Raw genomic sequence first — 126134 nt, forward strand, 5'->3', positions numbered from 1 at the left:
CTCGTGTGTCTCACACAAAGAGAGAGAGAGCTTTCTGTTTTTACGCCTCTAAGCTGTGGAACTCTTTGCCTCTGGACATTAAAACAGTGAACTCCCTGGATGTTTTTAAAACTAAACTGAAGACACACCTTTTTAATCTAGATTTTAATTTGGAGTCATTTATTTTTAGCCCTGGACTGCATTATTATTTTTTTATTTTAATTATTATTTTAATCATTGCTTTAAGATTGATGTATCTCATTTAATTATTTATTTATTGTATTCATCTGATCTTGTCAATGCTACCTTATTTTTAACTTTTCTTTCCACTATTACTTATCTTATTCATTTTACTGTGTTGATTTTATTCTATTTTTAAGTATTTTATTTATTGTCACGCCTTTTATAATTTTACCATTCCTGTTGTTTTCTGTCTCTGTTATTTTGTGAAGCACTTTGGGCTGCATGTTTTTATGTATGAAAGGTGCTTTATAAATAAAGTTGAGTTGAGTTAACAGTAACGTTTAGATTTCACCCTTGACTTTGGAACCCTGGAAGTTCTGAATCTCAGTATCCAAGGCTGTGAGATGTCACATCAGGGGTCAGCATTTCTACAATGTGATTTAAAGCCCGCCCAGGCAAGCTTAAAAAGCAATCAGTTATATTTTAAAACCAATTCTAAAACAGACTAGGAGCCAGAGGAGGGAAGTAAGGACATGAGTGAGGTGATATCTTCTGTTAAAACCAGTTGCTTTCTGGGGCTGCTGAGGGTGAGAGAGTGGTTTACAGGTGATACCAGAGAGGCGATGGGTCAAAGGATGAGTGACTGAATAATTTGTAACTAGTCGGGCTTTGACAGAATTTTAATTGAATGGAACACAAAATAAAACATGCACTATTAGAATAACTCTAATTATTAATTAAAGGGATGTTACTGCAACAAAATGAATGATTCTTTGAGAAAAGCTGGCTTTGGAAAGTATTCTGTCTGTTCACTTTTGCACCGTCTTGTTTTAAAGATCCATGTAAAATAATATGCACATTTTTTTGCAATTGTTTAACACTAGTTCATCATAAATTATCTTGATTTTTAGAAACAGTAGGATGCATTCTATTATTTTTTTTGTATCCATAAAGATGATTATTATATTTTATTTTGTGTGCACTTAATAAAGCAACAACTTAAACCAAAGACACGTTTATTAGAGGCCTTGTGATGAGTTTTCATGTTGTGTTGATTCCAGTGTCTTTCTGGGATGAAGACTGCATTTCCCATGAGCACTACTGTGTTAAAGATGTGGCTCTAAGCGTGCAAGAAACAAAACTCCTCCTGATGGTTAACTTACTTCTAAATGCCAAACTTGAGCAACAGAGCTCTAAGCTTATAGACTTTTCAGATTGAGTGCTGAATATCAGCTGAGCTTTGTTTGGCTGGAAATCTGACCTGAACACAGGCACTCAAATTCAGCATAAAGAAATAACCAATCATGTGGCTGATAAACTTATCTCACTATGTAGGTCATGCAGAGGCATCAGTATAAGAGAGAATATTTCAATATCAGTACAAAACTCCTCACAGGTAGTGAAGACAAAGAGTGGAAGGTGCTGTACATCTAAAGGTGTCTTGCCTTGAAAAGAAATCCAGCATTTTATTCAGAAGAGTGCACAGATTTTTCTACCCCCACACATTAATCCCACACAGTATGTGTTGAATTCTGAGTTTGTCACTGGATTGCAAGAGTAAGACATAAAAGGAGACAGAGAGTGAGACACAGATAACAGGCCACTTGGCTCTTTTAAGTCACAAGATGCAGGAGAAGATGGCAGCAGAGGCAGGTAATAAGACGACAGATGCCCAGAGACACAAATCTACCACCCGAATGTTTTTTTCAATTTAAAATCAAAACTGCATTACCTTACGGGCAACCTCAATGGGCAAAGAGATACCTGAGGCCACCTGGATCCCACTCCAAAGAGTTAGCCAAGACAATTTCCCTCAAATCACCTGCTATCTTAATCTGACAGCCAGACTCGATTACATGCCGTAAAAATTGCTTTTCTTGCCACCAGCAGTCGTTGTAAAATTATCTTAATTGTGTCATGATTATGCCTCAAAGCTCTGGTGAGAGCTTTACATTGCTCCTTTCAAACAGGAGCGCTACATGAGTGGTAGGAGTGCACGTATATCAGCATTCAAGAGGAGAGAGGCTGAGAGGGAAATAAATTCATCTCAAATCGTTTCTGTCTCTTCACGAATTTCATAAACAGGCAATGATGTAAGCCAAGGGATTTCTAGCATTCCTCCTATTGAAAGAGGGAGACAGGAAAAAATAACACTGCTCAAAAATTACTCTGTAGTGGTTCTTCAGTTTCAACATTTACCAACATGTGCGCTGCAATTACAGCTTTTTGCCAACTGAGAGTCGCATAATGTTAAACATATTTGCAGCCGGGTACAATACACTGACTAAGTCATAATCATAGAAAACTCTGTGATAATACAAAGTAAATAAACCTTGTGGAGCGCTGGTTTGATTGAGAGGACTCCACAACTTAAGACAACAAGTGACCTGTGGAAGTAAGCAGGGCAGGTGTGTTCAATTTGATCTGTTGTTGTGAGAAACCCAGCTCTGTTGTTGTCCTAAGATAGAGAGAAACAATCAAAGATCTCAAGAAAGCAAACGGTCTTGTTCTTTTATCACAGGGCGATGGAGTAAATAAAATGCATGGCTACGTCTGTTTAGGGCTTCTATACCTTTAAAGGGGACATATCACGCTTTTTTCATCAATATATATTGGTCTAAGAGGTCCCCAAAACATGTCTTTAAAGTTTATGCTCAAAAAAACACTTTGAAATCAGATTTTGGCATGCCTGAAAATCCCTCTTCTTCATTCCTCATCAGAACACTCTGTTTTCCCTCTGACCACGCCCCCTCCGGAAGTGGATGTGCCTCGGCTCTCCAGCACGTTGATCTAATGTTTACATGTTGGCTGAATATACACGGCTGCTCAGAGATCGCGTTACTTCAACCCTCTGAATCTGATCCAGAATCTGATCGTGACGGAGAGGCGCCTGTAGCAGGACCTTTCTGAACGATTGGTCATAGATTTAGTGTTTCTTGTTGTTTTATTTATCAGTATGTAGACGTGTGTCTTGGTACACAGCTACGAACATGTAGCTATGTGGCTATGCTAACTAGCGCTAGCACTTATCCATGATAAATAAAAATCATTCACTAAATCTTCAAATCTGCAGACGTGGGGAGTAAAACCGACCTCTACCAGAAAGGCAGCAGGACCTTTTATGAAGGATTGGTCACAGATTTAGTGTTTCTTGTTGTTTTATTTGTCAGTATGTAGACGTGTGTCTTGGTACACAGCTACAGTTACAGCTACAGCTACAGCTATGAACATATAGCTATGTGGCTATGCTAACCAGCGCTAGCACTTATCCATGACAAATAAAAATCATCCACTAGATCTTCAAATCTGCAGACGCGGGGAGTAAAACCGACCTTTGTGTTTATTAAGACAGCCTACAACTAGCAGGCCTCCCTCCTAAGCTCCTTGTTAGCACACATTTGTGCAGGTAATGAAAAACGGGGGAGGGATTCAGTATTATTTTATACAGTCTATGGGCTGAACAAGCTCCGAGCTCTGACTCAGTTACAGACCGGATATTGTTGTTACGTAACAAAAACACGGAAGTCTGAAACGGCTCGTTTCACACACATTTACAGAAAGGTGGAGAAATCAAAACAGGGACAGAATGGATTTTTTTCATTCTCGGGGGGTTTGTAGACATGCCAGGGAAACATAATTCAGGTAAAGAACCATTAAAAAGTCAATTTTGCATGATATGTCACCTTTAAGGCTGAAACTTTTCTATATTTTATTTTACTTTTATTCAAACAGGAAGTCCTATTGAGGTTCTTTAGCTCAAATTGGAACATTAAAGTAGCAGCCATACAAATCTGTAAGACCAGGTCTCCCACACACAGGGGAAATCACTACAATTTAAACAATGTGTTAAAATACATTTCAAGAAAAACAACCACACTGGAGAAAATGCCCCTCCAAAAACAAAAGAAAAACTTGTTTCAACTTTTACCTTGAAATAAGCAAAACAATCTGCCAATAGTGAAAATTTTAAAAAGTAATATTTTACCAGTATTTTAAAGCTTAGCGTCTCAGAATAAGACAGGAATGATAACAATTAGTATTTTTTTCACTCAAAAAATATTTTTGCACTAATACATTTCATGTCAACTTCTTCATTTGAGATATATTCACCTGAATTTGAGTTGTATTATAGCAGCACTTCTCTAGGTTTAAGACCATCTTGTACTTGAAATAAGATTACAAAGTTTAATTTTAACATTTTGAGATACAATGTCTTCTCATAGTGAGCTGGATATACTAATATTCAGTCATGTTGTTTTCTAGGATAAGCCAGCTATGCTCTAAAGGAGGTGTTTCATTGTGTGCATGTAGGATGTATATTTTTATCTGATTTAGAAGAAACTCCCTGAAAACTGTAACCCACCCTTAAAAACAACAACTTTTCTTTCTTTCTTTCTTTCTTTCTTTCTTTCTTTCTTTCTTTCTTTCTTTCTTTCTTTCTTTTATCAATGGAGCTGCTTTCTGATAGATTCACCAATAAAATGCATTTACTTAAATCAAGTAAAGTGTTTGTCTTAAATCAAGATTATCTGTCTTCTAAAAATAAGATCTCAGCTTGAAAAATATATGAAATGTAAAATAAACCTTGTTTCTTTTAAATTACAACTCAAAACAAAATCAATTCAAGATTGTTTGACTTAACAAGATATTTAAGATGTCTTAAAACAAGTCCCTCTATCTTTTCCTCTAATGTTACTTGTTAAGTAAATTTATCTTAAATCAAGTGGGAGAAGACATTTAGACTAAAAATGAGACAATTTCACTTGGTAAGATTTTGAGTTTTGGTCAGTGCACATGCTTCATGCCTCTGTCACAACACCCTTTATGGTACTCTTAGATTAGCTGAGTGATATCTGTGTGTCTAATTTGAGGATTATGACCAAAGCACATTAAAGGAAAAGGGGTACTTGTTATGCAATGACATATTAAAGCTCATTACTCACAATATATGCACTTGATACCAAACAAAGCACCTAGCAGAACACGTGGGACAAACACTACAGACAATCAACAGGTGACTGACAAACACCACATGCAAAACTTCAGCAATTTCAAAGTACTCAAAGACTGCTTGCTCCTTTAGCTAAATACGTTGTTTGGTGGCAACAACACCTTCAGTGTCCTGTAGGGTTACCACCTTGGATTTGTGGAAAAAAAGGACATTCGACCTATTGATTGGGGCGGAGGGCTCGGCCACTATTACCAGTTCAGACTGAGCAAATGAACATCAAATTCAGACATAGGACACTGGTAAACTCTGCGCTGCAATCTTGTCTTCTTCTGGTGAACCTTTTTTGGTCATAAAAGTTTTAATGGTTGCTGTTTTTGTTTGTTTGATTCCATAGCTTGATGCTTTTTTGTTTCTGCATGGATTTCTGATGTGTTTTAACCTTCATATTTTACAGAGATTTTTAGCCGGACACAAAATGCATGTGGCGGAGAAATTGTCTCCCTGGGTCGACCGTACCCATTCAAACTTTTCTATTTACAGTCTATGATTCAAACTCTGACTGTGTCGCCCAGTCAGGGTTGTAATTAGTATATGTTTTTTTCGTGCTGGTGGCTTGCATGTATTTGCTCCATCTCCTTCCTTGTCAGTCGTCTCTCCTCCCATTTCAAATGGAGACTCCAAAAGTTGGTGAAAAGAAGACCTCAGCACGGAGTACGTCGGTCAATTCAGTTTGCTGTCTCTCTTCGGTCAAGTGTCCCTCCCTGCTGGAGCCGCTTTGAGCGCTAGGGCGCGCGTGTGACATATGCATACACAGGAAGAAAACAGACAATTTTAAATAGCCGCAGAAGCACGGCGGACCTTTCTAGACTACAGAACGAAGACATCAAATGAGGTTTTGGCATTTTCCCCCCAAAATGGGACATGTTGTGTCCTGGGAGAGATTTTTATTTTCCCGGGACAGCTGGTGAAAAAAGAGAAAAATTCTGTGAAAAACAGGACAGGTGGCAAGTCTAGTGTCCTGCCAAACTTTAAGGACAAAGCAAACAATAAGCAGACAGACCAAACTAACCAAATCAAAAAAAAAGTACAGCAGGCTGCTGTCACAACATGCATGCTACAAGGCCATATTAGCATCATAACAGACACAAACAAGCAGAGAACAACAAACAACAAGAGTGTATCCAACTCGTGTTTTTCCCTCTCTCTCTCTCTCTGTTGAAGGCAAATAAATCATGTCATTAAACAGTTGTTGGAGTTTTCTAAACATACTGAAGCCACCATTGCTAACGTTGGCTAAGTAGCTAGCTTTAGCATATCCTTCACGTGGCAGTTAAACTGATACAGGTGTCAGTTAATGTTCCGAAATGGGGGGGAGAGGGATTTCGTGGCTTTAATTCAATGTAAAGTTTCATTCTGATGACATAAATTGTGTTAATCCACAGCTACCTTTTAATGGTTGGCCCAGTGTTGCCCACACAGTTTGTTGAAGGTGTTACACTCAGCTTGGTTTTACAACCCAGAGACGCCTGTGACATGTAAAGCATAGGTTACTTAATATTACAAACCACATCCCTATTCAATTTGATGCATTTGTGTATAGCAGGCTTGGTTAAATGATTATTAAAAATGTGGTCACAAAATGTTCTTAAAGCACCTATGAGGAGTTTTTAGCTGTGTTTGAAAAAGACTGAGAATAATGGGATCCACATGATATACAGCAAAGTATACAATCAGCTCAACTCAACTCATTTTTATTTCTATAGCACCTTTCATACGTTCAAGCATGCAGCCCAAAGTGCTTCACAAACTAACAGGGATAGATAACAACAGCAAGGTAAAAGTAGAAAGGAAAGTGATATAAAATACTTTAAAAATATATTATTCTAATTATTTTAATTATTATTTAAATAATTATTATTTTAATCATTGCTTTAACATTTACATATCTTATTTAATTATGTATTTATTGTATTCATGTGACCTTATTAACGCTACCTTATTTTAAACTTTTCTTTCGACTATTACTTATCTTATTAATTTCACTGTGTTGATTTTATTTTATTGTATTTTTAAGTATTTTATTTATAATCATGGCTTTTATAATTTTACCATTGCTGTTGTTTTCTGTCTCTGTTATTTTGTGAAGCACTTTGGGCTGCATGTTTTTATGTATGAAAGGTGCTCTATAAATAAAGATGAGTTGAGTTAAAAAAACAAAATCCTGACAATCAAATCAATGAGATAAAATCAGAGAGGTATCAGAAAATAAAATGAAATCAAGAAAATAAAATCTGATAAATACCAGAAAATAAAAAAAATAATAAAATAAAATAAAATAAAAATGATGCTAAAACAATGGTCCTATTAATAATAATGCAGTCCATGGCTAAAAGGAAATTACTCCAAATGAAAAGCTAGATTAAAAAGGTAAGTTTTAAGTTTACTTTTAAAAACATTCAGAGAGTTCGCTGTTTTTAAGTCCAGAGGCAGAGAGTTCCACAGCTTAGGGGTGTAAAATGGCTGGTGCTTGTGTGAGACACACGTGGAACATTTAAAAGGGAAGCATTCAGGGACCTCAGTGATCAAGCTGGAACATAAAATGACAGGAGATCAGTGATGTATGGAAGAGCAAGGCTGTTAAGAGCTTTAAAAACAAGTAAAAGAACTTTAAAATCAATTCTAAAAGAGTCAAGTATCCAGTCCAGAGTTTTTTAAAGTGGAATGATGTGATCTGTTTTCTTTTTCCATTATTAAACTCTGGCAGCAGCATTCTGAATGAGTTGCAGTTTTTGGGCAAACTGATAAAAAGGGAGTTGCAATTATCAATACAATTGGTGATTAAAGCATGTATTAAAATTTCAACATCTTTCTGTGGTAAAAAAAGGTCTGACTATATGTTTCTGAGATGATAAAATGAAGTACTTACGACCTTGTTAAAATGAGCATTAAAATTAAAATCTGAATCTAAAACCACTCCCAGGTTTGTGACCTTTGATTTAACTTGATTATTAACACATCCTAGCTTGGTCTGTACTTTGTCTCTGGCTGCTTTGGTTCCTATTAAAATAATCAGGTAGCAGACTACTTTTCTTTTTCTGTGTTATAATTTCTAATGCATGTTACTGCTACTGTTGTTGTTGTTGTTGTTGTTGTTGCACCTTCTAACTGTACAGGACAAGATTGACAAAGACAGAAGGTGCACACTTTTGTTCACAAGTGTTGCCAAAACTTACACACACTGATCACTCTCAGAGGAGCTGTAATATGGAAAGTGTGTTACATAACTCAGCTGTGATTCCAACTGATATTGCAACCTCAGAGCACAATAATTCACTAAATAACACTTTCTCTGGTTCATTATAAATACACTGATTGCACTACCTTTACATTTCATTGGCTTGATTTAAAACAGGGGTGTGTGTTGTGCAGTAGATATAACAACTCATACTTTGACTTTAGGTGTTGTGCTTTCTTTCACCAAAAGCCTTTACCTTCTGTAGGGGTTTAAAATTTGGAGAACAGCACATTTAGTTTATATGGGTATATTTTTAATAAAAGGCTCGTTGTGGCTTTTGCTAGAGACAGTTGGAGAAGAGCTCATCAAACCTGTCAGATGAATCCCTATTATACCAAAGGATCATCGATGTGGCAGAATAAGTCACTACAAATAAATAAGAAATCTATTATGTGGGAAAATCGGGTGAGAGCTGGGGTAATGTTAATGGAAGATCTGTTTGATGGAAAAATCCCTCTCCTTTGAACAACTAGTGTCTGAACATAATATACTGTACCTAGGGAAGATTTTTGGAAATATCTTCAAATTATAAGTTGTGTGTTAACAGCAGAAAGAAACAAAACCATTGCCCCAGTCACTTGCATTCAGCAGCCATAGTGATCAAGTTGGAAGCTCAGAGGGGGGACATCCAGATTTATTAAGAATGAAGGAAATATCAACTCCCAAACTATGCAGGTGTTAAACTTGCATGGAAAAAAGATCTAGCAATGTCTAAAACAGAGAGGCCTGGGTAAAATGAGTTCAGTCATGGTACTACACAGCCCTCGACATGCAGACACGCCTAATCTTATTCAAAATAAAAAACAGGAGTTATTGGACACCCTCAAAAATGTCAAGACTGGGGCTTATACAGGACCACAGTTGTTGGAGATGTAATAAAAACCGGGGCACATTGATCCACATGCTGTATGAATGTGAAATTGTAAAGGACTTCTGGTCAGCTATAGTTCAATGTATAAATGATATGTTAAAAACAGAGTCCACTAAGAGCCCAGTGTTATGTGTACTGGGTATTTTACCAGAGGAGGCTGATCTCCTCAAACATGTAAACATGTGGGTGAAATGAGCTTTTACAATAGGATGCAGGATAGTGCTGAGGCATTGGAAATAAAAACAGAAGATCCCTTTTAGTGAATGGAGAGATGAACTGGCCAGGATAGCTTCTTTTGAACAGCTTATCTACAGAATGAATATTAACACTAAAGTATTCAGATCTATATGGGGTCCCTATCTGGAAATGATTGGAGAAGGTGATGATGGTATTTGATGTGCAATTGATGTGTCCTCTATTTCTAATGAACGTCATGTATGATTGTCAAAAGTAATATTGCGACATATAATACTGTACATGTTAACCTCTAAACATCACAAACAGGAATAAGAATGCTCTTTTTTTCTATTTATTTACCTTGTTTTCTTATGTTTATCTTCTTTTTTTTGTTTGTACAGTTTATTATTATTTATTTATTTGATATTGTTTTGTATATTTTTATTTTTTATCTTTGATGGCTTTGTATAACTTGTATATAATTTGTTAACTTGTGATGAACAAGGAAATACTAAAATACAATAAAAAGCTGAATGACAAAAAAGTAAAAGGCTTGTTGTAATCAATGTCTTCCCTTTGGTATTGGTCTCTAAGTAAGAGTTGACTATTTAAGACATAAGTACAATGAAAAGCCAATCTGTAACAGACGCTAATTGTTAATCCTCCATAGACTTTGTAAACCCACTCATCCTGTAGACCATTCCTCTGGCACCACCTTCTGGCCAACACGTAAAAAACTTATGCATGCACTTGAAACAGTCTTGAACACTGGCTGCACTGCATTCCAGATGACAGATTGAATCACTTCAGATTAATCAAACTAGCATGATAATGAGGCAACTACAACAAAAACTCTGATACAAAGCAATGAGATTTTCAATTTTTATTGACTTTTTGGACAATTTCTTTTCCAGTGTCATCCATAACCGTTCACTTCAATGGTATTTGCATAATCTTTCATTCAATTCTAGGAGGATATAAACCAAGGTAGGCTGATGCTAGGTATTAAATTAGCAGCTAGCAAGCTAAATCTGCACTCCTCTTGCAAATAAAACTAATACAATAACTGGGGGGCAGTCATGTTCCAAGAGCTTTTTAAAGAACAATAACTGGCTTTCCAGCTGTCCATTAAAAATGCACCTAGACATCATCTCTACCTGGTTTGTATCTTTCTAGTTGTAAGGCTGATAAAAAGGGCCATTGCTATTCAACAGAACAATCTGCATAGCAACTGGAAGACAAAAGGACTGGACACTGACCCAATACAGAGGATGAGAAACACAGGACATCACTAGACAGATAGTTGGCACAAGATGGTCTGCTGTTTTGCTCACAAACACACAGTCATTTTTTTGTAGAGTGATTTACTTTTGAATGTCAAAAGAGTTCATTCGACAGTTAGTGTGAGGTTTGACACGTTGGAGCTCTAGGCCTAGTGTTGTAAGACGTTTAGTTTCGGCATGATCTCCAAGCATCTGGCAGTTTGAATGTGTTGCCATTCAGCAGTGTCTGAAACCGCTCCCCCCTCCCCCCCCTTCGTAAAAGTATGCCAATTCATAAGGCTACAAGGTACGTGCCACTACATGACCATATCCACAGAAGCACAGCTAAGCAAATGGAAAGATGCGACAGAGGACAACCACTACAGAGTGCCTGAGGGCTAAAGACTGACGATTTTCACTCAGCTACATGATTAAAAAGCAGGAGGGGGGCAGGTTACTGAAACAGCTGGCCCTGGATGGTCAGGCTTCATGTCTGGACATGTAACCAGCAGTAATTCAATCCCTCTCCCCCACCCTGCGAAGGCAACTAAGATAAGGGCAGCTCGAAAAAAAACAGATGTCTGGCCACCTTTGAATTTGGTATAACAGTTCAAACCACGATGAAATGTCAGGTCTAATCAACACGTAAATGTCAGTCTTGTACAGACTGGAGACTTAACCGCAACATCTGTCACATTTTCTTTTTTTAAGCTTAGACAGTTTCATTGATGCAGATACAAAGCTCACAAGTCAATTACAGTATCTGAAAGCACTTTAGACTGATGAATCTGCAAGGGCAGACCGGGTTTAATACACAGAGAAGGATGACGTTCTCAGAACTGAAGACTTTTGGGGTCAGCGGTCAGTCCAGGTCAGGAGAAGGGACAATGAAGGGGAAGATTGTGTCCGGTTCAGTTCAGGCCCATCTGTAGCAGCACGGCTTAGAAGCGCTTGGGTCCCCAGGGAGAGGACTTGGTTGCCACTGGGGCTCCAAAGCTGGGGAAATCTTCAGAGCTGCTCATATCAGGGGCCTAAAGTAGAATAAAAAAGGATTAAGAAAGGAAGGTGTGACCAATTCTAATTTCAAACAGTGTCAGGGGTATGGGAAAAAATCTCACCTTCTCACTGCCACTGGTCCAGGGAGCCTCCCTGACCACAAAGCCTTTGGATGGTGGTCCACGTTGTTCATCCATGGAGGCAGCGCTGCCCCCATGAGGCCTCATGTAAGCCATCTTTGCCTCATTCTCCACAACATCTCCCATCTGATGAATATAGGAAAAGGTCAGCATCACAGGCACTTTATCATAGGGATGGACTGAAAAATTCAGCAGAATATGGCCCAAAAGTGCATGCACCCTCGTTGTCTGATATGTTCAATGAGATCCTTGATTTTAGTGAGGTCAGTACACAGTCAGAGCCAGAAATGTAATGTTAGAGGAGGCCGGCGACAGTTGTAACATTTTTGACATTTCTGTCAATAACTTTGAGCTCTTTTAACGCAGAGTGTTCAAACTGCTATACAAACTAGCTTCAAGTGTCTGCTAATAAATGGCCTAGATAATGCCTGTTCAACACAAACAGAAAATGCATGGCTTAATCTCAAATCCAAGGAGTGAAATGTTACAACGGTCCCCAGTCTCCCTTCTAATAATTGGCATAATAATTTCTTTCGTGTTTCAGCTTTCGGCTTTGGTTTCCTCATTTTCAATTTTCGGTTTCGGACAAGAATTTACATTTCGGTGCATCCCTACTTTATCACAACAATATTAGTAACAACTAAAATATGTAACGCAACAAAATCTTACAAATTCCTCCTCCAGGTTAAGCAGGTGGTCAATGGCTTCATCCACAAGCTCAGGGCGACCTGTGACAGTCACAAGGTTTGGGTCTGCAGCTCCACTCTGGGGAAACCTGAGATCAACCTGAAAGAGAGAGATACCAAGACATATGAGAGATCTTCAAACAAAGTCTAAAGTGATGAATAACAGACATGATTTATTTTCCTAAAAATGCACCTAATGTGCTTTCTCAGGTATCCCCACCACGTGCCGCTTTGAACCTGCCTTACAGGGCTTGGGACCAACTCTGCGTTCCACCTTCAACACCTCAGACATGTAAGAAAAGCCTGTTGCAAAGCTTTTTCATGTGTAGCTGTTGCAACTAGAGATCTGACGAGATTACAATCAATGTCCCTAAAACCAGCCCCAGTAGGGAACCATCTACAGCCCAGACACACCTGACAGACATCAAAGAGCCGGTGATGATGAAGGCTGACGGTTGCGTCTGCTCACGTCTTGTGTGTCTGGGCCAAAGAGATGGACTTGAACACAGCACAAGCTATAGCTGAAGCAAAATACAGACTACGTTCTGCAACTGCATGAGAAGGAATAACTGACTGATATTAATGAGCGCTCATAATTTGTAATAATTCAAGAATTACAGTATTAGAAAGAAGAACAAAGGCAGTCAGTGACAAATGTGTCAAACAAATGATTGACACTTTCTGAGGGTTTAAGTACAAAATACTGCTAAATACACAGCATCCCTGTACACTAAACAGGTACAGCAGATAGCAACCTCTATTCTAAATGATGCCTTACACCCTTTGCACAACGAGTTTCAGCTACACTCTGGATGATGGTTTTTAGTCCAAAAGGTGCAGAACACAGCGGTACAAAACAAGCTTTGTTCCTGCTGCCATCACTAGGTGTGCAACGGATCAAAAAACTCACGGTTCGTATCGGATCAAGACAAATATAACTTTGTCCTCCATTTATTTTGTAAAACACTTGTAAAATTTTTGCCCATTAAATAAAAACAACACTCAACTCAAAATGTACTGCATGTGCAAAGCACCCTATCTGTGGGCCCAGTCCTGCCTCATTCACTGCATTTCATGGCATGGCAAGTGAAGGAGCAGAGGGACCTTGTAGTTTCACTCCATTCTTCTGTCACTCGCTGATTTTCACCGTCCACTTTTCTTTGAGCTGCAAACTTGGAGCACACCGTTTTCGTGCATTCTAGGGTCTTACAGCTGGCAAAGTGCCAATATGTGACCGCTCCAAAAACGAAAGTGAAAGTTAAAAATTGCACTGGCAGCATTGGACTCTAAGGCTGTTTTCCAAACCTCCTACTATGCTAGCAGTACGTACTGATTTGGCCAAAATTCAGTATGTAGTATGTGAACAAGAGCAAAATCTGCAGTATGCCAAAACTCCCAAGATGTCTACTGATTTGGGAAAATTTCACAGTATGCATCGGACCAGTCTCCCTCGTGTTATGTTTCCCATAATGCACAGCGCTCGTTCCACTTTTTCCTTTCTTCTTTTTTGACGGGAGGAAATCCCTTTTTGGGTGCTTTGAAAGTTATTGAATTACATATAAACCACTTCTTAACTTTTTAAATCATAAGTGATGCTAAAGAAGCAGTTTATCTATCGTCTTGGTCGTTGTTTACTTCCGCTTTCACCGGAAATGTAGTGATGTCTGACCCAGCGTACTGCAACACAGATCCAACAGAACAGTCATACCACATACTAAATTCAAACGCAGTATGTAGTAGGCAGTAGGTACTGCCTACTACATTAGTAAGTAGTATGTAGCAGGCTGTTTCAGAAACAGCCTAAGTGACCCAGTAACAGCCTGTCTGCGTATCGTTGACATGGAGACAAGTCTCGGTAAACACGCGGTGACCCGACCAAAACACAGAGTGAAGGAATAACAGTTCGGGGGCCACGAATAGGCGGCCGGATGCGGTCCGCGGGCCGCCTATTGACGGCCTCTGGTCTAGTGGGTGTGTGACGGAATTTCATAACGTGGCTCAAGCACATTCAGCATTCACTGTATTTCACAGGGAAACCAAAATGCTCCCATACATGTGACTTAAACGATGCAGGAGGGTTTTCAAGTTCCTCAGCTCCTTCACTTGACTACCATGACTACCGCTGCGCTTGACGAGTAAGTGTGGATTGAACATGATGTCATCACGTGAACACGCGCAACTTTTTTTGTTTTCATCAACCGATCCGCTGACCATGTCCGTGCCGAACCGTGGAGAGGCTTCAGTACGGATCAGGGATCAACGTTGCACCACTAGCTTTCACTGAGCTGAACAAGCCACAGCATTTCCCTTCTCATCTACACTCAAACTCCAATTTCAAGACTTAAGTCCAGATCTTCTTATTTATTCATGTTAATGTAGAGTTTTTATTGGTTGACTGTTTTCTGATATGCCTTTTAAATGGAACCTTTAGCACTTTTATCATTTTATCATGTCTATGGATTTTATCATTTTCATTGTTACATTAGTCTCAGGATATTTTAGTATGTTTAGCACATTAAGCAGTTCTTTCTGTCTCGTAATTCTGCAATGACCCAACATCCTGTTTACCTACAGGTACCATTTAAGTAACCTGAAGTACAAAATACTGCAACAAGGAGGGGAAAATGGGTACAGATTTTGCAGAATGACCCTTTATTTATGAGATATACTTCTGTCCCAGCAGTCAGACTAATGAATATGATAGAAATGATGTCGAGCTCTGTCTGAACAAGGTAGAAATATGCTTTTGCAGATATAAAAAACATAATGGCTAATCATTCTGAGTATGTTCAGTCAGATTCTGATTAAAGTGAAGTGCACAGAGCTCATGACAGCTGTTTGCAGGCAACGCTGAAACACAAACTGTACTAAAAACTGTCTTATCCACATCCATACTTCTAAGTTAAATCATTGTACATATAAAAGTTAAAGTATCTAATACTGCAAAGCAGAGCATGCTCAGTGGTTGAGTGCAACTCAGAATTTTACAAGATAAGAAAATGCTTGTAAATAGTGCACTGCATGCTTCCTGTCAGGTGTCCTCCTTTATTTAACATCCCATCCTCTCCTTAGCCTCACCTTAAACTCATCCATGATCTTGCGGATGCCCTTGCCACGGGCTCCGATGATACGGGCATGGACCCTGCTGTCCAGGGTGATGTCCTCAGAGATCATCTCCTCCAGCTCATCCACGATACCCTGGATGGCATCTCGTGCTGCTATGGCTTTGTGCTCATACCCTGTAATAGTAATCTGATCCTGTGGACAAACAGCAGACGCAAAATGTTATATAGAAACTCTACATTCTTATACAGTTTCTACTGGATTTACAGCTGTTATTTTTCATTATTCTTCTCATGTAGTAATAAAGGAAGTGGTCATATAGCACCACCTGCTGTGCAAAAAGAGTTCATCACATTTTACCTTTTGGATTTTTTAGAGGAGAAAGGGAATAAACAAGTTCTGCAAAAGTGCCATACCTGGTTTTCATCATTCTTCTCTGGGAACTGGATGTTAACATCATGCTCAGTGCGGATGTTTGTAATAATGGCACCCTTGCGGCCAATGATTTTGGGATGATACTTGGGATCCACAGTGATGGTCAGCTTAAAGCTCCTTAGTGCCTGAAGGGAGGGAAACATAGTCAGGGTTAAAATAGAAATGAGTAGGGTATCAAACTCTATGGCGCTCTAATTGGTGGTAATCTATAGCAAAATAAGTTAATAATCAAACTCATTAAAGATTATCATAAGGGTGGCAGCCTTTAAAATAAGATCGCTTTGCTGCTGATATTAAAGCTAGGGTTGGTAGTCATGGAAAACTAGCATGAATTTGAATGTAGAATTTCCTCAGGACTCCGTCTAACCCCTCCCCCTGTTTTGCACTACGGCAACCCATGTCTCACTCAGTGGTAAGAAAACACCAAAACATTATCATAGTGAAAGTCAAAAACACAAACAAACATGAAATGTAGAACGGCAGGACGGGATTTGATTGGTTTCATCATTTGGCTCCTGATGGCAGGGATTGGTTGGTGTTTTCCAAGGTTTACTCCAGCTGTAGATAGCAGCTTTTTTTACCTCTTTTTTAAGAACACATTATGTATTGATTACCATCAGGACATAAAGATCATTTTAACCAGTATAACAAAAAGTGTATCTAAATCTAACTACCAACCCCAGCTTTAAGTTGGAAAAGGCTTCTAAGCTCAAACTTTGGACATGTATTCATCATCATGCTGCTTACCCGATCCTCCTGCTCGGCCTGCAGCTCCTTGACGCGCTCCAAGAGGCCCTCTTTGGCGCGATCGAGGTGGTTGGCCAAGCCGGTGATGGCAATTTTATCGGACTGCTGGTCAGGAGCAGGCACTTGAATATTGACCTGGAGGAGGAACGTAATGTTGCGCACACAGTTAGCAGCAGAAATTAAAATGATGCCTTTGCAAATACAAAATCTGTACGACACGCACCTCAAATTCATCCATCATCTTACGAATTCCACTTCCTTTCTGTCCAATGATGTAGCGATGAAGCTCAAAAGGCACTTCCACCTCGATGGTGACAGGGACCAGGGCCTGAGGGAAGGAGGCAGGTGAGGGTTAAAGTGAGAGTTGAAGGAGATAATCTTGTGCTTTGCTACATTACATTATAGTTACAATAATATTCAGTCATGTGGACATGTCAAAAAGATTACAAAGTATGATCAAAGCGCAAATAAAAACTGGAGACGATCATCTTTTCTAAACACGATTCACGAGCGCCTACCTTCAATGCCTCCACAGCAGAGTCACAGCGCTCTTTACGTCCAGAAATCACGATCACGTCACATTTCTTGGGTGCATTTGGATCCACGGGTTCCTTCACTTCTCCGTTGGCCTCTCCATTCTCCTGAATGGGAGCCTCTACGGGTGGGGCAGCTACAAGACAATCAGATTTTTTTTTTTAAATCAATGAAGAGCAACTTTAAGGAGTAGATTTGTTGTCACTCTCACACTGGTCATGAGTTTACCTTGTGGGTCCTCACGCTCTGGGAACTTAATCTGCACGTTGTGATCTCTGGTGATCTGCTGGATCCTGGAGCCCTTTGGACCCATGATAGAACGGTGGAACTTCTGAGCAATCACACACTCAATGGTCACTTGAGCGTCCTGGAAAAGAAAATGAATTGGAGGAGAAAAAACAGAGGGCACAATGGTTAGAGTTCAAAGAGAGATGAGCGAAGAGGAGTAAAACTCAGGCATAATAAAGATCATCTCAGAAAAACAAAGCGATATCCACTTACCAAATCCTCAACAATCTCCAGCATGCGCTTCTTGGCTGCTTCCACACATTCTTTGGCTCCTTTGAGAGTGACCTTTTCACTATTGGAACCTGTGCGAGGGAAGCTCACCATCACACCACCGTACTCATCAGCAAGGTCCCGGAGAACTTGACCACGGCGAGCCACAAAGTAGCGATGGTGCTTTGGATCAACGACCATGTTATCCTCCACCACGTTGTCCTGCAAACAAAAACAAAGGATTCTGAATATTCAAGAAGGAAGCCACGAACTCTGATGTTCTGCCATGTTTGAAACTAATTCACAGCCTTACCAAGCTCTTGATGAGTTCCTCCAGCTCCTTCTGGGCATCCCGCACTGCCTCCTCAGTGCCGATCACAGTGATGAGTTCCTGGTCTTTGTCCTCTGCGGTGGGGAAGATGATCCTGGCCCCAGTGCTGTCACGAACCTTACGGATGTTGCCGCCCCCTTTCCCGATGAGGAACTTGTGGTATTCTGGCTTTGCACGCAGCTCGGCAGTGTGACTCTTGATTTGCTAAAAAGTAAACATTAAAATAATGAGTTCTAAAACAACAAAAGTACTACCAGCCAGCTTTCATCAGAATGATTAGTGCAGAAGATACTCTTTAGAACTTCAAAGAGACAGAAAATCCCTCCATGCTCACCCGAATTTCAAAAGAAGTTCATTTTAAGTTTTAATGGGTTTAACATGATTTAATCTTCTGGGAGGCAAAACAAATTTCAACCCTAATTTCAGAAGCTATGCACAAGACACCAGCTTGCAGTTTTACTCTGACAGCTGAAAGAAGTTCTCAGCATGGGGTAATGTACAACCACTGAGCCACAGAAGCGGCTCCTTGCTTCTTTTTTTTTTACCCCTCCCTCTATGTCCCTGTCACACAGCTGCCAGTTTAGCGAGGTCAGCAGAAGTTCATTTTTGTTATTATTAATGACATTTATACAAACCTTCTCCTCTGCCAAGGCGAGCAGCTGCTGCTTGGCTTTCTCCACCTCCTCTATGGGGCCTCGGATGGTGACCTTATCAATCCCTGAGCCCTCGGTGGGGAAGTGGATGTGCACGCCGCCACACTCCTCCATGATGGAGCGCACAAAACGGCCCTTCGACCCAATCAGGGAGTTGTGCAGCTTGGAAGGGATGGAAACCTCCAACTCGGCGATGTTCGCCTGTGTACAAAGAGATATTAACTCAGCATAAATACAAGATTTAAATCCAGGTATGGCGTAGCTTGGACGGACTAATACGCCAGCATGCATGTGCTTACCAGCTCCTTTTGAATGGCCAGGATGCGAATTCTTGCAGCCTCGCAGTTTGCCTTCTTTCCAGTGATGACAATCATCTCAGAGTTGCTGTTCTCAGCAGGCAGGTCGATTTTTGTGGTTGTTTCCTCACGAATCTAAAAAGAAAACAAAAAAAACGATTATTCAAATCAAACTGAGAAAGACTGAAGACTTAATTCGGCAAAACAAATTCCCTTTAAAATATGCCGTACCTTCTTGATATTTGCGCCTCCTTTTCCAATTATGTTTCTGTGGAACTGCTTGAAGATGGGGACTGAGACAGAGAAGCTGTTCTCCACCTGACAGAAAATAATCACTGAGAGTTAACACTTCAAACACTGAAGAAGTTGTAAATGTCAAATTAATATGCGTCATGAGAAAGGAAGGTTTATTGTTAAGAGGTCTTTGTTTACAGTGATTTGTCCCTGGTGTATTAGTGCATGGGAATAAAGAAGCAAAAACACTGCAGCAAGAATGGAGAGACCGAAACTAAAAGAGGAAGGTGCTGAGAAGTCTAAACTTAAACGTATGAGATAAAACATCAACATGGATTTACCATTTCAGCCACTATCTTCTGCATGAACTTTGCACATTTCTCCACCTCAGTTCGTGGGCCCCTAAGTTGTACGATGTCACTTTTTTGTGCTGGGTCGGGGAAGTTGATAATGACCTGGAACAAATATAACAAGGGTGGTTAGACTACATTATGAGGAGTTCAGAACAAACAAACCAACACCTACATGTACCAGCAAACAGCAAGAGTTTTCAACCGACCTCTGGGAATTTGTCGCGCACTTCTTTTATCTTCTCCCCCTTTTGGCCAATGATGGCTCGGTGAAAACGCTGTTCAATGATCAGGTCCTTTGTACGCTCATTCTCCTGCATGATGAGAGTGTCATTAACAACCACACATCCAGTTACCCTCCGCAGCATCTTGTAGCCTGTAAACTCCAGTTCAAACTCACCATGCGTGACGCAAGCTCAAGCAGCTCCTTCTTGGCTTCCTGCACACCCTGGGGATCCCCCTCGATACGGATCAGGTTGCTCTTCTCGTTGTCAGGAGGGATACGGACAGTCACCTTGTGCAGCTCTTTGATGCGGTTAACTAAAAATAAAAATATGATTGAAGAAAGCTGCTGATTCTGTCTTTGATGCAATGATGTCATCAATAAACCGGTCTTTTGAATGTTTACTTACTGTTTACACCTCCTTTTCCAATCAGGTGTCTGTGGAATTTGGGATCAACGCTGATCTCTGTGTAGTCCATGCGGCTTACCTTTGAGAGAGAGAGAGCACAGAACATGAACATTAGTGGAATAAAGAGAATTACAGTGTAGCACCAGAGTGTTCTAGAGGTGCTTTTGTTTATGCATCATCTTATGTTAATAATGATACTAATAATAATCTTTACTTCTATGGCACTTTTCTAAACAAAGTCACAAAGTGCTTGTTCTGGAGGTGCTTTTGTTTATGCATCATCTTATGTTAATCATTATACTAATAATAATAATCCTTCATTTCTATAATACTTTTCTAAACAAAGTTACAAAGTGCTCCACAGAAAAACACAAAAATAAAGGTGTATAATAATAATAATAATAATTATGATGAATGGGCCCTCGCACACCTGCAGCCGCCGCCTACGCAAGCCGCCGGGACATGTAAACTGCCGCCTGATATTTGCCACCACACGATGCGAAAGCAAGATCTGAGAGTATATACTGGCTTAGGTGGCGCATATGTTCAAAGTTTTTGGCAGATTGGCAAGAAACCCTCCAAACTTGACTGTGTGCCACGCCCACAATTTTAGTCAGAACAGAATTCCTTTAACACTAATTTAATCGTCGATATGTCTGCTATAGAATGTGCCTTGTTTGAACTGAATCAGAGAAAAACTCTAGGAGGAGCTCTCAAAAGTATGCACCCTTATTTGGGCGTCATTCTTCGCATTCAAAGCTGTATGTGCGTTTGATGACCCACCTCGACGGCTGCCACGCCCACAATTTCAGTCTGAACAAAATTCCTTTTATAATTTTTAATCATCAATGTGTCTACTATAAGTTGTTCTTGGTTTGGAATGGATTGGAGAAATGCCTTCGGAGACGATAACGAAAGTATGCACCCTTATTTTGGCCCTGTTTTTCATGTTCAAAGCTAGGTCGCGCTCTTCCTGTTGAGTTTGGGATATGGGTGCAAGAGGCTTTTTTGTGCGTTCTGATGCCATGAATATGTGTAAAATTTTTCAAGCTTGTAGCTCAAAATAACCCCTATGGGGAGGGGTTTTTGAAAACTGTAGGGGGCGCTAGTGAGCAAATTTTTTCGACTTTTTTTGCGAAACCCATAAAATTTCGCAATTTTTCCCAGCACTGACGAGTGTGTTGGATGAGGTGAGATTACGTGTATTTTAGAGTCACAAAAATCAATTTTCCGACTTTTTTTTTTTTATGCCCCGCCCCAAAGTCCGACACGCCCACAACTTTCGTCTAAACAAAATGCCTTTACTTTGTATTAATCGTCAATGGGTTTCCTATAGAATGTGCCTAGTTTGGACTGAATCAGAGAAAAGCTCTAGGAGAAATAAGCAAAAGTATGCACCCTTGCACAGACCCATTTTGGCACTTTTTTCCATGTTCAAAGCTAGGTGGCGCTCTTCCTGTTGAGTTTTGAATATGGGTGCCACTGACTTTTTTGTGCGTCCTGATGCTATAAATATGTGTAAGATTTTTCATGCATGTAGCGAAAAAAACTCGATGCGTAAGGTGCTATTTTTACCTCTAGGGGGCGCTACTGAGATTTTTTTTGCGAGACCTATAATAAATTGCAATTTTCACCAGACCCGATGAGTGTGCAAAAATACTTGCGCTTTCATTAACGTTCAGGGGGCCAAAACTGCAATCTCCTATAATTATAACCCTTAGGGTTACAATAGGGCCTTCGCCACCAGTGGTGCTCGGGCCCTAATAATAATAATAATAATAATAAAAACAAAAAATAATAAAAGGAACTCCAAAGTACTAGAATGCATAACAAGACATCAAGAGCAGAATAACATGTTTACATAGTTATGAAAGACTTTTTGTTTTTTAATGTTTTAAGAAGCGATTTAAAATGTCATCCAGAAGTAGCATGCCTAATTTCAGCTGGTAGGTCATTCCACAGTTTAGGAAACCCGACTGAAAAAGCCTGAAAGCCCTTAGACTTCAAAGTCTCAAGCTTCACTTATTCTTATACATTGGATCTAAACTGTAGCCTCAACTAATGTGAGCATGTAAACTTGTTTGCTGTTGTGTCTGCTTCTCTCTGCAATTACTCCACCAGAGCACACCAGTAGGTTGGTTGTTAGGGTTTTAGGCTTCTGTGTCGTTCTTTACAGGCTTTCCAAGAGCTTCAAACAATCTGTATTGAGACCAGGGTTTATGTTAGCCGGTTTCACGGGCAGTTGTCCGGCATGTAGGGATAACCATATTGAGCATAATTTAAGCTGGTGGTTTTCCTTTTTAACTGCATGTGAAAAAGTGGACTAGTCTTATATTCTGAGTCTACACTTTTACATACCAACATTCGTTCATGACTGCTCGCCTTTTAACAGGAACCCACAAACATGAGCATATCAGCCCCGTTCTCGCCTCTCTCCACTGGCTCCCTGTCCATTTTAGAATTAATTTTAAGATTTTAATGTTTGTTTTTAAGTCACTGCATGGTCTGGCATCTCAGTATATCTCTGATCTCATAAAAATCTACGCCCCCTCCAGAGTACTGAGGTCTACTGACCAGATGTGTCTTGTCGTCCCAAAAAGCCGACAAAAGACAAGGGGAGACCAAGCTTTTTAAGTGGTAGCTCCTAAATTGTGGAACGAGCTACCCACCCAAGTTAAAATGGCCCCCACCCTGGAACTTTTAAATCACGTCTTAAAACTCACTTTTACTCCCTGGCTTTTAATACAGCATGAGAGTTTATGTTGGTCTCTGTTTGTCTTTTAATGTACTGTATTTAAAATTTTAATATTATTTATTTCTACTGTTTGTATTTGTTGTGCAGCACTTTGGGAACCTTGTTGTTTTTATGGATTGGATTGGATTGGATTGGATGACCGGGTCGTGAAGCAGCAGATTTTTTTTGAGTGTCACCCAAACGCCACACGTCATGTTTACTGATCGACAGCAGCATGGAGAAAACAGTCGGACCTGAATGCTCAAAAACATCAGGAGAACGCTTCTCCACTGATGATGCACAATGAATTTGTGTAACCACAGCTCCTACTTTGACACGTTTACAGACGGTCATGATCATATTTATGAAGAGTTTAATCACGTTTAGCCTCCCAGCATGATGAGATATGAATATCAAAACATACTCTGTGATCGCCACCTTCCGAAACACTTAAAGGGGACTGATAGTGTGCATGTGGATTACTCCCTTCAGCGCAGTGTGCAGAGGACATTACCAAACATTCAGCGTTACTTGCACGTGGAATTTGCAGCAAAGTTGGGTGCAGAGGGGCACGGAGGACACCGGACAGACATGGCAAGTCACGCCTGTTGGCCGGACCAGTTTGTTCTAATCGTCTTTCCACTTTAGTGCTTATTAGATCATGAAGTGCTCTATAATGTTCATGTGAATGTAAACTGGATTATGCAAAATGCACAAAAGTCCAGGCGTGCTGATCCGTTGTGCTACAGTAACACTACACATAGAGTCCCTCCTCCTCTTTCTCAATGCAGCAGGTTGGCATCGACGCGCCGTCCCCCGGTGCTTGATCATATTATTTATTAATTGATTGATTACTGGGTTACCGTGTCAGTGTTTTCAGTGTTGTATTGCTGGTAAATGTAAGTTATTAAGCAGATTGAGCTTTCAGAGCGGATGTCCGACAGTTGTTCTATGTGGCCGGAATTCTGGAATATCACCGGCCAAACTGACAGACATAAAAAAAAACCTACCGTAAACTCTGAGACTGATTGAGTCATTTAAGTAAAGGTAGCTGTAGTGAAACATTTATGACTCCAACATTTGCTGTTCAGTGTATATGCAATTGTTGCTCTTTGTGAATAGGCATAACAATTAGAGACTCAGCAGCTCATAGGAGCTGAAGACAAAAAAGAGTCAAGTCCTGAGCAGCAACCAAGACATCACAACAACAGTGGTTCATCTGTTAATAGTTTTGTAATGTCACCACTCAGGACACCGTGTTTCATGCTCATTTGTTTCAAGCTGCTTCACCTGTGAGCCTCCATATGCAGCTAAATCTCTACTGATCACTCTCAATGTGAAGCCACATGAAGTCATTTAAAGATGTGCATATGAAACCAAGGTGTAGGATAAAGAATGAAGTCTGCAGTTACATCAATTCAACAGAGGTAAACATCAGATATCAGTCCGCAGTATACTCCTGGAAGGACTTTTATTGCACCACTGGTGCCGTTTTAAGGCTCTTAGTCACAAAACTGACTCATCACTCACCAAATCTATAACAATTGCTTCAATCTGGCTCTGCACCATCTGCACGTCTTTGGTGGGACCCTCCAGGGTGATTCTATCTTCTCCCTCGGTGAACTCGATGTGCACCTGTGTGCAAAAAAACAAGAAAAATAAGTTACAAGGTGTAATCTAAAAATGATCATTATAAGTGCTGTGGATTGGAAATTCATCGTTTTACTAACCTTGGGCATTTGTTGGGTTATCTTGGCCAAGTTCTGCCCCTTCTTGCCAATAATGAAACGATGAAGCCAAGAAGGAGCTGAGACCGAGGAAACAGTGTAGCTGTTTGCCTGCCAAAAGAAACATGCTCTTTGAGTAACTCATCATCACATTTTTATTAAAAGGTAACCTTTGTCAACAGTCATAAAAAGGTAATCTGAAAAGGTCCTCACCTTGGCGTAAACTTCAGTGAGAGCCTGACCAAGACGGTCGGGCTCTCCACGAAGGATGACAGTTTCTGAGCTGCTGTCAGATGGTGGGATTTCAACTGAGACACCAGTCTTTTCCAGGATCTCCTGCAGGGTGTTTCCCTTGGGACCGATCACATACTTGTGCTGAGACTTCTTCACCTCCACTGCAATGGTGGTGGCACTTTTTTTCTGCAAAATAAACGGTTTGGATCAGGGATGAAAAACATTTGAGAATCAGCGAAAAGTTATGAAGCTTTTAACAATTTTAACTTATCATACCTTTTCTTCAAAAACCTTCTTGATCAAAGTCACAGCAAGGGCCACCTGCTCCTTCTCCCCAGTGATGACGATCTCTGTCTTGTTAACACTCGGAGGGGGGACATTAATGCGGGCACCGGTCTCCTGCATCATCTCACCTACCACTTTGTTGTAGGCGCCGGTGATGAAGGGGTGATACACCTTGTCGATGTTCACTCTCTCCACAGCACGCTTGTCCTTGAAGAGGAGAGGCAGAGAACAAACAGTTAGAACATATTTCTGTGGCGTCAGGGAAATATCTCTATGAAGCAGCTGGTTTCCTGAGGTTACCTGCTCAGCAGAGATCAGCAGGATCTCATGCTTGGCCTTCTCCAGGCCCTCCTTGGTACCAGAGATCTTGATCTGGTTACTGGGGTCATCAGGTCGTGGGATCTGGATTTTAGTGGCAGTCTTGAGCTCCAGCTCCTGAAGCTTCTCCCCGTTTTTTCCTATGACAAAACGATGGTGCTCCTTGGGGATGGCAACGGTAGCTGAGGCCTGTTAAGAGTTCAAATGTACAGTTAACACCCCCATTGTCAACATGCGATTCATTTTATATTTAGAATCATTAAAGATAGAGTTCCTGACCTGAGTCTGCAGTCGGGACACAATCTCCTTGCGGGCCTTCATCACAGCATCCAGCTTTCCGGATACCATGATGGAGAGACCCTGATCTTTTGCCAAGGAGAGTTCCAGGTGGGCTCCGGTCTTGTGCATGATGTCCACACAGACCTTCGCTTGATCTCCTTCTCCAAACTGGTTGATGTCCTTGTACTTGCGCTCCTCTAGTGGCACGTGGAAAACCTAGTTCATGAGGACAAATGAAAATGTCAAATGTGATCAACCGTCACTATGTGAGGATTTCTTCTACAGAAAGAAGAGGTTAGCAAATCACTTACACAAATGTATTTAAAGTGACAGGTTTAAACATTTTTTAAAAAAGAGTGACTCTCTCCTATAAAACACAAACAGTGGTGGGGAGTGAAAACTGTTTAAACGGGACGCATGCAGGTTGAAAAGTCAGAAAAGTATGGAGTGTTTCTTGATTTCCCAGAGGCAAAACTTTAGAGCCCTCATTTCACATAGGAAAGCTACATCTCAATAATGACTGCTATTCAAAATAATTTGTCCTTTCAAAATGACACAATGAAGATGATAAAGCATTCCAATTACGATTTTTGGGGGAGTATTTAAAAATAAAAGATTCAACATTTAGACACCAGTGCCTTTATGCTTAAATAAAGTGAAGTCCATTGTTGTACATTTGTTTCTTGTACACACCTCTTGCTAATTTGAGTTTCAATATGTTTATTAAAAGGTGACATATCACGTTTTTTTCATCAATATATATTGGTCTAAGAGGTCCCCAAAACATGTCTTTAAATTTTATGCTCAAAAAAACACTTTGAAATCAGATTTTGGCATGCCTGAAAAGCCCTCTTCTTCAGCAGTCCTCAGAACACTCTGTTTTCTCTCTGACCACGCCCCCTCCGGAAGTGGATGTGCCTCGGCTCTCCAGCACGTTGATCTAATGTTTACATGTTGGCTGAATATACACGGCTGCTCAGAGATCACGTTACTTCAACCCTCTGAATCTGATCCAGAATCTGATCCTGACGGAGAGGCGCCTGTAGCAGGACCTTTCTGAAGGATTGGTCACAGATTTAGTGTTTCTTGTTGCTTTATTTATCAGAATGTAGACGCGTGTCTTGGTACACAGCTACGAACATGTAGCTATGTGGCTATGCTAACTAGCGCTAGCACTTATCCATGATAAATAAAAATCATCCACTAGATCTTCAAATCTGCAGACGTGGGGAGTAAAACCGACCTCTACCAGAAAGGCAGCGGGACCTTTCTGAAGGATTGGTCACAGATTCTGTTTCTTGTTGTTTTATTTGTCAGTATGTTGACGTGTGTCTTGCTACACAGCTACAGCTACGACATGTAGCTATGCTAACTAGCGCTAGCACTTATCCATGATAAATAAAAATCATCCACTAGATCTTCAAATCTGCAGACGTGGGGAGTAAAACCGACCTTTGTGTTTATTAAGACAGCCTACAACTAGCATGCCTCCCTCCTAAGCTCCTTGTTAGCACACATTTGTGCAGGTAATGAAAAACGGAGGAGGGGTTGAGTTGTATTTTATACAGTCTATGGGCTGAACAAGCTCCAAGCTCTGACTCCGTGACAGACCGGATATTGTTGTTACGTAAGAAAAACACTGAAGTCTGAAACGGCTCGTTTCACACACATTTACAGAAAGGTGGAGAAATCAAAACAGGGGCAGAATGGACTTTTTTTCATTCTCGGGGGGTTTGTAGAAATGCCAGGGAAACATATTTCAGGTAGAGAACCATTAAAAAGTCCATTTTGCATGATATGTCACCTTTAAGGAAAACAAGATCTCCACAAAGCATCCACATAAACATTCAATTTTCATATCACAGTACAATTCAAAAGGCCTGATCTCATAGTCTACAGTATCAATGAGTCAGTTTATTCATTCCTTATTATCATCAGGCAAAAACTTTGGGTTACTTAACGTAACATTGGTTCTTTGATAACAGAGTGAGGTGTTTCACTTCATCAGAGCATCAAGTTAACAGCAGAACAATAATTTATCACATCCTCACCCCTCCCCCAACCAACCCAAGGAGTGCTACCAGACCATGTACACATAAAGTTGATTATTTCAGCTCTGCAAAAAAGGAGCTCAGTGGGTGCCAATTTTTTCAAATTTCTCAAGTCTGTTCATAAGAATAAATCTAATTCTCTCTAAATGAACTGTTTCCGTCATCTCTGGCAGAGTCAGTCCCGTGTTTTATGTCATTACTCAAGACACACTTTTACAGGAAAGCTTTTATTGTGTGATTTTATTCAATTTTAGCTCTGATTTTAAAGGGTCTGCTTTATAAGTTTGTAGGGATTTTAAGCTTTTATTTCATTTTATTTTTAATTGTTTCATTTTGCTTTGCACTTCTTGTTTTTATTGCCCACTGTAAAGCACTTTGTTACTTGTATTGAAAAGTGCTATATAAATAAAGTATTATTATTATTATTATCTTTGAAGATGATCAATATTGGATCAGGTTTAATCTCAACCCCAATAACTTCTGAAAGAGAATTAAAGATTCCTATCCAGGAATTCTGCAAGCTAGGACACAGGGCATAACTGTGTGTTAAAGTTGATTCTGTTGAGTTGCATTTATCACAGTGTGGTGAGATTTCAGGGAATATTCTGTGCAATTTGGGCGAAGCAAACAAAATTCAGTAAGAAACATGTCAATAGGAACCAATGAGCATGGACAGCACCCAACCTCTCAATGGCAATGTTTAAATTGAGTCCTGAATTTAAGCTGAAAACAATAAAAGTGAAATGTTCTACAATGAACAAAACATTTCATTTCTAGTCCAGAGTATTCCACTCTCTTCTTTATGAGCACCTTCTTCTTTACAGGGACCTAATGTATCTTGTGACACCTCATCTGAAGTTCAGACTTTGTGCTGACAATGACTCGAGTACATTTCTTTTTCATCATCCTTCAACAGAAGGAGTTTGAGATTCTTAAAAATGTTAGTTTAACAGTCAAGACTTGGATATTTTGTTATGTAATTATTACAGAAATGCAAAAGTTATCTATACAACATGAGCTGAACCAGAGCTTTTCACAGCTTATATCGTATTATTTGCCAAAAACAACTTGTTCTTTTTGTGTTCTTAACAAAAAGCCAAATTCCCTGCGTGTACTTTGGTAAAACAGGCGTAAGAGTTGTCGTTTCCTTTGCTGGATTAGCCCCTGTTCTCAGAGTTGTGTTGGCGGGTCAGCTTGCACTTTTTGAATATATCCTTGCGTGTCTATTTCGGTAACCACACATAATTCCCCATCACACCTCGGCCTACCTCCAACCTAAGCAGAGGTCTAATCAGCCAGATTAACTAAAAACACCTGTGTGGGGAGACGGGGCATTAGGCCCTAATCACCGGCAAGGAGAAAACCATCTTAGAGGGACAGACGTATCAGTTTCCCCGCCAACAGGGCTTCAGTACACTGTGGTGGAACACATTCAGCACACTGCATTTTATACACCGGGCCGGGTGTTGTGAACATTTTTGTTACCTGCTCTTACGGTCACTTCTCCACCTTCATATATAACTGTCCGAGCTGTCTGGACTTAGGACAAAGCTGACCCTGCTACAGTAATAGATTGCATTTGTATACTGTTATAACTCCTAAATCTCCACTGTTGTATTATGAAGGAGTTATACATTGTTTATGGCCAACGTGGTTTCAGCTTCATTTGGAGTAATTGTTTTCACATTCTTTAGCTCCAGTTTTAGTAGAGAATTAAAAAACAACATCATGTGCCGCCTGCTATGATCTATTTGATAACTGATGCAGAGAAGTCGGATGAAATCTGCACCCCAAGCACACTCCCTGGTAGTCTGCACAGAGTCTGCTGAAGGCCCCATGTGGACTGGGTAAACAGCGGATTTGGACAGCCCTCAGCACTCTCAGAAAACGAGTTTGCAGAGTCAGCGAGTCTGTGAGACCAGTGAGGTCCAGATGTCTGGATGCAGCCTTTATTAAACATGGTGAAAGATGTTATTTGGTAAGTGGTGAAGGGCATTCTGGTGCGTGCATGATACCGTTTACTGAAGAGAGAGTGCATGTTGAATACACATCATATCATGTGTGCTATCTGAAGCTGCACAATTAAGTAGATTATGGCCTTCCAACAATCAAAGAAGGATGATTGATGATGATAACTGACATCTAAAATGCGCTCTCTGTTTAGTGCTTCAAGAACCGCATTACTCCATTTAGTTTACGTCAGGCTGTGTATGACCTTCTCTATGTATATTCTCCAACTGAAACAAATGTTTGTCTAAACATTACTCTGCTTAACTTGCTTCCCTTCAGCTCTCTTCTACACACACACACACACACACACACACACACACACACACACACACACACACACACACACACACACACACACACACACACACACACACACACACACACACACACACACACACACACACACACACACACACACACACACACACACACACACACACACACACACACACACACACACACACACACACACACACACACACACACACACACACACACACACACACACACACACACACACACACACACACACACACACACACACACACACGCTCAACCTGCATCTCTCACACAGCCGCCTCTCTGCCTCTCCTTTGCCCTTATGAGTCTGCACTGTTGACAATACACACCAGGAGTATGTTTTACAGCTAGGGTTGGTAGTCACAGAAAAGAAGCATGAATTTGAATGTAGCATTTCCTCAGGACTCCATCTAACCCCTCCTCCCCTTCCCCTCTGAGCTCCTCCAAAACGAAGCCCCCGCTCACATGCACGAGCGCCGCTGATTCGCGACCATCTGATGGTGACTGATTCAAAACCGGTCCTCAGATCATCGTTTGTGTTTTACACTACGTCAACTCATGTCTCACTCAGCGGTAAGAAAACACCAAAACATTCTCATAGTGAAAGTTAAAAACACAAACAAACATGGCTACTGTTAGCACTCACAACTGTCATGCTAGCATTATCCAGCTGTACTGGTGACAGGATATCAGGAGAAAAGCTATAATCAATGTCATTAATTCTTTTGCTTGTCAGAGCCCCCGTGGTGAGAGCTTTTTAGACTCTGATCCGGACTACAGTCCTGAGCAAAGCACCTCATCGGGTCAGAGGGGACAGGCCCGAGGTCGAACAAGAGGGTCAGTAAATAGAGGCAGGGGAAGCAGAGGCAGGGGACGGGTAGAGCACGCCGGGGAAATGTACACGCAGAACGGCAGGACGGGATTTGATTGGTTTCATCGTTTGGCTCCTGATGGCAGGGGTTGGTTGGTGTTTTCCCAGGTTTACTCTGGCTGTAGATAGCGGCTTTGTTAACCCTTTTTTTTTAACACCACATTATGTATTGATTGTTATCGGGACATAAAGATCATTTGAACCAGTATAACAAAAAGTGGATCTAAATCTGACTACCAACCCCAGCTTTAAGTAGTAAGTAACCCAAATAACAACAAGTTATGTTTTCAAGTGTCACTCATGATGTCACTCATGATTCTTTTATGACAACATGTGATCCACATGTTGACAAGACTTGTTGTTCATCACAAAGCATATCACAACATTTCAACAATTAAAAGTGCAGAAAAACATCTGCAGGTAGAGCAGGAGGAGCAGGTGTGTGTTAGTTAAGCAGAGGGACAGAGTGGACACAGATTGCCTAGATAAACCATAGACTGTATAAATAATGGACGTAGTCTCCGTGACGTCACCGATCTGTTCCTGAAGAGCTGGTTTGAGACCAATCGTCGGCTGCAGCCATATTAGAAATGTTGAACTCAACATAACTGCTGTCGAGCGAGTGTGGCGTAAAGGGGCGGGCTTTGAGCCTCCTAGCCAACAGCTACAGTGTTCCTGCCTGTCAGTCAAGTCAGCTGTGCCTCTAATTATGGAAAACTTGTAATCTTAATATCTTGGAAGTTGTCGCATTATGAAGAAACCCCCCCTCCCATACAGTGTGTGCTGATCGAGAAATGAGTTATCCAGACTACACTCGTCTTTTGAATCAGGCTGTAAACATGTTTATTTCTGCTGTAAAGATCAGCTTTTATTGAATTGGTGTGCACGTGGTGTCCGGTACTTCTGGAACCAGCCTCAAGCAGACACTCAATTAACTGCAGTTTAACACTTCCGCATTGGCTTCAATTCTCGCGGGCGGAGGTTGCCGCTTGGGATAAACAGTGTCCAATATCTGTAAAAGTTCTATGTGATGTGATAAAATGTTTGCATGTTCAGATAATCAAGCTTAAATATCACTTTGAATATACTCTAAATACGAGTAAAACTCCTGGGTTCAACTGTATTAAATCAGAGTTCTTATGAAAAGTAAAGCTTTAATGATATTTGACACAACATTTGACTGGGTGTTTGGGGTTAAAAGGGAAGGATTAAAAATAGAATCCCTTCAATCAATAAACTACTAATCTAAATATTGCGATGATCATTTTAGTCATAATCATGCAGCCCTAGAAGTAGCTTTAATGTTATTCTACCTGGGTGATGATAGAAGACTTGAGTGGACGGATCTTGGTCCAGGCGTTAGCAGTTTCCTGGGTCCCCTCAGGTGAGGCAGCCTTCTCAGGCAGAGGTGGGAAGGCATCCTTGTAGGTAGGAAGGGCTTCCTCCTCCTCTCCAGTACTGGTTCCTGCCGCACCAGCAGCTAAAAAAAGAAAAGATTGGAGTCAACTGAAGACATTTTAAGAATGTTTCTGATGAAGTGCCTTCTTAGAAACGTGAAATACTCACCACCACTCTTTTCTGGCATGAGCCCGTTACGGTGCTCATTGAAGCTTTCCTGCGTAAGTACAGCGACTGAGCTCATGGTTAAAATCCCACAGAGTCCGAGTATGCCACTGAAAGGAAAGTTGACATTTATTAAACTCAAAGAACATAGTTTGTAAAATCCATTAAAGTTAGTTCCTTAATCACCACTGAGGAGGCCTACACTCATACTCTACTGAAGGAGAGAAGTTCCTGGAATATCTGTCCTCGTGTCCTCGTCTTTCTTGTTTGTCTGTAGCTGAGAGGGCTGAGTCGGAAACGGCTGATGTCACATACTTGCTTGGGCCAATCAGACTCGTTCCAAATTTGATTTATAATGTAATGACAGCTGTGAGTTTGTTGGTCACATTTCACGCACCGTCAGTCAAATGTGACAAACAAAACCCACAAACAGAAGAGAGGAGAGTTTCAGAGTGTGGAGGCTAACTTTGAGAAGTACTCCTCTGATCTGCAGCTACAGGTGTTAGCTTATTCTTGTGTTAGGCAACCACTTAAGATCTGCCACCAATTTGTATGTGGCTTTAAGACAAGGCAACTATAATTTGTGTGCTTCATTATTTCAGAGTACAAGCTTACTTAATGGATACAAAGTTTGAATTTATCATCTGTCTTGTTTGCATTTTAATACAGCACTCATGGGCTTCACAGGCACAATGACATTCACTCACTCATGATACCTCAACCTTGATGAAGTTGGCCCTTGTTTGAAAGGTGAGCGGTCACATGCTCAGGTATACAAGCTTATCATAGGTGGACTTTGGGATTTTAACCATTATCTAATCTAGCTTTATCAAAAGAAGCCATGTGTGTGAGAGGATAATCACACTTGTAGTTGCTCTACCTTTGTCAGCACTGTGTTAATGTGTGCTGAGGCTCTGAGTGAAGAGATAATACTTAACACCACAAAGAAAACACTAGTGTAGGCAGGGCTGCTGCTGCTGCTACAGTACATTTTGTCTTTCTAGAAGAAACCAGTTTGACTTCTGCTCCTCTGTCTTTGTCCAGTGCTTTTCCTCAGAGCGTTTCTAAGCGAGTGTGCTCTTAGGTTAAGAGGATTTTTCTCCAGTGACCCCTCTGTATGTCCATGTTGGAGAGGATTAAAGCAGAAGTCCACCAACATAAAACTTAGATGACCTGTGTAGGATCTCTGAACAGGAATAGCTCTTTCTAAGAAAGAAAGCACAGGACTAACTCTCTCACCTGTGGCATTTATAAAAAAAAAAAAAAAGGAGACAACAGACATTGTAATGGCTGTGTTACATAAATCTGGAGGTGCTGAATAAATCAGTGAAACTCAATACATCAGAAGTCACTGCTCGGCTTTTCTGGCTGGCAGAGAAACCTAAATTCTGGCCAACAAGAGCAGAGGAATGTGAAGTGTTTTAGGGTGGATTTTGCCCCCAAGCATGCCTTAAATTCATCTGAAAGCCTGAAAAGAAAGATCTCACACTGAGCTGGATGATACTTCAAAATTTCCATGGACAGACAATAGCAGGACATTCACATACAGTTTGAAGGTGGTGGTGGTCAATTTTGTGGGCTGTCCCCCCCCCCCCCTGTACATTTCAGAGCTCCCCTTCAGAGGCCTCTTCCTTGTCAGGCTTCATAAACTTAAGGCTGCCCTGCACTCATTACGGTTTGTAGATCTTGTTGCCAGTCTACGTATTACTTTCATTTGAACATCTGAATGAGTGAGCATAATTGAGCCATGCATCTTTGTCACAAGAGTACAATTTGGGCAAGGATCGTCATCATTTGGAGACATGAAAATTGTAGTTTCGACGATGCGATAATGGAGGTTAGCCGGCCCCACTTCGTAGACATCTTTGTGGGAAGAGGACGCACAAAAACCAACCCAAGTCGACAAAGACAGGAAAATAAAGCCACACCCAGGCTAAACACTTGAGGCTAGATGTTTCAACTACCATGTTTACAATGCACATTTAAAAGGTGGCACCAAAATGAATAGTGACTGAACTGTAGTTTTACAGTGTAATGACTAAGTGTTTTTCAAGTTTTCAAAAAGTAGGCCAGGACATATCAAAGAATTAGCCTTAGAGATATGCATTCAGATACAAACAAGTGGGGGAAGTGAAGCACCTTGAAAAACCTGAGGATTCTGAAGTTTACGGAAACACTTGGCTTAAATGGTTGGAAGTTAAAGTGTGACTCTGCAGAAATCTAATGTTTGATGAAAACAAAAGATGGGGGAAAAGAAATATGTTGTCTTTTTCTGTTCTGGTGATTCTTCTAAGCATGCCTCAGAAAGCTAACACTCTACTTTAGACTTAATCTAAAGGCTAACAAGGAAACAACAATGCAAGATTGAAGAAAAGTGGAACAGATTCTTCCTCCAAAACCCTAAATCACACTTCAGTTATACACAATCAATTTCCAAGCCGTGCAGTATGCTGCTAATTACTTAAGCCGGTATTAGTGTCACTACTCACAATGCTAATAGTTGTCAGAACTTACCAGCTAAATGGTCAGTTACCAGATAATCCGTCCTGTAAAGATGCAAGTTCCCGTCAGCCTGCCAGCTTTTGCCTAGAGACAACAGAGGAAGCGGTCAGTTGAATCAGAAAAGCAGGGTTTAAGTTTCAAAGATTCACATTTTCAGAGGCCGAACTTCAAAAGACTACAGGAGGGTCTGATGTGCACAGAGGAGGTACGTGGACTCTTAAAACCTGTAAAGGATTTGAAATCAGTTTGAGTTTAAGCATCATTACCATTCAGCCTAAATACTCAATGAAATAAGTCAGCACTTGAATGCGTCTTCATACATTAGTTATAAATGTAGTGACACCGTTAGAAAAAGTACAACAAAATGATTGTAATGGTAGACAACTGAAACCACCCTGAGATCCAGAAGCTTTCAGATAAAGATTATGCAAAGAGGCACATTACTGGACCCCAGTCAAAGAAAAGGTCCCATTGGAGCTCAGTCTCCCTTGACAAACATCTGGTTTCTATAAGTGCACCCGGCCTGGTCGTCAGACGGAGGGACAGAGCTGCCAATTGATGAAGCTGCTGTGAGTGAACCAGGTAAAGAGGCTGTCGAGCCAGCCAAACCACACATGTTCATTATTTAAAGAGAGTGATTATATATATATATATATATATTAGGCTTAACGTGTAATTAAATCAATTGGGGACTACTCTGTTTTCTGTTGGTGTCACAAGTTTTCTGTAACATCATGATGTGCCGTGTTAGTGTGCTTATGTTCCAATAAGGGCATTGAATCTATTTGGGTAACTTGATATGTGTACACAACATTAATATCTAGGTGGTAGCTTAAAGACTTTTTGACTGGGGGACCCAAGTGGGGCACTGAGTTCTGCAGGGATGGCATGAAGTATGTGCACATATACATGAATGAAAAGCATGTATTTACCATTTCTGTCCCCGCTAACCATATCTACCTCGACTTCCTTGATATTAACCGATCATGTTGATGTTACAACTTAAAAGTTTCCTTTGGTATTTTAAAAAAATGTATGTTTTTCCAGAGTAAGAATATAAGCAAACTATTGCACACTGTCAAAGATACACTTATTGGCAAAATATCGGTACTGTTTTAAATGCACTTACTCACGTTAACATCTGTTTCACAAAATTGATGTTAAAGCTGCTGTTGGTAGGAATGGTGTCAAAAACGTAAAACATTTTTCTGCTGGGTTTGGAGAAAAGGTCATAATACCCATCTGTACTCATCTGTAAGTGAATTAAAGTGAGATTATAGCAAAATCTCTGTTTTCCAATGCCTTTGTATCAAGCAATGTTATTACTCCCTTGTTCCTGTTATCACGGACCAATCAGAGCTACTCCCCAACCCTCTGTCCTGATTGGTCGAGTGGCGGCCCCACTATGTCGCCCTGATTGGCTGGGAAGCCACTACCTCCTCATAGAACCATAGACTGTATAAATGATGGACGTAGTATCCCAGTGATGTCACCCATCTGCTCCTGAGCGCAGTTCTGAAGCCTATCGGCAGCGGCAGCCATATTGGAAATACGGAACTCAACCAGGCATAGTGTGATGTAAAGAGGCGGGGTTTGAGCCTTCTAGCCTACAGCTATGTGTTCCTGTCCGGGTGTCAACTCAGTCATGTCCTTATTTGGGCAATCTTAACATCTTCTGAACCGTTGCGCTAGAAAAAAAAAATTCACCCCCTGTGCAGTGTGTGCTGATAGAGAGATTAGCTACGTAGAGCAACGCTGTTTTGTTTTTTTATGTTTATTAATGCTGTAAAGATCGTCTTCTTTGAATGGGTGTGTATGTGGTTTCCGGTATTTCTGCAGCCAGCCTCAAGTGGATTCTCGATGAATTGCAGTTTATAACACTTCTGCATGGGCTTCATATTTTGAGACCGGAGGTTGCCGCTTGCATAGAACAAGTACAACAATCTTTTGTGGGCGGGGTTACGAGTGGGGAGAGGAAATCTTGTGGGGAGGGGTAGTGTTGACATTCCAAATCTCTCTCCAAACGGATGTTTATATCACGACCACCAACAGCAGCTTTAAGTAGTTTTAAACAATTTAAAGTATCACAGTAGAAAATATGCTTCATTTACAAGCAAAAAACGTTACTAGAAACTTATCCAACACAGTCAAAATTCTATTTAAACGCAAGTCCTGCCTCCAGCATTGAAACTAGCCAATCAGAGTTCAGGATTTTGGAGTGACACAGGGGGTGGCAAATCAGATTTCTAGGGGGCCCATACCACCCCAATCTATGCGTCCCTGCTTAATGACGGTAACGCCGTCTGCACGAGCAGCAGTTAAAGGAGAGAGACTCCATTGCTTCTTATTATAACCGTGTGAATTACACAAACAGAGATGCTTTGGTTGTTTTACTCGAGCCACCACGTCATTGACTCAGCTGTGCGTTAAACTGGTGACTAATACCTGAGCTTCAAACGTAGAACAATTAGCATCACATTATCGAATCTGCGAGGTCATTTCTATCACAGAGATGAAGTTAGAAGTGACAGGCTCGTCTGGCTTAGTCAAACTCACATTAACGCTAGCACCAGCATGAGCTAACGTTACAACCAAATCCAGGATTAGGGATTTAAAACGCTGCTGAGTGTGAGAGCTAGCTTAAAACATATCAAGTTAACTAGCTGACACATTACAGTTACACCGAGCTGCCGTCATGTTTTAGCTGACACTAAAATGCACTGAAATCGATTCATATAGCGTTTTAAAGGGGGCAGAAACGTGAAGATTGACTGGTTCTCCTTTCTGTGAATCTGCAATGTGTGTTAGCAAAACCACTAGTACCGGATCCGAACCCGTAGCTTGTTAGAAAACTCGATAAAAACTTTGACGACTGTGACACGTAGCTCCTTAGCTAACGTGTAGCTTCCCTCACACACAGAGAACTTCTTCAGCCAGATAATTCCTCTCAGCTAACACAGGATTCAACACAGAAGACTCAAACTGGCTCTAACGCACCCATACTCTGTAGTCGTGTTCATTTATCTACATTAGCAGATCGTAAAAAGTGCATCTGTAGCCCAAGCTAGCGAGCTCATGTTAGCATCCAGTGAGTTCTCCTAGCTCGCTAAGTCCACGTAGGCATACAGCTGAGCAGAGGACCGACACGGAGGCCAGAACACACTGTAACTTCACATTCAGGGTCTACCAACAATCCACCTTCACTACAACTATCACTCTGGGGTTTCTATGTAAGGCGCTGCTGTGAAGAAAAAGGTAGTGTGGTTAAATTCAGGAGAAAACTGTGCGGTACTTACTTCTTTTTATGTACTCGTCTGCCCTGAAGGTGCAGAAGCTGAGATGAAATTCCACTGGCGAGAAGATGGGATTGAAGCCTGACGGATATATACCAGAGCCGCCCACCAATCATATCCTCCGACGTCACGGCAGAGAGTCCGGTTACAGAGAGCTTCTCTTCATTTCCAGCAGTGACACAGGCTTGTATAACTTCTCAACTCATAGAAGAGCGTATGCAAAACATATAGAAGAGGATCAGGGACACTGAAAAAAATAAAAATGAAGGTCCAATATATTGTTTGTATTATTATTATTGTTCTCAGAAAAAGGTCAGAATTCTGAGGAAAAAGTCAGAATTCTGACTTTTTCCTCAGAATTCTGACTTTAATCTCAGATTTCTGAGAAATTTAATCATAATAATAATTTTAAAAAATATATTGGACCTAATTTTTTTTTCCAGTTGCCCTTATCCTCTTCTGTACGTATACAATAAAGTGTAATTCATTTTAAATTCAAGAACAAATGATTTAAAATCACCCACAAAGAAAAGTGAGTGTGCACATTTTTAGCTTTGTGTGGAAGCCATGGGTTGACACAGGGATATTTTTTTATTTATGCTTATTTTTCTCCTTATTTTGTCAGCAAAAAGCTGGTTGTCTCATTATATACAGTGTATTCCCAAGAGCCATCACAACACTAAACACCCAGAAACAGATGACATAAACAATCCCCTCATGTGCAATATTTGTATATATAACTGTGCAATAATATTCATGTTAAGTGCTATACCAGGAACTTTGAAAACCTTTCATATATGTGCAATATCTTAAACCCAAATACCTCTCCTCCTGACCTAACTGTATATATTCAACACCTGTTTTATATTATTATTATATTTAGATTGCCTTTTTTATACATATTTTCTACCTGTCTTTATTTATTTGTTTTTATAACATGCACCTTCAGGAGCAGAGCTTCTAATTTCATTGTACACCTGACAATGACAAATAAAGGCTATTCTATTCTATTCTATTCTATTCTATTCTATTCTATTCTATTCTATTCTATTCTAATTAGTTAATTTGTTTCATCATCTTGAGAAAACATAGCTTGTGTTTTTATTTTTTTTATTAATTACAGGATGAGTCTCCTGTGATCCAGATAACAGAAAGATGTCCTAAGAAAGTGGCTGGAAATTGTTGTGGATATACATGACATGGAAAGACTCACACATGTTTTGAGGATACAATATGCAGAATTCAGAAAGTAGTGGAATAAAAGGACTGCCTATGAGCCCCCTCACAGAGTCACTACTGATACTCACTGCTAAAGAAGGAGACATTCCAAGTTGATTAAAAATCAAACCATGTATCCTACTGCCATGGTCTATGTTTATGTAAAGGTGTGCACATGTGAGTGTGTGTACTTTTAATTTGTATTTTTTTTTATGTTCAGATTTAAATGAAAAACAATTCAATATAAGTATCAAAAAAAGAACAACAGAAAGATATGTATACTTTCTATACTACAATGCTGGATTAGTGGTCATTCCCACTGGGTTAACTTTGGGTGTTCAGTTCAACAGAGGTGGTTCACTTTACCAGGGTAGCACTACTTCACTGCTAACTTATGCTGAACATCTAACCTGCTCCAGAGAAAGTTAGGTTCACGGTAACAGATCATTTTGTAAAATACAACATATAATGACCAATCAGTTTGCTTGATCGTGGAGCTCAGTGAGCTGATCAAGAGAGAGAGAGAGAGAGAGAGGAGGGGGGAGAATGACAAGCAGCACATTTTGCAAACCTGCATGATTTTACATGTGAAAGTTATTGATGGAAGTAATTGATTGTGCTTCCCTGACAGCATACTTCACCAGAGACTAAGATAGGTTTAGGATGAAGTTGTTGTACATATAAGGTGTAAAATGGCATGTGCTTATTGCTTTGAATTATGTTTTTATATTCATTCATGATTCATAATTTTCCCCATACAACTACCTTTGATATTGTCAGGACTGCAGCTGAAATATTATTCCTAAACTGTCATAGGATGCCACAAGGATAAATCGTATAAAAAAAACAGTTTCAGGGAATCAATAGGAATGAGTCAGATCTATTCCACACTAATAATACTTTATTTTATTTATATAGCACTTGTCAATACAGGTAACAAAGTGCTTCACAGTGGACAATAAAAACAAGAAAAATGTGAAGCAAAATGAAGTGATAAAAAAATTAAAGGAATAAAGACTCATAAAATGCTAATGATGAGCAGGTGATATTATAAGTCATAATGTACATATTGATTCTTTTTTTTTTTCCTCTGCCAATTCTTATTTTATTTTGCAGATGCAGCTGTGTTGATTTTGTTTAACTTCTCCACTTTTCTGATATATTTTGCTCTGAGTTTGTAAAATATGAGGATCTTCCAGCAGCAAACTTGTTCATGTCTGTGGTTAGTCATTTGTAGGTTACACTGCCTCCCTCACGTGAACATGCTCTCAGTAACTCTGGATTGGCTTATCATGCTGATAACCAGCTGTGGGCCCATTTATCATGATTGTCTTTGTTAAGTTGAGTGAATCCAGATCTGGAAAAGATACAGGGTATGTTGTAACTCCCTGTGTAGTGAGTAAGGGCCAGAATACGGCATGCTACTATTGCCCACACTAATGAGATAAGTTCAGCCTATTTGTGCCGTTGCAACTCTGGGGATGCAGGTTAAGATAATCTGATGTTAAGTCAAGATCTCAAGACAACAACTAAAATTAGCACGGCGTCACAGGGGTAAATAAAATGTATGGATGCAAAGGGCTTCCTTAGCTTTGAGGCTATGTTTAGAAGCAATCAAACTATTTCATCCTAACATTATTTCTCAGTGTCAAATTTAAGAGATCAATCCATACCAAGATAAGGTCTATGCACAGGGGAGTTGTTGTTGCAGTTTTGCAATATTTACATGCCAAACAATTCTGCCGTTTTCTTCAAGAACCTTGTGGGCATGTGCAGCAATACATCCAAACAAACAAGTTTAGCAAGGCTGCATTCTGAAGTTGTAGTCGTTCCTGAGCTACTTATTATGATTATGTAATGAACACTCTACACAAGGCCAAGAATACCTCATACCTTATTGTTGCTAAAAAAAAAATTAATCAATGTAAATATACACTACCGTTCAAAAGTTTGGGGTCACCCCAGACAATTTTGTGTTTTCCATGAAAACTCACACTTTTATTTATCAAATGAGTTACAAAATGAATAGAAAATATAGTCAAGACATTGAGAATGTTAAAAATAATGATTTTTAGTTGAATTAATAATTTTGTCCTTCAAACTTTGCTTTCATCAAAGAATGCTCCCTTTGCAGCAATTACAGCATTGCAGACCTTTGGCATTCTAGCTGTTAATTTGTTGAGGGAATCTGAAGACATTTCACCCCACGCTTCCTGAAGCACCTCCCACAAGTTGGATTGGCTTGATGGGCACTTCTTGCGTACCATACGGTCAAGTTGCTCCCACAACAGCTCAATGGGGTTGAGATCTGGTGACTGTGCTGTCCACTCCATTACAGACAGAATACCAGCTTCCTGCTTCTTCCCTAAATAGTTCTTGCATAATTTTGAAGTGTGCTTTGGGTCATTGTCCTGTTGTAGGAGGAAATTGGCTCCAATCAAGCGCTGTCCACAGGGTATGGCATGGCGTTGCAAAATTGGGTGATAGCCTTCATTATTCAAAATCCCTTTTATCTTGTACAAATCTGTCACTTTACCTGCACCAAAGCAGCCCCAGACCATCACATTATCTCTACCATGCTTGACAGATGGCGTCAGGCACTCTTCTAGCATCTTTTCACTTGTTCTGCGTCTCACTAATCTTCTTCTGTGTGATCCAAACACCTGAAACTTCGATTTGTCTGTCCATAACACTTTTTTCCAATCTTCCTCTGTCCAATGTCTGTGTTCTTTTGCCTATATTAATCTTTTCCTTTTATTGGCCAGTCTCAGATATGGCCTTTTCTTTGCCACTCTGCCTAGAAGGCCAGCATCCCGGAGTCACCTCTTCACTGTAGACGTTGACACTGGTGTTTTGCAGGTACCATTTAATGAAGCTGCCAGTTCAGGACCTGTGAGGTGTCTATTTCTCAAACTAGAGACTCTACTGTACTTGTCTTCTTGTTCAGTTGTGCACCAGGGTCTCCCACTTCTCTTTCTACTCTGGTTAGAGCCTGTTTGTGCTGTTCTCTGAAGGGAGTAGTACACATCGTTGTAGGAAATGTTCAGTTTCTTGGAAATTTCTCGCATGGAATAGCCTTCATTTCTAAGAACAAGAATAGACTGTGGAGTTTCATATGAAAGTTCTCTTTTTCTGGCCATTTCAAGAGTATAATCGAACCCACAAATGTGATGCTCCAGATACTCAACTAGCTCAAAGGAAGGCCAGTTTTATAGCTTCTCTAACAAGCAAAACCGTTTTCAGCTGTGCTAACGTAACTGCACAAGGGTTTTCAAGGTGTTTCTAATCATCCATTAGCTTTCTAACACGATTAGCAAACACAATGTACCATTAGAACACTGGAGTGATGGTTGCTGGAAATTAGCCTCTATACACCTATGTAGATATTCCATTAAAAACCAGACGTTTGCAGCTAGAATAGTCATTTACAGCATTAACAATGTATAGAGTGTATTTCTGATGAATTTAATGTTATCTTCATTGAAAAAAAACCGTGCTTTTCTTTCAAAAATAAGGACATTTCTAAGTGACCCCAAACTTTTGAACGGTAGGTGCACCCTTGAATGACTTCTGGTCATGGGAGTAGGTGTTCAAGGGAGTCCATTCTGATCAGAGACTTTCAAGGAAATCCCTCCTACCTGGATGCTACAACATGCTCAAACAGTGATACTTTGAGCTCTGGACTTTAAACTCCCTTCTTCTTCTTCTTGTGCTTCTTCTGCCTCGGCCTCATGTGTGATTAAGGGTGAGCCAGTGGTGTCAGTGCAGCGATACAAATATCTGAGCACTGTTCTTGATGCAAAGCTTCATTTTGATGCAAACATGGATGCTATTTGTAAAAAGAGTAAGACAATCCAGCGGTGGTTCTTTTTAAGAAAGTTGCAAAGTTTTAACATGGATCACACTCTGAGGGAAATGTTCTGTTTAACAGGACAAAACTGTCAGTCAGTGCTGTTAGATCACTGTCGCTTCTCTGAATGACCTTCAGCAGCAATATGAAGTTAGAGCCATCTCTGAACAGGGTCTGAACAATAACCCTCTGCATCCTTTACATTAGGAGTTTCAGATGCTTCCATCAGGGTGAAGGTTCAGTCTTCCCTGGTGCAGTACGAACAGATACAGACTGTCTTTTTATTCTGTTGGTTGTTGGTTTTATAGATAATCCATAACCACTGTGATCTATAGTGACAATATACAGATCTTGTGCTGTGCTGTGTTGCAGTGTATTGTTTGTGTGTGGACTACTGTATGCAGATCAAGTTGCCCCACAGAGACATTAGATGGTTTGCTGTACTCACTCAGGGTTTCTCACATTAATAGTAATGATTGCTAACATGTAGGTACATTTTTAACATCCTATGTGGTTTAGTCAAACAGAGTCAAGTAATATATTACTGACATACAGTGGATATCAAAAGTCTACACACCCCTGTTAAAATGCCAGATTTTGTGTTGTACAAAAATGAGACCAAGATAAATCCTGTCAGAACTTTTTCCACCTTTAATGTGACCTATAACATGAACAATTCAACTGAAATAAAACCAAATATTTTAGGGGGAAGAATAAAAACTAAAAAGATAAAATAATGTGGTTGCATAAGTGTACAAACCCTTTAACTAATAATTGTTTGAAGCACCTTTTGATTTTATTACAGCACTCAGTTTTTTTGTAGGAGTCTATTAGCATGGTACATCTTGACAAGGTAATATTTGCCCATTCTTCTTTACAAAAAAGCTCCAAATCCATCAGATAGTGAGGACATCTCCTGTGCACAGTCCTCTTCAGACCACCCCACAGATATTCAACTGGATTCAGGTCTGGACTCTGGCTGGGCCATTCCAAAACTTTAATCTTCTTCTGGTGAAGCCATGCTTTTGTTGATTTGGATGTATGCTTTGGTTCGTTGTCGTGTTGAAAGGTGAAATTCATCTTCATCTTCATCTTTCTAACGGAGGTCTGGAGGTTTTGTGTTAAATTGACTGGTGTTTGTAACTGTTCATACTTCCCTCCACCTTGACTAAGGCCCTGGTTCCAGCTGAAGAAAAACAGCCCCAAAGCATGATGCTGCCCCCACCATGCTTCTCTGTGGGTCTGGTGTTCTTTATGTGATGTGCAGTGTTGTTTTTATGACAAACATACCTTTTGGAATTATGGACAAAAAGTTCAACCTTGGTTTCATCAGACCATAAAACATTTGATCCTTTTGGGAGACTTCATGTGTGTTTTTGAAACATGTTGCTAGGCTTGGATGTTTTTCTTCATAAGAAAAGTCTTCCATCTTGCCACCCTACCCATAGCAGAAACATATGAAGAATAGGAGAGATGTTGTCACATGTAGTACACAGCAAGTACTGGTCAGAAATCCCTGCAGCTCCTTTAATGTTGCTGTAGGCCTCTTGGAAGCCTCCCTGACCAGTCTTCTTCTGGTCTTTTCATCAGTTTTGGAGGGATGTCCAGTTCTTGGTGATGTCAGTGTTGTTCCATATTTTCTCCACTTGATGATGACGGTCTTCACTGTGGTCCATGGTATATCTAATGCCTTGGGACATGTTTGTACCCTTCTCCTGACTGATACCTTTCAACAATGAGATCCCTCTGCTGCTTTGGAAGCTCTCTGTGGATCATGGCTTTTGCTGTAAGATGTAACTGAGGAAATGTCATGAAAATCCTCCTAGAACAGCTGATCTTTAATGAGATTAATCAAAGTCACTTTAAATTATGACAGGTGTATACTGACTACTATTTGTCATGAGTTTGATTGTGATTGGTTAATTCTGAACACAGCCACATCCCCAGTTATAAGAGGGTGTATACACTTATGCAACCACATTATTGTATTTATTTATTTTTTATGCTTCCCCCTAAAATATTTAAATTTTGTTTTCAGTTGAATTGTTCATGTTATAGATTACACTAAAGGTGGAAAAAGTTCTGACATGATTTATCTTGGTCTCATTTTTTTACAACACAAAACCTGGCATTTTAACAGGAGTGTGTAGACTTTCGCTATCCACTGTATAAAATATTAAAAGCAATTTCGCTGAGTTTGGTCAGAGCAAAGATGCATTTGAGTTTATGTTTATTCTTTTTCTTGAAGTGCAAACATTAGATTTATCAGTCCAGATTGAAACCAGATTGCATTTATTGCATTTTTGGACTGGAAAGAAACCCTTTGATCACCACCCTGAAAAATGTTGTAACTGAAACATTTGACGCATGGAGCATGCATAAAGCCAACCTTAATCACCTTCATACTTAATTCAGATATTCCGACTGAAACATTTTTCAGAAAAGTGCAAATTTTAAATATCATGCATGATAAGAATTGGGGGTTTAATTCAACTCTACTGAAAATAGTCATTTCATGATTCTTCCAGGACTCTGAGGTACATTTTATTCTCTCTGAGAGGAGTTTATTTGAGTTGACAGCAAATGATGACTATTAGAAGAGAATAAAATATAGGTCTTACAGTAATCAATATAAAACCCCTGCATTGGGCTGATGCAGCCTTTTTTTTACATGTTGCACACCAAGATTTTGTGATACATTTGACTATCAAAACAGAGATTTTCTATTAAGCCAGAAAACAAAACATGCAAAGGGAAAAATTGGCAAACAACAGTTCCTCACAGGAGCTTTAGGACCCTGACAAAACATGTAATTACAGGATGAATCTGAAACTTAAATTGAATTTAGTTTAGATTCATTATAATCTGTTTTCAAATGTGTTATGATGACAATGACTAAGATACTGTAATAAGCTTGGCCAACATCCTAATGAGTTAAGTGTAGCTGTGTCAGTGCAGACCCATTGAGGGGTTGCTGCAGTCTGAGAAAATGCTCGACATATCCCTGTGAGTTGTGAGAGAGAGATGTGAATGATGCACATATAATAAAACTATATTCATACCAAACCATGTATAAACTATATTGTGCCTTCCATTGCTGCTCAGCATGCTAATCAGTATCTTAACTCATACATATAAATCCTCTTATACCATTCAGACGCTATGTAAATTGGAGTTTTCATATCTACCCCTTACTATTTTTTCAATTCTTAAAAACATCTCCGGAGGTATGCCTTTAAAAATACTGGAAAGTAGCTCATTTAGAAACAGCTTTCCTGTCCTCCTGACTACAGAGACAGCAGGTGTTTAGTGTCTGACTCATGGAGGACAGTTGGGTGGACCTCAGAGAAGGTCTGGATTTCAAAATTATGTTTTTCTGTATCAGCCAAAGGTTAAAGGGGGTAACAGTACAGGGAAACTGGTGAGGAGATGGTGAACAATTTCCAACAACAGACTTCATGGTACTCTCACATAGGCAAACAACAATGGTGTTCATAAAGATTTAGTGGATGTGTTTGCATTAACTTGTACAGCAAAAAAACTGCATATTTCTAATGTCTAATAACGTTTAAGCAAAAAATAATTTACGCTCTATAATTCAAACCCACTGAAACAAACGTTTTTGTCCCCAAAACTAATAATTAGTAAATGTTATTTTTAATACGTAACTGTGTCCACTCTTGATATTATGATAGAAACCCTTAAACCAGATTAATCTCATTACCTGTGGATCCTGTAGAAGTCCAGGCCTCTCTGAGGATAATGTCCACAAATCTAAAGTCAGCAAAAATAGAGAACCAATCAATCCAGAGTCCTGGCACCATATTTTTGTTTGGGGACCATTTAAACCTTTGGAAGGTAAAAAATATGAAAATGAGAGAAAAACAGTGTATAAATGACTTTTTTGCAATTTGTTATCTTGGCACTGTAACTCAATATTGTATTGAATGAACTGTAATCCAGTCGCCTTAGTTTCCACCATGCAGTCCTGTCCAAGATCAATGAAGCTCAATCTCAAAAACAAAGATGTGGTTAAATGACTCTTGCACTTTCAATATAAATGTACTTATAGTATTAAGTACTGTAAAGGTAGAATTATGGCAGAGGAACTGTAAACATGGATCATATTAGACTGTACAAGTGTACCCCAATGCAGTGGCTACTGAGTGCTTGTCTCACTTATTTTTCTTCTTTTTAATTATTTTATATTTTAATATTTTATATTTCCAATCTTTTAATTGTTTTATTCGTTTATCTTTTGTTGTTTTTAGTCTTCCAACATTGTTTTATCTCTTTACAGTCTTAACCTTTTTATTTTCCTTTGTGTCATTTATTTTAGTTGTCACCTCCCTGCAGTTTCATTATTCTTATTTATTTATCTTCCTCTTAAACTTTTAGTCATTGTCTTCCTCACATTTCTCTTTTACTGTCTTTTAGTTTATTTTGTATTTTTAAAGCACTCTGTAACACTGTTTTGAAAAGTGCTTTAAAAATAATATATATATTATTATTATATCCAAAAGATAATTGTTTGCATATATGTTTATCTGATTTATTTGTATTTATTAAAAATATGTCTTTCGTATTTGTGTATTATACATTAGGGCCACTGAAAAAAAAAAGTATTATTATTATTATTACTATTATTATAATAATAATAATAATTATTATTATTATACATTATTATGTCAGAATTCTGACTTTTTTTCTCAGGAGTATGATTTTTTCTCAGAATTATGACCTTAATCTTAGAATTCTGACTTTTTTTTTTTTTTTTTTTTACAGATTTCTGCCTTTTTTCTCACAACAATACATTAAACAATATATTAGACCTTATTATTATTTTATTTTTTTTCAGTGTCCCTAATCCTCTTCCGTAGTATTTAGGCAACCCAAAAAGAGAAAAATGTAAAGGAGGATATAATTGAAGTTCTATTACAGAAAAGACACATTATCTATTTAAATTTATTGAGAAATGTGACAAATGCAGTGTTCATTGCAGAAAAATAATTCTATATCCCATTGTTTTCACTTATCTCAAAATTTCTGTCTCCACGACAGGATTTTGATTTTTAAAAATGAAAGAAAGAAAAAACAGTCCGTTATTTCAATCCCTTTTATTTGTACGTGTATTTATGTGACTTTGTGTGCCTATAAAGCAAGTCTTATGGGTAAACAGTAGGGGGAGCTACCTTACAATGGTAGAAGTGACCTCCCTGTGATAGTACTTCAACCCAACTCATTTACGTGAAACAAAACAATAGTCCTGAAAGTAAAGAATAACATACTGACGTGTTAAGATTGACGTGATCATGCTTTGAAGCTTTAAACACAGTGACGGGCGTAACAGGTATGGTCTCGTGACGCACGCGCGCACACTCACCTATGTCTACAGTGTGTGTAAGGAAAAGTACAATGAGTCCGATTTAAAAGATTACGGTGACGACCTACATGGTTCCCATATGTGGATCAAACTTAAAGCCAAGTGTAAATGAACATGGTTTTTGTCTTGTTCGATCAAATAATACTAATAAGATAAAAGAAGGGTTTTATTTCTCCTGATCTTGGCATCCATCAGTGTGTAAGTTACACACACAGGGGTGTCAAACATGCGGCCCGTGGGCCAAAACCGGCCCGCCAGAGGTTGCAATCCGGCCTGCAGAACGACTTTGTAAAGTGAAAAAATGACAGAAGACATTAACTGCAATTTTTCAATAAAAGTAACCACTATTTGAAATGTGTCCTCTGTGGGACCCATAAAATCATAGTACTGACAGAGCGCACCTGACCAGTTCTCCAGGACTTTATTTCTCAAAGTGATAAAATAGATGACTTGCTGTTTGCATAATCCGTTAGAGATTCATAAAGACTTTTAGAGCACAGTAAGATGATCCACTAACTACTAACACTAGCACTACACCCCTTCATACAACACTGTCCAGCAAGCAAACTGTTCCTGCTGGAGCTGAGGGGTCCACAATAATCAACTTTACCTTCTTCATTATTATAATCTCTGTTCTTTTGCTGTAAACATTACACACTCTGTGTCAGGTGAATGGGTAACCTGTGTGTTTGGTGTGTTGGCAGCAGGTTTCAGGGCTTAAAGAGTAAAATATTCGGCCCACTATGAAACTCATCATGGCAAAAAATACAACAGCTGTTTTTGTAGAAAGATAGTTCATTAAATGTGAACATTTACATAATGTTCTTGTACTTTTTTTGCACTAAAACAAAGGGGAACATTTAGAGTTGTGGTTATTTATAGGTTATTATGTTATGATTTCACTGGTCCGGCCCACTTCAGATCACCTCGGGCTGTATGAGGCCCCTGAACTGAAATGAGTTTGACGCCCCTGCATAACGCTTTTTTAAAACTTTCCACGAGGCCTCATTAAACATCCACAACGTATAATTTTTCAGTCGGACAAGTTTACTCTCCATCCATCAAGGCTACTTAAAGTGAATGAAGGTAAATCCTCAGCCTACAGAACTAATCGAGCATATTTGAGCCAATCACAGGGCGAGCTGAACTGTTTCAGCCAATAGGAGAGCAGTGTGAGTGAGCACTCCGCTGGAAGACGACGACCATGGAACGGAGTAGAATTCTCCTCGTCCTAACAAACTTTTAAGGGTTGGATAAGATCAAAACGGTAAGTTAAATGCTCAATTATACGAATATCACCAAATGTAGAAAGTGTTTTTGACGTCTTTAAGGTAACTGGGGTTTAAAAAAAGTGTTAATACTTCGGTTCGCTCGTTGGTAAACCAGTGTCCGTGTCTGAAAATGAAAATAAACCCTATCAGAAGCTGTTAAATGAGTCTATGCTGTCTGTTAAAGTAGCTTCGTCGTGTTTTATTGCTGTAAAAACATCTACGTTTATCTCCAGCTGACCCAGTTAGGCCCACATGCAACGTGACGTTACGCTTCTAAACGCAAACCCTGTGAGCCGTCGTTTCTTTCTCTACTTTTTACTCCTCTTTCTTTGAAGTAGACGCTCATTTTCACGTGTGGAATGTCACGTAGACACATCAGGTTACTTAGTATGCATGTGACTCTGATTGTGCACAGAACTGTTAAAAAAGTAGCAGACTAGTTCTTGTAATGAAACATGCAAAACCGGGCTTAAACAAGGCAGCACGTCAATAATAGTTTTTGTAGTGAAACGAGCAAAACCCATGTGGAATCAAGCATTATATTAAAGAACAGTCTCTGTAAGGAAACATGCACGGTCTATGTCAAAGCTTGCACCGGGGTCAGATTAGTTTTGATAGTGAAACAAACACGCTGAACTATTCTAAACCAGGCTCCACTTTCAACACTCACAGTGCACTGGAAAAAAAATCCCCCTCCAAAAACAAGACAGAAAAACTTAATTCAAGGTACTTTTACCTTGAAATAAGCAAAACTAATCTGCCAATAGAACAAGTGAAAATTTGCTTGATAAGATTTCTTAAAATAAGATGTAATATTTAGAAATCTGTGATCTATAAATTAGCAGGGAAAACTTATTTTAAGCAATATTTTACAAGTATTTTAAAGCTTAATATCTCATAATAAGACAGGAATGATAACAATTAGTATTTTTTCACTCAAAAAAAGATTTCTGCACTAATACATTTCATGTCAACTTCTTCATTTGAGATATATTCACCTTAATTTGAGTTGTTTTATAGCAGCACTTCTCTAGGTTTAAGACCATCTTGAGCTTAAAATAAGATGACAAAGTTTAATTTTAACATTTTGAGATATAATGTCTTCTCATAGTGAGCTGGATATACTATTATTCAGTCATGTTGTTTTTTAGGATAAGACAGCTATGCTCTAAAGTAGGTGTTTCATTGTGTGCATGTAGTTTGAGGATGGATATTTTGATCTGATTTAGAAGAAACTGCCTGAAAACTGTAACCCACCCTTAAAAAACACAACTTTTCTTTCTTTCTTTCTTTTATCAATGGAGCTGTTTTCTGATAGATTCTCCAATAAAATGCATTTACTTAAATCAAGCAAAGGGTTTGTTTTAAATCAAGATAATCCGTCTTCTACAAATAAGATCTCAGCTTGAAAAATGTCTGAACTGTAAAATAAACCTTGTTTCTTTTAAATTACAACTCAAAACAAAATCATTTCAAGATTGTTTGACCTAACAAGATACTTGAGATGTCTTAAAACAAGTCCCTCTATCTTGCTCAAATGTTACTTGTTAAGTAAATGTATCTTAAATCAAGTGGGAGAAGACATTTTGACTAAAAATGAGACAATTTCACTTGGTAAGATTTTGAGTTTTTGCAGTGTAAAACATTATTTAACAACTACTTGTATCATGTCATGCATTGTTCCCATCTCTCATTATGCTCTCTGTTGTTCCTCTTTGTTCGCAGGAGTGAGGTGGGGAAGCTCCTGCTCTGAGCAGCAATGGGGGAGATTGAGGGTTCATACCGGGTCCTGCAGACTCCAGGCACAAGGCTGGGAGCCCAGTTCAACGCTGGTATCAGCACTTTGGAGCCTGGCCAGACCCTCAGTGGCAATATGGGCAAAGGCCATGGGCGAGGACTACAAATCCGCGTGCAGGGGTTGGATGACTCCCTGGAGTTCTTTGATGTAGATGTAAGTTCCTCCTCCTGCACAGTCTTACATCTTCATGTTGAAACTGTGATAAGTCTGCAGCTTGTGAAACAGCAGGCAACATCTTTCCTTATAATAGTCCGAGGATTCCCTGATCGCGTGTGGCCGAGGTTTGTGACATCTGCCAGATGGCTTTGGTGCTGAAATCCCTTCCTCCTTAATGCTAATCATTTGGGCATCTTAGTCTAACACACCAGGACACTTTATAGCGTCTTGGCTGTGATTTCTGCTTTTTGTCTGTATGCTTCTGGAAGTAGTTGTAGTTTTTCCTCACGGCTCCCAAGAAATAAGCAACAAGGGTGTAGAAAACATGGACATCAGGGCTCATGATTGAACCTACCTGAGGTCATTTACAAGTCTGGGTGTCCATTGAAACAGGACCAGTTTGTTTTGAATAGTTGAACTTCATTTCTTGGTGATCAGGGTGGGTAAACATGCAAATCATAGTATGTATAGACTTGTTTTAATGGGTTCGGTAAATGCATTACGTTTTCACTGATCCCAAATGTGAAATTCAATTGAATTAACTAATTGAGTACATACAGTTGCAAAAAGCAGTACAGGAACGTGTACATTTCACTCAAATACAATACAATTAAACATGAGTTCAAAGTGTAGAATTAGAACTGCTGTTTGTTGATTTAATTGTAATTACTTTACTGGGAAGTTAATCCCGTTTGCAAACTGGCAGCTGGTTTGAACAAACGTACAATCCACGCTGTAACAGTGCTCCCCCGTGTTAACTTGCCAAGCTGCTGCTGTGGGAGTCGCTCAGACGGCAAATAGGAAGCAATAAGGAAGTCTCTATATCAGAGCAAGTTTCCTGTCCTTTCTCTTCAAAGAGACAAATCAAAGTGATCAAAGAGGAGCTTCCAAATTGAATAAACAACCAAGCTAATGAGTGAAGCGTTATTACTTGAGATATCATTTGACTTTCACAGATTCAAACTTCTGTTAGTCCTTTTTAATTGTGTGAACTACTTTGTCCTAAATCCTTTTGTAGCCACAACAGTAACGGCCCTGGCAGATGTAGAGTGTGGGGGCCACTGCTGAGGCAGACATTTCATAATCTTATGCACCATATGTTGTCTCAAAGTCTGACCGTAATACAATGTGACATGAACAAGTTTAATTTGTATGGAAGAAGTAGAAGGTCCGTGTGCTGCTCAGGGGACATTTGTGGACTTTGTTTTCTGTCCGTATTTGGAAGATCATCACCCGTACATACGAGCGACTGAACTTGGCCTGCAGGAGTCATAGTAAGCTCTTGGACATGGTGTTGAGAGGAGGTGGCAGACAGAAATACATGGCTGCTGCAAAAGGGGAATGACGGCAATCCTGTTGTCAAGCAGACTGCACTTTTGTCAGGAACAAGATGGCCTCTGAGAGGCTCTGTTGTTCCCCTCTGCACAACATTGCTTTATATTTCTGTTCATTCATTCTTTATGAGGAGTCGTGGGCTGGGGGGGAGAATAGTACTTATGTCTTTCTGTAGAGCGGCTGCAGAGCTAAACATCTGCTACATGACGTGTTCAATGTGTCACTGAAGGAGCCAGCAGTCTGTGATACCAGTCTAAATGTAATGTGACCATGGTTAATGTTTATTTGTGTTTTAGAGAACGCATTAAGTTAAGATTTGTAAATGTACATTGCATTGACATTATCAGGAGAATATTCACGAAGCATTGTGCAAGTTTAAAACATCAATATCTCTAAAACTGCAGCCTGTTAGATCTACGTTGGAAAGTCTTCCTCTTCTTGAGACTTTATTAAGAGCACCAGTTTTTATTATTTACAATTGAACAAAGGCAGATTAAGCTGCTGTAATGTTCATGATTGATTTAAAGAAAACTGAATGAAGCAGCATGACTTTTTTACTATGTAATTTCAGTTTTTCTCATGCAGACTGTACGCTAAAATAGATACAAAATTGCAGTGTTGAGAGTTTAAAATAGTTGTGGCCTTCAGGCAAACTGCCTCCCTTCATTGTGGCATTTTGGTTGCTCAGCTGCTCAAATACCTTTTTGTATACAGACTGTGTCATCTGCAGACACTGACATGGACTGTTAGTCATGATCATCTTTAATCAAAATCATGAGCAGGGCGTTTTCTGCATTTTCATCCACATGATGCCACACAACCATGAACCTTTTAGAGACGGTTCTGTCCACTACCAAGCAGGAATTGGAGCCAATGCAGAAGTGTTAAAAACTGCAGTTCATCGAGGATGGCTCCGGAAATATCAGAAACCACATACACACCCATTCAAACAAGCCGATTTTTACAGCAGAAATAAACATGTTTACAGCCTGGTACGAAAAAGTGTGTAGTCTGGATCGCTCCTTCCTCAATCTGCACACACTGTACGGGGGTGAATTTAGAAGATATTAAGATTACAAGTTTTCCATTCTGAGAGGCACAGCTGACTTGATTGACAGGCGGGAACCATAGACTGTAAAAAATATGGCCGTAGTATCCGTGACGTCACCCATCTGTTTCTGAAGAGCTGTTTCGAGACCAATCGGCAGCAGCAGCCATATTGCTGCTGTTGAGCCAGTGTGACGTAAAGAGGCGGGCTTTGAGCCTCCTAGCCAACAGCTGCAGTGTTCCCACAGGCAGCTGTGCCTCTCATTGGAAGACTGGTAATCTCAATATCTTTGAAATTGCCGAATTAGAAAAAAATTCACCCCCCTCACACTGAGAGGACGTCGAGAAATGAGCTATCCAGACTACACTCATCTTTTGTACCAGGCTGTAAACATGTTTATTAATGCTGCAAAGATCGTCTTTTCCCCATTCATGTGTATGTGACTTCCGGTACTTCCGGAGCCAGCCTCAAGCGGATCCTCGATGAACTGCAGCTTCTAACACTTCCGCATTGACTCATATTTTTAGACCGGAGGTTGCCGCTTGGCGGGAACACTGTAGGGAGGAGGCTCAAAGCCCGCCTCTTTACCTCACACTAAGTTAGGTTGACTTCAGCATATCCAGTATGACAATTGGCTTCAAAACAGCGCTTCAGAAACAGATGGGTGACAGTCTATGGTCACTACTTGAGATATAGATGATGAAGAAACAACAGAAACAAGTTCCTAATAATGACTGTAAAGCTCACCTGCTTCCCCAAATTTTAAATATCGGGGAAACAATCTGCCTTCTCAGTGAGACTCTGGCTGTTTTTGAAACGGCCTGCCACATACTACTTACTAATGTAGTAGTCAGTAGGTACTGCCTACTACATACTGCGTTTGAATTTAGTCTGTAGTATGGCTGTTCTGTTCGATCTGTTCTGCAGCAGGCTGGGTCAGACGTCACTGGATTTCCGGTTTCAAACAGCGGAAGTAGCAACGACCAAGCTGATAGCAAAGCTGCTTCTTTAGCATCACTTATGATTTAAAAAGTTAAGAAGTGGTTTATATGGAATTTAATAATTTTCACAGCACCTACAAACTGAGTTCCCCCCGTCAAAAAAAGAAGAGAAAAGAAAAAGCGGAACAAGTGTTGTACATTATGGGAAACAGTACATGAGGCAGACTGGTCCGATGCATACTGGGAATTTTTCCTGAATCAGTAGACATCCAGGGAGTTCTAGCATACAGCAGATTGTACTCTTGTTCACATACTACATACTGAATTTTGGCCAAATCCGTACGTACTGCTAGCATAGTAGGCGGTTCTGAAAAAATACATTTCCTACCTAGCTGTTTACACGGTTAATGACATTAACATTCTGCTAAAAGTTGAGTTTACATGAAGCCCTTCATGCTGTGATTGACCCCAGCCTAGCAGATGCTTTGCTTACAATGTGCAAGGCTGACATTAATCAGACAAGAAGGCTGCTATCACACACTTCTGTCAAACTCTGACTGAGAGACATTTTCTGAATATGCAGTCCACATTTTCAAAGAATGCTTCTTAAACCTAAATGATACCAGTTTATCCTACATGTTTTATTCTGGAAATATTACGTTTATAAGACTTCATGTGGGATATGACACAGAATACGCTCATTTGCTCTACTTTTCTTGCTCATATCTATGTTCTACTTACTGTAATAGATTCAGTCCTTTGAATAATGTTGGACACAAATCCTACATTTGGAGAATCTTGGCAGTCTTTGGCATAAAGCACAGACACTCCAGTTTAAATCTGCTCTTTTATACACAAGTTAAAGATACTCAGTCCTGGCTCTGTCATGCTTTTGACTTATGCAACCTTTAACGCATTACAGAGCCCATCTGATGATAATGGAGAGCATTATGCACATATGGTGTGGTTGAATCCATGTATTTATAGTCATGTAATGTCTTTAGTCTGGAGCTAAAGCAGGAAAATTAGATAACAGCGTTTGTGCTTTGAACTGTGGCCTTCATCTGCTGCAGGTACCCAGCGTGGTCATCATCATCATCATCAGCAGACATTTGCTTGCATGGCTCTTGTCCACAGGCTCCTCCCACAGCCAGCACAGGAGAAAGCTCAGCCTTGTGGTTTCTGGACAGAGGCAGGGCTGGCAGGGCAGGGGAAACACAGGCTCCTTTTATCCAGCACAGCCAGCCAGGCCCCCTTTGCTGGCCTTAACTTCCAGCTCCAAAACTTGTGAAGAAGTGCGAGAGTGGGATGTGGAACCTAGCTGTGTGAAAATGCATTACAGGCGAGGGCATCAGTGGGAGGGGGAATCAGGGCAGGCTTTTACTTCAGTGTTGGCAAACAAGCACATAAATAGCAAGGTTGACAAGTAAGTGGGTTGGGGGGGACGGAGGGGCAGCCTCTGGTGTTAAAAGAGCAGTTCAGAGGGAGCAGTCAGGGCCAGGACAAAGTTTGTGCTGGGGTAGTGGGGGAGGGGACGCACTCAGGAGTGAAGCCCTGCTGAAAGTTAGGAATTTCAACCACTGGCCTGTAGCAGAAATCCCTTCTTGATTTTGGCAGTTGTGAGTGATGAAAACTAGTTTAACTTAACAGTTTCAATGCTTTCTTATCTTTTTATTTCATCAGTAGTAGTAAAAAGAAGGAGCTGGATGATAGAAACTTGTAGTTATCTTTGTGAAAGAGTAACATTTTTGCATGTGCGTGTAACACTTAGATTTAAAGATGCTGTCTTATTAACTGGTCAATTATTTTATAGCATTTCACTTTTTTTTTAAACCTTTTTGTCCTTTGCTAGCTTTGTTCCATGGTGTTATTTGTTACTAAGATTTAATTATTGATTTTAAGGACCTTCATGCTTGAAACTAAAACGTACAGAATCAAACAACAGTCAGATCATTAATGTCAAGATAAAAACTGATTTATAAGAAAGTCAGAAGATCATAGTTGAAGCATCTAATCCTTTACTTTGGTTTTCACATATTAAAGCTGGGGTTGGTAATCAGATTTAGATCCACTTTTTGTTATACTGGTTAAAATGATCTTTATGTCCTGATGGCAATCAATACATAATGTGTTCTTAAAAAAGAGTGAAGAAAAGCTGCTATCTACAGCCGGAGTAAACCTGGGAAAACACCAACCAATCACTGTTTTTTGGGACCCAAAATTTTAAACCATTCAAATCCCGTCCTGCCGTTCTGCCCGCCTCCTTCGCGTACATTTCCCCGGCGTGTAGTCTCCGTCTCCTGCTTCTGCTTCCCCTGACTCTACTGTCTGCCCCTCTGGCTCCACCTCGGGCCTGTCCCCTCTGACCCGATGAGGTGCTTTGCTCAGGACTGTAGTCCGGATCAGAGTCTAAAAAGCTCTCACCACAGGGGCTCTGACAAGCAGAAGAATAAATGACATTTACTAAGTCCTACAGAAATGTAGATGTACTGTAGCGTCTGTCCGGACCAAGCGGCAAACTCCGGTCTCAAACGATGAAGCCAATGCGGAAGTGATATAAACTGCAATACATCGAAAATCCGCTTGAGGCTGGCTGCAGAAACACCGGAAACCACAAAGATATGAATGGGAAAAAGACGATCTTTGCAGCATTAATAAACATGTTTACAGCCTGGTTCAAAAAACGTCTTGGCCCTACAACGCTAATCTCTCTAATGGCACACACTGTACGGTGGGGTTGAATTTTTTTCTAACCTGACGGTTAAGAAGATATTAAGATTATGAGTTTTGCCCAAATAAGGACATGACTGACGTGACTCCCGATCGGGAACACACAGCCATTGGCTAAGAGACTCACACTACGTCACACTCTGCCTAGTTGAGTTCCGCATTACCAATATGGCTGCTGCCGTCGATTTGCTTCAAAACAGCTCTCAGGAACAGATGGGTGACGTCACGGATACTACGTCCATATTTTATACAGTCTATGATCCGGACGCTGTTGGGATGACGAGCCGATTCGTGAACACATTGAGTTTTAATAACCGGTCACTGTCGTCCGTTACCACGACAACCAACAAAACAACAATCAAAGTTTGAATGAATGAAAAACTTCTCCTCTTGTTTCTCCTCTCTCCCGCTCACACACTCTACACCTCTCCTGATGCCTTCACTGACCGTCAACACTGTAGGAATTAAGAACATCTACACTGAACAGGTTTAACAAACAGTAGAGCTGTTACAGTATTTTATATGTGTTATAACTTTTCTCCTGATATCGTGTCACCAGTACAACTGGATAATGCTAGCATGATAGTTGTGAGTACTAACAGCAGCCATGTTTGTTTGTGTTTTTAACTTTCACTATGATGATGTTTTGGTGCGGACCGGTTTTGAATCAGTCACCATCATATGGTCGAGAATCAGCGGCGCTCGTGCATGTGAGCGGGGGGGGCGTCGTTTTGGAGGAGCTCTGAGGGAGGAGGGGAGGGGTTAGACGGAGTCCTGAGGAAATGCTACATTCAAATTCATGCTAGTTTTCCGAGACTACCAACCGCAGCTTTAAGATCAGACAGTGTCACTGTGTTCATTTCAATTTGTAGTGCTCAACAAAGACAATCATTCATGAGACATTTTATATGTTGGACAGTTTTGTTTCATCCATTTTCTTCTCTTTCTACAAGAAAGCCAATCCTCATTGGTAGCACCTTGAGTCAGGAGTACTCTTTGAAGCACAATATGTTATGATCCTCTTTAGATTCCACAGCCTGTAGCCTCACTTCAAGATGATTACAGTAGAATTGGATGTTAAATATAAGCATATTTTCCTATTAACTGCCAGTCTCCTTTAAATCATTCAAATATCATATAAGATATCTGCTGGCTCTTTGACAAAAAGATAAGATAAGATATACTTTATTGATCCCACATCGGGGGAAATTATTGTTCCAGCAACTAACAACACGGGACAGGGGGAAACAACAGTTGTACTTGCATAATAATAATTGAAATAATAATATTAATAATAATGATGATGATGATGATAATAATGATAAAGGTAAAAATAGAATAGAATAAAATATAGCAAATATTACAGATGTATACAAACTATGTACACTTCTATCTTATGAATAGATAGTGAGGTAAGTTATTGCACAGATAAAATTGCACCAGGTTTAAAAACATACACTGTATGAAACACACACATCATCATCATAAAGAATGACCCAGGAAGACAGAGACATAGTCCCAAGTCACAAAGTTACTGCCCTGTAGTAAAGAGAAAGATGATGACAGACGACTGATAGATAAATAAAAGATAAGTCACGGCAATTGACATGAATCATTCAAATCCTTTAAAGTAACTTTCAACATTTTATTCAACATTTTTTGTGTGTGTGCAGCTAAGCGCTCACGTCTCATCTCTTCTAAGCTCTCACACTACCTCACTGTGATCTGAAGTACCTGATGAATCTAACAGCTGTGCTTAAAACAACTGATTTAGCTTCTTTATCAATGCTGAGCTCTCCACATTACAACTCTTTCCTCTTCTTGTACTCTTGTTTGTCGCTGAGAAAAATGACCACTCGGTTAGGTACCAGATATTGTCTAGTTTTTGGTTTGCAGATCAAGCTTTGTTGTAGAGAATCTGGGTTACACAGGTGATCTGAGCAGAAGGCACACCTGATCCTGATTACTGACATGTCGTGATTATCTGCCAACAAACACTCCAGTCAACTTGGCACAAACATAGCCAGGTAGTAAAAAGGGCTCAGCGCTGATTACTTGAAATGACAATAGTAACAATAATGTTCTGAAAGGCTTCAAAGAACTGTCGACCTTTTGAGATGTCTCCTCACACACTCGTGAAAGTGGCTTTAAAATGTATGTCAGCAGGAAACCTCCTGTTTGCAAAGCCTAAACAATGTACATCCCACTGTGTCAGATACAAGCCCAAACACACCCCTGCTGTCATGGGAGTTTCCACTGGAGCTCCGTGCCATTCAGTCGTGGCTGGGAGTATCAACTGCTGTTTGGTGAACCATGCTTAACCTGTCAAGCAAGGTACACCCAATCCCTGGATTTGAATTAGGGTGGATATTTGGGTTACCTGTTGTCCTTGTATGTTATCTTCTTAGTTTGCTGAGCATGAGAAGGTCCTCCATCATAGCTGGCAGCTTTCAAATCCCTGCCTTTTATATGCCTCCCTCTCCCCTCCCTCCTCTTTTCACACACACGGGAGAAGATTTGTCTCCCAGAGAAACATCTGTTTGTCATAATCCCTGCTGCTTTGGGAGCGTGATTGGGTGACCCACTGACCTGCCTTAATGTTAGAGCTCAGAGATGAGACTGTGGTCCACACACCACAAGTTGAGTGTGAACAAACTGCATGGGATCATCTCACTGTCACAACACAGATGTGCTTCAACTGAGAATGCCAGACTGGCTTTTAGGTAGCTGACCAGGGATATGTGACACATCTGTTTGTACGGAAGCTGGCTTTAGATAAACCATGCTGGATGATACAGTTGAGGAAAGTTGTTACTCTTAACTCTGTTTTTTCTTATTCCCTTCCTCACATGATGTTGCACTGTTCACATGTTGTTACTGTTGTTCAACGCAGAAATGAAAAGAACATTCAAAGAGTAGGGATGAACGGATATATTGCAAGATGGTAAAAAATCAATACAAATAAGGGTGGATTAAAATCGATTCAACATTTGTATCAGGATATTATTTTTAAACAATAGAAGGCTCTATCTGCATTATACTCTGCTTGTTCAACATCATTAAGTCTCTTGTGCTGCTCTCTCGTCACTCACTGAGTGGAGGTGTTTTAAGTTTAAAGCATGTTTCAGAATCAGCGGAGACACTCAGCTGGGGGCTGCAGCTGAGTGACAGGTCTCCACGGGCGCTTTTTTCTCCGCCGCCAAACTGATTCTGACCCGGTTGCGCTCCCGCCTGACATCTTGCCACGTTTAAATGCTTATGTATCACAATAAGAACGAGAAAACTGGACACTGAGAGCCCAAAATCTGATCCTGTTCAGTTGTCCTGTTGCAGTAAATCCACATGTTGTAGTCTGAGTCTTCACTCCAGCACCATGCGTCCACAGAGATTATTTAGAAGCCTGCTCTTCCCGTTGATATTCAGTGTGTTAACATTTTGAACACCTCAGTATGATCTGTAGCTGTTTAACACCATCAGTTATATACACTGTGTGTGTCGTGAAGGAAAACTTGATTTAGGGGAAAAAATTGCATTTGGCATTATTTTTGACATGGAAAACGTTTTTTTGTCAATGTGTCAATTCTTTTAATGAGTAAACGATAATTGATCCTAACATTTCCAAAGATCAATCACAGAAAATACTTGAAATTTACATCCCTAATTTAAAGAGATTGACCTTATTTGTTTAAATATTTAATACTTTCATTTGGGAATCGTTCAATTTCTCTATAATAGTTCTGAAATTTTCCAACAAGGTATTTTTGAACTGTGATTTGTGTTTTTTTGCAAGGTGCTGAAAAAAAGTGTGCAGTGGTTTTCTTTGAGTTACAACACACCTTAAAAATGAAAGAGGATTACTTTGTTTACAAAGAAATATAAGAGAACAAATATATATTGAACTGTCAAAATCTGAGAATTGATATAAAACAATTTATTGAAATTTTGAGTACAATCCAGTTTTCTTGAAAATCGTTAGAGAATCGTGAGTGAATCATATCGTGAACCAAAAATTAGGATTCTAATCAAATGGTGAGTTGAGTGTCTCCTTACATCCCTATCAAAGAGTGGTATCCCTCCACAAGCTGTATCTCTCATAGTGAAGAGTTCTGCTAGATGACCAAACTTGCATAGCTGGTAGGGGGACTTTTTGAGTTTTCCAGAATTTCCAAGTAAAAATGATCCAGGTTGTTGAAGGAGATCCATTGTTAGCACATGTTTTGTGTACTCATGTGCCTCATGCTAATTGTTAGCTGTCTGGAAGCAAATACCTCTTTGTGAAAGTGTCATCACTCGCTCTACGGGTGATAAAGCTCAGCGTCAGAGGACGATTGTACTCCCCCTTCAGACTGCTCTGAATCCAGTTCAACATTCCTGCAGAGGGTTAATGAGTAACACGGAGGAGGGGCTTGTGAAAGCACACAGAGCACTGAGGAGAAAATGAGTTACAAGGTATTTTAATCTAACATCAGCATTTTTTTCTTCTCAAACAAACTCTTACTGATACGTTTTCCTGTTTCAAAAACATCAAGAAAGTTAAACATAGGAAGTTGAATTTATCTGTCTCTTTTTTTGAAGTGATTCTGCTCATTTTGTTCTTGTTACATAAGGGCTGAGCAAAAAATGTGATCATGACTCTTTATTTCAGTAGATCACTTACTGTTTTTGTTGCAATATATTATTTGATAAAAGTCCAAGTTTTTAGGATAAACTGATAGAGGCCTGAAGAAATCACAGTTGATGAGTTAAATGTTACAATTAAGTGAATGATAAGGGTGTGACATTACAATCTGCTCCCATAGCAGACAAGACCATACACAATAATGGGTTCACAAGAACAAGATGAGACACTATATTTAAGAACTTCAACAATTAAATATGTCATATAGTCATATGAAAACTGGCAGTCATCTTGTATTGAGTTTAAGTAGTAGTATGTGTGCAGTAAAAGTTTGATCATTCATGTCACTCTGATGATGCTTATGAAAGACAGAGGGAAGTTAACTTGTTCATCCAAGCTGTACTTTCATCTGATATAATTATAAATCATCAGATTGACATGTACTAGGGGCATTCACTGTCTGTTGCAGTTGGAAACTAGTATTCTAATATATATATATATTCTATTATACTAATATGTTGTGAGTTTTTCCACTTTAGATAGATGCCTTCTTTTTTTAATGCCATTCCTGGACCTGGAATACAGTTAATTTTAGTCTGTGTACATGACCTGACTGAAGCGTGTTATCATGACCTCTTACCTCTGTCTCTCTGCCTCAGTGAGTATTTGATGTCGTAACAAGTTTTCACTTTGCTTTTATCCTTTTATCACCAATATGCATTCTTCCACACTTTGTGCTAGGGGAGCTTTTTAATTATAAACTAACTCTCTGTAACAAAGATGTCAGGGTGCTACATGTTTATTAAATGAATTATTGTAAGTACTTACTCGTGTTGTAGTCAAGACCACATTGACAGAGACCAAGACATGTCCGAGACCAGGGTGCACCGAGACCAAGACAAGACCAAGACATTTAGGGATCGAGACCGAGTCAAGACCAAGACCAAGGCAGGGCAAGACCGAGACAAGACCAAAACCATATATATCAATGAAAAATCACCATGAGAGTTAACACAATTAAAGACTTCTGTTTATTTTATTTGAGTTTGCTTTAAATACAATCGAAAGCAACAAACAAGGTTTGGTTGCCTTTGTTTTGACGCGCTCTGAGAGACTTTATTGCTTAATTAAACAACTTAGCAGACATCTCTGGTGACAGGCACACAGTCTCTCCTCTTGTCATCTATCTCCATTCATTAACGCCTGAGTGCAGGGGGCGTGTCACTCACCATAGCACCACGAAAGTCGCGGCCGTAACAGGTGGGAAAAAATGAATGAAATGAGAAAGGGGGGCTTCTTCTTGTCAGTATGGGAAGTAGTCTGAGGTGGCTGCCCTGTATTTTGATATGCAGGCAGTCTTCTGCACTCATCTTGTGAGAAAGCTTATCACCTCGAGAAATGTTGTCACGCTTTAGTTTAGTTAGATCGCAAGATCTCAAGTGTTTTCAAAGTTTCCACTGGAAGCCAAACTATCTGCAGAGGGTTCCTTATCTCCAAGATTAAAGTTTTCACCTAAAAACAAATCTGCATTTCTCTGATGCTCTTTAGTGGAAACAAGACATTGCTGCTTCTTTTTTTTTTAACATTGGAAGGGTCAGAGAGCTGCTCCTCCTATTCTTTAGTTTGCAGCATTAGCAAGGTTTAAAGGGGACATATCACGCTTTTTTCATCAATATATATTGGTCTAAGAGGTCCCCAAAACATGTCTTTAAAGTTTATGCTCAAACAAACACTTTGAAATCAGATTTTGGCATGCCTGAAGATCCCTCTTCTTCAGCAGTCCTCAGAACACTCTGTTTTCCCTCTGACCACGCCCCCTCCGGAAGTGGATGTGACTCGGCTCTCCAGCACGTTGATCTAATGTTTACATGTTGGCTGAATATACACGGCTGCTCAGAGATCGCGTTACTTCAACCCTCTGAATCTGATCCAGAATCTGATCCTGACGGAGAGGCGCCTGTAGCAGGACCTTTCTGAAGGATTGGTCATAGATTTAGTGTTTCTTGTTGTTTTATTTATCAGTATGTAGACGTGTGTCTTGGTACACAGCTACGAACATGTAGCTATGTGGCTATGCTAACTAGCGCTAGCACTTATCCATGACAAATAAAAATCATCCACTAGATCTTCAAATCTGCAGACGTGGGGAGTAAAACCGACCTCTGCCAGAAAGGCAGCAGGACCTTTCTGAAGGATTGGTCACAGATTTAGTGTTTCTTGTTGTTTTATTTGTCAGTATGTTGACGTGTGTCTTGCTACACAGCTACAGCTACAGCTACGACATGTAGCTATGTAGCTATGCTAACTAGCGCTAGCACTTATCCATGATAAATAAAAATCATCCACTATATCTTCAAATCTGCAGACGTGTGGAGTAAAACCGACCTTTGTGTTTATTAAGACAGCCTACAACTAGCTTGCCCTCCTCCTAAGCTCCTTGTTAGCACACATTTGTGCAGGTAATGAAAAACAGAGGAGGGATTCAGTATTATTTTATACAGTCTATGGGCTGAACAAGCTCCGAGCTCTGACTCCGTGACAGACCGGATATTGTTGTTACGTAACAAAAACACAGAAGTCTGAAACGGCTCGTTTCACACACATTCATAGAAAGGTGTAGAAATCAGAACAGGGGCAGAATGGATTTTTTTCATTCTCGGGGGGTTTGTAGACATGCCAGGGACACATATTTCAGGTAAAGAACCATTAAAAAGTCAATTTTGCATGATATGTCACCTTTAAACTAGGGATGACCACAATTAATCGATTATCGATTAATTGATTGTTAAGAAATTACTCGAAACACACATTTTTGTTATCAATTTTCCGTCACGTGGAACAAACATCATGTGGTCTCATATTACACTCATCTATCAGGGAGGTGTTTTAAGTTTAAAGCATGTTTAGATGTGAATCAGCTGTTAAAGGTGTTGCGCTCAGCTGGCGGCTGCTGCTGTGCGACAGGTCTCCACGTGCGCTTTTTAAAAGAGGATCAATACAAAACTTTCTGCCAACAACAACACGGACACAAAGGTTGACAGCTTTAAACAGGATATTTCCCTCCTTTGGATACAAAGGCAACAGACAGGTGGGAAATTCTGGTACGCTACGTTTACAGAGCAGCAACATCAGAGCCGTCTGGGCTTTTCTCCAGCGGGACTGATTCTGACCCAGTTGCGCTCCTGGCTGACACCTGACCGAATACACATGTTTATTTTTCTCAATAAGAACGAGTAGACAGAAAACTGGACACTGTGAGTCTGAAGTACTTTTCTGTTAGTATTATGAGCCTTCACTTTATAAGATTATGTCCGCTGAGAATATTTTAATGAGCCTGATCGTTGATATTCTGCGTGTCAAATAGTGCTGTGCGATATGGACAAAGTTTTATATCCCGATATAGGTGATTTTATATCCTGATAACGATATATATCCCGATATAGTATTTTTCCTTAAAATTACATGAAATGAATGGCAGTTTTCTCTCATATTTTTCAATTTATTTATGAAACACATATTTTATGTATAAAAACATAATAAAATACAGTATATACAACGACAGTATATACTGGAACCATGTCTTGACATATGAATTTAGCGATGGCATCTGTAATTTCGCGGTGTCTGCGGGACTGCTTGTCGTACGGGATGCCGTTGAACAACGTTTGTTTCAGACTCGTTTGGTGTGTTTTTTTCTTTTCATCACTGGGTGGTTTTGATGTCACGTTAGTTCTTTGTCGCAGCTTCACGCTGTCTCTGTACTGTTCTTCGTGTCGCGTCTTTAAGTGGTAGAAAAGATTAGATGTGTTCGAGTCGGTCGTAACGACTTTTTGGCGACATGTTTTGCAGATTACCGTTTTCTGGTCGGTGTCCGACTTTTTAAAACCAAACCAAAGCCAAACCATGGAATTGCGGTTCCCTCTTTTCGGCACCAACTCCTCTTTCGGTTCTGTTTCCACTTTGTTTTCCGCTTCTGCCATGTTGTTACATCCATGCTCTATCAGTGCCGTAAACTAGTAGTTGTGAGTGACATAAAAATGCTACCGCAAAGTAGTAGCGGTGCTGCAGCTTACATTAACCTGCATTCATCATCGTTCATGTCAGTGAAGCAACAGAGCTAGACCAATACCCTACACATCAAAATAACGATATAAACGACAGAGGGTTATATCGTACGGTGGACGTTTTTATATTGCACTACGATTTATATCGTAATATCGCACAGCACTAGTGTCAAACATGTGCCCGTATTCAATCCCGTCAGTTAGATGCATTTTGTTGCTGTAGAAAATACAATTTAGGGGGAAAACAACCTATTTGGCATTGTTTTTGACGTAAGAATAATATATATTTATTTTTTTATCAATTAATCGATAATTGATCGTTAACATTTCCAAAAATCGATCACGGAAAATACTTCAAATGTACATCCCTAGTTTAAACTGTGAGCTGGATGACACTGGGTTTTTGTTTGTTTTGAATAAATTCTCAAAAGGGTCTGTGTGCTGAGCTGCTGTTAACCTTTAGTTTAGCTTGTTCTCTTATTCATTTCTCTGTCCTGCTTGCTAGCAAAAAAATGTAGACTGACTGGCTGTTTTCATGTTTATCTGCAGTGTGATAGGATGTCAGATAGCTCCCGGCTGAGTCATAGTTCATCATCTTTGTCAACATACATTTTATCACAAGTTAGCATCAAGATGTTTTATCTCTGCAGCTCTGTTTCAGTTGCTGTTTTTGCTCCTAATGTGTATCTACATCATTGTTGGTCTAAATTTGACCTTGTGTTCTCTGTAACTCCAAGTTAGAGTGGTGAACATGGTAGACCTTACAGCAGACAGTGGGTCCAGGACGTAGTAAGCGTTATAGTAGAAACTGTGTGAAGGAGGTCTTGTATGGAAACGCTGTTTTAATCCACAGGGGAAATGTGGCTTTGCTCTAATAACTTTGTTTCTAAAGCAGACATTGGTTCTGACTGCTTCGAGCTCATTATATGGGCTCAGTGTGTGTGAAACCAAGACTGAATACCTCAAAATGTCTCCTACATTTGGATGCTAATACATGATTTTGAATACCTACTCATGCTGTCTGGATCGTTTGTTTGGCCTGCGCTCAAACTCAACCCAGACAAAGTATTTTAACACACCACTTTTTGTTCTCTGGTGTCGACCAGCTGTAATCAGATACTGTAACAGCCTGGAAAAAGAGGCGCTTTACAACAGATTCCTACATTTATGGATGTTGTGTCCGTCGGTTTCACCTGCAATTTAATAGATTCCGTGGATGCCGAACGTGTGATTGTATCAAAGTAATGAGAAGACTTAAATACAGTAAATCTCCTGGTGCTCTTTGAGTTGTGATGCAAAGCAGTGCTTTTTATAAGGCTTTTAAAAATACTATTTTACATTACAACCAGATGTTTGAAGCTATAATTTTCTCCAAAAGTCTCAGGCTGGGATTCAAAACCTCAAGTGCAGTGTGTTCTTAGTACATAGTAATTAGCTCTTCGTTTAGTGAAAACAAACCCCAGAGCGTTGAGACGGTAAACTGCAGCACATTTCCTGCTTGTGATTCTGCTGCAGTAAATGTATAGCAGTAAATGTATAACAGTAGGACACACTTTGAGTACACTTGCACATCCAAGTGAAGGAAACCATTTGAATGGACAGAACATTTGCAGACATGGAGCACATAACACAGTGGATCATTCACAGATGCCAAATATTCTCTGCACCACATGGGCAGGCAGACAGAGTTTATTCTTTGCTCAGTTTCAACACAAGCCCGGCCCTCCTCACCTCTGCCTCAGTTCCATTTGTTTTTTTAGTGATCTCACTTATATTGTTCTTCCAAGTTTTTCCAATTTCTCTTTTCATTTCGATTATGAGATGTATCATCCCTGGACTTTAAAGACCTCTGTGTTGACATAGTCTTGAAAATAACGGCTCCTTTTTCTCTGTTGTTTTTTCTTTCAGTCCAAAGCTCTTGGACAGGCCCTCCTCTCTGAGGTTTTCCTGCGAGGCAACCTCATAGAGAGTGATTACTTTGGCCTCGAGTTTCAGAACATGCAGATGAACTGGGTAAGTACACTAGCAGCCTGGTCTTGTTTGTAACGGACACATTGACTATCCAGAACTTGTGTTCACGTTGATTTTACGTCATTTTAAGAGCAGGCAAGACCGTTTTAAGGTCACAGCGAGCCAACGAATCCCAAGACGCAAGATGAGCTTCTTAGAAATGTCTCGACAGTGATATACAAATGTTTTTAATGGACTAGAGCAGCATAAAACTCAGATATTTTAAACTCTTTTGGCACAAGTGCTCATACTCTAAATATCAGTCTTTCCATTGTTGTACTTTTCTAAGTGGACCACCTACGAGTCCTCTTTCAGGAAACAGACCACGTCGGTGATGCACACTGTACATCTTCTCCAAAGAGAAGGGAACATTTGGGGCTCATACATTCAACTGTAAGGTTGTTGAAAAGCCGTTCTGCATGTAAACAGTACAGTCGTTGCTCTGCTGTAAGAGCTTTTCACATCACAAGACGCAAGCACTCTGTTTGAAGCTCAGACCTGCTGCAAACACACGTATAAAGAGCTAAAAGCCTCAAGCCACAAGGTAAATGACGATCTGGGTCAAAGTTCAAGCTGTTTCAACTTTGGCAGCCCTCTTTTCCTTAATGAACCCTTTCCACACATAAAAGTCTAGTGGACCCCATAAAGCATTCTTGCAGATTGTGCTTCACTTTAAAGTCTTTGAAAAGTGACATCCCGAGGGACATCACTGTTTATTTTACAGAGGGTTGTGTTTATTTGTGTTGCTGTGCATTTACGTCAGACTATGACACCAAGACACGGACGTAGCCAGGTTTTAATGTTCTCATTTCTATTAGATTTGGGTTGAGCTCGTCTGCTGGAATACTTTTACACAGGTCGTTAAAGTAGTTTTTCAAAATGTTGCCGTCTTGTAAATTGTTGTGGTGTTGTACTTTCTGAACTACATGCTCCAGAATTGTCCTTGGTCTCTATTTCACACTCTTTCTCTCTCTCTCTCTCTCTCTCTCTCTCTCTCTCTCTCTGTCTTTCTCCTTCTGTTTCTGTCTCTTTTTCTCTCTACTGCTCTCTCTCTTCTTTTAAAAACATTCTACCATCGCCAAGTGCATACCAATCGAATGCACACTACGTCAACACAGTATCCAGTATTTGTCTGATGCTGGTAACATGCTTCATTAGGTGATAACTTCCAATAACTTGCAATAGTTACATACAGTCAAAAAATATTTCACATGACCATGTTTCAATTAATCTAAAATAGGGATGCCAATTTTAAGGATTCTCTGTGATCCATCTATGTCAGGTAATGATCAATTAATCATTTTAAAAAATAGACATTTTCCATTTAAAAAACGATACAAAATGCGTTTCTTTCCCCTGAATTAAATCTTCCTTAGCGATACAATGTATATAACTGACAGTGTTGAATAGCTACGGGTTATATTGAGGTGAACAAAATGTTAAACACGCTGAATATCAACGTGTGGAGCAGCCTCAAAAATAATCTCTGCAGACATACAGTCATATAAAGTGAAGGCTCATACTTCAACATGTGGATTTACAGCAACAAGAGAACTGAACAGAAACGTGTCAGACTCACAGTGTCCAGTTTTCTGTCTACTCGTTCTTATTGAGAAAAATAAGCATGTGAACGCGGTCAGGTGTCAGCTTGTAGCGAATCCAGGTCATCAGTCCGGCTGCAGAGAAAGAAAGCGCTCGTGGAGACCTGTCACTCAGCCGCAGCCCCCAGCTGAGCGTCTCTGCTCTGCGCAACATCTTTAGTCAGCTTTAACTTGAAACACCTCCCTGATAGCTGAATGAAATATGAGACTAAATGGTGTTATTCCACGTGATAGGAAATCAGAAACAAAAAAACATGTGCAAATAGTTCTTAACAATCAATTAATCCAAACTCGATTAATTATAAACATCCCTAATCTAAAATAAAAACCATAAGAGGTTTAGTTTAAGCTTTTGGCTGCACAAAAACTTGGTTGAACTACTGTCACCATTTCTTTAACAGTGTATTCATAGATGATTCATGGAATGTGAAAATGATCAATAGTTGCAGCCCTTATAAGAATGACATCATGTGTGTTATTGTTACCAATGCAGGATGCTTGGACCTGGTGTGTATGTCATTTTAGAAACTAACGATAGTGATTTTAAAAACACACCATGAATCTTTCGCACAGTTATGGCTTCATAGAAAATGTGATGAGATCCAAATTTAGATTTGTATTATTGCTTTGATATTGAGTGTAAGGCCTCAATAGCAAACTGATTAAATTTAATGAACGATGTTTGTCTTTCAATCAGTCATTTTCTTCATTAAGAAAAAGTCACAGAGAATTAAACGTCAATATTTAGTTAATCTCAAGCTAATGGTTTTTGTCATTTTTGTGTAACCACCAAAACCTAAGAATCCAAATGTTGTTGGGTTTTTTTCAACACACTCAAACATCTAAGAACTTAAAACCGTCACATTTGGCATCTTTGCTCTTTGAAGTACTGTTAAAATAGTTGATTAAAACCGTTCTGATGTATTTCCTGAAAAGAAATGAATCCCCTAGTTGTACAAGCTCTAGCTATTTACTACTCAGAAGCACCGGTACATCTTCTTTACCTGAATGTCCTAAAACAAACTTTGAACTAAAGGAAGGATCTAGGCAAATATCATCTGATACCAGTTTCTCAATATATCTGTCTGGATCTCGCACATTCCTCCCTCAATCAGGCCCAGATGTAACAGTGCAAACAGGCTGCTGCAGCGAGGCAGTGAAGCCAGCTTCTACCCACAACATTAACTCATCCAGATCTCCCAGACACTCACTCAGCAGTCAGAGGGTCACTTCAGGTTACATTTTGTTGTCGTCATATTTCTAAGATGACAGTTTTTTTCTTTCTCCTCAGGTTTGGCTGGAACCCACAAAATTGATTGTGAAACAAGTCAGAAGTAAGTGAGCTCAAATTCTCACTGAAATTCCTGAATTCCTGAAGTTTTTGTGTTCGGGCAATAATGATCTTTTTTGTTGTTTTTGTTCAGGACCAACCAATACGCTGTTTAGGCTGTCAGTGAAATTCTTCCCTCCAGACCCGGGTCAGCTGCAGGAGGAGTACACCAGGTCAGTGACTGTAATTTCCTACTGGATATTGCTTTTATCTCATCCTGTGTCGACAGCCTTTTGTTTTTTTTTTCAGAAGCTCACAATTTTGGTCTTTGAGGCATTAAAATAGTTTTCCTGCTGATAATATTTATGAGTCTGTTGTCCTGCTGTGCAGCAATCAGTCAATTTAAGAACAAATAGATCAAATAAAGCTGTAAGCACTTCCATTTCAGTGGACTTCTTTTGGAAACATACCGTGACATTTAACTTTTATACTCTGGCTTTAAATAATCCGATTAGATCAGTTTGTGCTCTCATGACTTAAACAGATGGACACTAAGCATCTCTGCTCTTTGTTTTGTTTTTACAGGTACTTGTTCTCACTGCAGATGAAAAGAGATTTGATGGAGGGCAGGATGATCTGCACGGAAAACACCGGAGCCCTGCTGGCCTCTCATTTTGTCCAGTGTATGTTTTAAACTTCTCTGTTTACCACAAGTATTTAGTTGTCCAGTAATTTAGGGACAAATATCAACAACATCTGTAACATTGAAGCATCTTGTTCAGCTTTGATTTAAGCTCATAAACACGGACTCAGGTGTTAGAAATATGGTTTCTGTCTCTGTGAAAGGAAAGGAATTTCTGTGAGGAATATATGCTGTAGATGTAGCCTTAGATTAAGCATCCAAAACATCTGAACATCTCAACACCTGGACAAAATTCGATTTATTACACTCAGGATAATATCAACATAACTAAATAAGATCATCTACTCCACATGCGTTAGCGATAGAAGATCACATTTATCCATGAAAGGGAAATATACACAGGCTGACAAAACACTTAGCTGCTGTTTATTTTTAAGAATTATGTAAATGATGTATTTTGTTGTTCTGCATTTCATATTGCAGTGAGGACATGGAAACTAACTCCACCTCATGACTGCTATGACTGAATCAGAATCAGAATCAGAAATCCTTTATTTATCCCAAGGAGGGAAACTTGGTCATTACAGAGCTCTTCTAAACAGTATGTAAGAAAGTCAAAAATATTAATAGAACAAGGAATAAAATAAGATATAAATATGAATAAAATGAAATTAAGATCAAATTAAATAGAATAAAATAAAATAATAAAGCGCGCAATAATTAGAAATGACCTTTTGTACAAAAGCGCTGGGAGTGAAGTTGATATATACAAGGATGATAAAGTAGCAGGAATATTGCACAGAGTATTGTACGGTTATTGCACACAGTACAGGATACTGCTCAGTGATCAGAGGGAGGAGTTGTACAGTCTGATGGCCACAGGCAGGAATGACCTCCAATAGCTTTCTGTGGTGCATTTAGGGGGAATGAGTCTTGCACTGAAGATAACACCTTTACCTGTCCTTGGTAAATCTTATTAAACTAGTCAATAAGAGATGGCCTTGTTAAAACAGCTACATATAGTTACATGATCAGGATATTCTTATTTATATCCGTACTTAATGATCACAGTATAGAGCCGTATACAGCCCAGTCAGCAGCAGAGCGTCGCTGTCCTTTCTTTGCACACAGGCTGCTGACAGTGGGCCAAAAAATATGGCCAAATGTATTTACTTATACAGCCTGTCTAGAGAAAGTCCAGAAATGTTCAGAAGTTTGGTGCATTTGTGAAAGTGTCTTTTGACTGCATTAGTTTTGGGTAAATTGTTCTTTTAGAAACTGGCACGTACACTACCAGTCAAAAGTTTGGACACACCTTCTCATTCAATGGTTTTTATTTATTTTAATTATTTTCAACATTCTAGATTAATACTGAAGACATCAAAACTATGAAATCATCTGGTTTTACCATAATCTGGATTACAACAGTAGTCAAATAGGGCTATCCATTGTGTACTAACCCTACCTCTGAACAACACAACTGATGGTCTCAAACACATTAAGAAGGCAAGTCATTCTACAAATGAACTCTTGACAAGGCTCATGTTCATTAGAAACCATTCCAGGAGACCACTTCATGAAGCAGACTGAGAGAATACCAAGAGTGTGCAAAGCTGTCATGAAGGAAAAAGGGGTCTACTTTACAGAATCTAAAATCTAAAACATATTCTGCTTTGTTTAACACTTTTTGTTCATTCAATAATTCCATATATGTTCTTTCATAGTTTTGATGTCTTTGGTATTAATCTACAGTGTTTACAATCATTACAATAAATACAAACTGTTGAATGAGAAGGTGTTTCCAAACTTTTGACTGGTAGTGTAAATCTCAGTGCACAAACAACACTGCAGCACATATGTTGCATGTGATTGAAGATAATATATGAATAACTTTCTTGATTCAGTAGAAGCACTGTACAAGGTGATGAACAAAGACAAACTGATGTTTTGCTCTTTATATAACCACAGCGGAGATTGGTGACAATGACGACGCAGCGGACAGAGAGTTCCTGAAGGTGAACAAACTATTGCCTTACCAAGAAAGGGTGCAAGAGAGGATCATGGAGCTCCACCGCAGACACCTGTAAGTCCCACCTTGATTCATGTTTAACTTTACATTCTTGAGTCCCAGTACACGCATAAAAGCTTTTTTGAGAAACAGGAGTACACATGATCTATCACTTCTGACCTCATGTTAAGCCAGCTTACTTTGACTCGGACGCAGCTCAGGTGAGGACAGGGACTGTCATGGTTTGACCTCACTTCCAGGTAGAGTTGTAATGTAGGTTAGTGTGATTATTCCCTGATCTGAGCACCGTGTCAGTAACAAATAGTAACAGTGACGCGATAGCACAACAGAATGGTCCCACTGTGGAGCATAAGCCATTAAGTAGAGAGGACACTAGCTGTACTCAGGCTCACTTTGCCGGATGTATAGGTTTACTTTTACCTTCATGGAGTTAATATTTAATTTTCACTTGTAGATAGATTCAAGCAGATAGTTGGGAATGAAATAAAACACAAATTCAGCCATTTCCCCAACTGTTGTACAAACCACAGACTGAGTCTTGACTACAAATTGCAGCTCCCAGCCTGTTAGACCTTCTCAATTTCATATCCCACAAAGGCAATCACATGTATCACAATTCTGGGGATTTGTAAACAGTGGCTCGTTGTCTGTTCCCCTTTTCATGTGGTTTCAAACACAAATGTTTTGTGTTTTTTATGATGAGGTAACTGAGCTGAGACAACTTTCTGTTCCTGCTAAACAACCATAATGAGAGGGTTTATCCTGAGTCTCACAAAACCACTCGCTGCACTTTTCCCACCACCAGCTTCCTTGTTAGCACAGTGCTATCCTATAGCCAATAGGGACTCTTTTCAACCCAGAGTATTAGGCGGCTCTAAAGACCTTTGCTAATCTCTTCCCTTGGTTGCCAGTGTGCAGACACAAACGGCGAGTTCCCCGGCCTAATCCCCCGCTCTGGCCGGTCTATTAGCCATAAGGCCAGTGGGACAGGGGAGGGCCCTAAGGAGATTTCAGTGCTTAACGGATGAACAAAATTAGAATGTGGTGATGATTGGATGGATATGTCTTCCTAACATGCTGTTTGGTTGTAATCACATGGTTCTAGATAACGCCTCTCAAATCCTGGAAGTTATAAGGGATTTAAGGGCACATCACTCTGCAAACAAGGCATGACTTTCTGGGCTCTGCAAGTCAAGTCATGTTTAATCTTTAGATTTCAGTGGACAGCAGGATCCTCACTGCACTGTACTAAAACAAACAACCTTCATTTGGTTCATTATCACTGGATGTTTAAGGTGCACTAGTGTTTTTACACACTTAAGCTTTTGTATTTATTGTAGAATTAAAAAGGGCTCAAATATATGTTTAAGTGTTGTTGATGATTGAATCTATTAAAGATACTAGATATACACTTTATCAAAAAAGCTGCCAGGAGAATCACTGCATTTGTTTGATTCGGGGGTGTTGATCTAGTGTGTTTTTGTTCACCTCAGGGGCCAGACTCCAGCTGAATCAGATTTCCAAATCCTGGAGATTGCCCGCAAACTGGAGATGTATGGTGTCCGCTTCCATCCCGCAGCAGACAGGGAGGGCACCAAAATCAATCTGGCAGTTTCCCACATGGGCCTTCAGGTTTTTCAGGTGACTGCTTCCCATTTGCTATCTGTCTTTAAAGGATGGGGCCCCTAAGTCCCTAAAAATGTTGCTTAAGGCCATTTCTTTCTTTGCACATTCCTTTTTCTCCCAGGGCAACACAAAGATAAATACCTTCAACTGGTCCAAGATTCGCAAACTGAGCTTCAAGAGAAAACGGTTCCTCATCAAGCTCCACCCAGAGGTTCATGTAGGTATCTTTATCCAGAGTATGTCTCAGACTCTGTGAAGAGGACTGTTTTACAGAGACATTTCTTTCACTGTATTTGTTTTCAGGGCCCCCATCAGGACACTCTGGAGTTTATGATGGGCAGTCGAGACCAGTGCAAAATCTTTTGGAAGATCTGTGTGGAATACCACTCATTCTTTCGCTTGTTTGACCAACCCCTACCCAAATCCAAAACCATCCTCTTCACTCGAGGCTCCTCCTTCAGATACAGGTAACTAACACACACAAAGACGTGATCCTTTTTTATCAATAAATGAAAAAATGAAACCTGTGATTTCACACCCAGTGTTTCAAATCCAACCTCTCTTTCAGTGGAAGAACACAGAAACAACTTGTGGAGTATGTCAGGGAAAATGGAGCAAAGAGAACACCTTACCAGAGGTGTGTGTTTCAGTCTATAAAATATACAGTTTTTCAAAAAGATACATTTCTTGCCTGACTTTTTCTCCCTTAGTGTTACCTGACAGATCTTTGTTCACTGCATGCTTTGTAATAATTCAACAATTAAATTGTTTCTGTTTCAGGAGGAACAGTAAAATAGGGATGTCAGTTCGCTCCCTCGCCACAGACGTGCCAAAACAGGTCAGTAGTGCTCCACAGTTTGAGCATATGTGCGACAGATTCAAGTAACACTTTGCACATTTTGATCTGTATTGATTACACTGATATTAATTGTCGTCTTTAATAACTTTTTCACTTTTTTTTCCCTCCCTGCCTTTATCGTGTCCTTGTCTCGTTTGTGCCTCAGAGTTTGTCATTCAATGACAGTCTCAGGGCCCCAGGCTCTCCCTCCTCCGCTTCTGTCTCCTTCTACCCGACACACATCTCAAGCTTCCCCCAAAGAACAGAACTACATCATCAGCCCCAGCCTTTGCCGTCACTGAGCCAGTCTTCAGCATCTCCTCAGCAGACTCTGAACATGAACCTGCAGCACCAGCAGCAGCCCCAGCAGCAGCAGCTTCATTCCCCTCTGCAAGCCACCAGACCCCCCAGCCCTCCGAAGGAAGAACCCGTCAAGGCTGCTTCCCCGTCTCACTTCACTTTTCAAGGTGCCCCTAGCAATCAGGCAGCAGGACACTGCAGCCCCTTGTTTGTGTGTGTAGAGAGTGGCACTTCCCAATCGCTGCCCTCCAAAAATGGCAATGAGGATAAAGAGCATGGTGGGAGGAGGGGGACCGGGTGTTCATTGGGAGGGGGGCCAGGGAAGAGGAAGGGGGTTTTTACACCTGAGGCTTTTGAGGCAGAGCTTTTGCGTACAAAACAGAATCCCTTGTTCTCAATGTCCAGCTCACCGCTGCATGTCACTGAGGAGTTCATAGATGATGATCCCACTGAAATTTCCTTTTATGGTGGGGGGGCAGAGGCCTTCTCTTTTGGGCTCGATGACAAAGCAGATCAGTTTGATTACATCGAGGAATCCGACCTCGACAAAAACAGGATGTTTAGTGTAGGAATTGAGGACCTAAATGGGAATACGAATGCATTCCCTGACAGCATTGTGGGTCATTCTGAGACCAGCTCTTTGCTTAATAACCGCTCTGAGTGCAGCTCCCTGGACAACCTGGGACTCAGTTCTGCAGGCGAGTCCATGTCGGTGGGTTACGGAGGTGCTGACTCCTCCTCTCTCCGCCTGCCCGGCTCTGACGTCCAGTCAGAGGGGAGCTCAATGGTTAACTTCCCCGCATACTCTGTTCGGTCTGAGAGCAGCTCTGCTGTGCAGTTCACTGACCTGGTGGAGCAGCTCGAGCAGCTCAGCTACCCCCCCACAGCCACCGAGGGCTCAGGGAACGGTAGCTCAGATTCAGACTCCGATTGGGGCTCTGACAGCGTCCTCCCCCCTGAGCAGAACCTGTTTTATAGTAATCCACTGACAGGGAGCAGTGGCATAGAGGGTTTCCTGCTTCAGTGCCACAACCTGCAGGCTCTGGCACTTTCAGACCCCTCTGGATCCCCTCATATTAAAATGTAAACACCTATCACAAAGTTCCCACCAGCACTTGATTCTCCAGAGCTTTCTAAGTTATAGAAGAAAGTGACATTGTAATTCATAGTAATTATCGGCTGAACAGGCTAGTTGACCCTTTGATTACACATCTTAGTCCTAACAACACTTTCAACATCCACAGACCTTTCATTTGAACTCTTGATGAACTGACTGCTGAGCGCAGACATGTCGAGCTGATGTTATTACTGCTGGCTGTCTCTAAACTCAATATGATTGTCACTCGTGCTTTTTTAAAATCTTTACTGAGATGTAGAGGTTGACAGTTACTCTTCATCCATCAGTGATTTGACCTCCTGGTGTTACCCTGCCATGATCAGGTTGTGGTGCCTCTTTTAACAGCACTCTTGTCTCCTCATGAAGCTTTGCTTGTGTGGTTCTGGCCTTGATTGTCTTGAGGTTTTTAAAATGACAGAGCATCTGTCCTCTCTTCTAAGAGCATTGTTGATCATGTTTTCTGGGTAAATCCCTCTAACATTTCAAAAACACGGATCATTTTGTGCTCTTTCTTTACAAAGCTTTATATCTTTCTGTTTCATGTTTCACATCCTTTAATACAGTTATGGACACAATCATAAGAATATTGTAGCTGTTCGCTGATTACAAAGTTATTGAACTCAGAAGACCTTGTTGTCGTCCCTCTTTAGTTTCCCCTCATGGATTAACAGCTTCAAGAAATTAAACGGATTGATCTGTTTCATGTTTAGGGATGATTTGTTCCTATACTCTAATATTCTTATACAGTGTACTGAAACACATACTTCTGTTCAGTACCTCTGGTCCTAATCAGTTCCCGTAAATTCTCCCTCCCTAGATGGTACTTCTTGTGCAGTGTAGTTACCAGTAAATGGTAATGATTAATCTGTCTCTAATCTCGTGTTTATAATCTCAGGGTAAAAGTAAAACTGAAAGTGGTCCAGGTTTAGTGATTCTCCTGTTATTAAAGCAGGCATGCTGAAGAGCTCCCTCTCTGTTTGCTTCGTGTGCCTCACTGACATCTGCTGGCTGGATTCAGCATTTTTCTCTTACAGCCCGCAGCATGCAGGCAGTGTGATTCTTAATCATGACACCTGAAGGATGAAATATAAGTTTCACAGAAATAGACACAACTAACATTTTAGCTTAAGTTGAAGAATGTAAACAGTGTATTATTGAGCCGTTAGGTACACTATTAACACCACTCTTAATTAAATGAATGTATAAACCTAATTGTGTGCAAAACCTGCAGCACGTAGGCCTTGTATTATATGAACTACAGAAGTACTTCTCTAGATGTAGCACTTTTAGATCTTAGAAACGTTTATGTTTATACATTTCAGGACGCCCTTTTAGCTCAAACCATTTAGGCTTTTATTGAACCGTCGGTACATGACTAAAGGTTAAAGTTGCTCTGTCTCTTCTCCTGCACTTGGTGTGTAGCATGCTTTGGTGTTTTCTACCATCACTCTCTGGGGTCATTTGAAGTAAACAGGGGTCTTTTGCACATTAACTCAGAAACTCTCTCTTTTGTTAGCTGAACTTTAATGTATTTTTTTATAAATAAGAATAAGAACCATGTTTTGCTGTCACTTGGATAACAGCATGCACCAAGCTTGTTATGTCTTTGTCCACTCCCTACACCTCAGAGTCATGTTTGTGGTGTCAGCTCTTGTCTGTTCTTTCTGAACTTGTGCCTTAAAACACTAAAAGCTAACATAGTGTGATATAAAAACTAATGACTAAGATTTTGTTAACCCACTCGCACCGTCTAGTCGTGCTAAATTTGCCGTCTCAGCAGTGTGTGCATGGTGAACCCCAGGGACACAGGCAGGACTCACAGCTTCCATTGAACCACCTGGAGGCTTCACTTAGCTTTCTGTACATACTTCCTCTCCTCTTGCACCTCAGTGCCTTTATAGCACTTCATTTCACCCTTAAGGAACATGCTTTTAAGTTAATCTCAGGTGTACATCCCTGTTCACTCTTCATAGCAATCAGTGAGGTGTTGGTGAACGTCTCTGGAAGAGTGGGAATCTAAATTAGAAATAAAGAGGCTTTTTAACTCATTAGCTCTCATTGTCATTTTAACAGATGGAGAGCAGTGTTTTAATTTCCTTTTTGAAATCTAAAATCACATTTGTGAGCAGTTCTTTCAGTTTAGCGGTTGAGGCTGTGAATCATAGTTCATCTGATTGAAGGTTTGTCCTCATGGCTTTTTCATAATTCATAGCTGAATATTTTTTTTCTGCAATATTCATTTTTTCCACATCTCAACTAAAGAGTTAATTAATGACATGGCTGCATTTATAACCAGCTAAGCTAACTGCACTTAGGCATCCAGTAATCCTCACTTAATCCTGAACATGTATAATGACTTATAATTCTAAATAACCTGTACTTAATGTTTGTATGTATTACTCTCAAGAATAAAGTAATCTCTTTTGGGTACCATGAATGTCAGACTTAACATTCTTTTAGAGTTTAAAGATTCACCCGTCATGTAACTCCTTTTGGTGCTTTAACAGAAACCTTGGTGTGGCTGAGATAAAGAATTATGCACAGTCCAAAGGTTTACGTTGCCCTCTGTCTCTGGACCGGAACGTTTAGTGGTGTTACATAAATGGGAGAAGAAGAGGAGGATTTTCTAGGGTTAAACTCCCATATTACAGCGAGATATGTATGCTGTGTACTTCTGTAGTAATCTGTAACTAACTGAAACCCAGCAGGTTCAACACGTGACACATTTCTCTCTCACATAAAAGCTTTTATTGTAAAGCAACAAATCCTACTCCTCCAGTTAAATCAGGTTTTATTCTCTTATGAAGGAGGACCAGATAACTTAATTATATTCCTATGGGGTATAAATGTTAAAAAATAACAAGCCCATTTTTGCAACAAGTAACCCAGTCTTTTCCTTTTAAATTGAGGCATAAAACTTTCATGCTGTTGGGGGTTGGGTTCGAGCTCATACACAAGATTCCTCAACCTAATTCCAGCTGAGTGTGTGTGTGCTCCCTGTTTGCGCAGGCTTTGTGCCAAATCATTCCACAGAAAACCCTCTGCTTCATTTAGTGGAGCCAATCGTCTGCTCTCTCTGCTCTTGTGTCGTTCCCTGTGGGGCACACAGAGATAAACTATAAACAACCATTTTCCCTGCAGACAGGCCACATTCCTGATAACTCTTTGCGTGAGCAATTATTTCCGGGTCGAGCAGTGACTCTTTCTTTTTTTTCCTCCCTCTTGGCCTTCCCCCACTCCCTTTTTTTTCTCTCTCTCTATTAGAAGTGGAAGAACAGCTGTGGTGACCTTACCCAGTTAAGAGGAGAGAGGAGAGTGTTTCATGGGCTTGTTTTGTTGCAAAAGCTCACAGGGTGAACAAAAGCAGAAGAGCCAGTTCTCTGAAATGGAACCAGGCTCGTTCAAGTTGCCTATGAATCATTTGTTCTTCTTGTCGAGGGCTCTGAAAACAAAAGCAGAGGGGGAAATATGGGATCCATTACTTCACTGGGTCTGCTCTGTCGCCTCCTCTTTCTGTTGTGGCTGCTGTCACACTTGTTTTTGTTTAAATGTGAAGCTCTAAAGTTTTCTTGAATGGGGGAGGATGAAGCTTACTGTGAATGTTTGACTGTATGACACAAATGTAAGCAGAATGAAAAGACACCACTGTTCTTTAAGCTTTTCCCTTTCTCCACCCTTTTAAACTTCATTCAATTTGACACGTTTTTTATTTTCCCTCCCCCACAGACTCCGTCGACAGCCCTCAGCTCTCGCCGCTCAACTCCAAAGGTCCCCTCTGCCTGTCGCCCTCCTTCCAGATGTCGACCCTCAGCCTGCCGGGTCATGCCCCGTCACCCCTGCAAAGCCCCATCCTGAGTGAGGTGGGCAGCAATGCCAGGCTAGAGGAGGAGGAGGAGGGCAGGAGGAAGGTACACTGCTCACATGCCACCCTTCCAGCCAGGCGCCTCACAACCCAATTTAAAGCTAGAAATCACACAAAACTTCTATCTGTCCTCATTATTTATGATGGGATGAGTTTCAAACTTCAGACAGTTTAATGCTTCAAAGGGGAGCAAACGTTTCCTCTACTTCACTGTTTTCAGCTTGTTGTTTTTAATCACTTAATGTTGAAACTTACATCCCTCTCCTCCTGCAGAGATATCCCACCGATAAGGCCTACTTCATTGCCAAAGAGATTCTGACCACAGAGCGCACATACCTGAAAGACCTCGAGGTCATCACAGTGGTGAGTTGTCTTCTGTTTTTACATTCATATTTGCTTTCAACAAGGCAACGTACAAATCATGTCATAGTTGTGTAATAAATGTAGAAGCCAGCAATGAAGATACGTTCATTAGAAACAATTTTAACAAGAAATAGAAAAAAAGGATACAAACATACAGGTAGTGTTTTTTTTTAAAGGAACAAGCCGCTGCATAGGAGTTTAAATGGAAAATAAATATAAATGTACAAACCAAAAATCTTAACTTTGTGTGTTTCTATGGATGTTGGCTACAAAAACAAATTGCACATACAATGAATGATTGTTATAAAAGAGTAATGCACCAAACCGCAAACTATTTTAAGATACATTGAATTATGTCAATCCAATCATCACTTGAGGTTACATCTGACTTTAAGGAACTACAAGAGCAATTCAGAAACTTTTCTAACAGTTATTTGATTTGATTAAGAAATACACAATAAGGCCCAGGTATAAAATACCAGAATAACCCTTTAAAAAAAGTAAATGCAGAACAATCTTTCTCGTGCCTGGATTAAGAAAGGTACATCAGGATGTTTTTTCACAACTGGCTCGTCAATTTCACCCATCATTATGAACAGATAGGAGTTAATTTATTTGAAGAACAAATGCATCAATTCCTGTTTTTTCTTCCAGTGGTTCCGCAGCGCTGTGATCAAAGAAAACGCCATGCCTGAAGGCCTGATGACCCTCCTCTTCTCCAACATCGACCCCATCTATGAGTTCCACCGAGGCTTCCTGAAGGAGTTGGACCAGAGGCTGGCTCTCTGGTGGGGGATCATTCAGTGTGTCTCTCTGTGATGAAGATGTAGAAGCTTCTGATGAGATGATGATAAAGACTCGATCTGTTTCCACAGGGAGGGACGCTCCAACGCTCATGTCAAAGGGGACTACCAGAGGATCGGAGACGTGATGCTGAGGAACATGTGTGCTCTTAAGGTGAGCCTGGTGTGCCCTCACTCTTAATTAGAAACTAAAAGTCTGTTCTCTTCTTGATGTTTTACATGTTTCATATCACCTTCAGGAATTCACCAGCTACCTCCAGAAACACGACGAGGTGTTAACAGAGCTGGAGAAAGCCTCCAAGAGGCTGAAGAAGCTGGAGACGGTCTACAAAGAGTTTGAGCTGCAGAAAGTCTGCTACCTGCCCCTCAACACATTCCTGCTCAAGCCCATCCAGCGCCTCATGCACTACAAGCTCATCCTGGAGAGACTGTGCAAGCATTACTCTCCCTCCCACCGGGATCACGATGACTGCAAGGGTAAGTTCTCCATAGTTCATCATCTCTTATTGCTGATGTCAATTAAGTGAAACCATCACACAGGATTCTTTTGATTCATTGTAAAAGTCCAGTTCATCTAAAACAAAAACATGCAGAGCTAAATTAGTCGGCCTTATGATAAGAGTCAATGTATGTTTACATCAGTGCATTTATTTGTCCACCTGTTAGCTTTAGTTCTATTTCAACTTTCATACAAACATGCAGCTTAACTGTGTCACATTGCAAAATAGAAACCACAATTTTTTGAGGTACCATAAAAATTAAAGGGTTGGACTATTAAATAACAATTAATGCAACATGGAGTACTTCCAAAAAATCACACCTGGTGTAATCATGAAGCAAAAGATTGCTAAAGTTGTATCTAATGCTAAACATAGACAGTTTCATGATTTTAAAAAGACCTGGAGTTTATTATTTGGCGATGGTGTTGAATACATACACCAGTTCAAGTCAAGTCAAGTCAAACTTATTTCTGAAGCACATTTAAAAAGACAGCAGAAGCTGACCAAAGAGCTGTACAATATATCAATAAAAATTAAATCAATAAATAAAATAAAATACAAAGCACAATGTGAGACCAAACCAAGCAGTTACTTGAAAAGGAGACAAACAAAAAACAAGGATAGCACATCATTGGGAATTTAAATCTAATCATTTCAAGAGGACTCAAATGCTTAAATATTAAAGTGTGTTTTGAGGCGAATCTCAAAAGAGTCAACAGAGGGGGCGGCCCTGATTGAGGAGGGGAGGCTCTTCCAAAGGTGCGGGGCCTTTAAACAAAAAGTAGGGTCGCCCTTCAGTTTATATTGTGACCAGTGAACTTCCAGGAGACCCATGTAAGAAGAACTCAGAGGCCTGGAGGTTTTGTAAGGGCTCAAAAGGTCAGTTACATAGGGTGTGGCCAGACCATTCAGAGCTTTAAAAACAAGAAGCAAAACATTAAAATCAATTCTAAAGGGAATTGGAAGCTAGCGGAGGGCCGGACAAGGCCGACTGACTGATCCCAGAATACAGAGAGTTACAATAATCAAGGCGGGATGAAACGAAAGCATGGATGAATATTTCAAGGTTCTACCAAGACATAAAGACATACCTGTACAAGTGTTTTTACACTGTGTGTCTCAAACTCTACAGAATTAGAACATTATAGAAGGAGGGACACTTTTAAATATTTTGAAGGCACAGGAGTTCCTTTCTTTACCTCATCACTGGGGCTGTAGGTCCAGCTAATGCAGTGCTTGCATTGTCACTCCTGTAGTAATGTGAGTGATACTTGGAAAGATGGCTCAGGATTTTGCCTTTGTAATGTTTTTTCTTTCAAATATCTAACTTCTTGAAGACCCTGTGAGGAGTTTGGATGCCTTGATGTGCTCTATAAAAGCAAAAAGGACCAATCTTTATTATTCCTATCTAGCCATTTTTAAAGCTTGTAACTGCTGCCATAGGGTAGGTGTCAGACAAGTAATTGAAAGACATCATTGGACATATCTTTTTCTCTTCACAGAGGCTCTGAAGGAAGTTGCTGAGATCGCCACTCAGCTCCAGAGCAGTCTGATCCGGTTGGAGAATTTCCAGAAGCTGACGGAGCTGCAGAGAGACCTGATTGGTATCGAGAACCTGACGGGCCCGGGCAGGGTGAGTGCAGTGACACTGAGCGGAGGGTAGAGGGAGTGTAACACGGAACATGTGACAACCTTTGTTTGTTTGTTTGTTTTTAGGAGTTCATAAGAGAGGGATGTCTGTACAAGCTCACCAAGAAAGGACTGCAGCAACGGATGTTTTTCTTGGTTAGTACGAAACTCAAACTACTGGAAATATTCATTTAGCTTATCCATGTATGTATACACCAATCTCCAATAACTCTCTTTTCTTTTGTTCAGTTCTCAGACATGCTCCTCTACACAAGCAAAGGTGTCACCGCAACCAATCAGTTCAAAGTGCACGGCCAGCTGCCCCTTCACGGCATGATTGTGAGTATATCAGCTCCAGTCACCCACCTTTACTTTCTGCCTCCAGCTCCTCGAACACTCTTTGTTCACTAGCAAAAACTCATAATGGTGACATGTGTAGACTAGAATTGTCAGTATGATCTGATCGGTGTGTTGAGAAAGGAGAGCCTGGGTCTCCTAACTTTGCATGTCTCTGTTTCACTCCCGGCTGCAGCTCATAGTGCTCGACGCTCCGGTAAGTCTGCTGAGCTCTGACAGCTCGGATGAGCTCAAACCACCCTTCCCTCCTTCTCCCATGCTCGTGTAGACAAATTACTTCAATAGAAATGATACGTCTAGGAGACAGAATCCTTTTAGTCCTTGCAGAAACTTGTGGTAGTGCATCAAGCTAATCATTTTCAGTCAAAACTAGATAACACCTATAAAACATAAAGCACCTGTTGAAGCCCCTTCAGTAAGCACTCTAAAAGCTGTGGTCAGTAGGAGACACTGCTGGTCACAGAAGTCTAAAATCTTGTAGCAGTCAATGAGAGGAGGATCCTTGAACTTTTTCTTTCTAAGTTCGTGTTTAAAATGTTCTTCAGTGCAGCAGATGTGGATTTTATAAATTGAACAGCACCTCTGCAGATCCCACAGTTACTCATGTAGGTGTATGAGTGGTGTCAGGATACACACATGGGCTGTGATCATTTGCAAACAAAAGCACAGAACAGTTTGTTTGAAAGATCTGATTTGAATAACAAATGTGCTGCAGTCTGAACAGAACCGTAGACTCTCAGGTAGAGGCTCATTAGCAGGTCAGTCAGTCTGTCTGAATTTGTTTCCTCCTACATTCCTGAACTCCAAACAGATATCATAATAAAATATGTCCAGGTCTATGCGCCTCTAACTTTTGTCTGCTTTTCTCTGGATTTCTTTTTTTCATTTAGGTTGAGGAAAGTGAAAATGAGTGGTCAGTCCCTCACTGCTTCACCATCTACTCTGCTCAGAGGACCATTGTTGTGGCTGCCAGGTGAGACGGGAGGACAAAGTTTTGAAGTTTTAAATAAAAACATACATATATGATAATTTCAGAATCCTTTAAATCGTGTTTGAGTCCAATCTGCGATCCTTTTCCCCCTTTCCCCCTCTCTCCCTGTTTCCTGCTCTATCCACTATCCTCTCTCAGTTGCACAAAAATGAACTTAAAAAAACTAAAACTTTATGGCATGCAGCATCCGTCATGTGTTTCACTGGACTGTTGTCCTGTTTTCTGTCTTCCTGTTTGTGATTCAGCTCTAAGGTGGAGATGGGGAAGTGGATCGATGATCTGAACTTAGCCATTGAAATGTCCAAGAAGTCACAAGAGAAATCCAGCATCTTCCTGGACTCTGGGCTGGGAGATCACTCCAACAGTAAGAGCTTCTGTTAATCTCAGAGTCAAAGTGAAGTTGTAAAGTAACAGCAGAGGTATTGAGAGGAAAAGCGTGCTTCATGTGGCTCTCTGTGTTTCCCTCAGCTGAATGCACAAGTGATTTTTAATGAGTCTCTTCCTTCCTCGGGAAATATCACCTGGTTGAATGTGAAGTTAATCCCTTCCTCCAAACAACTTCCTGTTCCACTCCCTCCCCCACCTCCTCTTCCTCCTCCTCCTCCTCTTCCTCCTTTAGGATCATCTGATGAGGTGTCTCTGGAGCAGGAGTCGGAGGATGACATGAACTCCTCCCGCACTTCACTGGACAAGCAGACACACCACCGCGCCAACACCACCATGCATGTGTGCTGGCACCGCAACACCAGCGTGTCTATGTCTGATCACAGCCAGGCTGTGGAGGTACTCCTCCCCTGCCCACCAAAACACACACTTTTACACTCCTATCTAGAAACATGCACACACTCTGAAGAAGAAAGCAAGAAATGCATACATTCAAACTCATCTCACTCACATGCATTCAACATTAATCACAGAATCTGCATCCTTGGATTTGAGAAGAACGGCTGTTGTTCCTCCTGGATCTCTGTGTTTCTCTCTCTTATTGCACCTCATCGTGTTTCCTTTAGTGTTCCTCTTTTCTCTCCCATTGACCCTTAACCCTTTGTGTTTCTCCTGTCTTTTACTTGACTTCTGGATTGTCTTTTTTTCGTGATATTAAAGTAACTGATAGCTAACTTATAGAGTGTATGCAACAAAAGTCGGGTCTTATCTTCTCTGACACTAACATTCTTCCTCCACAGACCTGGAGAACATCCTAACCACTCTTTTTCCCTCTTTGAAAGCTAACATGCTAACACCTTCTTTGCACCCTTTCTTCCTTCTGTTTGTCTCTTCACCCTTTCAGTCTTCAGCTCTCCAGCTGTCTCACCAGAACTTCCTCCTCGTTACCTCCTCGGTCAGGGCCAAAGACCAAACACCATCACACATGTTTGCTGGTACCGAAACCAGAACCTGTCTCTCACTGATTACCTGCGCATGAACCAGGTACTAGAGCCACCACAGGCCGAGGTCAATGACCTAGAAGAGGTCCAGTTTCTCCCTGAAGGGGTTAAAAGAGCTGATTTTGTATTCAATCCAATGTTAGAAAATGAAAAACAAACAGTGAAGGTTTATTTATTGATGCTTCATATTAAATCTGCAACGTCTCAGGAGATCCAAATCATAACATCCGTTCTTATCGACACATGCCCGACAAAACAAATACAGTAAAATAAAAAGACAGTGACATGAAATAACATTTATAAAATAGAGAAAAGAAAAATATTCAAAGAAAAAACACTGAAGGAGGCCTTTTCTGGGAGTATAGACTGGTAGAAATAAAACCTTGGGCTGTGACACAAAGATATGGAACAATTAAAAGAAGTACCACAAGTCAGTTTGAGTATCATTGAACTAAATATTAGGGGTGCAACAATACGTGTATCTGTATCGAACCGTTCGATACAGTGGTCCTGGTTCGGTAGGCCCTATGAACCGAACGATAAGCAATTTTATATTAATTTGATCAACTTCTGACGAGGCGCTCTGAGCTGAAGGTTCAGCGGATCTGCTCTGACTCCTCCAGGCTGCATTGTCGAGTGCAGGTCCAGGGAACTGTGCGCTCCTCCCACATTCATTCAGTCCAAGCTGGTCACGTTTGTTTTAACTGTGCTTCATCTGGAAATATATATTTCACCATACGACAGTCTGCTGGGTTCATATGTTCACGTATGTGTGTGTGAGCGCGCGCCCGCACGATAGGGAAGCACGAGTGTCCTCTTTGGTTGCAGAGCAGAGTTGTTCCGTGGTCCTGTAGTGATGCTAGACTGGGTGATGTGTTTTTAAAGTGCATTTATGCATCACTTGTTGTCTTACACTGCATGCTGTGTAAGACTTCAGCCTAATACCGGACAGGGTTTTCCCTGCCGTTATATCGGGGGCGCAACCGCCGGGTCCCGCCCCCCCCTTGGAAGTCAAAGCAGAAGTGATTTAAGGTCCCCCTCTCTCATAGATCAGATCTATACCTTGTTCTTATATCTAACAGACTAAATATCCTTATCATATTTATCTTATTTACATGATGGGATGACATTTCTGTCTCTACATGGTCGCGCGTTCACAATTCTCCTCTGCTCTCTGTATCGCGTATGGCAGATGCGCACTCAGACAGACAGACAGACAGACAGACAGACAGACAGACAGACAGACAGACAGACAGACAGACAGACAGACAGACAGACAGACAGACAGACAGACAGACACACACACACACACACACACACACTCACACTCACACTCACACACGCAATCCCCCGATGCACAGCAGAACATGTGTCAGGTATAGCTGCCCGTGATACATTTAATTTAATTTAAAAAACTGTGCTTTTGAGCTGAAACAAATGTTGGTAATTTCAATAAACTACAAGTAAAAAAAGTCATGGGAATTTCTCTTTTACTGTATCGAAAGCGTATCGAACCGTGACACAAACGGATCGAACCGAACCGTGAGTTTTGTGTATCGTTGCACCCATACTAAATATGTGATAAAAAAAAATCCCTTACAATGAAAACATTTTTTAAAGAAGTCCCAAGAATTCTCAAAACGTGATAAATAAAGTTACTAAAAAATGTACAATAAAGTCCTAAGAACACAGTTACAAAAGTAGGATTGGCGACTCTACCAAAAGTTTCCATTAAACTGTCACACTCTGAACTGGAGTGACTTTGAAACTGATATTTGCTGTTCACGGGTGTAATGACAGAAGCATTAAGTATATTTGTCTTTTACTACATCAAACAGTTGTAAATGTTTTTATTCTCAATGTATAAATGTTGATCTCTGGGCTTCCTTCCAAAATATCAGGATTTATCTTCTTGCTAGAAGAACAGTGTACACCATAAGTATTTATTAGCAGTTTAATATTAGTAATAAAGTAATATTAAATAGAGGACATGTAGTCCTCTATCTATCATGTAGTAAAACACTTATTATGAGAGTCTGGAAACCGCAGACCTCAATTTGGGTCCTGTTCAGGCAGTTTCTTAGTTTTTTCTGTCTCTGTCTAACTCAGCTACAAGTTGTCCAAATAAAACAAAGTATTGTTTTTATTTAAATGCCAATTATTCAGTTTTACCTTGTAGTATTCTGCTAACTGTGATTCATGGAAACCACACAGTCTGCTTCTAATTTTCCACTTCTGACTTTAGAGCATGCATCAGCTCTTCAACAACCCTAATCCACACACATCAGTGCAATATGTACCACAACCATGCACTCATACACAGCCACAAATCATTGTTTTATTATTTCATTCATAATGATACATCAGTCAGTTATTTCATTCTCTGTCTGACTTTAAAATGTCGATCTCTCCCCCTCTGTGAAGAACCAGCTCTCAGGTTACCTCCTGAGAAAGTTCAAGAACAGTAACGGCTGGCAGAAGCTCTGGGTCGTTTTCACCAACTTCTGCTTGTTCTTCTACAAAACGCATCAGGTCAGCACACGCATCCTGAAGTTTATTATTTCTCCCATGAAAACACAAATTAAAAACATGTAACTGAGGCAAGTGGACTTTTATAAATGAAGAGCTTCTATCTCTCGCTGCAGGACGACTTCCCGCTGGCGAGCCTCCCCCTGCTCGGCTACACAGTCAGCACCCCTGAAGAGTCGGACAGCATCCACAAGGAGTACGTCTTCAAACTGCAGTTCAAGTCCCATGTTTACTTTTTCAGGGCTGAAAGCGAGTACACCTTTGAAAGGTAAGTGATGTTTCTAATCCTCACAACACTCATTTCACAGATCAGCTTTGAAACAGTCATTCTGGTATTATGAGACTCTGGCCCCTTTTCCTTCATGACAGCTTTGCACACTCTTGGTATTCTCTTAGTCTGCTTCATGAAGTGGTCTCCTGGAATGGTTTCTTATGAACATGAGCCTTGTCAAGAGTTCATTGTAGAATGACTTGCCTTCTTAATGTGTTTGAGCCTTACCCTTTCTTGGTAAGTTTGTTCACCTTCAGGAACTCCCTGTCTGCTGTGTCGTCATTGTCACCAATCTCCACTGTGGTTATATAAAGAGCAAAACATCAGCTTGTCTTTGTTCATCACCATGTACAGTGCTTCTACTGAATCAAGAAAGTTATTCATATATTATCTTCAATCACATGCAACACATGTGCTGCAGTGCTGTTTGTGCACTGAGATTTACACTACCAGTCAAAAGTTTGGAAACACCTTCTCATTCAAGGGTTTGTATTTATTGTAATGATTTTAAACACTGTAGATTAATACTAAAGACATCAAAACTATGAAAGAACATATATGGAATTATTGAATGAATTAAAAAGTGTTAAACAAAGCAGAATATGTTTTATATTTTAGATTCTGTAAAGTAGCCCCCTTTTTCCTTCATGACAGCTTTGCACACTCTTGGTATTCTCTCAGTCTGCTTCATGAAGTGGTCTCCTGGAATGGTTTCTTATGAACATGAGCCTTGTCAAGAGTTCATTGTAGAATGACTTGCTTTCTTAATGTGTTTGAGCCTTACCCTTTCTTGGTAAGTTTGTTCACCTTCAGGAACTCCCTGTCTGCTGCATCGTCATTGTGGTTATATAAAGAGCAAAACATCAGTTTGTCTTTGTTCATCACCATGTACAGTGCTTCTACTGAATCAAGAAAGTTATTCATTTATTATCTTCAATCACATGCAACATATGTGCTGCAGTGCTGTTTGTGCACTGAGATTTACACTACCAGTCAAAAGTTTGGAAACACCTTCTCATTCAAGGGTTTGTATTTATTGTAATGATTGTAAACACTGTAGATTAATACTGAAGACATCAAAACTATGAAAGAACATATATGGAATTATTGAATGAACAAAAAAGTGTTAAACAAAGCAGAATCTGTTTTATATTTTACATTCTGTAAAGTAGCCCTCTTTTTCCTTCATGACAGCTTTGCACACTCTTGGTATTCTCTCAGTCTGCTTCATGAAGTGGTCTCCTAGAATGGTTTCTAATTAACATGAGCCTTGTCAAGAGTTCATTTGTAGAATGACTTGCCTTCTTAATGTGTTTGAGACCATCAGTTGTGTTGTTCAGAGGTAGGGTTAGTACACAATTGATAGACCTATTTGACTACTGTTGTAATCCAGATTATGGCAAAACCAGATTATATCATAGATTTAATGTCTTCAGTATTAATCTACAATGTTGAAAATAATTCAAATAAATAAAAACAATTGAATGAGAAGGTGTGTCAGAACTTTTGACTGGTAGTGTATATATAAGACATAAGAAGTCAAAGAAACTTAGACCAGCAATTCCCTTGTTCAGTGAGGTAAAACTACATTTGTAAACAGAGTGTGTTGACTTTGAAGAGATAAATAACTATTAAAAATACTTAATAATCGATCTCACTATCTGATCAAAGAATGACTCTACTAATCATGTTGTCAGAAACTTTGATAAACAATTTGAACCTGTCAACAAAAAAAAACAAGCTCTTGAGTAAGTGTAAATTGATCAGGCTCCCAAATATTACCCTCAAGGCCTGAAGGACACTGTCACTGTTCCCAAAACGCATGCAAAGATAAATGCACTCTGAGCCATTCTAAATTCATTAAGGGTAAAATTGGCCTCCATCTTTGTGGATTCGGCTCATTGGCAAACACAGGTTCAAACAGCCACACACAGTGAGAGTGAATATTTACCGACTGCGTCACAGATCGCACTATTTGTAAAGGATGTCACGCCTGAACAGTTCATGACTACAACTGAACCTTTAGATGTTATCAAAATGAAAATATCTGTACAAAAAGTCTCTTAAAATCTCTTTGATGTCACCCCGGGTAATAACAAAGGTGATGTCAGTCAGGTGGAGGCTGTCATGGGAAGGCACGCTTTTCCACACGTGTGCAGATGATCCTGAGCAGGATGTGTGTTTTGTCGTTCTTGCTGACTCAATGCAGCGAAGAAGCTTTATTATAAATCATGAAATGTTTGAGTCTGCTCCACAGTACACCGGTAAGAAGAGTCCCCTCCACTCCCACTCAGCTGATCATCTGTGTATGGACAGATTTAAGCTCCGTCAAACTGCACTGTGGAACTTTGTTTGCATGTTTGCTTGATACACTTTGTGAATCCGACCTCAGGCAGATGGGGGACAAAATAAATGAAGCACCATTCTTGGTGCTCTTAGCAACAGCAATCCATTCTTAGTGAATTCACCCTAAAGTCTTTACAGCCCATTTCAGAGCTAGACTGGAGCAGTTCCAAAACTCTTTGTACCCATTAGTCATTGAGGAGTCATGTTAATGTCGGGCCAAGGTTTAAAAATACCAGTATTACTTTTTAAAGTCATGTAGGATTGCTTTCAAAGCCGCCTCCTGTCTTTGTCTTCACAGATGGATGGAGGTGATCAAGAGTGCAGCCAGCACGGCGGGCCGAATGAGCCTGCTCATACCTAAAGGAGGTCCCATGGAGATAAACGGAAACTGAATCAAGCACCCTGCTCCTGGTGGCTGGGCCTCCGGGACGACAGAGCTGCTTCAGTCTCATTCTCAGTGTCATTTTGAAATGATGATTGGTACCATGACTGACTGGAGACTGATGCTGCCAGTTTAAGTGTTAACAGTGCTCAGTTTAAGGATTTAACCGTAATGGTTGTCGGTAAATGCTGTATATGATAACACATGTTCCTGTGTGCAGGATGTAATGAAAGGGAGACGTGTATATTTTGATCAGTTTTGCATGTGTAGCGCTCATTATATATAGACCGGTGGGAAATACTGTCAAATGGGACCAACTCAAGCACAAGATTTAAAATTCAGGCGTTTGAAGGACTTTAATCTTCAGCTGATGATGACTGAAGCTTTGTTGGGTGCAGCACTGTGCTTTGACTGATGATTTACAGCATGTTGAAAATGAAGGTAAAGGATAGAGTGTACTTTGAGAGCGAGTTAGAGATGAATGTGAGATGGAGGCGGGCAGAAGGATCATGGAAAGTTGAAACATGTTTACGAGTAAATTTTAGAGCAGCATGGCGAGTTTTGAGCAATTCATGAAGTGAGTGTTTTTGACGTTCAAAGGATGTTTCAAATGTACAAAAGGGAGCTGTGCTGCTTGGATCTCCCAGATTACGGCCAGTTTGGTGCTACATTTCTGTCTTTAATATCACATGTAACCAAATGTATCCTGTTTTTATTTTTGCATAGGGATACCAGCTTGAAGACATACTGTGTAGTGTTTGCTATGTGTACAAAGTTTATTTTTTTCCCCTCTAAAGACAAAGCAGGAGTTCTTTTGATGTTTTGGTTCTTGATGTGTGTCGAGCTGTTTGAGATAAATGGGAGCTGACTGATTTGAGACACCAGTGACGCTTGTTGTCAGTTATTTAGTGCGCTACGTGCATCCATGGCATTATCTGGTATATGTTTGTAATAAGACTGGAATCTTTACCCTCAGTGTGTGAGTGTTTCTGTGCGTGTGTGTGTGTGTGTGTGTGTGTGGAGAAGCCCCTGGAGCTGTAACATCGAAGTGATGATGGAGGTCGTCTCCAAACCACCTGATTGTGTGTGTTTTGTAAGAGAGTGACTGTTGCACGGTTAACCTACAGTAAGTTACTCCTATTTATTGTCCAGCATGTCGTCATGCTCCTGAATGCCCTCATGTAGTCCTTGTGTTATTCCACCAAAACCCTAACAAATAAAAGTTTCTCTCAATCACAGTTTGTCGCTTTGTGTTTATGACACCTGCTGTGTTGGAGCCAAAAGGTTGCTTTAAAAATGTATTATTGGATATTTTGATAGAAAGTTAAATATGAATGGAACTGAAGTTGAAAGTGAAGTGTAGCTGCCAGGAAAATGAATTATTATTAAAGTCTTAACAGTGTCCTGGCCAGTGCAAAGAAGTAGAAGAACTAAAGGGTAAAGAGGTAGAGGTATGTTTTGAACATTTTTCAAACTCTTTGTATTCTTAAAACGGAGCAATGCAACAGTTAAATACTTGTAACACCACCTCAGCTGATGAAAGGTAAATGTCATGTTTCCTGAGGTCCAGTCAGAAGCTGATTCACTAACAAATAAACACATAAGAGGACTTGATCTGTGTTTTGGTGCAAAAAAAACTACAAGAAAAGAAAGGAAAAACAGTATTCCTTATTTCTTTGGTCATTTAATGTCTCAGCGGCCATTTTTAAATAATTTAATTTGCATTATTTCTTGCAGCTTTTTGTTTTATTTTATTGTCTAAGGAAACTTCTAGCATTACTTTCTGATTTTGTCCCATCACTTCATGGTCCATTTTTGGCAATTAAAGCTAGGGTTGGTAGCCACGGGAAATTACATAAACTGTATAAATAATGGAATAATCTGTGACATCACCCATCTGTTTCTGAAGCGCTGTTTTGAGGCCAATCGCCAGCGAGAGCCATATTGCTGCTGTCGAGCGATTGAGACGTAAAGAGGCGGGCTTTGAGCCTCCTAGCCAACAGCTACAGTGTTCCCGCCTGTCAATCAAGTCGGCTGTGCCTCTCATTGGAAGACTCGTAATCTCAATATCTTCAAAATTGCCGTGTTAGGAAAAAAATCACCCCCCATACAGTGTGTGCCGATTGAGAAATGAGCTATCCAGACTACACTCGTCTTTTTGTACCAGGCTGTAAACATGTTTATTTCTGCTGTAAAGATCGGCTCTTTTGAATTAGTGTGTATGTGGTTTCCAGTACTTCCGGAGCCAGCCTCAAGTGGACACTTGATGAACTGCAGTTTTTAACACTTCCGCATTGGACTGATACTTTTAGACCGGAGGTTGCTGCTTGGTAAAGTAGCATTAATTTGAATGTATTATTTCTTCAGAACTCTGTCTAACCCTTCCCCCCCTCCCCTCGGAGCTCTTCCAAAACGACACCCCCGCTCACATGCACAAGCGCCGCTGATTCACGACCATATGATGGTGGCTGATTCAAAACCGGTCCTCAGCACATGGTTTGTGTTTTGCACTACGTCAACTCATGTCTCACTGAGCGGTAAGAAAACACCAAAACATTCTCATAGGAAAAGTTAAAAACACAAACAAACATGAAATGTACGCTTTGCAGGAGGCGGGCAGAACGGCAGGACGGGATTTGATTGGTTTCATCATTTGGCTCCTGATGGCAGGGATTGGTTGGTGTTTTCCCAGGTTTACTCCGGCTGTAGATAGCAACTTTTTTTACCTCTTTTTTTAAGAACACATTACGTATTGATTGCCATCAGGACATAAATATCATTTTAACCAGTATAACAAAAAGTGGATCTAAATCTGACTACCAACCCCAGCTTTAAGTCCCAGTATCTGTGCTGATGCTCCGGTCTCTGCACATAGGTTGCAAGGTTTGATCCTACATGAACAGTTTTGCAGCAAGTTGTGGTTTTGATGTAATAATAAAAGAAAAGGAAAACATGCTCTTGAGATTAAAATAAGGCCTGGAATTAAAAGTGCATAAGGAAGAGAGGGCAGTTCAGTTCACTTGCATCATTGGTTATAACAGAAATTAAGGTCAAGGTGGTTCTTAAGCCTGGTGGGTTAACTCAGGGTTTTTTCACTCTTTTCTATCCATGGATGGATCTCAGCTGTGGTGGAAGGAGTAGGAGGGAGGCAACAAACGAATGAACACTGAAGTTGTTTTCTGTAGACCTACCTGCTGGTGCACCCCACCTCCCTCATGGTTAAACCTTCCAAAACCACAATAACTGCATAGACTAACTGTTTGCTGAATTGAAACAACATTTTCAGAACACTTGGTTCAATTTAACATCTAGATAACTTTGCAGGAATATGCAGATCCATTTAAATTGGGTGCACTGTCACATAATTCCAAGGGAGGCTGACCTTACAGGACCACCTACTCAGATGCTATATTATTAAAGAATAATATTATTTATTTGTATTATTATTTTTATTTATAACCTTTATTTAACCAGGAAATGCTCATTGAGATTAAAAATCTCTTTTCCAAGAGAGTCCTGACCAAGATAGGCAGCAGCACAGTTACAAAGTTAAAATAGATCCATCCATACCATCTTCCTCCGCTTAACCAGGTCCGGGTTTCGGGGGTAGCAGTCTCAGCAGGGAAACCCAGACACTCCTCTCCCCGGCCACTTCCACCAGCTCTTCTGGGAGGATACCGAGGCGCTCCCAGGCCAGCTGAGAGACATAATCTCACCAGCGTGTCCTGGGTCTTCCCTATGGCCTCCTCCCAGACAGACACGCCCAAAACACCTCCACAGGGAGACGTCTGGGAGGCATCCTGACCAGATGCCCGAACCACCTCATCTGGCTCCTCTCGATGCAGAGGAGCAGCGGCTCTACTTTGTGCCTCTCCCGGATGTCCGAGCTCCTGACCCTCTCTCTAAGGCTGAGCCCAGACACCATGTGTCCACTGCTTGTATTTGCGATCTTGTTCTTTCGGTCACTACCCACAGCTTGTGACCATAGGTGAGGGTTGGAACGTAGATTGACCGGTAAATTGAGAGCTTTGCCTTCTGGCTCAGCTCCCTCTTCATCACAACAGTTACAATAGACATAATCACAAATAGCAGATGCATACAACAGCTACACAACAAATACCTCCAGAAACAACAGCATGAGTTACATTTAAACAAAAACATCTGCAGACAGATGCATCAGCCTCCAAGTCGTTTAAGGACCGCTTAAAAGCATTCAAGGGTATCAAACCACAGAGTTTCAGATCCTTTTGTTTGCAAACCTGAAGTCCTTTTTTCCAAGTTCAGTCCTGACCCTCGGAACAGATAGATAATATAAATAAAACAAATAAACAAAATATAAATAATAACACAGTTGGTCTATTTTGGAAGTGTGATGAAAGATACATTTTGCTGCAAATGAAGGTCATGAAGAGAAGGACACGTCTCCTGATAGATTTGCTTGATCAAATAGTGAATAACAGTCGACGTCCTGGCCTGCTCCTCTACCGTATTAACAAGATTCTGCATATCTGTCAAGCAGTCATAAACAAAGCAGGGCATTCCTCAGGCATGTCCAAACAGCGTGAACAGAGGGTGGGGTGTCTTCCCCAGTAGTGACACTCTCACTTGTCTGCCAAGGAAATCTTTTAAACGGTTTTCTGTTAGGGAGTGGAGAAGGTGTGGAGCTGTTACCTGTCTGCTGTCAAATTTTAAAGAGTAGAAGTTATACAACCGAGAGACACAAATGGTGTTTATTTATCACCTCTGTCACTGCACGTAGATCAAAGACGAGGCTACCTCACAACCTTCACATAATAAGTTTGGATAATTTGCACAGAAATGAGAAGAATTCAGTTTGATTGTCTCAAATCCTCACAGTGGTTAACTCTAATCACAGCTGGATTAGTGACTGCTGCGTTAGTGTGTCACAGAGGAAACACAGAAACTTCCTCATGTGAAACACAACACAATGAACAGGTAGACACTATGGGACTGTTTTTGCTTTCATCACAGTTCCTCTTGTTTAAAAGAACAACACCCATAACACCTTATCAGTTTTATAGTCACCTAAAGACGAGTAACAGCTAGCCTGGTGAAGAGGAATTAATCTGACTGATAGCAGCTCTAATCATCCTCCATCATCATGTTTATCTCTACTTTCTTTTAAACTCAGGCTAGCTGTTTCCCCTTGTTTCCAGTCTTTATGCTAAGCTAATAAGTTAATCCTTTAAAGATTTTTATTTGATTATTTGATTACTTTGATGATTTCTTCATTCATGTGTTTGGACGTTCAGGCATACAATAGTCAGATGTTGCTCATGGATTTACTCAGTTTCAGTCAGCAGCCTATTTAATGAAAGTCAAACATAATAATAGGTCAATTAAATTCCCTCAATTAATTTTCCTTTCTAAATTTGAATTGATTTCTCCGTTTGCAGAGTGTATCTGAAAGAATAAACCTTGATCATTTCATAGTGTGGCCATAAAGGTAAAATGTGGGCACAGTGTTTACAGTCTATGAAAACAAAAAAAGTAATCAGTTGCATTATGGGTAACATAGTTTGATGAGTTCTTGGACTTTGATGAAGGGCTTGATTTTTCTAAAAGCTGTGGCCTCTCCTGCGGTCATTTTAGAGCTCACCTTATATAACCACTTATTTTAGGATGTTATAGTTTCCATTACCAGAAGAGAAAACGTGAGTGAATGTGAAAAACAGCTTCAGGTTTAATCAGACACTCAGAGGTGCAGACAGTCAGTGAACAGAGGCAATAATGCAATAGCTCACTAAGTTACTGTATATCCTGTAAGCTTCTTATTCCTCCATCATGAGTTTCACACTGTACAGCTTCACCTTTTGATGATGATGATGATGATGATGATGATGATGGTGATGATGATGATGATGATGATTTATTTCCCCTGTATTCAATTGATTAATCACACCTTTGGGTTAAAGCTCCTGTGATGAGTCTTTAGCTGATGAAACAGACTGAAATTAATTTTAGTGTCTCTTCGTGACCTTAAACAGCAAACAAGACCATCAACATGTAGAGTGTCAGTTTTTATACACTTTTCATGTTGTTTTTGTATGTCTGAACGCATTGTTAGGGGTAGGTGTCAGACCAAGACTGTATGTTTATATGTTCAATTGCAAAGACTCTTAATTAGGGCCTGAGCACCGGCAAGGTCAGTGAAGACCCTATTGTAACCCTAAGGATTTTTCTTTCTTTCTACCTAGTAAAGTAAATTGCCTTTTTGGAGCCTTCAACATGCCCCAAAACTCACCAAACTTAACACACTCATCAAATTTCGAAAATCTTGATAGTCTTTTGGTACCGTGCAAAAGGTCTCAATAGCGCCCCCTTCTTTCCAACTGGGCACCCCCTCAACAAGGTTAAGTCTACAGTACATGCATGACTTTTTTTTTCACATCTATCAGGCCAAGACCTACAAAAAAGATTCTAATGTCACGGTTAGATCCCAACAAGAAGTCGGCCATCTTTCTTTTTTCACCTGATTCACAAGGGTACGTATTTAAGAGATCTTGCCCTCGACCTTTTCTCCGATCAAGTCCAAACCACACACATTTTGTAGCAAACACGATTCAAAGTTATCTGAAAAATGTTGCGAAATCTAAAAATTGTGGGCGTGGCAGACATTAAGGCGGTGCATCAAACCCACATGTCTCGGCACAAACAGGAAATGGATTTATGGTGGTTTTAAAATGCACAAAATCTCACCAAATCAGCCACACACATTGGCCACACATCCCATTTATATATTTTTGGGCTCTCGTCAAAATATTTAAAAATCTGCTGCATAGCGCCCCTAAAGGGTTAAAAAAAAGAGGTCAAAATAACCCTCCCCATAGAGGTTTCTTTGAGCTACTTGCACAATTTTGGACATGCATATTCAGAGCATCAGGACGAACTAAAAATCCTCTTGCACCCATATCCAAAAACCAATAGATAGAGTGCCCATATGTGAGGGCGTGGTCGTCGCCGCTTGCGGCTTTAATGAGTGATACATTTGACTATAAAAAGAGAGCAGGGTGAGATTTTTTGACAAGAAAACGCATATAAGACATATAAATGGGGCAGCAAAAAACTCATACTGAAAGTTACTCACAGTAGCTTTAAACAGTGAAGAAGAAATTCAAGTTTTATCTTGGTGGCCTTCTCTTAGGGGCGTACCCAGAGAGATGATCAGGGGTGGTACAGGCCCCCCTTGATATCTGATTGTGCCGCCATGTGCCACTCCAGAAACCTAAACCCTCACTGGTTTATTACCTTCTGAGCAGCAGGACTTATAACAGCTAATAATCAACGATTTGACAATGTTATTTTGGATATCAGTTTTCTAGAAGATTGAAAGGTTTTCGCTCGATTGGGTAACTCTTTCAAGTGAACAAAACAGAGTACAACAGTGTGATGACTTAATGTCATAATGTCACAAATAATTTGAGGAAGTTAAAGGTTAAATAAATGCCATCTATTGTGGGTGTGCACATGCGCATAGTGCTGCATGCCTTCCCTGCATCAGCCAGTCCCTCTTTAAGCCACCCCAGTTGACACACTCTGGATCCGCCCCTGGCTTCCTAAGTTTCCCCCTGAATAAGAGATAGTAGAAATAGATCAATCTATACATCTGGAGGGATTTTGTTATTCAGGCGCACCTTTATTATTTTCTGATTTGATAATGGCCTTAGATAACACTGAGTCATGCCCTGAGTGTGTGTGTGTGTGTGTGTGTGTGTGTGTGTGTGTTGCATGAGTTGGGATGGGGGCGGAGGAGAGGGGCGGGGCTTATATTGGCTCTGTTATCTCCGCCTTTGGACTACACAACAAGTGCCCTTAGAAGGAAAGCCTGTCAGACTATAAACTGGGGAACATTTTTTATAGCTGCAGTGCCAATCTCGAGTTCATAAATATCAGAGATCAAATCCACTTTTCTGATCAGTGACTCCCAACAATGCTCCCCGATTAGGGTTCGTTTTAGTGGAGGTGTGTTTGGCCTATGAATTCACGGGTAAGTGCAGTTTAATTATCCTTACCTTCATTATAAACGAGTATTGAAGCATTAAGAATAACTTTATGAACTCAAACATAACTTTCCTGGTGTGGTGGAAAACTTTTCCCAGCGTAAACGTCCTTCTCTGCAGACTGAGGGTTTCCTGCAGCTTCATCAACGCTTTATCCAGGCTATCAAAAGATGTCCACAAACTAATCCGCGTGTTTGTTATGCAGGATAATCTCCAGAGGTCTTTATTATCTTCTGGAGAGGGAGGGAGAGAGAGGGGGCGTGCATACCGTGCTGCAGTGGCCGTGCTGAGAGGCGGTGGAGGCGGGGAGCAGCGCAGCGCACTCCGCGGTGGATGACAGGGGGGCATGGAGATGTTGCGCCGCTCCTCTGTGTTTGCCGCTGAAGTTTTTGACCGCTCACCCACCGACAAGGAGCTGGTGTCCCAGGCCAAAGCACTGTGCAGGGACTATATTCATTCCAGACTGAACCGTGCCGGGATAGGCTGGTCCAAGCCTGAGCACGGACTGGCTGCATCAGGTGGGGCGCTGGGGGAGATATCGTCGGTTCTGCTGTGGCTGGGTGAGTCAAAGGGACCTACAGGGGCAACTATAGCACATCAAACTTCATAATTAAGGCTGCATTGAAAGCAGACAGGCATACAGCTTTCCTTATGGTTATTATATTTTGTAAAAGCTGAAAAACTGTCAAAACTTTAAAATCCGTAGCTCGATATTTTCAGTCGTTAATAATATCGGCTGACATATCGGTATTCTTGTTTATGATATTTGCTGATATGAAACCTAGAATTGTTGAAAAAGTAGTTTTTTGAACAACAGAACTGTTCAAAGTAATTTGCAATATGTATATTTTTTAATATTATTTTAATTCCACTAGTTGTGTTTAAAGCTCCTGTGAGGAACTTTCTGTTTGTGTTGACTTTGGCGCCCCCCTGTGGACTAAGTGATCTTGCTTATTTTGTCCTGTACATGTGTAAATTATGTTATCTCCTCCTGCTTTCATTTAACAGTCAACTATTTCACTCATTAAGAATATTTACTGCAGAAAAAGGATTTTTCGTGACATGCTGTCCATCACCTCATCTGACTCCTACCCTCTCACAGCGATTTCAGGCTTTAAAATAACAAAACAGAAATCATCAAAACCTTTTCTAACAATCTTATTCGCTTTTCTACGTCATAATGAGGCATCACTGTTCTTTTCAGTCCATTTCATGACCACTCAAAAACTCCTCACAGGAGCTTTAACTGGTTATAAAATCAAATTGAATCAACTTTATTTATGTAGCACTTTACACACAACACGGTTGATCCAAAGTGCTTTACAGCAGAAAATGAAGAAAACAATGAGAAAAGGAAATAAAAAGACACACAAACAGAGGAAGAGAGAGGGGAAGAAGAGTGGTAAGAGAGCAATATAATTAAAAATGAAATTAACAGTAATAATAACAACAGTAATGACAAGAAACACAATTAACAGTATCTGAGCCAGTGTGGTTAGGGGCAGTTAAAAGCTAATGAATAAAAGTGTGTTTTGAGACAACTTTTAAAAGTCTCAACAGAGGGGGAGAATCGGATGGTGGGGGGAAGAAGGTCCACACTTTTGGGGCACAGATGGAGAAAAGAGACTAAACTTGATACTAATTTCTTTATATGACCTAAAAAAAAAGCAAGAAAAACCATCTGCATGAAGACTGATTATGAAACAGTTATTTATATAGCGTATAATGCTGCCACAGGGTAGGTATCAGATGCTAATTTTAACAGCACACTGAAGAAACAGCCTGTTATGTACATTTTTCCCACCAATGAGTTACAACAAGTGATGCCTTTAACTGTTCAACAACAGCAGGATGAGGTTTATCATTAGAAAACACTACTACACATGTACAGGACCAGATCAGCAGAGAGATAGAGGTGCTACTTTATCCACAGTGGGCACAAAATCAACCCAGGAGAAGCTTTGCAGGGTCATACTTGTGCAAAATCAGTGGACACAGCCACACAGAAGAGATCCGTTTCCATGCAAGGTGAAAAACTGTATTATCAGCAGGAATATGATCAGAAAGTGTCATTTTTACGTCTTGATTAGTTGTTGAAATCGGCAAAATCAGAAGACACAAAAGATGAATTAAGCATTCGAAATAACAGATTTGTCTGTTTTTTTTAGTGCAGAGCTTTGACGTCAACACTTCTCCGTAATGGATCTGTTTGACATCTTTTCAGCATTAAATAAGAGAGATTATCTTGCATTTCCTCGGAGGGATGCCTTGGATTCCCCGGAATATCAGGAAAGAGTTTCACTTAAGTCTTATTACAGTACGTGGACGTGTGCCCAGTGTGAGATGAACACATTTGTGGTTTTCACCCCACCTTCAGATAAGGTTATAATGGATTCACTGGAAACTCAGCCCTACCTAAACAGTGTCTATGAAAATAGAAACACAGGTGAGCTTAGAGATGAAGAGAACGCTCTCCAGAAGAAAGTCAAAACTGTGGTAAAAACAGGGCGTGGAAACATCTGAACCAAGAATCCTTTGAAGAGATTAGATCATTTACTTTTGGACTTTGTTTCCTTTAAAGTCGACTGGAAGTGAAGTCATCGAGGTTAAATCAACATCTACAGATCAAGTAAGATTAAAAGTAACAGTTCCTCATTTTAGAGAATACTTGTGGTCACTGTCCCGCTTTGGTTGATGAGAACATGCAGGGGTGGACCCAGACCTTTTGATTGGGATGGCCAACCTTGGGCACTGACTTCTGTCACCCACAAATGATTAGAGTTATCTACCCTTTTTATCTTCACTTATAAAATTCACTTTGACCACTAACGTTTCATAACGTTTAAGTATCATACAGATGTTATGGTACATCTTTTAACGCTAAAACTGGTATCTGATAACATACAGTATATATAACTTTGCTTAAGTCATAGTGTATATGGTGTACACTAAGTTACAATTTAAAGCACTAAGAAAAGGAAATGCAAAGTTAAGAGCTGCTTTTTACAACTTAGCCCAAATCGTTGATGTTAACATAAGTCATTCAATCATACTTTAGGATTTTAGTTGGTACCTGGGGTGGCTGATGAGATTTGGAGGGGGGCCATGCCACAATTCTTGACATGCATACCACTCCAAGCAAATGAGAGAATAAGATTAATAGGTGGAATACAGCAAGCCTTTCTCTGCAGAGTTAATAAAGCACACCTTCCAGCACCTCTCAAGAACACCAATTTACATGTTTTATCTTTTTTGTTTTACCAGCTCAAACATCAGGTAGTTTGAAATAAAAAATATGCTCTTACTATTAAACAATGATAGACATAGAGGTAATTGATTATTGATACTTTACAGTGGCTGTTTCCAAATACAGATAATATTTATACAAAGTGATACGAACACTGAGCAACATGTGGAGACCAAACGGCAACCTCCGGCTGAAAGAATTGAAGCCAATGCGGAAGTGTTATAAACTGCAGTTCATCGAGTGTCCACTTGAGGCTGGCTCCAGAAGTATCAGAAACCACATACACACCAATTCAAAGAAGACGATCTTTACAGCAGCAAATAAACATGTTTACAGTCTGGTTCAAAAGGCGAGTGTAATCTGGATAGCTCCTTCCTCCATCGGCACACACTGTACGAGGGGTGGATTTTTTTCATAATGTGGCAATTTCGAAGATATTAAAGGTGACATATCACGCTTTTTTCATCAATATATATTGGTCTAAGAGGTCCCCAAAACATGTCTTTAAAGTTTATGCTCAAAAAAACACTTTCAAATCAGATTTTGGTCTGCCTGAAAAGTCCTCTTCTTCAGTCCTCCTCAGAACACTCTGTTTTCTCTCTGACCACGCCCCCTCAGGAAGTGGATGTGCCCTCAGCTGTCCAGCACGTTGATCTAATGTTTACATGTTGGCTGAATATACACGGCTGCTCACAGATCGCTTTACTTCAACCATCTGAATCTGATCCAGAATCTGATCCTGACGGAGAGGCGCCTGCAGCAGGACCTTTCTGAAGGATTGGTCACAGATTTAGTGTTTCTTGTTTTTTTTGTCAGTATGTCGACGTGTGTCTTGGTACACAGCTACAGCTATGAACATGTAGCTATGTGGGTATGCTAATTAGTGCTAGCACTTTTCCATGATAAATAAAAATCATCCACTAGATCTTCAAATCTGCAGACGTGGGGAGTAAAACCGACCTTTGTGGTTATTAAGACAGCCTACAACTAGCATGCCTCCCTCCTAAGCTCCTCATGTGTGCAGGGAATGAAAAACGGGGGAGGGATTCAGTATTATTTTATACAGTCTATGCGCTGAACAAGCTCCGAGCTCTGACTCCGTGACAGACCGGATATTGTTGTGACGTATCAAAAACACTGAAGTCTGAAACGTCTCGTTTCACACACATTTACAGAAAGGTGGAGAAATCAAAACAGGGGCAGAATGGATTTTTTTCATTCTCGGGGGGTTTGTAGACATGCCAGGGAAACATATTTCAGGTAGAGAACCATTAAAAAGTCGATTTTGCATGATATGTCACCTTTAAGATTACGAGTTTTCCAATGAGAGGCACAGCTGACTTGATTGACAGGCGGGAACACTGTAGTTGTTGGCGAGGAGGCTCAAAGCCCGCCTCTTTACCTCACACTAGCTCGACAGCAGTTAGGTTGAGTTCAACATTTCCAATATGGCTCCCGCCGACAATTGGCCTCAAAACAGTGTTTCAGAAACAGATGGGTGACGTCACGGATACTACGTCCATTATTTATAGTGTATGGTGGAGACCCAAGGGAGTCATTGGTACCTTTGGATGGAGGCATGCTAACCATCCACAGCTACATGTTAGCCAGCAGCCTTTCAGAGCCACACAGCTGTAAGACTGGAAACAGGTGGAAACAGCTGCTAGCTTAATCAATCACTGACTATATTAAAGGTGACATTTCATGCAAAATCAACTTTTTAATGGTTCTCTACCTGAAATGCGTTTCCCTGGCATGTCTACAAACCCCCGAGAATGAAAAAAATCCATTCTGCCCCTGTTCTGATTTCTCCACCTTTCTGTAAATGTGTGTGAAACCAGCCGTTTCAGTTTTCAGTGTTTTTCATACGTCACAACGCCATCCGGTCTGTCACGGAGTCAGAGCTCAGAGCTTGTTCAGCCCATAGAGTGTATAAAATACAACTGAACCCCTCTTCTGTTTTTCATTACCTGCACACATATGTGCTAACAAGGAGCTTAGGAGGGAGGCATGCTAGCTGTAGTCTGTCTTAATGACAGATTTGAAGATCTAGTGGATGATTTTTATTTATCATGGATAAGTGCTAGTGCTAGTTAGCATGGCCACATAACTACATGTTCGTAGCTGTGCACCAAGACACACGTCTACATACTGATAAATAAAACAACAAGAGACTAAATCTGTGACCAATGGTTCAGAAAGGTCCTGCTGCAGGCGCCTCTCCGTCAGGATCAGATTCTGGATCAGATTCAGAGGGTTGAAGGTCTGTGAGCAGCCGTGTATATTCAGCCAACATGTAAACATTAGATCAACATGCTGGACAGCCGAGGCCACACCCACTTCCAGAGGGGGCGTGGTCAGAGAGCTCAGTCTCATTTAAAGGCACAGACACAGAAAACAGCCTGTTCTGAGCAGGGCTGAAAAAGAGGGGTTTACAGGCAGAACAAAATCTGATTTCAAAGTGTTTTTTTGAGCAATAAACTTTAAAGACATGTTTTGGGGACATCTTAGACCAATATATTATGATGAAAAAGAGCATAATATGTCACCTTTAACACCCTTTAGACTTTTTCAAGTTTTATCTTTTGTTTGTTTCATGTTGTGTAGAATCATAATTCTGTGTCTTTTTGTAACCATGCTTTGACTTTTTCATTGATTGCAGTCTCTTATGTTTGTGGCCAGGTGATGAGTTGGAGTACCTTCGACCCAACGTTTATCGCAACGTAGCACGACAGCTCAACATCCCGGTGGCGTCAGAGAGTGTCGTGTCGGATGCCTTCCTGGCTGTGGCTGCAGACATTTTCTCCACAGGTAGGAGGCTCCATCTTGACGTTGTTGTTCTGTTAATAAAGCCTTGCATTTGGAAGGGCCAAAAGTTGTCAGTTTTTTCTCTGCCAATCCATGAATATGGTGTATAGAAAGTAAAGAGTCATAGTTCTCGCGCTACCTACGTTTTCTGAAGGCAACGTGATCGGGGAAGGTTATCTAAGCCTTCTTTGTTATGCTGTCACTCATGATGCCACGCCCCCCCACACCAGAAAAGTCTGAAGCTGAAGTAATACAATCTGAAAGTGAAAAAAAAGATCTGAATGGGGAAAAAACTGATTTGAAACTGTAAAAATCTGGATCTGAAGCTGAAACATAAAATCTGCAACTGAAAAAAAACCAAATAATTTATTCAAAAGAATTTCAGAATTAAATCAAAATTATAAAAAAAAAATGAATATAGTTATTTTCATTGGAATACATTGATGTATTTTTCAAAGTTCAAGCTCAAAACTTGAACTTTCAGTTTTAATTTTTTTTTTATTTTCAAATAATCAAAACTTTTGGCCCTGATTTAGCTCCACACAGCTTCTGTTTTGTTTATCTGAGCTACACACTTATGAGCATAAAAGTGTTCTCTTTTTAGGGAAGTTCTTTATTTGGTCGCCATAGATAAGGAGGAACTTTTAGATTAGGAGAACTTCTGTTAATGATCCCATCATTGATTTTTATCTGAATTGTTTGAGCACTTCCTACTTTTTGTTTCCAGAAATTACAACAAGGTGAACACAGAGTCTCCAGCCAGTCTGACCCATTTAGTTTCAGTCATTATCCCCCTACAGGAGAGAGACGGCAGAGAAAACACTCACTCCATATTAGGGCAAGTTGTTGCTGGAGCAAGTGATTGTTAGAGACAGTTTGGACCCCACCCATGGAGTTCAGACATGAGCCTCAGCTGGCTTATTCCTCAGGGAATGTGACAGAGCAGTCTGCTGCAAAGGTAATTAGAGACAAATGAGACCGTACTGTTCTCTGGTTTGTGCAGAGATTACTGACTCATGCACACATTAAAATGGAAGAACATCTACCTTCATTCAAACATGCTCTGATGGTTATGAGTGTGGATGTGGTGTGTTGTTGTTCGGGAATTTACATGTGATAACAGAAACAGCTGGTTGGATTTAGTGACAGGTTATTGGATGACAGCGTAAACTGAAAGAGGGACATTAAATGAAGATGAGGTCCTTACATAATAGTATAACTCATAGTCAAAGCTTCTATAGGGATGTATCACTGTTTAGGTTGAAAATTGGTATCAGCTGATATTTGCCCTGTTGATAGATTATGGCCCATCTACAAATGTTTCTCTGTCATTTTTTCAGGTTAATGCTGACAAGTCAGGATAGCATGTTTACTGAAACGTGTAAAAACGGTAACAGAGGAGTGGTGTGGTCACATTGTCAGAGCGTGTCACTCTGTTCAGAGGAAGTCATGTGCAGCACCAGATTAAGACCACAAACTTGTTCAATGTGATGAACTCGATCACAAATGTCATGCTGCTTTCTGCGTGCACAAAAAAAACTGACACTTAAACATGTCTTCCCTTTCTTTATGTTCCACCAACAAGCCCTATCTAAAGGTGACATGCCTTTTGTTTTGCCTTCAGTTCTCAGACCTTTACAGAAAGCTCTCCTGTTCCTCGTCATGATCAAATTACACAGTGTTATGTGAAAGTTGTCAGAGTCAAACCCACAAACTATTTTTGCCAGGCGCTGTCTCTCAGCTGTAGAGTATATGTCTGCTCATGTTTTGGATTATCATTCTGGTTTTGTTCCATCACTTCCATTAGTTGTTTTGTCTTGACTCAGGCTGACGCTGTTTTCACTTCACAATGAATAAGCCTCTGATAAAGCTTGTGTAAACTTTTCTGACGGTGACAAATGGCAGACAGACATATTTAGCAACAAGCCAGTAAAGAAAGAGGAGCGTTCAGCCACTGAAGAGTCCAAGCTCTCCTTCAGGAGTTGATGTAGACCAGACCTGCAGAAAAAGGAGGGGAAATATTGGACTTGTGTTTCAGAATGAGTGACTCTCTGATTCAATGTTAGGCACTTGTATCTACTAATTGTTCTACTCCAGTAATTAGTTACTTTGCTCTCACACCACACAGTGGCCAGGAAATATATTTTTAGCTGATATGACTTCTTTTCTAATTTATTTGTTTTCAAGGGTGAAAATGATCCTGAATATAGTCTGCTGTTTAAAAAGTTTGTTGCACAGATCTTTGATATTCAGCGAGCGATTTAAACCACTCTGAATCACAAAATCAACACATGCAAGCAGTTCTAAATCAATCTGGTCTCCAGTGCTTCATATATTATTTAAAGACCACAGAAGCCAGAAGGATAACTCTGGCTGTGTGATGTGAAACTCTAACACTTTTGACTGCAGGACATTCAGGTTTGAAGTTAAAGAGTCAGGATGTGAAGATCGAAAAGAACGACTGTTTTCTTTTTGGGAATAAAATCTGTTACACATCAGAACTGACAAAATCTGAGGAAAGGTGTGATATAACTTGAAGATTTGTGAAGAGTGGAGGGTTCAGAGACACAGGTCATCAAAGTGAGAGATGAAATCACCTCCAGGAATAAACGGCTGGGAATTGAGATAAGGAACTTGGGGAAACAAATGAAAAAAAGGCAGCAATTTAAGGTTCATATATCCCTGAATTTATATTAAAAAAACATCAAAAACAAGTTTGCCTAAATTAGACAAACTTGCACAATTGCAGAATCAATTTGGATCAAACTGAATTGCATGTTCTGGATGTTACATCTTGTTAGATCCGGCATGAATTTCAAGGATTTGAAAGTTTTAGGATTTTTATTGAACTCTCATTCTTTACATTATAAAACCTTATTCAGGACACTTGAAGCTAAGGCACTGTCACACTTTTTCAAACCCTAACAGTGTTATTATTATTTAAGACAGAGAATTTAGGCCCCATTAAGGGAGAAAAAAAACCAAGAAAAAGAGTTTCACATTTTCAAGAATGAAGTGGTAAGTTTTCAAAGATTAGTCATAGGAGAAAAAAGCTGTATATTTACCAGAATCAAGGCATACATTTACGAGATTAAAGTAGTCTCATAATATTATAATATTCTTATATTATTCTCCATTTTTTCCCTCAATGTTGCACTAATCCTCTGTTGTACTTTCTCCATCAGGGAGATGGGTTTCTGGTCTTCCTTCATACATAATCCTGTTTAATGAAAGTCAGCTGGTAAAACAAGTTGAATTAAACTGGCAGTCTTCTCAGGTATTCTCTTCAACCAGAAGTTCTTCAGGTTTTAGTTTCCTTCTGGACACTTTGTTGAAAAAAGTTTCTTTGAAAGATAAATGTTTACTGACGCTCTGATCCACCGTCAGACAGACAGCTGTGTTACAGGCACTCACAGTGCCGTGCACCGTCTGACAATAAGATTCTTGGAATAAATAAGACCACATTTATAGAGGAAAGATGGGGTTAGGGATCTGTTTTTTATGTGTTGCAGATGCAAAGACTCCAGAAGTAGTCTGTAAACAGTGTTGGTTCAAAACTTGAAGACAGAGGTAAGTAGTTGAAGAATCATCTGCTCTCTGATCCAGAGAGGTGTTCTGTCTGCTGCTCTGATTCCTCTGTTTGAGTCTTAATGCTGAAGTGCTGCTCAGGTTTCACTGACTGTTCATCCACCTCTGAAGAGAGCCCACTACACACCACTGTACTTCCCTCAGAGAACACTTTTCTTCTGATTATCTCAGAGCCCCAAAATCATTAACTTACATTTTGTTTCAAACTTTTTGCTCTTGCAGTGAATGTGTCCATCTTTTAGCAGGACTTAAGCATTCAAAGTTTGGAGTAAGGTTGAAGTTTATCTTCCTAATAGTCCTCCATCATGTGTGTCTCCTGTCAGGAGTGACGTGGGGGAAGGTGGTGTCTCTGTACGCGGTGGCAGGAGCCCTGGCTGTGGACTGTGTTCGACACGGTCACCCAGCGATGGTCCACACCATCGTCGACTGTTTGGGGGAGTTCGTCCGCAAGAGCCTGACCTCCTGGTTAAAAAGAAGAGGAGGCTGGGTAAGAGAAACTCTATTATTTAACAGATCATTATTTGTGATGATGTTTCTTTAAGGCCTCTGGTCTTTTTAGCCAATGTGAGTCAAACAGGTACCTCAGGGCTCTGGTCCCAGAGTTGTTCACCTTAGCTGTTATTATAAAGCTTGTGAAGGTAGATGTAAAATCGCACACCCTGAGATACTTCATGAGATACTAAGGCAGCATTGGTGATCCACTTTCTTAGTTTTGTCAAACTGTCATGATCACTATTATTTATAGTGCTTATCCCACTGTGGTCACAGAGGTCAGGAGACTATCCCAGCTGTCATTAGGGCAAGACAGGAGGTACAGCCTGGACACATCACCACTCTATTACAGAGTTAACATAAAGAGACAACGAGACACGCTCATGCTCAAACCTGCAATGAATTTAGAGTTAGTAATTGTCCTCTCAAGTTAGGTTAGAGTCTTTGAACTGTTTGTTGATCTTGACCATTAACTATATGGACAGCATGTCCCAAAGTACCACCTCAGTGTGCGCTGGTAGAGCCAAAGCATGCACAGAAGTGATCCTGTTGGAGCCGTGGGACTGACGTCACAACTTTTCCTCTGACTGAAACACAGATATAACTTACCAATAAAATATCAGAAACCTCTCAGGTGGGTACTGTCCACATCAGATAGATTCTTGTGTTAGTTAAAAGGAGACACTCACAGTAAAGGAAAGTGTTTGTTATGTTTTCTCTCACTGTTCCTCCTTTAATCTGCATCTAAGTCTGTATCTGACAACAGAGCTGTCAACCAATCATCTTTTCTAACATCAAACTACCAATTAAAACTAAACTCCTCCAAAAATGAATACTTGTGCATTAATAAGCACAATACAAACTAACTGCAACGACTGAAAACATGTCTGAGAAATATATATTTTAGCTGCAACAGGCTTTATGACCTGTACTGCAGCCAGCCACCAGGGGGACCTCTGAAAGTGTTGGCTTCACTCTGTATAGTTGTTTTTCTGTCTGGTTTAATACAGTCCATGATCTTGCCATGTACATGTAGTTATAAAATAAGGAAGGAAGGATATATTAGTATTCAAGTAATAGTACATATTTATTTATTGGCAAAATAAATCTTATCCTTTATTTTAAAAGTGTAACGTGCATTTCACGTCACTCTAAGACAAGGAAAACTTTCAAAAATGTTGTTCCAGCAGCATGCTATCAATCACCTTGTCAGACGTCTACCTGCTGCAGAGACAGGAATATAATATAAAAATATAATTGCAGTAATCAGTCTTCACACTTTTTCTTTCTGTCAGTCGTAAAGAAGCAACAGATTGATTTCAGTCTGTTTCATAACATACTAAAATCTCCTGACAGAAGCTCTAACATAACCGGAGCTACTGCTTCAGACCAGTAGATGAGAACACCTGTGGATCCTCTCTACAATCCTGTTCATGAGAAAAGTGTGTACGTTAAAACAACAGTACTGCACAGACAGACTGAGGCAGCAGAAGCAGCCGAGCCTGGCGGCCTGCCTCAGTCTGTGTTCTGCTCTGCTGGAAAGAGCTCAACGCGAGGACAAATGAACGCCCTCGTGCTCACAGACATGGCACCCAAGTCGGCTCTGTTTTGAGGAGAAGTGGAGTGTGACAAAGTGAGGAGCTGTGCATTGTATAACTGACCTCATGAGCACAAATGAGGGACCTGATTTTCACGGTCACAGCTCAGACTGTAACATCTCTGCGGTGGGATATGAGGTCAGTGTGTAAAATGGGTTTGCAGCAGGATCTGGAGAGGGGGCCGTGTTTAATGTCAGAACTGACACTTCACTGCTCTCTGGGGACTTTCATTGTCTATGCAAGTTTTCTTGTTATACAACTCCAGTTTTTACAGCTAGTACACTGAGATTCCACTGTGGGCTCTGGCTTTGAAAGAACATACTTGTGGGCAGGTTGCACATGTTGGGACAGCAGAATATTTACAAATCAGGAACACATGCGGAAACATTTCTCTTTTCGCTTTCTTTAAATTCTACTTTTTCCTTTTATACTGTAACGTCCTCACTCTAACTCTGTATCTCCTTGTCTTTGCAGGTGGATGTAACAAAATGTGTGGTGAACTCTGACCCCAGTTTCCGCTCTCACTGGTTGGTGTCGGCTGCCTGCACCTTCGGACACTACGTGAAGGCCGTTGTGTTGTACCTGCTCAGAGAGAAGTGAAGAAGCATCACTCTCTGGATCTTTAACTGCCCGACCAGCGCTTAACACCATCACTACCACAAACACCACCACTTCACCGAAGCATCCTCTGCTTTGGATCATGTTTACACTCATTTGCACTGAGCCATTATCGACGAACACTCGCCCTGCGCAGAGTTTAGAGTACTTCCTTTCCTGCCTCTGCTAGAATGTGTATTTATTATTAATTTTACTGTCACAAGTTTGATGTGGATATGTATTATATACAATCACACTCTGTTATTGTTTCAACCTTTTAATTCAGCCTCAAACAGGAGACCTGCTGAGTTTGCTGCCTGTGTAGCCGTGGTTTGGCTGCCCCTAGTGGCTGAAAAGGGTAACGGTGGTGTTTTGAGTTCAGCTCCTGAGGCTGTTCCTGAGAAGTTGATATTACATTTCTCACCTTGATTGAACGTATGACCCAACAGGTTAGTGCATGCTGGATGTATGGAAATGACTGCATGTATTCTTCTCAGTAACAGACTGTAAAATGATTACTAACAGGGCGGGGTCAGAGAGGAGAAGAGAGTTGTTTTTCTTTTTCCTGAAAGGAGGAAGAGAGACAGGGGATTTTTGTATCATTTCTCCCTCCAGATTTATATTTTATTTCAGCAAAAATAACTTTAATAGTATACCAATATGTAGATCATAAAGGTGCTGCTTGCTAATGGGGAAAAGATCCCATCTCTGTTCAAAGAAGCTCTAATTGGAAATGCATCCATACATTTAATGTCCCCTGTTTTAAGTCAATTTCAGTTGTTCCTCGAGATCTTAACTGAACAGATGATGCTAATTCATATCTCAGAGTTGCAAAAGCATAAAGCAAACAAAAATAGAAAAGTCTTAACTTACTCATTAGTGTGGGTAACGGTTTGTTTTCTAGATATAAGACAGACAAAACAAGCTTTGTGATGTTGAGATAATGAGGTTCATCTATCTATTTTCACAGCTAAACCAGCTGTGACTAGAAAATTAAGATCCCAATAAAACACCCAAAATTAACTTCCATCCATCCATCAAGTATGTATACATGTACACTTATCCCATTCAGGACTCAAGGCTGGAGCCTATTCCAGCTGTGATTGGGCGAGACGTGGGTCACACCCTGAACAGGTCATCAGTCTATCACACTGCTGATAATTAAGAGTCACTAACTAAACTCACAAGCATGTGTTTGGGTTGGGGGAGGAAGTCAGAGGACCCAGAGAGATCCCACACATGCACACCGAGAACATTCAAACTCCACACACAGAAAGGTTCCTTTAAGGCCAGGGATTCAAACCAGGAACCTTCTCACAATGAGGCAACAGCGCTAACCTATGGAGGAAAGAAGCAGTGACTTTATGGATGCATGTCTGCTTAGGGCCTCAAATACTAGCAAACAAGGAAGAACAAAACAAGCTATTCAAAGTTAAACCTCAAACTCTTCACCTGTGGAGTATCAGGTTGTGATAAAATTTTGTCAATTTAATTTATGAAGTAAAACCACATTTTTGGACAGGTTCTACTAACTGTTAAACACTTGAAGATGGTCACGTCTTCTAAAATGATCTATATATTACCACTCTAAGGTATTGATTATGACATAAGATGCACCCACTCATGCTCTCCTTATGTTAGACTTTAAAAATACAACTTAAAGAGCCTTTTGAGCATTAACAGTAAGTTTGATCAACCCTCCCTGACCCAGTAATCCATACACAGTCCTGAATAGGTCTGAAAACTCAGTCCAGAAAGAGCAGTAATCCAGCAGCACTACATCTGTACTCTTTGTTTGTCTGTCCTATTGTTCCCTGTAAGGCAGTGCTTCATCCTGTAACTGCAGTGATGTAGGTGACAGAATATTCTCTCTGTGTTAGAGCACTTTGATAGCATTTCACGTCGTGAGTAGAGGTTATTTTGTGAATAATTTCACTTTCTATGGCATGTAGCACGATACGCCATTAAAATTAACAGATGTCTATGAGTCATCTGCAAGTGTAAATATGATCAATAATAAATGTTTCTTATGACTTTGTGTCGAGTCTGCAGCTGTCAATGAATAATGAATTAGCTTGTTATTGATCTGAGGTGAGAGGTTGGATGTTGGATCAGAGGGGTCTTTTCTTTTCTCTGCTCTATCTTGGTGCCAAAGAAACCAACAACATGACCGTTACAGAGAGAAAGAGGACAACAAACCTGACTGTGGATGTTCTTCAGACCACCAGAGGGCACTGACTGTCTCTTCTGTTATTGTCTGTGGGCCTTCAGACTGCTGCACAGCAGGAGGCTCAGTGTGACTCAGAACATGCACCAGATGTTTCAGAGGTTTTACACAGCAGGGGTTTTGCTTAGTAACACATGTATAACATATTGTATAACATCAGAGACGGTCATATATGTATGTTTACCTTCATTTATCAGGCCTTCCTGTGAGAATGGGATTTGATTACAGATTTTGAGCCACTCAGTTCATGTTGAGCTGATTTAAGATAAGATATTCCTTTATTCATCCCACAGCGGGGACGTTTTAAGTGTTACAGCAGCAACTTAGATAGTGCAAAACAGTATAAAGAAAACAAGAGCATATAAAAAGCAATTATTAAAAAGTTAGTAGCAATTCAAATTAAGCAAAGTTTATAGTGTTTCTATCTTTGAATGAAATGCTGGTTTGATGTTTGTGGGGTTTGAGAGGGGCGACCATGCATTTTTCTAGTTGTATATTGATTTTTAAGTTATATTTTGGGGCTTTGACACCTTGAGAGGACAGGACAGTTGATAGAGGAGGAAACTTGGACTGAGCGGGGGATTGATGTGCAGGAAAGAGGCAGCAGACTGGAATTGAACCAGGGCCGGCCGCTTTTTGGGCTCACAACTTAACCATTAGGCCAAGCCTGCACCCCACCATGTATTTTTGACCCCTGGTTGCTAGCTTTTCCACCTGTACTTGCATTCCTTTTTTTTTTTCATTCAACAGAGAGAAAAGAGAAAGAGCTCAAAGTGAAAGAGGTGAAGCAGGGACCACTCAGCCACCCCCAGGCCCTGAAAAGCCCCAGAAACCCCCAGATCGAAGCAGGCCCCCCACCCCACCCTTTTCCTTTTGATTTTTAATTGTGTGTATTTCACATATATACAGATCAACTGTCTCATTACTGGGAGAACTGGGAGTGCGTGGACAGAATTAGCAAAAGACGGCTAAGGAAATGTCAGACGAAGCAGTTAAAACTAGTCAGTGGATCTGGTTGAGGAGGAATAACATCAGTTGAAGGCCAAAATAGAAATAGGAAAATACTCAGTAGGGGGGAGGTAGAGCACACTGCCTAACCAGGCAGGTATGAGTTCTAGCCTAGACCAGCTCCTCATCTTGGCTCTGCCTCCCCTGTCTTCTAACACCTGGCTACAGGCGCCTCTTGATGTGTGTTAGGTGGTGGGTGCTGCTCAGGGCCAGGTGGTGGAGTAGGTAGTATCAGTGGGTTGGGTTTTAGGGGTGTTCTGCTGGTGGATATGATGGACAGCAGGAGCTGGCATGGAGGGGGGCCGCTCTGGGAAGTCAGCGTTAGTGAAGTGAGGAGCCCACTTGATAACCCCAGTGATATGCTGGTTTTGCTCCCCATCTGACTTTCTATCTCAGGCTTTAGGGGACATCAGGAGTCATGAAGTAGGCAACTAGACATATCAGTAGAGGGCATAGTGGGGTGGGATTCTGCACTGAGCACTCTTCCCTTCTTTCTTTGTGTTTAACTCACATTGTGTTTATATCACATATTTCTTTGAATTTGCTCGTCAACACAACAACATTAAGCGAGGTCGAGCTTGCAGAAATAACTTATTGTCTCGTCCATTGTGTGAAGGAGTCGTGTGCACACATGATACACATTAGAAACAAGAATCAGGGTGTTTTACATACATGTCTTGGTGCTTTTGGTGCGAATAAACGTAAACAGGGAATAAGAAAAGGAAACAAATAACCAACAGGACTCCTACAGCTGAGAAACTTCAACAGACTCAAATAAAAACTGAAGTTCTAAAAGTGGAATTTCTTATATTGCCTTGTCTTATATTACACACTCATTTTAATCCTATGTGCAAAAGATATTAACTTATGAACATAAGTTAAAAGGTTGTGCACATTGTAGCTGTTTGTGGGCACAAGTTGCTACAGCTACAGAGTTCAATCACAACACTGGGGCCTGACTGTTGTATAGAACCCGGGTCACAGGGGCCTGACTGTTGTATAGAACCCGGGTCACAGGGGCATTGTTCATTGGGAGTGCATAAAACTGGAGATTGAATACAGCAGAGCTCATTTCAACTGAAATACACCAGAGAGAGAGCGAGAGAGAGAGAAAGAGAGCGATAGAGAGAGAGAAATATACACAACTACGAGAGATAAAACCTGAAGATAGAGAGATCAGAGATCACAGATTGAAGAAGAGACAGAAAACCAAAGTTACACCTGCTCATCTAAAACATGTCTGAACAGACACAGGTGAGTACTCGCTGCAGTCACTTCAGCTTGAAACTGTTTTTGAGTTCAAAGTTTAAAGAAAGAGATGTAGAGGTTTTAAGAGAAGGTTGTCAATATGAAGCAGCAGGAGGGAGGAGGTTTAAGAGCAGGCTGGAGTCCAGACCTGATAAGTCTTGGTGAAGTGGTTTTGATCAGGACCTGGTTTCATCAGCCCTGTCCTTCACAGCTCAATCAGAAGCTGTGAATCAGATTTGAACTTCAGAGTCGGTGTATTTATGTTTATTATTTACATGTTTGTTAATGAACTGTTGAGTCAGAGAGAAGACGAATAAGGACATGGAAGAATATTTGAATATCTAATGTTTGACTAATGAATCAAATCCCTCTCTGTTGTAACTGTTGCACAATGAGTAGTTATTTAAACTCCATAAGAAGACTTTGAAAGTATTTCTCCTCCTCAGTAACTTAAACAATGTTTGTGGTTCCCCTGCAGATTTCTGATTTCAGTGAAAGGGATGAAAAACCAGAGAGCATGAAGGAAACCTTCATCCCTCCTGAGTTATCCACAAGCCTAGCTGAGATAATTGAAGACCTGATGAACTGTGAGGATCTGTTCCAGGACAAAGACCTCACCTCCCGTCCCAGTTCTACTCTCAAAGACAAGAAGAGCTTATACTCTCTGTCTCAGAGTTCCCTGGACAAGGACCGCATGTCCATAGCCACCTCTGTGTGGTCATCTCCTGCCTCAGACATCTCTGAGAGGATCTCACATGATGTCCAATCAGAGGAGAGCAGGAGAGCGTCCTCCACCGGCATGAAGAAGGTGACTATAAGAGGCCGTCAGGACTGTGTCCCCTCAGCCTGCAGCACAGAGGGTTTAAACATCACTTTTTAAATATACTGTGTGATATATATGAGAGAAGTCAAATGTTTGGTTTTAAGGATTAACACATGCATACCCACTGAAACAAGGAAATAAACATCTGAGATCAATTATAATTTACAATATTTCAGTTAATGTTAGAGCAAAGAATCAGAGCAGCCCTTCCCAAACTTAAAACACCTTACAAATCCATAACAGTAATACAAAATAAAATCCTGCATCTGCATCACTACTGAAGTGTTTCAGACCTGCAGGTGGAGAAAGTTTGAGAGCAAGTTGTAGAGAAGAGCTTTCATTACATTGTATCCTCTCTCTGATTCTCATAAATATAAGATCTCTAAGATGTTTGAGGTGTTTGACTGCATGTTACAAACTCCACAGGTTTTTCTTTAGTGTGTGATGATTGCAAAGATTTGAACCTTGCTCTAAATATTAAATGCAAATGTTTGTCTTTGTCCACCAGATGTCTGATTCCAGTCAAACTGAAGAAGAGGCAGACGATCTGATGAAGTGTGACGACCTCTTGGAAGATGAAGCCGCGGACTTGCGTCTTGATTTGTCTTCCATAAATGAGGAGCGCTCTCACACTCTGTCTTGGGGTTCCCTCAGCTGGGACAGCAGGACCATGGTGAGAGGTTTAAATTCAAGACCCTCGGATGATGAACATCCATCACAACAGGAGGAAGCAGAGGCAGGAGAGGTCAAACGAACAGAACAAAGTGACCCTGCTCCTGCCAGCTCCAAGACCACCATCTCCACCAGGGGGAAGTTCTTCAGATGGATGAAGAAGAATAAAATCCACCCCGAGGACGTTGATGTCAGCACTGGACAGACCTCTATTGAAGAGGTGCCAAGAAAAGTCAGTGCTGAGACAAAGACAAAGAAGGGCAATGGTTTCATAAGATTCTTCAGAAGCATCTTCTCAAAGGTAACGATGCATTTATAGCAGATTGTCTGGGGATCAATGAGGGCAATGGGCTGAAATGAGCCAGATGATATGAAGTGTGTTTTTTTATACAACTGTTCTAAATGTTTTTTATGTCTTCCCCATAAAGAACGAGAAGAAGCTGAAGCAGGATAAGATGGAGAATGCGCAGAAAAAGGCAGACATCAAAGTTCCTGTTGAGGAACAAGAAGTCCATCAAGAGGAGACAGAGGATGAGGTCCAATCTTCAAACTTTGGCAGATCAAGTCCCTCTATACTTCAGGAAGATAAAATCCCCTCACCTCAGAGCCAAACAACGGCTGGATCTGTGGTCCAGATGGAGGTGAGAGGTTTTTCTCCAAGACCCTCATATGATGAAGATTCATCACCCCAGGAGGAAGCAGAGGCAGGAGAGGTCAAACAACCAGAACAAAGTGACTCAGTGACCCCTGCCAGCTCCAAGACCACCATCTCCACCAGGGGGAGGCTCTTCAGATTGAAGACGGACAAAATCCACCCTGTTGAGGCTGATGTGAGCACTGGACAGAACATGAAGATCTCAGACTGTCCTCCAGAGACTTGCACCTCTATTGAAGAGGACATAGGAGAAGTCAGTGCTGAGACAAAGATGAAGAAGGGCAATGGTTTCATAGGATTCTTCAGACGCATCTTCTCAAAGGTAACGATGCATTTATTAGCAGATTGTCTGGGGATCAATGAGGGCGATGGGCTGAAATGAGCCAGATGATATGAAGTGTGTTTTTTTATACAACTGTTCTAAATGTTTTTTATGTCTTCCCCATAAAGAAAAAGAAGAAGCTGAAGCAAGATGAGATGGAGAATGAGCAGAAAAAGACGCATGCAGAACAACATGTCACGCTGTCTTCATTCAGCTGGTGTGGAGCAGTGAGCTGAATCCCATGAACCCACCCATAACCCCCCCTCTTCCATTTCACTCCCTCCTCCACAACTCTCTCCTTTTTCCGGTCACACCGACCCTCCATTCCTCTCAGTCTCTTTCTGCATATATCAATAAAAATATTGATATCCAAGCTCTGAAGGTTGCAGTTTTACACTTTCATGTACCAGGTTGTTACTAAAACAGTACAACACAATGTCTGAGGTAAAACAGCCCACAGTGGGGTGTGTCGTTTCTTCTGAGCAAATCTCATGATTCCTGTCCAAGTTAGAGATGTTGTGGTGTCAGGAAAACATAAAGGCAAAGAGTTTATTATCACCAGAGGTCAAGAGGTCAAAGAGATGACAGTTCTCACCATCATTTCATCTTTATTCATGTGTTTCAACTTTATTTCTCGGCTGCATTCTTTAGCTTTGCAGAGAAGGTGTTTTTTTTTGTAACACATCAATTTTATCTTGTTTTTTTCCTTTTACATAACAAAAGAAAGAAAACACAAACATCAACATCATTTATTTATTCATTTATGGTTTATTTGTTACGGACAGATACATAGACAAACTGTGAACAGCCATCCCATGCAAGTATCATAGTATTTGTAGCGAATGCTAATTTACAACACCGTCCCTAGAAGGGTTTAAGATAAGATAAGATACTCCCTTATTCCTTCCACAACGGGGAAATTCATGGAGTTACAGCAGCAAACAAGAAGGTGTACAGTACAAGAATTTCAACAAGAATATATACAGAAAAGAAATGTCCATCAGAGACGACAGCTTGGCCACATTGGATTTTTAAGAGAGTAAAATATTAAAACAGTAATTTAAAATAAAAAAGAAAAGGTATTATAAGTACAGCATGATACAATAAAACACACATTTGGCAATGACAGAACATGCTGAAAAATTAGACATGAGTGCAGGTTTGTTGCTGAATGAACCAGGATTTGGTGACGGTCTTGAACCTGGTGAAGTTTGTAATGAGGTTTAAGTTATCAGGAAGAGAGTTCCAGGCTTTAACTCCTTTCACAGAGAGAGCTGTTTGAGAAAATGATGTTCTGCAGAATGAGACTTTACAGGCGCCACTTAAAGCTGCTCTGGTGGATCTGCTGCAGCCCTGTAGTCTCTTTATGTATTTGCAGAAAGGTTGAGGGGTAAGACCATTTAAACATTTGAACACAAACTTTGGATAATGCAAATCAATAAAATGACTAAAACGTTGTATGTAATTAAAATGTGACTAGTGGTTGCTAGTCTTTGTAATCTTCACAGTTCTAGAGAACTTCCTCAGTCATAAGATGTGTGCAGCATGTGTGTAAACTTTAAGTTTGCCTCATTATCATAGAATACAATAAGATGGAGGTCAACAATGTTTTCAGCAGTAAGAAGGAGGGGAGCAGCCACCATTCAGACCTTCTATTCCAAAAAATAGAGTTTACATTTTCCCCCCTTGTAATGTACAAATCTCTTCTTAATCTCAGCAGGAAAGTCATATTCAGACAATTCTGTCCCATGGGTGGATCTGCCTGGAACCATTTATGAGTGATTCCTTTTTTAGCAGCAACAACAAATATTTTCAAGAGATATTGAGTGTCTCCTGTTATGTCATCTGGTGGGTCACCCAAATAAAGAGAAACAAAAGTTAATAGAAATGACAATCCCAGAATCTGCTTCATGATACTCCAAAATATTTAACATTTAAAAATATGGTGGTGATCCGCCCCATCACTCCCCGATTTCTCCTCCTGTAGGGCTCCTAGATACAGAATACCTTTCCAGTTTAGGAGTAATGAAATATCGGACAAGATTCTTCCAACCACATCACGCCAGTACATAGAACAAGAAGTGGAAAAGGTGTTTTTGCATATGTTTTCCCATTGCTGTTCAGTTATTTTATCATTGGATTCCTTTTCCCATCTCTCTTTAATACAGTGTGTGGTACTTCCTCTTCCCTCTCTAATCCCCTGGAGAGAAGGTGTTCTTTAAACATGTAAACAAGATAAGATAAGATATTACTTTATTAGTCCCAAAACGGGGGAAATTTAAAGTGTTACAGCAGCAGAGTAGACAGTGCAAAACAGTATAAAGGAATAAAATAGGATGTTTTTTTTTTTAACTTAGTTTTTATTTAAAATTCAACAATTTACACAATAGTATTCACAATTCTTCATTTTTCCTTTTTTTGTTTACAGCTGTATCTATATGATTACAAGGATAAACAATAAAATACAAATAACCAAGCAAGATAGATATAACTTAACTCTATCATAAGGTAAAAACTAAAAGTATACATACAAAAAAAGAAAAAGAAAAAAGCAGATAAATAATAAAGGAGGTAAGAGTCGGGGAGTGGATTTGCGCGTGTGTGCGGCCGTGTGTGTGTGTGCGCATGTGCACGCGGGTGCGTGAGCACGGGGGTGTGTGTGTGCGTGAGCATGCGTGCGTTTACACATGTATGTAGTAGCTTCAGCTTAGAAGCAGAACTAAAATGGCAGGGTTCCATCTTTCATGAATGTTTCTTTCTGTAGTCTTAGGGAGTATGTTATGCGTCCCATGTGATAGATTTCCAATAAATGGAGCGACGCCTGCAAGCTAGTTCAGGCAGACAACTCGAGCTGCAATGCCATACACGTCACATGTCCCACTCTCATAACCATCATCCAATCCTGCCATTTGCCTCTCAAATTGGCGGTCTATTTAAACTGGGGAAAAATCTCCCATCTCTCCCTCTGCCTGTCAACGCCTCTGCTGCTGCATGCCTATTGCTGATATTTCTTCTTCCCCGCCGCCTCCCCAGCTTCAACCTGCAGGCTCCGGGGGTGTTTAGTATGTTTTGCTCATCACTCCAAAATGTCTGCATGTAAACTTATCTGCAGAGAGTGATGAGGCCGGAGCCTGGGCGCCAAACATGAATATGTATTTGCTGCTACAATAAACAATTTAAACGTGAGTTGTCTGACTGAACTTCTCAGTCCATCTACTATATGTCGGAGGGTCAGGTTTTAGCCATTTAGTTGTTATACATTTCAGAGCTGCTGTAGTAAGTATTTGTAAGAGATATTTTTCAGCTCTACCATCAATGCCTCTTGGTATTCGACCCAGTATTGCTACTGTTGGATCTTTTGTAAGCGTTTGATGAAATATAATTTCTAGAGCTTTAAAAAGCTCCTCCCCAAATTTTGCACATGTCCAGAATATGTGAGTATGGTCGGGATTTTGTGTACCGCAATTTCTCCAACATATATTAGAATGTGCTGGACCCATTTTAGCCACTATAGCTGGCGTCTGGAAGAATCTCATTATCACCTTCCACTTGAATTCCCTCCATGAATTAGAATTGGTTACAAGATGGGCTTCAGTGCATATTTCCTCCCATGTGTCCTCCGGTATGACTACATTCATTTTAGTTTCCCAGCTGCTTTTTATCTGCAATGTATTATTCAAAGTCATACCTGAAAAGATTTGATAAAAATGACCTATTATCTTCTTACCCTGGTTTCCAGTTTGTACTTTTAACAGAAATTCCTCAATTGGGGTGGGTTCCAAGACTTTATTCCATTCTTTGTGTTTAGTTAAAAATGTCCTTAATTGTAAATATCTATAGAAGTCAGTGTTAGGGAGTATGAATTCCTCTTTTAGTTGTTCAAATGATTGTAGGCTCCTACCCTCATTGAGTTGGTGTAGCTTAGTGAGTCCATGTCCTGACCACTTCCTAAAGCCTGCATCCATATGGCAGGGAGCAAAGTCCTTCATAAATCCAATGTCAGTAAGTGCTGAGATTGTTTTAGGTAATCCAAATGATACTTTCATTTTCCTCCAGATATTTAATGTGACTCTAGTCCATTCCCTCATTTGGGTGTCCCCTAATGGGACATCTATAAAAAGCAAGGCCTGGAGGGGAGTAGCACAAAAACATATATTCAATGTTTAGCCAGCATGTATCTGAGAGATCCTGAATCCATATTGTTAGGGGTCTTAACTGTGCAGCCCAGAAGTAGTGCCTAAGATTTGGAAGTTTGAGGCCTCCATGGGATTTAGGAAGTTGTAGTGTTTTCAGTCTAACTCTTTGCCTTCGTCCTTGCCAGATGAACTTTGAAATAAGTCTATCTAATTTTTCAGATGTGGATTTAGGAATATCAATTGGCAGCATCTGAAACAGTTAGAGAAGCTTAGGGAGTATATTCATACGTACGCTTTCAATACAACCTAACAGAGATAGTGGAAGAGTTGACCACCAGCCCAGATCCCGACTAATATTCTGAGTTATGGGTTTGTAGTTTGTATCATATAGGTTGTTTAATGTTCGTGGAATATGAATGCCAAGCTATCTAATTCCATCTTTTGTCCATTTAAATATATAGCAATTATTAAAAGTTATTAGCAATTAAATTTAAAGAAGTAAAATAAGAATATCTTACAAACATATATACACAACTAAATAATTAAATTTACAAATATTTACAAAACCAGCGATGCAGTGAAAAATGTGCACAGACTTGTAAGGTTAAAAACAAAATACAGAACTGAGAAGATGGGTAGAGAAAAAAGTACTGCACATGTAAGAAGAGAGGGATGAAGTAGTTATTGCACGTTAATAAATACACGGGGGGTTATTGCACGTGAGTCCGTTTTGGTGAAGTTATTGTTATTGATTATAAGTCTGACCACTGCAGGAAGAAAAGACCTGTGGTATCTCTCCATGAGACACCGCGGGTGAAGAAGTCTGTCACTGAACAAGCTTCCCAGTGTTGTTATGGTCTCTCTTAATAACACCACTATACTAAACAATATTCCTTCATATTCTGGAGCCTTTAATAAATAAATGATAACTATACAGTGCAAAGCCAT

At 40.3% G+C, this 126134-nt stretch overlaps 4 protein-coding genes across 6 annotated transcripts; 3 read left to right on the forward strand and 1 right to left on the reverse strand.

The window, feature by feature from the left end:
• Positions 1–10324: 10324 nt before the first annotated feature.
• On the reverse strand, positions 10325–38610 carry hdlbpa (high density lipoprotein binding protein a). The gene is made up of 28 exons (XM_034703373.1): positions 38484–38610; positions 35200–35271; positions 32689–32795; positions 32436–32602; positions 25891–26106; positions 25594–25800; positions 25285–25500; positions 24988–25194; positions 24778–24885; positions 24578–24682; positions 20314–20392; positions 20082–20221; positions 19891–19995; positions 19673–19786; positions 19329–19415; positions 19101–19232; positions 18784–19002; positions 18131–18352; positions 17821–18039; positions 17548–17686; positions 17304–17455; positions 17009–17113; positions 16786–16920; positions 16020–16163; positions 15619–15798; positions 12524–12640; positions 11837–11980; positions 10325–11749 (listed from the first exon to the last, which is right to left on the reverse strand). The coding sequence occupies exons 3-28, from the start codon at positions 32762–32764 to the stop codon at positions 11660–11662; spliced, it is 3825 nt and encodes a 1274-aa protein (XP_034559264.1). The 5' UTR covers positions 32765–32795; positions 35200–35271; positions 38484–38610; the 3' UTR covers positions 10325–11659.
• Positions 38611–49884: 11274 nt separating this feature from the next.
• Positions 49885–94982, forward strand: farp2 (FERM, RhoGEF and pleckstrin domain protein 2). Of its 3 annotated transcripts, XR_004634116.1 has the most exons (28): positions 50021–50198; positions 51928–52153; positions 68801–68905; positions 71795–71837; positions 71928–72006; positions 72359–72456; positions 74385–74499; positions 75939–76086; positions 76193–76288; positions 76375–76538; positions 76640–76708; positions 76852–76909; positions 77076–77376; positions 82053–82234; positions 82462–82551; positions 83206–83339; positions 83427–83508; positions 83594–83831; positions 85357–85487; positions 85571–85639; positions 85733–85822; positions 86731–86813; positions 87077–87195; positions 87451–87614; positions 88120–88259; positions 90641–90748; positions 90862–91013; positions 93661–94713. XR_004634116.1 is itself a non-coding variant. In XM_034703384.1 (27 exons), exons 2-27 carry the CDS (start codon positions 51962–51964, stop codon positions 93752–93754), a joined length of 3204 nt encoding a protein of 1067 aa, XP_034559275.1. In that variant the 5' UTR covers positions 49885–50198; positions 51928–51961; the 3' UTR covers positions 93755–94982. The 3 variants fall into 3 exon arrangements, 2 of the variants coding, with proteins under 2 accessions (XP_034559275.1, XP_034559283.1); XM_034703384.1 differs by lacking the exon at positions 88120–88259 and having other exon boundaries at positions 49885–50198; positions 93661–94982; XM_034703392.1 differs by lacking the exon at positions 87451–87614 and having other exon boundaries at positions 49976–50198.
• Positions 94983–101566: 6584 nt separating this feature from the next.
• On the forward strand, positions 101567–116133 carry boka (BCL2 family apoptosis regulator BOK a). The gene is made up of 5 exons (XM_034700677.1): positions 101567–101752; positions 101971–102325; positions 107695–107823; positions 111732–111895; positions 113973–116133. Exons 2-5 carry the CDS (start codon positions 102112–102114, stop codon positions 114096–114098), a joined length of 633 nt encoding a protein of 210 aa, XP_034556568.1. The 5' UTR covers positions 101567–101752; positions 101971–102111; the 3' UTR covers positions 114099–116133.
• Positions 116134–118460: 2327 nt separating this feature from the next.
• LOC117825018 lies at positions 118461–121354 on the forward strand. The gene is made up of 5 exons (XM_034700603.1): positions 118461–118584; positions 119057–119386; positions 119910–120374; positions 120502–121050; positions 121179–121354. Exons 1-5 carry the CDS (start codon positions 118567–118569, stop codon positions 121284–121286), a joined length of 1470 nt encoding a protein of 489 aa, XP_034556494.1. The 5' UTR covers positions 118461–118566; the 3' UTR covers positions 121287–121354.
• The last annotated feature ends 4780 nt before the right edge of the window (positions 121355–126134 follow it).

Source organism: Notolabrus celidotus, chromosome 2 (genome assembly GCF_009762535.1).
Source record: "Notolabrus celidotus isolate fNotCel1 chromosome 2, fNotCel1.pri, whole genome shotgun sequence".
In the NCBI taxonomy this organism is placed as follows: Eukaryota; Metazoa; Chordata; class Actinopteri; order Labriformes; family Labridae; genus Notolabrus; species Notolabrus celidotus.

What these genes read in the sequence shown, in the direction of transcription:
- hdlbpa (XM_034703373.1), bottom strand. Translation starts at nt 32,764, where the DNA reads ATGAGCTCAGTCGCTGTACTTACGCAGGAAAGCTTCAATGAGCACCGT. An exon ending in TCACTGAAGTTTACGCCAAG is followed by an intron (nt 24,886 to 24,987) that starts GTGAGGACCTTT and finishes TTCTTTTGGCAG; the next exon opens with GCAAACAGCTACACTGTTTC. An exon ending in CTGCTGTGGAGGCATTGAAG is followed by an intron (nt 17,114 to 17,303) that starts GTAGGCGCTCGT and finishes TCCTTCCCTCAG; the next exon opens with GCCCTGGTCCCTGTCACCAT.
- farp2 (XM_034703384.1), top strand. Translation starts at nt 51,962, where the DNA reads ATGGGGGAGATTGAGGGTTCATACCGGGTCCTGCAGACTCCAGGCACA. An exon ending in AGAACATGCAGATGAACTGG is followed by an intron (nt 68,906 to 71,794) that starts GTAAGTACACTA and finishes CTTTCTCCTCAG; the next exon opens with GTTTGGCTGGAACCCACAAA. An exon ending in ACCTGACGGGCCCGGGCAGG is followed by an intron (nt 85,488 to 85,570) that starts GTGAGTGCAGTG and finishes GTTTGTTTTTAG; the next exon opens with GAGTTCATAAGAGAGGGATG.
- boka (XM_034700677.1), top strand. Translation starts at nt 102,112, where the DNA reads ATGGAGATGTTGCGCCGCTCCTCTGTGTTTGCCGCTGAAGTTTTTGAC. An exon ending in GTCGGTTCTGCTGTGGCTGG is followed by an intron (nt 102,326 to 107,694) that starts GTGAGTCAAAGG and finishes GTTTGTGGCCAG; the next exon opens with GTGATGAGTTGGAGTACCTT. An exon ending in TAAAAAGAAGAGGAGGCTGG is followed by an intron (nt 111,896 to 113,972) that starts GTAAGAGAAACT and finishes TTGTCTTTGCAG; the next exon opens with GTGGATGTAACAAAATGTGT.
- LOC117825018 (XM_034700603.1), top strand. An exon ending in CCTCCACCGGCATGAAGAAG is followed by an intron (nt 119,387 to 119,909) that starts GTGACTATAAGA and finishes TTTGTCCACCAG; the next exon opens with ATGTCTGATTCCAGTCAAAC. An exon ending in TCAGACGCATCTTCTCAAAG is followed by an intron (nt 121,051 to 121,178) that starts GTAACGATGCAT and finishes TTCCCCATAAAG; the next exon opens with AAAAAGAAGAAGCTGAAGCA.